This window comes from Molossus molossus, unplaced genomic scaffold, assembly GCF_014108415.1.
Source record: "Molossus molossus isolate mMolMol1 unplaced genomic scaffold, mMolMol1.p scaffold_m16_p_10, whole genome shotgun sequence".
Lineage (NCBI taxonomy): Eukaryota > Metazoa > Chordata > Mammalia > Chiroptera > Molossidae > Molossus > Molossus molossus.
Window position 1 is genome coordinate 4063035 of NW_023425345.1, and position 144179 is coordinate 4207213.

Below are 144179 nucleotides of genomic sequence, written 5' to 3' on the forward strand. Positions count from 1 at the left end.
CTGGAAAACGAATACTTGAATTAATTAATGAACGCACAGGCGGGGATCAAACAAGCTGGTTTCCCTGCCTCTTGCAGTGTTCTTTCCATCAAAACAGTTATATCGCTTAATGTTACGGGATTTTCTATAATCATTCCACCATAACAACCTGGGTCAGGCCTCATTTCCTCCTGAGTTGAACCCATGTCTGTAGGCAGAACCTGTACAAACACAAGAGCTATTTGCTCCTCATGATTGCCCTGAATGTACCTTTCTAGAGATGCTTCTTGGCACTCGGCCTCTTAGGTGCAGTTGTTATTGTCTTACGTCTTTGGAAAAAGTCGGTTCAGCTCCTAACCCCTTATCCTCGATTCTAACACCCAAAAAGTTTTGAAAACCAGTTTTTCCCTCTAACTTATTTGGCGGCAAGACCTGAATCGAAACGAGCCATTTGTCTTCACTTATTCCATATATTTAAAGGTTTTTTTTGCAGTCATGTTAATATGTTTGATTGTGCAGAGTGGCCCCACAACTTACTGTGGGTATCATGTAATAAATATATGGTATTGGTATGGCATTACCCTTCAAAATTAAAAGAAAAAAAAAAGAGTTATGATTCAGGTTAACTTTTGGGAGGAAACAGCCTTTGGCAAAGCATTGTGGAAGTGGATAAACCTAAAAAGAAAACAGAGACCTTTTCTACCTCATCATTTGTTTATTTTGGAAAAAGTTAAGGGGAAAAGCTCCTTAATGATGTTGTTTTTAATGTAGGGACCGTGTTTTTATATTTCTATGTCTCCCACAAAGCTGTATAAATGGTAGACAGTCAAGAAATGATTTATTGATTGATTTGAAAATACTTGCTCAATACTCTAGAATTTTACTTGACAATTAAAAGAGCTGGATTAGCCCTGGCCAGTTTGGCTCAGCGGTTAGAGCATCAGCCTGCGGTCCAGAGAGACCCAGGTTGGGTTCCCGCTAAGGGCACGTAACCTCGGTTGCAGTTTGTCCCCGGCCCTGGTTGGGTCGTGCAGGTGGCAGCCACTCAGTGTGTCCCTCTCATGTCCATGTTTCTCTCTCTCTCTCTCTCCCTCTCTCTCCTTCCTGCTCTGTCTGAACAAAAAATAGAAAAAAAAAATGTCCTTGGGTGAGGATAAAAAAAAAAAAAGCTGGATTATATTTTTTAAATGTCATATTTATAACCCAAAGCTATAGAGTCAATTCAGGTTTATCCCTAAGCAGAATCACTCAACTATTTGGCACCTCAACAACACCTTTTTCTTGAGTACCTACTATATGCTAGGTAAATGTTAGTCAATAGGATTACACTAGTAAATAAGATGGTTAAAGTCCCTGCTCTCAAGGGTCAGTCTGGTGGTGGAGAAAGCCAAAGAGCAAATGGCAAATACATATGTACAGATCATGATAAGTCCATGAAGGAAATTCACCAGGTGCTAAAAAGAGTTTGATGGGAAGACCTAAGAAGTGAGTAAGGTCAGTGAAGGCCTCTCAGAGGAGGCAACAGAAATTTGTGACATGAAATATCTTGCTCCCCTCCATTTCTACGTATTACAGCCAGACTACCCAAATTCAGGTGTGAAAATTTACCTTTTTAGGCACTAATTAATTTTGTATCATGATAATCTCAAATTTTTGATAGTATGAGTAAACTGAGCATTTGCATGTAGTCAGCTGTCTAAAACACATAATAAACATATAATTTATAACTATAATTAATTGAACTTCTTGTTAGTGTGAAAACATACCAATAGTAGGATCATGTCTTACATATTCTATATTCATGTGACAAAGTACCATATATTAATAAAGATATTAATTGACTTATCCAGATTTTTTTCTTTTTGGTTTTTCTAATGGTTGGAAATTTATTTAATTTTGATATGATGTCAACAACATCTTTTTTTTTTGTTAATCCTCACCCAGGATATTTTTCCATTGACCATATATTTATTTATTTTTAGATAGAGTGGAAGGGAGGAAGGGAGAAACATCAATGTGAAAGAGGCACATCGATTGGTTGCCTCCCACACCACCCTGATTCAGGCCAAGCATCAAACCTGCAATATCCATTTTTAAACTACTCTATGGGATTGAAGGTTATTATTTAGATAGTATTCTGGGTCAGAAAATTCATTTAAGAAAACTTTTTTTTTTTTTTAATTTAAAAATTCAGGGTAGAGAAAATAAGAAAACCTAAAAATCAGGGTTTTGTCCCACCAAAATATAGATACGTAGCTGTCCTAAAAAGAAAATATGGATTTTAGTGACTGTACAATTACAGAAGGTTATGATTTTAACAGGGTTTTGTTGTTGTTGTTTTTTTTAATAGACTTGTGAGGAAACATATCTATATTTGTTGCTCTACCAGGGGTGGGGAACCATTTTTCTGCCATGGGCCACTTGTTTGTTTGTTTGTTTGTTTTTTAATCCTCACCCGAGGACATTTTTCCATTTTTTGTTCAGGTAGAGTGGGAGGGAGAGAGAGGAAGAGAGAGAGAGAAACATCGATGTGAAGGGACACATCGAGTGGTTGCCACCCGCACAACCGACCAGGGCCGGGGCAACCGAGGTACGTGCCCTTAGCGGGAACCGAACCCGGGTCTCTCAGGACTGCAGGCCGATGCTCTAACTGCTGAGCCAAACCGGCCAGGGCTGGGCCACTTGTATAACATCATTTTCGAGCCATACAAACTTATCAATTTAAAAATTAGCCTTCTATATTTGGTCAGGCTAATTTGGTGAGGTGTGGGATGTTAGCTGGTATTGATTTTGAGGGCCTTGTACGGCCCGCCAGCCTGACTTTCCCCACCCCTTCGACAAATGGTTTGTCACAGCGCATCTCTGCACTGAGTGAGCTTGGTAGAGTGGGAAAAAAGGACAACAGAAAAAGAAAATCCTCATAATTGAAAAATTTAATAGCTTATTGAAACACACTATAAGCTGGGTTTTTGCTGCAGTAGTGAGTCAGATAAAAATGCTTGTATTTGAAGTGCAAATGAGAGAAAATCAGAAAATTTAAAAAACACGCAATATTTTTTCTTTCTAGGTTGATGATAGTCTTTTTATGAGAAATCTTAATTAAACTGATACATTTTCTATGTTGCTTATTTGAGGATGTGTTGTATTTTTACAAAAAAAAAAAAGATAAATTATCTCCTCTTACTTTTTCAAAATGACATGATAGTTCATTTAGGATGCTTCTGAAAATTTATGTCTTCCTTAAATACACACACAGGAATTAATCAAGCCTGAGCTGGGAATTGAGAAGGCCAAGGAAGAGAAAACAAAACTAAAAATAACAAATACACTTTTTATGGATTTTAACCATTTTCTTTTGTATGTATACAGTTTCTCTAGCAAAATCTGATTACAGGTTGTGGAGGCTTCATTGGGTCTAGACGCTCACAGGGCTTGAAATCAATTTGGTGTACACTATTTTAGTGGTTATCAGAGAACTTGCAAACTAACTGACCCACCTTAATGCAAAATAATGAAAAAGAAGAAAGGGAATAGTTTTGCCTGGCTGGTGTGGCTCAGTGGTTGAGCGTCGACCCATGCACCAAGAGGTTGCCCATTCGATTCTTGGTCAGGGCACATGCCCAGGTTGTGGGCTTGATCCCCAGTGGGGGGCATGCAGGAGGCACCCAATCCATGTTCTCTCTCATTGATGTCTCTATCTCTCTCCCTCTCCCTTCCTCTCTCTCTAAAATCAATAAAGATAAAATATTTAAAAGAAAGGGAATAGTTTCATATAAACTTGTGAATTGATCAGTAACAAGCATCATTTAAAGTTTTGGGGCTGTGTATCCCTTTTAAGTTTTAATGTATTTTTTTTATCAACCTGCATGGGCCTTTCTTTCTTTCTTTCTTTCTTTCTTTCTTTCTTTCTTTCTTTCTTTCTTTCTTTGTTTCTCTCTCTCTCTCTCTCTCTCTCTCTCTCTCTCTCTCTCCCCCCTCCCCCCACCTCTTTCCTCTTTCTTTCTTTCTTTCTTTCTTTCTTTCTTTCTTTCTTTCTTCCTCACCTGAGGACACTCTTTGCATTCATAGAGCGAGAGGGAGGAAGAGAGAGAGAGAGAAACATCGATGTGAGAGAGACACATCGAGTGGTCGCCACCACACAACCCCAACTGGGGCTGGGGACAAACTGCAACCAAGGTATGTGCCCTTAGCGGGAACCAAACCCGGTTCTCTCCAGACCGCGAGTCAACGCTCCAACAGCTGAGCCAAACCACCAGGGCTGCATGGGCCTTTCTTTGTGTACTTATTTTGAGATCTAAGAGAGAGAATGCTGATCATTCCAGATTTTAGGAAAATTCTTACTATTTGAATCATTCTCTTGACACTGTTTAGCTCTAAACTCAGATTTTCTTTTCTAAAGTTGAGTAAAGAAAATAATTTAACCTTTTCCTTGAACTTACTAGTCTCACCAGGACTAAATATTGGTTTAGGGTACCATGTATCGGATGTAGAGTCCACTGAGGTACAACTACTTGTCTTAATAGTTGGTGACTATTTTTTTTGTTAATCCTCACCCAAGGATTAACCACACCAAATTAATAAACATGGTTGTGAATGAATAAGTTACACTGCCTTCGGAGAGTGATAATCAATTCCATCTTACTATCTTGAAGTGGAGAGATGGCAGGACTTTTTTTTAATCCTCTCCCGAACATATTTTTTCCACTGATTTTTAGAGAGAATGGAAGGGAGGGAGGGAGGGGTGGAATGAGAGAGAGAAACATCAATGTGAGAGAGACACATTGATTGGTTGCCTCCTGCAGGCACCCAACCACCCCAACTAAGCCTGGGGACAGAACCTGCAATCAAGCTACGTGCCCTTGACTGGGATCAAACCCATGACCCTTCGGTGTGCAGACCGACACTCTAATCACAGAGCCACACTGGCCAGGGCTGACCCTTCCCCCTTTTGATTAACAAGAAAGCAGATCATAGTTAGATCTGATTCTAATGGCTTGTAGTTCAAAAAAGAATATGACTATAGGGTTATTTGGTGACTCTAAGACTAAGTTTTCACCATTTTCTTAAAAAAAAGTCCTCTCCCAAGGATATTTTTTCATTTATCTTCAGACAGAGTGGGAGGGAGGGAGGAAGGGGGGGAGAGAGAGAGAGAGAAAGAGAGAGAGAGAGAGAGAGAGAGACATTGATCAGGTGTCTGTGGTAAGTGCCCTGACCAGGGATCAAACCCACATTCTAGGCATGTGCCCTGACTGGGAATTGAACCCATAACCTTCCAGTGCACAGGATGATGCTCCAACCAACTGGGCAACTCGGCCAGGGCTCACCATCTTAATTACTTTTAGAACTTAATATTTTTATGCATGTTAACAAGTTTTAATCATGATATGTCAGAGCCCAAGTTCCATTTCTTATACTAAACTGACCACTGTCCATGAAGTGCTTTATTATAATTTTATTTCTGGCCAAAGAGGATGAATGATATTTTATTCAAGAACCTTTAGGACTAGAAAGACCACTTATATTTTTCTAAGTTAATAGGCCAATCCCTTATGAGAGATTTTTTGTAATGATCCTAGGAACATTTATATGGTACCTTCAATTCTGGCTGTTGTAAGTGAGGGGCTGATTTAGAAATTAAAGCTAGATTTTTCAGACTGACTTGGTATTCAATAGATATTAAAACTTTAATTAATTTTTTTTTGTGTGTTTGCTTTCCTTTGCAGGAAATTGATGCCTTGTCAAGATGATGATTAATCATTTGTATTTGGGAACAACAGAAACGGGAACCAATTACCTACCAAGGGTTTTATAAACCAGTTATATAAACTCCTATTCCATTGCTCTCATCCCCTATCTCACCTTCAAACTTGTCTTACCCATGGCATTCAGGAGGCAAGTGAAAAACTTCATGAAAAATTACTCAGATGCTGAAATAAAAGTCAGGGAAGCAACTTCTAATGATCCTTGGGGTCCTTCTAGTTCTCTGATGTTAGCTATCAGTGACCTGACTTTCAACGCGATTTCTCTCTCAGAGATTATGAATATGCTTTGGCAGAGACTAAACGACCATGGGAAGAACTGGCGCCATGTGTATAAATCCCTTATGCTAATGGATTATCTCATCAAGAATGGATCTAAGAAAGTTATTCAGCTTTGCAGAGAGGGGTTCTGTAACCTTCAAAGGCTAAAAGATTTTCAACACATAGATGAAGGTGGAAAAGACCAAGGTAACAGTAAAGAAGTTTATACATTGTGCCAATAAAGATTAGGAATTTGGGAGGGAATCAGTTTAAACCAGGAACTGGTGAAAAGGTGTTCTTATGTATGTATGTATGTATGTATGTATGTATTTATGTATTTATTTATTTATTTTTAATCCTCACTCAAGGACATTTTTGCATTTATCTTCAGATAGAACAGGAGGGAGAGAAGGGGTAAGAGAGAGAGAGACACACCGACTGGCTGCCACCCACATGACCCCAACCAGGGATGGGGACAAACTGCAACTGAGGTACATGCCCTTAGTGGGAACTGAACCCAGGACTCTGGTCCATGGGCTGACTGACGCTCTAACCGTTGAGCCATATTGGCCAGGGTGGAAAAGGGTTCTTAAACCTGTTAGCTACTTTTCCTTTGGGACAGTTGTGGCTTCCAATTTATTCCTTTGTGTTGCCTCTTGAGAGTTTAGGGAACAATATTTTGTTTTTTCCAAAAGGATGTGTAAAACTAACACTTAAGTTCAGGGTAAAATGATACCTCATAGAAAATGAGCAAAGTGAATAAAATGGGGGCATGGCATATTGGTATAATGTCATTATAAATCATAATTACAATTATATTGGAATTTAGTTATAAATGTAAGGAAATGTTTCCAAAGACCATGGAATCTTCAAAGACTAGCTAGGTTCAAGTAGTTTTAGGAATATTCAAATTTAGGTCATAAAATAATTTTGTCAAGGGTGGAAGAGGAGGTAAAGTAGGGAAAGGGTATACAGAGTACTGAGCTGAGATGATTCAGTCGTGTCTGATTTTCTTTTTTTTTTTTTCACCCTCACTCGAGGACATTTTTCGTTATTTTCTTCAGATAGAGTGGGAGGGAGAGAGAGAGAAACATCGATGTGAAAGGGACATGAGTGGTTGCCATTCGCACGTCCCAACCAGTGCCAGGGACAAACTGCAAATGAGGTACGTGCCCTTAGTGGGAACTGAACCCGGGTCTCTCTGGACCGCAGGCTGACGCTCTAACCGCTGAGCCAAACCGGCCAGGGCTAGGGTCTGATTTTCTACGGTGGTAAAAGAATCAGCTCTTCCTCCTCATCCAATATAAAATTATCATTTGTGTTTAAAGTGAATAGTCTTATGAATCATGAGACAAGGATAAAATTCAGTACAGTGTCTGTGTTAAGTATACATTTAAAAAATAGACTATTTTGACCTGGCCAGTATTGCTCAGTGGTTAGAGTATTGGTGCTCGTACCAAAGGGTTTGATTCTCGGTCAAGGGCATGCAGATTCAATCCCCAGCCCTGGTTGGGGTTGTTCAGAAGGCAAGTAATCCATGTGTCTCTCTCACATAGATGTTTCTCTCTCTTCCTCCCTCCCTCCCTTCCAATGGAAAAATATCCTTAGGTGAGGATTGACCACTGAACCAAACCAGCCAAGGCTAATTCATCCATTTAAAAATATGTATACACTTTTATGGTTTTTGGTATATTACTTTAAAACTTAAAATATATATAACATAACATTTACAATTTTAAATGTATGATTTAGAGACATTAATTACCTTCTCAATGTTGAGTATCCATCTCCACTGTTTCCAAAACATTTCTATCACCCCCAAAGAAACTCTGTGACCATTAAGCATATCTCACCTGCTCACCTCTAATCTACTTTCTGTCTATAAATTTGCCTAGTCTGGGTAGACCTCATATAAGTGTAATTGTAAAATATTTTTCCTTTTATGTCTGGTTTATTTTACTTACCATAATGTCCTCAAGGTTCATCCATGTTGTAAGATGTATCAGAATTTTATTCCTTTTTAATAGCTGATTAATATTCCATTTAATGTACATACCGACTTTGCTTATTCATTTGTTGTTGGACTCATAGGATTTTGTCCACCTTTTGGCTGTTGTGAATACTGCAACGAACACCAGCATACAAGTATCAGTTTAAGTCCCTGCTTTCAATTCTTTTGGGTGTATACTTAGGAATGGAATTGCTGCATATATGGTAATTCAGTGTTTAGCTTTTTGAGGAACTGCTAAACCGTTATTCTTAGCAGCTGCACCATTTTACATTCCCATTGTCAATGTAAGACCATTCCTGTTTCTCCACATACTTGTTATTCATCTTTTTTAAAATTATAGTTACCCTTCTTAGTGGATGTGAAGTAGTATCTCACTGTTGAGCATCTTTTCCTGTCCTTGTTGACCATTTATATCTTTGGGGAAATGTCTATTCAAATCCTTTGTCTACTTTTAACTGGGTTATTGTTTTTTATTGTTGACTTTTAAGAGTTCTTTACATAGTTTGGACACAAGACTCCTATCAGATAGGTGATTTGCAAATATCTCCTCCCATTCTTTAGGTTATCTTTTTATATTCCTGATTAAATTTTTTTTTAAATTTAATTTAATTTAATTTTATTATTATTTTTTTCCACATCTTTATTGTTGGATGTAAAATGTATTACAGATGTTCCACATTTTTCCCCCATTGATCCCCTCCTCCCCACTCCCGCCCCCCTCCCACCTTTTCCCAAACTATTGTCTGTGTCCATTGGTTATGCATATAAATTCTTTGGTTTATTTCTTCCCACCCCCCCAACCCCTTTCCCTTTGAGGTTTGTCAGTTTAGCAATGAATTTGTGCTTCTTAATCCCTTCACCTTTTTCATCCATTCCCCCAACCCCCTTCCCAACTGGCAACCAGCAAAATGTTCTCTGTATTTATGAGAATGTTCCTGTTCTTCCTGTTCATTTTGTTTGTAGATTCCATTGTTGATAGATATGTATTCATTGCCATTTTGTTTGTTCATACATTTTATCTTTTTCTTTAAAAAGACCCTTCATCATTTCATATAATAACGGTTTGGTAGTGATGAACTCCTTTAACTTTTTCTTGTCTGGGAAAGTTTTTATATGTCCATCGATTCTAAATGACAGCTTTGCAGGATAGAGTAATTTTGGTTGTAGGTTCTTGGTTTTCATCACTCTGAATATTTCTTGCCACTCCCTTCTGTCCTGCAAAGTTTCTTTTGAGAAATCAGCTGACAGCCTAATGGGAACTCCCTTGTAGGTAACTAGCTGCCTTTCTCTTGCTGCTTTTAAGATTCTCTCTTTGTCTTGAACCTTTTGCATTTTGATGATGATGTGTCTTGGTGTGGGCCTCTTGGGGTTCATCTTGTTTGGGACTCTCTTTGCTTCCTGGACTTGTATGGACATTTTTTAAATTTTTTGTTCAGATAGAGTAGGAGGGAGAGAGAGGAAGAGAGAGAGAGAGAGGAACATCGATGTGAAAGGAACACATCGATTGGCTGCCACCCACACAACCCAACCAGGGCCAGGGACAAACTGCAGGAACCGAACCTGGGTCTCTCTGGACCACAGGTCAATGCTCTAACCACTGAGCCAAACCAGCCAGAGCTTAGTGGCTTCTTTTTTTCCTTTTCTTCCCAGACTTCTTTCACAAACATGGATATCCCCTAACATCAAAGAGTAAGATCAACACTGATGCCATAACACCTGAGGAGCTGAACTGGTGTCAGATCAAGAGCCCAGCAGCCTGTGACTTTAGCCCTTCTCACTGCCTCTTCATTTCTCTTATATTTATGGCTCATGTAAATTTTTGTCTTGTTTTTGAGACTGGTGATATCTATTGCTGTGTATTTGGAGCAGAGCAGAGCAGAGGGGTACTTTGAAGCATGAACTTACTATGCCAACTTGACTAAAGTATTTTTTTTTTCTTTTGGTTACTCCTCACCTGAGGATATTTTTTCATTGACATTAGAGTGGAGGGGAGGAAGGAAGAGAGAGAGAGAGAGGGAGGGGGGAAGAGAGAGAGAGAAACATCAATGTGAGAGAAACACATCAATTATGTGCCTCCCACAGAACCCTGACAGGGGCCAGGGATTGAACCTGCAACCCAGGTATGTGCCCTTGACTGGGAGTTGAACCTGTGACCTTTCAGTCCTCAGCTAAGGCTCTAACAGTTGAGCCAAACAGGCCAGGGCTTTTTTCTTAAATTTGAAAATAACTTAATCAATATATTTGGATACTTCTCCCCTCCCTCTCCACTCCTTCCCCCACCCCCGCCCCTGAGGTATTGTGGAGGCTAAAAATAAATAACTTAGAACACCACAGGCAACAACTGATCAGGGAGATGGAGAGGAAAGAATGGATTTAGAAGATAATTAGTATATACAATCAATACACATGGATTATTGAATTTGAAGAGGTGAATGTTCATATTACAGGCTTAGAATGGAGATAAAATCCACTGAGAAAGGAATATGGGGAGAAGAGTAGATTTTGGTAGCTCAGTGGGTCAGGAATGGAGAGAGTATTATATTTTATAACTACAATGTGAAGCCTAATACATGGTCTAAAAGTCTGGTCTGTAGCTTTCATGCTGGTGCATCTCAGTGTCCAAGATCTTTGAACTTACCATATTTCCAAATCTCTTTACTTGATGTTCAGATATGAACTTATATAGACTCCTTCCCTGTATTAGGGAAGTTTTTGCTCAGCATGTTCATCCAACAAACATTAAGTATCTCTTAAGCAAACAAGTATAGTTCTGGCCTTCATCTATGTTATACACTAGTGGAGGAAAAAGACATTTATCAAATAAATAGGCAACTACAACTGTGGAAGTACTATAAAAGGTAAGTGTAGGTGCTACAAGAGTGTGTGAAAGCCGGGCTTGACCAAGTCTGCGGCCCTGATGTGTATGTTGGGCTAGTGGAAGGGGATTGTTACCTCTCAGAAAGGCTTTCCTGAAGAAATGAGATCTGAGCTGTTCCCTCTACCAGGCACCCTCTTCTGGTAAATTGGGATAGCTGGCTTTTTCTTGCTATTCTAGACTCCACTGATGTGGTACTTTCTCAGTAAGACATTTCTTGACCACATCCCAAATGAATGTTTAGCACATCACTCTTGTTTATTTCCTATAGAGCATTTATTTTTGTCTGAAATTATCTTGTTTAGGGACCTTGTCTCTTTTTCTTTTTCACCTGTGCCCCCACTGCTTAGAACATTTTCTGAAACGTAAGTGTTCAAGACATGATTAAATGTGAATAACCTTGGGTAATTGACCTGTTGCATGGTTGTTCTGTGTCCTCTATGTCTTCTTCTTTGAGTTTGGGAGGACTCCTCAGTTGGCCTTCTACTTGTTCACTTCTTTATTCTGTTGATTCTCCCCTCACCCTATGGTGTCTTTCTAATGGGGGGTCCAAGGGTAACATCCCACTCTCTGGCCATAATGGTGGGCATGTGACTTTCAGACTGGGCCAATCAGAATTATACTCTTGGATTTTTCAAATTTGAAGGAAGGAAGAGGGAAACTTCTCAGGTAGCAGACTATGAGTTGTCTGTGGCCATATTCACATCCAGATTGAAGAAGCCAATCTATAATAGGATAAAATGGAGGTATTACACAGAGAGAAGCAGTAATGGGGGAGGAGAAAATAGTCCTTCCTGGTAATTTTCTAGTCTGCTTCATTTGGACCTGAGGCAGTTGCAACTCCTGGCTTTTTCATGGACTTTGCCTTAGCCAGTTCAAATTGAGTTTCTGTCTCTTACAACCAAAGATTCCTACTTTAAAACAGTATATAACTTTATTTTTATTTTAACCTTCACCTCAACTAACAAGCTTTTCATCCTGATGTGTTTTATACAATGTCTTTGGATATTGATGTCTTGTATAGTTTAATTTCTTGTTGCAGAGAATTCATATTTTCTCCCTCTCTCTGTCTCTCTAGATCTCCCTCCCTCCCTTTTTCTTTCTCTTACCTTCTCTCCTTTCCCCCTTCCTCTTTTCTTTCTCTCTTTCAGATACAAAGCAGTTGCTGCCCAAGTTTCTTCTATTTCTAGTACTATTCCATTTTATTTAAAAAACATTTTTTTTTTTTACCTTGGCCCATTTGGCTTAGTGGTTAGAAGGTCGGCCCATGGACCAATGAATTGTGGGTTTGATTCTGGCCAAGGGTACATACCTTGGTTGCAGTTCATCCCCGGCCCTGGTTGGGTTGTGTGGGAGGCAGCCAGTCAGTGTGGCTCTATCACTTCGGTGTTTCTTTCTGTCTCTCTGTTTCTCCCTCCCTTCCACTCTCTCTGATGATAAATAGAAAAGTATCCTCGGGTGAGGTATAAAATTTTTTTTTTGTTTTCTTTTATTGATTTTAGAGAGGAAGGGAAAGAGAGAGAGAAATAGAAACATTGATGAGAGACAATATTGATGAGAGAGAACATTGATCAGCTGCCTCCTGCATGCCCCCCACTGGGGATCGGGCCCACAACCTGGGCATGTGTCCCAACCAGGAACCAAACTGCGACCTCTTGGTGCGTGGGTCGACAGTCAACCACTGAGCCACACTGGCTGGACAGTACTATTCTATTTTAGTACTGTGTCCTCTTTCCTTTATTTAAAAACATATTGGTTAGAAGTGATGTAGTTGCTATCTTATTTTTATTACTGTTATTATTTACTCATTCTTGAAGCAGGTTTATTGAGTTCTTGGATTTTTTTCACTTTCAACTTTGATGCTTTAGAACAGCCAGGTTTCTATTCTCCAGCATCTCAAGGATGGTGGGGAGGTAGCCAGGGCAGTGGGCAGCCTTGAGTGAGAAGTTCACATCTGGGTTATTTCTTCCAAGTTTTCTGTAAACTGTGACCTGACCATACCAATGCTGCAGATTGCTACCTCAGGGAGGAGCCTTGGTGTTTCAAAGAGAAGCCTTCCATTATTGCAGTTGGCTTTCTGCTCTATGTACCTACTTGTCCCTTTGAACAAATAGAGTTGCCCTCAAAACCCATCTATCCATTCCAACTCCAATTAGAATATTTCACATCTGTCCCTAACTTTTTCTAATTAGGGGTGTTGCAGGAAGTTATTTCAGGCCAAGCAACTTCCTCAGGCAGCTAGCTTGTAAGTTGGCACTCATCATCTTTCATCCATTTGTACTATGTCAAGGAGAAAATTGAGATTTTTGGTAATTTGCTCCTTTTATTGATTGAATCATTCAGTAAATATTTATTAAGCATCTGCCACATGCAAGCACTCTTCTAGATGCTGAAGATACTAGGTGAATGAGATTCTCTGCCCTCATAGAGCTTATATTCTAGGTGAGGAAACAAATAATAAACAAGTAAATAAATGTATAATGCAATATTAAGTAGTGATAAATGCCAAGGTGAAATATAAAGTAGTATAAGGGAATAGAGAGTGATGGGCTGAGGTTGTTTTACAGAGGATGAGCAGAGGGAAGGCTTCTCTGAGGAGATGACATTTGAGTAGAGACCTGAATGAATCAGGGAGCTCGCCATGCAGAGTTTCTGGCAGAAGCAACAGCCAGCACACAGCTCTGAGGAGATAAAGAGCATGGTGGGATTGTAGAATAAGGCAGCCACGGTGGCTAGAGTAGAAGGAATGAGGGGAAAAGTGGAAGGAGATGAGCTCCTGAAGTTAAGAATGGGAAAATGAGTTGTTCACTCTCCCACACCCAAACCAAGCTATGTCAGTTATTGGAGGGGGCAGAATGGGGGTGTGGGGGTGGTTAAGGTAGTGTCTGGTGTGTTGTTTAGTCCCCAAAGGCCAACGGTTACAGCAGGCTTCTGCCTATCATGTGACACTGAGTGGTAACCAAAATACTGTGGAATGTTTTGGTTACAATCTGCACGCTAATTATAGGAAATTAGGGTGTTTGGAATGATAAGGTTTGAATCAGTTATAAAAGAAGATTGAAAGGAAGAAATGACTAATATGTGAAATTAGGTAAAATAATCCTGGAAAAGATGGCAACTTGAGCAAAAGTCTTACACTATTTGTATCAATCCTTAATGAAATGACTGGTACTTAGAGAACATTGTTGGCCCCTCTTCTCTAAATATGGGTGGGCAAAAGTAGGTTTGCAATTGTAAGTATGTGAAACACAGTTTATTCTGTATTATTATTTATTATTGTGTTATTTTCCACACAAATAATTGTAAACCTACTTTTGCCCATCCCCGTATACCTTGAATTTGAGCATTTCAAATTACTTCCACTACTACTAAATTATAGTTGGAAACAGTCTGGCCAGTGTTGCTCAGTGGTTAGAGTGGCAGTTTGATTCTGGCAAGGGCATGTACCCAGGTTGCATGTTTCATTCCTGGCCCCAATTAGGGCAGGAGGCAACCAATTGATGTGTCTCTTTCACATTGATGTTTCTCTCTCTCTCCCCCCTTCCTTCCTCCCTCCCTTCCACTGTTTCTTAAAAAAAAAAAAAATCAATGGAAAAAATATCTTCAGGCAAGGATTAAAAAAGAATATTATAGTTGGAAACATTAACACTTAATTCATCACACTTGAAGCCCAAAATGAACATAATAGTGGATCTTTAGGGAGTTTTCAGCTTACTTCTGAAAGAAGGCTTGGAACGACATGAAATGTTAATATAAGTTGTTCCCAAGATTTGGAGAAGTAAGGAATTTCTTTGATCATTTCTCATGGAAGAGGATTGAGAATAATAATAATATTACCATATATTTGAAAGAATATACTTTTATATCTGTGAATTAGACTGAACAGATATCCTTATACTAATTTTCAGATAGGAAACTTGGGCCCAGACAGACCACCTGGTTCAGAGTCACACAGATGATTGAGTTAGAATTCAGGTCTTAGATTGTGCTCTGGCATTCTATTAATGGCATTAAGTTGATAGGAGTTTATGTCAAAGGAAAGCCAGTTGCCCTCCCTTCTCTTTTCCTACCCAGTTGAATCCCTCTAAGATAACATATATTAACAATGTTGTGGGTACACAGTTGGTTGTCTGCCTGCCCATCCATTATCTACCCATCTATCCATCCCTACATACATACATCCATGCACCCATCCATTTCTCTCTTCTGTATACAAACACTGGTTTAGCCCTGGCCAGTTTGGCTCAGCAGTTTGAGTGTTGGCCTGCGGACCAGAAAGATCCAGGTTTGGTTTCTGCTAAGGGCACATACCTCGGTTGCAGTTTGTCCTTGACCCCAGTTGGAGTTGTGTGGGTGTGCAACCAGTAGATGTGTCTCTCTCACATCGATGTTTCTCTCTCTCCCCCTCCCACTCTATCTGAAGATAAATGCAAAAACAAACAAACAAACAAACAAAACAAATACTGGTTTATTTTCCCCTATGCTTTACAGATTTAAATCATACTATGCCTATTATTTTAAATCTTTAGCCATATGTCATGTTCATTCATCTAGGTCAGTACATCTACATCTAATTCATTCCTCTTCTTTGTCTTTTTAATTTATTGCAGATTATGTAGTGCTTTTAAAAGTATATTTAAAGTGAAAAATGTAATGCCAGTGCATGATATAATTTCTCCATATATTCATTTACTTCTTGAAGTATAAGAAAAGGAATATATTTATTGATAATTTTAATGAAACTTAGATTTCCCTCTGTATTTGCAACAGGTTTTTTCACATGGCTCATATACTCATTTTTCCTAATTTTCTTTTGAATAAAAATTAACTGTAGCCTTAATATTTTTTTTTTAAGAAAATTCAATGTTTCTTTCAGGTCATTATATCCGGGAAAAGTCTAAGCAAGTCATAACATTGCTGATGGATGAGCAATTGCTGCATAAAGAGAGGGAAATAGCATGTCGGACTAGACGGCGTAGCTCCTACTCTGTGACATTTTCTAAAAGATTACCTCATACAGGTAACTTACCAACAGCCTGGGCTTCTGCCTCCACACCAGTTCCTGCTTCAGAGAAGAATTGTAAGCTTAAGGTAGCAAGCCTACATAAAAAAAGTACGTATTAATTATCACTAGCCCAAAAAGCAATAGATATTTAAGAACTACTAAAAAATAGAAAACATAGCTTTTACTACTAACATGTTAATATTATACTAGTTCTAATATTACTATATTAGACATCACTCTATAGAGAACAAAGATGAAGAATAATATTCAGTAGAAAAATTTATGGCTATTTTTTGAATATAGTTATCTGGGATTCAAATAAAATGATTTTGAGCTTAAAAGGAATTAAACAAGTGACTACCCTGTTTTGCTTCCTGATTGATTTTTAAAATTTTAATCATAACTGGAATGTGAAAGAGAACTGTTTTCTGAAACTAGGATCTGGGTATGTGTGCATTTTTGCTATTTAATCCTACAAATCAGGAAACGGACATTTTCTTAAATATACCTCAAAATAGTTAAATTGCTCTAAAACTCTTCTAGGACAATGCCTTGTGTTATATAACACTTTTTTTTTTTTTTTTTTTTTGCCTAAAACGTTAATTCTAGACTACTAAACTTTTTTAAAGAAAGGATTTATTTAGCCCGGCCAGTGTGGCTCAGTGGATTGAGCATCGTCCCATGGACTGAGAGGGCCCAGTTCAATTCCTGGTCAGGTCACATGCATGGGTTGCGGGCTCCGTCCCCGGTGTTGGGCATGCAGGAGGCAGCTGATCAATGTTTCTCTCTCACATTGATGTTTCTAGCTCTCTCTTCCTTCCTCTCTAAAACAAATCAATAAAATATATTTGAGAAAAAAGGATTTATTTATAATGTCATAATAGAATCAGCAGGAAAATGAAACCTTTTCTACCAAATTTGTTAAAACATAAAGGATTGTCATTTTGCCTTAACTTCTCCAGTACAAACCCTGTTTTGATAAGCTGTGTTTAAGGAATGGACAAGTTGAGGAAAAAGAAACATTAATGAAATGTGACTTATATAACTATCCCTTGAAAGGAACTAAACTTGGTGCCATAAATGAGAGGCATAGTAGAAGTAACATATAGTTAGTTACAGGTATTTTCAGAGGCTTGTCTCTAGTTTTATGTAAATCTGTTCATCATAATCCTGAAAGAGATGCAGGTATTCAATATGAATAAACATTCTAAATATCAGCTAAGTATGAAAATGTAGAAATGTTAATAATATCAACACAAACTAATTCTACTAGAAATCATTAAAGTATTTATCTGACTCAGTCAGGAGTTCTCAATCTGTACTTGTGTGGACTGGGGAGATGGAAATACAGCAAAGAGGTGGCCATTGCAATTAGAATAGTAAATACCACCCAAATGCTTCTGAAAGATAATGGAACCTCTTTCTTTATGGTACCCACTCCTTTGAAATAAATCTCCAAAAGAGACATAGACCCATTTTGAAATTTTCTCACAGAAGCCTTGAATTCAAACTGATGCTAAAAAGGAGTAACAGGAAAAAAATGAACACATGGGACTACATCAAACTAAAAACCTTCTGCACAGCAAAAGAAACAATCATCAAAATGGAAAGGCAACCCGCTGTATGGGAGAACACCATTGCCAATGACATATCAGAAAAGGGGATAATTTCCAATATATATAGAGTGCTCATACAACTCAACAAAAGGAAGACAAAGAACCCAATTAAGAAATGGGCAGAGGAACTGAATAGACACCTCTCCAAACAGGACATACAAATGGCCAAGAGACATATGAAGAAATGCTCATCATCACTAATCATCAGAGAGATGCAAATTAAAACAACAATGAGGTATCACCTCACACCTGTCAGAACGGCCGCCATCAACAAATCATCAAACAACAAGTGTTGACGAGGGTGTGGAGAAAAGGGGACTCTAGTACACTGCTGGTGGGAATTGCAGACTGGTGCAGCCACTATGGAAAACAATATGGTGTTACCTCAAAAAATTAAAAATTGAACTTCCATTTGACCCAGTGATCCCACTTCTAGGAATATACCCTAAGAAGCCTAAAACACCAATCAGGAAGAATATATGTACCCCCATGTTCATAGCAGCACTATTAACAATAGCTAAGATCTGGAAACAGCCCAAGTGTCCATCAGTAGACAAATGGATAAAAAAGCAGTGGTACATATACACAATGGAGTACTATGCAGCTATAAGAAAGAAAGATCTCTTGTCCTTTGAGACGACGTGGAGGGACATGGAAAGTATTATCCTAAGTGAAATAAGCCAAGCAGAAAAAGACAAATATCACATGATCTCACTTATTTGTGGGATATAATGAACATAACAGTCTGAGGAATAGGGTAGACCCAGAAGTAGGGCACAGACTGATATCCCTCAGAAGAGGGGGTTGGGGGTAGGAAGAGATAAACCACAGAACTTATATGCACGTATGCATGTATGCATAACCAATGGACATATACAACAAAGCCGGGGATGGGGCGGGGGCGGGGGATGGAGAGGAGGGTGTCAATGGGGTAAAAAAGGAGAAACATCTGTAACAAAAAAAAAATAAAAAATTAAAAAAAATTAAAATAAAAAAAATGAAAAGGAGTAACAGTAAAACAACCAATTATGGCTCATCCGGCGTTTCTTCACTCCTTTTGCTATTTCTGTTACCTTTTTTTTAAAAATGATTCTTAAAAATTATTTTTTTATTGATTTTTTTTTTTTAGAGAGAGAGGAAGGGAAAGGGAGAGAGAGATAGAAACATCGATGAGAGAGAACGAGAACATTGATTGGCCACCTCCTGCATGCTCCCCTACTGGGGATTTGGCCCACAACCTGGGCATGTGTTCTGACTGAGAATTGAACCCGCAATCTCTTGGTGCATGAGCCGACACTCAACCACCGAGTTATCCCAACCGGGCTCTGTTACCTTTCTTACTCTTCCTTCCTTCATTTCTTTTCTCTCTTCTTCTCTTCTCTTCTCTTTTGTTATAAACATATATATTCATTGAATGTATTATTTGAAATTTTAATATCTAACTGAAATTTGGAGCTATAGCACTGAATAAAGTCCCTCTCATCCTGGAGCAAATATTCTAGTGACAGAGACAGATATTAAAGACACATAAACAAAATAGATATAAAACTTAGGTCAGATAGTGAAATGGCAATTCCTATTTAAAAAAGAAAAAAAGGAAAGCAGTGTCAGGGGACAGAGAGGGACAGGAATGGCTTTAGGTCAGGTAGCAATAGAAGGCCTTTTGAAGGAGGTGAATATTTAAAGGGAGACCTGAATGAAGCAAAGGAGTAATCCTTGTAATAGCTGGGGTGTTCCAGGCAGAGGGAACAGCAGGTGTGAATGCTCTGGAACTGGATGGAGCAAGCTTAACATCCTTAACTATAAGTTTAGGAAATGAGGCCCTGAACTGCTACCAAACTGGCTCATCACTGAGCCCTTTTATGATTCATATAAGGAAATCTAGTTTATTGTTTTATAGTCACTGCTTTTTTTTAAAACCCAAAATGATATTCCCAGCTTTATGATACATCTTATTCATTAAACTGAGCTCTGAATGACTTTCAACTCTTTAAAAAAATCAGCCTACCTTAAAATGAAGAAGTTTTGCTACAATTTAGTGTTTTTATTCCACAAACATGTATTGAGTGCCTACTTACTATATGCTAGATACTGTTTTAGGCCTGGTAGGCAGATTGGGTATATTTACACTCTTGTAGATGTTATATCAAGTGATGAGCTTTCAGTCTGTTTTTTTGTTTTTGTTTTTTTTTAATATGTACAAAAAGGGTCTTGGTGAATGATGGCATCATTAAAATGAATCTGTAGTAAGAGTACTACTTAAAGTAAATAGAGAAGGTTTGGGTATAAAAGCTGTAGTAAGTTTGTTAAAAATCTGTTATTTTATTTTATTTTACAGTTTTATTTGTCCATATAGATATGTGTGTTTTTGTTCAAAGAAGAGTAATTGAATAAGCTTAGCAATATTAACCATTTCCAAGTAGGATTCCATGTTTGAATTTGAAACTGTATTTTAAAGGAAGAAAGACTGATCTGGCTCTCCATGATGTCTCCATGATGTTCAGAGTGACCCAGGGTCCTTTCTGTCTTATTGCTCCACCAAACTCAGCATGTAATTTCCATTTCATGATCCAAGATAGCTGCTTGAGCTCCAGCCATCACATCTGCAATCTAGCTAGTAGAAAGGAGAAAAGGTTGAAATAAAATTGCTCCTTCTTTTTAAGAACACTTATTACAAGGTTGCTCATGACATTTTGGTTTACATATTTTGTTTAGCACTTAGTTACATGGACATTTTTAGCTGCAAGAGAGGCTGAGAAACGTAATCTTTATACTGGACAGATATGTACCCAGATGAAAGCTGGATAATTTATTGTTAAAGAAGAAGGAAAGAATAAATAAATATAAAGGAAAACAAATAGTCTCTACCGTAGTGGGAAATAATACAAATAAGAAATGAATTAATCATAGTAATACATGGTTGTCAGATGACATAAAATAGAGAATATAGATTTGAATATGTAGGTAAATGTGAGCAGATAGTTGAGAGTACTCATCACAGTTCATTAAGAACATAATGAACAGTATTTGGAAATTTCAATTTGATATAACTGGCAACTAGGAACCATTGTAGGCCTTGGAGAACAGAAGGGATGTTTACCTTAGTCACAGAACTTAGCTTTCTTATTACTGAAAACAGCTGTTGATGGAAGATAATACAAATTGCTTGGTATAGAAGTGAAGGAGAAACAAATTGGAGGGAGGTTTGTAAGAGACAGTAGTTTCAATCCAAGCATCTAAGACCTGCTCTGGGGCTATTGGTATGAGGGAACGGTAATGTTTAAAGATAGACTATAGAGAGGAAATGGGGTAAGTAGATGATGTATTGAAGAAGAATGAAATTGAAAACGACTCTAACATTTGTGTTAGAGAAAATGGAGGCAAGTGATGGTATCATACAGGTAAATTTCCATCAGAAATAATGTATAGACAGCCCTGGCCAGTTTGGCTCAGCCATTAGAGCACCAGCCCATGGACCAGAGAGTCCCAGGTTCAGTTTCTGCTAAGAGCATGTACCTCGGTTGCAGTTTGTCCCCAGCCCTGGTTGGGGTTGTGTGGGTGGCAACCAGTTGATGTGTCTCTCTTGCATCGATGTTTCTCTCTCTCTCTCTCTTCCCCCGTCTCTCCCTCCCACTCTATCTGAAGATAAATACTATATATATATAATCTCTCTATATATACTATATATATATGTATATCTTAAAAAAAGAATGTAAAGACATCTCTAAACTATTTAGTTATAATGAAATGTAAAATTAAATGCATTGCTAGAAATATGATTTCCAGGCTTTAGGATCTAGAGCTGAAACAGCTGTGCCTACCTTCTTTATTGTAAATTAGCAAGGGAAAAGAGGTACTTTAGAGAAGGTGTTATACACACATCACTACTACTTCTCCTTTTTTCTATTCTTGGATGTTTCCCCCAAGTTTTAATTCTGGTAGATAGCTTGGGTGGTTTTGTTTAGATGATTTTGATGTTTGAAGGAAGAGATGAGCTGAAGGAAAATTGCTGCTTGATGGCAAGACAGTAAAGTATATAAAGCACAGTTATAACTCAGCTTCTCTGAGCTATAAGCATCAGAATTAGGTCCTTTCCTTAGAGGTAATAGTTATAAAAGCTACCACCACAAACATCGCGTACATCCAGATTAGCAAAGCATTACTTCTCTTGGCCATCCAATCTTCCATAAAGAGCTCTTTAATAGTAGTATTCTTTTGCATTGGAACTTTACCTGTATTTGAGAAGGATTACGCTGGTCTATGTCTTGGAAATATTTTCCTAAAAATAGTATGATTCCTGTTGAAACAAAAGTTAAACTTTCAAGTCGTTGTCATGCTTTTATAAGCAAAAACAACAATGTTGTTATTACAATTCCCACAGTGAACTAACTTCATGCTAATAGAGTTGATGTGGAATCATACTTGGTTGCCTTATCACACAGTTCTAGATGGCAGGGCTTATGGTACAGATGGTGGTTACTACTCAAACATTTTCATTGATGAATGTCAAACAGTGATTTTTAAAAAAATTTAAAAATGAACAAATGAACAAAAAAGAAAATAGCAATAACTTATATCCCTTCCACCCTAAACCAACCACTATTAACATATTAGAATAGTTGCTTCCAATATGCTTCTTTTTTTCCTTTTGTTTTTCTTTCAGAAAAGTCACTCTGTTCTTGTAAATACAATGCAGGCTTATAATAGAGACTCAGTCACTTCCAATCCCATCACTCAGAAATAGCCATAATTAATATCAGATGAACATGAATTTTAGGTATCTTTCTATCCATACATACATATAGAAAGATGCATAACTAAAGAGAAATCATTTTTGGTAAAAAAAATCAAATCTTTTGCTATTTTTTACTAAAAAATATTTTAGATCTACTTTTGGCAATAAGACTTACAAGGAGCTCCAAGAAGCTCATTTATTACATAGTAACCAAAGACTGGAAACGACACACTATTTGAGAGATTTCTGACCTCACCAGAGATATGGGAAGCCTACAAGACTTCTAAAATTTAAATTTAATTAATTTAATTTAATAAGCAGAATAAGAACAGTTAATGTGAACTGGCGTCAGAGTGATTTCAAGCTGGTGCCTCTGGGACCCTGCAAGTGATTGACTACTGTAGAGGTTGAATTGCTTAAGGGCATTTGTCAGTAGTTTAGAAAATGAGTTTGGGGCCTTGAGCATTGGGAAGGAAAGCCTGAGATTACTGTGCTGAACCCAGACAATCAAGAGGGGCCAAAGCGCTCAGTTGGTTGAATGTTGTTCTGTGAACCAAAAGGTCTCCAGTTTGATCCCTGGTCAGGGTGCATACTCAGCTTGCAGGTTTGATCCCTGGTCAGGGTGCGTGTGGGAGGCAACCAATGGATGTTTCTCTCTCACATAGATGTTTCTCTCTTTTTCTCTGCCTCTCCCTTCCTCTCTCTGTCTTAAAAAAATAAATAAATGAAAACATATTTTAAAAATGAGAGAGGGCTGCCCGGCCGGTGTGGCCCAGTGGTTGAGCATCAATCCATGCACCAAGAGGTCACTGATTCGATTCCTGGTTGGGACACATGCCCAGGTTGTGGGCCCAATCCCCAGTGGGGGGGCATGCAGGAGGTGGCCAATCAATGTTCTCTCTCTCCTTTCTTCTCTCTCTAAAATCAATAAAAACAACAACAACAACAACAACAAAAGAGAGGGCCAAAGTAATTTCAGGTAGTGTCTCTGCAAGAAGAAAGCCTGCTCAGTTCACAAGTTAGGGTGACAGGATTCCCACCAATTGAAATTGGGCAATGAGCTCACAATCCAAATCACAAATCACAGGAAAAAGTAATTAACAAAGAACATATTTAGTCTCTCGAAGACTGTAGATATTAGAAAGGTCAGATACATGATGTAGAATAGCTATGTAATAAATAAAGGATGTATACATATTGTTGATAATGGGAGGGTGCTATGTATGTGTAGGGCAGTGGGTATATGGGGAATCTCTATCTCCTCCTCAATTTTGTTGTAAACTTAAAACTGCTCTAAAAAATAAAGTCTTTAAAAAAGACATTCAGTGAAGCACAACCATCAAAACCGGTTTGCCCTTCTCTTAATTAATCCAGTTATTTGAATGCCAATTATATCTGCCACAGTCTGGCTCTTTGAGCTCAACCAAACTCTTAAAAATTAAAACTGTTTTACTAAAAAAAGATTATTAGGAATGACTATGAATTTGTAAAATGGGAACGTACAGAAATGAGAAATACCACTGAAATTGAAAAAATAATTTAGAGAACTAGCATATATATTCAAAGTAAATGGAAAATATGAAAGCAATATTAAGACATAGAGATTCATCAACAGAGGGATGACAATTACCATAAACTCATCAGCTTCAGCCCTATTTTCAAAGTGCTGAGAGAAAATAATGGCCTATAATTGTGTATCCAGCAAAACTATTATTCAAGGATGGGGGTGAAATAATCATTTACAGATAAAAACAAAAACTGAAGAGTTTACCACTGTGAGACCTACATTAAAGGATATACTTTAAAAAGAAGGAAAATTATTCCAGAAGAATAGTTGGAGACACCATTAGTAAACATGTATATAAAATAAAAACTTTCTATGTAAAATAATGTCACAATTTTGAGGGTTTTTGTTGTTGTTTTTCCTCACTCGAGGATATTTTTCCATTGATTTTTTAATTTTTAATTTTATTTTTAGAGGGAGTGGAAGGGAGGGAGGGAGAGAGAGAGAAACATTGATGTGAGAGACACACATTGACTGGTTACCTCCCGCACAACCCCAACTGGGCCCAGGGTTTGAACCTGCAACCCAGGTACGTGCCCTTGACTGGAATCAAACTCGTGACCCTTCAGTCTGCTGGCCCACACTCTACCTGCTGAGTCAAACTTTCCAGGGCTCATTTTTGAGTTTTAAAAAGACAACTAAAACAGTGGATAGCCATGGTATGTAAGTTAGGAGTGGATCTATGGAATATTGTTTACTTAGGTCCTTGTATTTTTTGAGAGAAGGGTAAGGATATTATTTGACTCTAAAATTTTAAAGGTAAATGTGCATGATAAATTTTCAAGGGTAAATGCTAAAAGAGGAGAAGTATAGAGCACATAAATTCCAAAATAGTGAGAAAAAATGAAAAGAGAAAAATATTAATTTTATGAAGGGCAAAAAGCATAAAGTGGGACAAATGGAAATTTTAAAATAGTAAAATGGCAAAAATAAGTCCAAATATATTAATAATCATAATAAATATCAGTGAATTAAGCTCCTCTTTTAAAGGGCAGAGATTATCACCCTGGCTGGGTGGCTCAGTTGGTTGGAGTGTCATCTCATACACCAAAAGGTTGCAGGTTCGATTCCTAGTCAGGGCACATAACTAGGTTGCAGGCTTAATCCCCAGTTGTGGCGCTTATGTGGGCAGAGGGCAACCAATTGATGTCTCTCTCACATCCATGTTTCTCTCTTTCCTTCCCTCTCTCTAAAATCATTTTTTTAAAAACCATATCCTTGGGTGAGGGTTAAAAAAATTTTTTTTTAAGAAGGGGAAGGGATTGAGAAGTACAGATTAGTAGTTACAGAATAGTCATGGAGATATAAAGTACAACATTGGGAACATAGTAAGATTGTAATAACTGTGTGGGGCCAGGCAGGTACTGGAAATATAAGGGGGAACACTTTGTAAAGTACATGATTATCTAACCACTGTGCTGTATACCTGAACTAATAAAAAATAATATTGAATTTAAACTGTAATAGAAAAAAATTAAAAAACAGAAATACTAAATTTTGGCAAGATGTCTGGCTATAAGATCAAAATATATATAAATCAAGTTATAGTTCTATATATCATCAACAAACAAGCATAATAAAAAACATTTTTAATAGCAAGAAATCATATCTACTTAGGGATAAAAGTTATAAAAGATGTACAAGATCTGTTCACTGAAAACTATAACACTTAATTGAAATACATTAAAGAGAATCTATATAAGTGGGAAGATACTTATGTTTGTCTGTTGAAATACTAAAGAATGTAAATACACCATTCTCTCCAAATTGAAAAGATTTAGTGGAGGGTTTCATAAACTTGGTACTGTTGACATTTTAAGCCAGATACTTCTTTATTTTAAGGGCTGTCCTGTGCAGTGTAGGATGTTTAGCATTCTCCTGGCCTAGATTCTATTAGACACATCCCCTCCTGTTGTTAGAACCAAAAATGTCTATGACATTTTGTCCCTGGTAGAGAACCACTAATTCAGTGCAATTACAATCAAAATCCAAAAATTACTTTTAAAATTGAATTTAATGGGCTGATTCTAAAATTTATCTGGAAGAATAGCCAAACATTCCTGAAGAAGAAAAAAAGGGGGTGGAGAGCTTGCCTTTCTAGATGACAAGATTAAAGCATTAGTCATCATGACATTGTGGTCTTGATGCAGGGATAGGTGTATGGACCAATGGAACAAACTGTAGAGCCCAGAATGCAGGCCTGTATGGCTATGTTATCTTAGTATATGACAGAGGTGGCATTTCACTTGGGTGGGAAAAGATAAACTACTTAATACTGGAGCAATTATTTATCAATATTGAAAAAAATGAAATTAGGTCTCTACAGCATATCGTGTACAAAAACAAATTCTAGATAAATTAAGGATTTAAAAGTGAAGAACAAACTTGAAAATGTTTAGAATAAAATATAGGAGGATATCTTTTTTACATTAAGATAAGGTTCAGATTTCTTAAACATAATAGAAAAAGTACAAACATTTTTTTTTTTTTTTTTATCCTCACCTGAGGAAATTTTTCCATTTTTTGTACAGATAGAGTGGGAGGGAGAGAGGAAAAGAGAGAGAGAGGGAAACATCGATGTGAAAGGGACACATCGAGTGGCTGCCACCCACACGACCAACCAGGGCCGGGGACAAACTGCAACCAAGGTACGTGCCCTTAGCGGGAACCGAACCCGGGTCTCTCCGGACCGCAGGTGGACGCTCTAACCACTGAGCCAAACCGGCCAGGGCTACAAACATTTTTTTAAAAAGCATTTATGAATTTGATTGTTGTGGTAGGCACGATGCTGAGAATAAGCCCCAGTGATCATTGCCTTTATATAATCTCTTCCCCTGTGAGTGTGGGTATAATTGTGAATTGCTGAATTACCACTTTCATGATTATGTTACATTATATGTCAAAAGGGAGTGTCTGGGTGAGCTTAATCTAATCACATGAACCCTTTAAAAGCAGAGTTTTCTCAGGCTGGTGGCAGAAGAGGAAATCAAAGGGGTTTGTGTGGAAAGATCTGATGCACCCACCCTTGGTTGCTTGAAGACAGAGTGATAAGGAATGCAAGTGGCTTCTAGAAGCTGAGAGTGACCCCTGGTTGCCAGCCACCAAGGAAATGGGAACTTCAGTTCTACAATCACAAGAATGAAAATCTGTCAACAACCAGAATGATCTTGGAAGTGGATTCTTCCTCAGAGTCTCCAAATAAGAGTCCCTTCTAGGCTAATAACACCTTGATTTTGGCCTGTGAGACCTGAAGCAGAGAACCCAGTCAAGCCTGCCTAGACTTCTGACCTACAGAACTATAACATAAGAAATAGGTATTGTTTTAAGTCACTAAGTTGGTGGTAATTTTTGGCAGCAATAGAAAACTAATAAAACTAAATTAAATTTAAGAATTTTCTCTTCAGAGATGTAAATTAAAATGACTATAAGGTATCACCTCACACCTGCCAGAATGGCTGCCATCAACAAATCATCAAACAAGTGCTGGTGAGGATGTGGAGAAAGGGGACTCTAGTGCTCTGCTGGTGGGAAGACAGACTGGTGCCGCAACTATGGAAAACAATACGGTGTTTTTTAAAAAAATTAAAAATGGAACTGCCCATTTGACCCAGCTATCCTACTTCTAGGAATATATCCTAGAAAGCCTGAAATACCAATCAGGAAGAAAATATGCACCTCTATGTTCATAGCAGAGCTATTTACAATAGCTAATATCTGGAAACAGTTCAAGTATCCATCAGTAGATGAGTGGATAAAAAAGCTGTGGTACATTTACACAATGGAATACTATGCAGCTGTAAGACAGATCTCTTACCCTTTGAGACAACATGGAGGGACCTGGCTAATTGAAATAAGCCAGCCAGAGAAAGACAGGTATCACATGATCTCACTTATTTGTGGAATATAATGAGCAAAATAAGTTGACAAACAAAATAGATCCAGAGACATGGAAGTAGGGAACAGACTGATAAACCTCAGAGGTAAGGTTGGGGTCGGGGTGGGGGCAGGAAGAGATAAACCAAAGAACTTACATGCATGTGTGCAAGGGCCAATGGTCACAGACAGGAGTGTGGTGAAGGGGAGGGGGGACATGGGAGGAGGGTGTCAATGAGGGAAAAAAGGAGGAAATCTGTAATACTTACAATAATAAAGATAATAAAAAAAATCTGCTTCAACATCTCCCCTTTTATTCTTTATCCTTTTTTTCATTTTTTAAAATGCCTTTCCTCACTAATGTCAAAATTCACCTTTCAAAAAAGATTTACAGTATTCACACTCTATCTCCTGTCCCTCCGCAGCGTTTCTCAGAAGTAAATGGGATCATAGAGGTTGTGCCTGCAGTGGGTGCTGTGGTGTCTCCCAGATACCTGCTTCAAGATCAAGACACTCATTTCTGCTGGGAGGGCTGGTGGCTCGGGGCTCTCAGCAGAGTCCTCTGGGCATTCCCAACAGCTGAAGAGAGCCTCTTTGCCCAAGATCACACCTACTTCCTCAAAGAACCTACCTCCAATGACCTATAACTGTGACCAGCACCCTTCCTTCTAGGCAGGACAACTGTAAAGAGCCATTTCAGCCCCAAAGCTCCCGGTAGGAGATTGGCTAAGGCCTCTGTTGCAACCACTGCAATTCAATTTCTCCCTGGCCCAGTCCTGCCTTCCCCACTCGTCACAAAAATTGTTTCCAAGGGCGCTTCCGTGAATCTCCCTCAAACCAATCTGAGCCATGGGGTCTGTTTCCTGGGGAACCCAACCCAGCACAATGACTTTTCCTCAAGATTCAAGCTAGAGGCCTGTCATAATATGTGTACCTAAATGAAGAAAGAGAATTGTAAAGCAAATGAGGCAAAACATTAACAATTGGTGAATCAGGATGAAGGGTATATGAGAGTTCTTTGTACTATTCTTGCAATTTTTCTGCAAGTTTGAAATTATAAAATGAAATTTTTAGTAATTAGGACAAGTATTCATTACTTGAAGATAATATTATGTGTAAGACAGTGAAACTGTTAAGATTCCAAATTCATGAGTCTATAAAGGTTAGATAGAAAATCACTATGAGACTTTTATATCTTCATTAGCCCACTATTTTCTTTTTAGTTTTTAATTGTTGATACTATTACAGATGTTCCTCATTTCCCCCCTCTTTGCCCACCTCCACCCAGCACCCCCTTCCCTGTCCTTCACCACACTATTGTCTGTGTCCATGGGTTATGCATATATAATCTTTGGCTAATCTCCACTGACTATTTCTTTTTTTTTATCCTCACCCGAGGACATTTTTTAATATTTTGTTCAGATAGAGTGGGAGGGAGAGAGAGAGAGAGAAACATCGACGTGAAAGGGACACATCGAGTGGCTGCCACCCACTCGACCCAACCAGGGCCGGGAACAAACTGCAACTGAGGTACGTGCCCTTAGTGGGAACCGAACCTGGGTCTCTCCGGACCACAGGCCGATGCTCTAACTGCTGAGCCAAACTGGCCAGGGCTCCACTGACTATTTTCTATGATGGATTTGTTTGTTTTTATTTTTATTTTTTAATCCTCACCTAAGGATATTTTTCTATTTATCTTCAGAGAGGGTGGGAGGGAGGGGAGAGAGGGGGAAAGATAGAGAGGGAGAGAGAGAGAAACATTGATGTGAGAGAGACACATTGATTGGTTGCTTCCCACAGGACCCAACCAGGGCTAGGGATGAATTGCAACTGAGGTACGTGCCCTTGGCTGGAATCAAACCTGTGACTCATTGGTCAGTGGGTTGACACTAATTGCTGAGCCAAACTGGCCAGGTTGGATTTGTTTTTAAAAATTAATTTGTTTATTTTTAAAAATTTGTTTATTAAAAAAAATTAACTGGGAAGAGATAAACCAAAGAACTTATATGCATATATGCACAAACAATTGACACGGACTTTAGTCTGGGGAAGGCAGGAGAGGGGTGGGAGCAAGAAGGAGGGGGTCAATGGGGAAACAAGGGGGACAACTGTAATACTTTCAACAATAAAAAAATTAACTTTGTTAAGTAAATGACTAATTTATTTAAATTATACTTGAAAGGACACTGTCAATACATAGCAACAGTGTTTATTAGATGCTAAATAATAAATGAAACAATTAGGGAATTGTTTATGGAACATTTCATTTCTAAAATGTGCTGTTGCATTGTTAATCTGATAGTCTGAATGTCAGTTTGATATCTCATCTAAGAGCTATCACAGGGTTTACCAGTTCTGCTTTGGAGCATTATCTGAGGGTACAGGCTCAACGAGATCTGCAGCTTCTCTCTAGATAGTTTCTACAAAGTACCTATAGCCTTGGTATCTAAGCACTCATCTTCCAATGACTCAGTAGCATCATTTCCTGTGGCATCTTTACTTTTTATCCTCACTCGAGGACATTCCCCCATCTTTTGTTCAGATAGAGTGGGAGGAAGAGAGAGGAAGAGAGAAAGAGAGAGAGAAACATTGATGTGAAAGGGACACATCGAGTGGCTGCCTCCCGCATGACCCAATCAGGGATGGGGACAAACTGCAACCAAGGTACGTGCCCTTAGCGGGAACCGAACCCAGGTCTTTCTAGACTGCAGGCCGACACTAACTGCTGAGCCAAACTGGCAAGGGTGCATCTTCACTTCTTCATTTGAGGTTTCTTATTCATATACTAGTCCTCCTTGGCACATGCATTCACAGAACCAATTGATAAATAGCTTATGATACCAAAGGGACTGGATTTCCACCAAGGAACTAAATGTGTGTTATCCCCTTCCATTTGCTTGTGAAAATCCAGAAATAAATGTTGTGTAATCATCTAACTTAATTAAGTACATTTCACTTTCAGTATTGTGCTGCCAGATATTAAAAAAATTTCTAAATGAGTTTCTGTAAACTATAACTGCCTTCCTTCTTGCCCCTATGAGATTAATTAATATATGTATATAACATTTTATTTTTTAAATATGTTTTTTATTGATTTTTTAGGGAGAGAGAGAGAAACATTGATGTGAGGGAAATACATCAATCAGCTGCCTCCTTCATGTCCCCTACTGGGGATAGAGCCCACAACCCAGGCATGTTCCCTGACTGGGAATCCAGCTGGGACCTCTCAGTCCATGGAAGGACACTCAATCCACTGAACCACACTGACTGGGCAGTATATAACATTTTAGCTATTCTAGGCTAAAATACATCACCGAATGCGCAAGATATGTTGTCTTTCACAATTCTTGTTAGTCTTCAGTTTCCTCACACTTCAGAAATGACTTCCTGAAATTTTTATTAATCTACTTACGTGATGTCTAAAACCTAGATCATTATCATTTCAAGGATGATTTTGTTGAATTCTCAAACAGTGGTGATATAGTTCCTGATTAAATCACATGAAAGTACATAGATGATCTAAGCCTTGAACCACTACTATTTACCAGTACTAATTATAAAATCTCCAAGCCTAAAATAAGCTCATTTTAATTATTCATTTTCATGTGAAGTTATAAGAAAATGCAAAGTGAGAACCGTAAATACAAAGTTCTTATTCTTTTTTTAGTATCTTTGATTTACACCATACTTGCTGCTTTTACCCATGTGGGCCCTCTGCTTGGAATATTTTCTCTCTCTACATTTATGAGAATCCTAGCCATCCTTCAAAGCTTATTCAGATTTTACTTTCTATTCAAGGCTCTTTCTTATTACTCTGATATACATTGACTTTTTTTTTTTTCCTCCTCAGCATTATTCCTTAGTCTATTCCTAAAGCTAGTTAATGTAAAGAAGTTTGACATGTAATTATTCTCCTTTAATTGTTTCCTATAAGTCTGTATGTTACACTTATCTTCCTAGTCAGGCTAAAACTTTTTGAAGGCAAGGACCATCCATGTCTTATACCACTGCTTTTCAAGCTATTTTTCTTGCATAACCCTTAAAATTATTTTGAAAAATGATATGCCTCCTTACACATTTTTAAGTTGATGTGTGAAATATTATCATAAGTATAAGTAACTGGAAAGGATATAATTCATAATATTGACATTGAAGATAAAACAAAACAAACAGAAATGATCAAATGAGATTTTTGTTTTTAAAATATGTTTCTATTGATTTCTGAGAGAGGAAGAGAAAGGGAGAGAGAGACAGAAACATTGTTGAGAGAGAAACATCAAACAGCTGCCCCCTGCACAACCCCTACTGGGAATCAAGCCTGCAACCTGGTAATGTGCCCTGACAGGGAATGGAACCAATGACCTCCTGGTGCAGGGGATGACGCTCAACCACTAAGCCACACCAGCCGGGCTCACATGAGACTTTTAAGTATATCTAAAGGAATCTAAATACTATTGTGATTGATACTTGTAGTCATTCACTTGAAGAAATACATGAAGTCTTCTTTAACTGTTGGAGATTCAACATCACTCCCTTTTCTACATGAAGTCATATTTCTATTCCACATTCTTCCCAGAATTTTATCCTAATAGAAAGTGTTTTTATACTTGAAAGTCTGTTCTACATCAAATATGTATATACATTTAAATTATTTTTTAAAATTTTCTTACCAGAGGCTTTAAGTGGTAAAATTTTCCTTCTATATTGACTTATCATTACAATTATTTTTAGTACACAGGCAAAATGAAAATTACATAAATATATTACAAATACTTATTAAACATAAAGGAGCCCTGGCGGGTGTGGCTCAGTTGGTTGAGTGTTGTCCCATGAACCAGGAAGTCACCGGTTCAATTTCCAGTCAGGGCACATACCTCGGTTTTGGGCTTGATGTCCACGAGGGGGTGTGCAAGAAGCAGCCTATTGATGTTTCTCTCTCTTCTCTTTCTTCCTCTCTCTAAAACCAATAAAAATATTTAGAAGTATAAAAACACATAAGGGGTACAATTTTATTGGAAATAGATGTTTTTATGAGATGCATGGAACTGTTTATTTACCTACATATGAATATCATCTATTGCTAGAAATAAGCAAGATTCAGCATGAATTCTGTTTCTGTTTTACATTTTTTTATAAATATAAATGCTGAGAAGACTTGTTCACATAAAATTGTAGGTGAGAATAGAAGGTATTTTATTATAGCAATGTCAATTCTATGAATACCTCCCAAACAATACGCCAAAAATTATATAGTGATTTCTTATAAAAATGTTTTTCATCTCTTGTCAACTGTTAACTAGATTAGGTCTTTCTTCAATGTTGTTGAAAGCAAAGGATTAGAAACACCCTAGTTAGGAAATGATTGAATAGTTAAACAGTTATTAGGAATCATTTACTTTCTTTTTTTTTTATTATTATTATTTTTTTTATCCTCACCTGAGGACATTTTTCTATTTTTTGTTCAGGTAGAGTGGGAGGGAGAGAGAGGAACAGAGAGAGAGAGAGAGAAACATCGATGTGAAAGGGACACATCGAGTGGCTGCCACCCACACGACCGACCAGGGCCGGGGACAAACTGCAACCGAGGTACATGCCCTTAGCGGGAACCGAACCCGGGTCTCTCTGGACCGCAGGCCGACGCTCTAACCGCTGAGCCAAACTGGCCAGGGCGGAATCATTTACTTTCTTAGTTTCTGAGAATAATACCAAAAAAACCTTTACTAAAATGTATCAAATGACTATTAATTTTACCTGTTATGTTTAATACAATATACTCAAAATGTATGGGAACTAGAAAAAAATCATTGCAATATACCTGTCAATACGAAAATTTTTTGAGAAAATGATTTTATTGTGTCATATGTCTTAAATATATTTTCATCAATGCTTCAGAACTACAGATTTGGTTCATTCAATTTTTGGAAATTATTTACCATATTTATCTAGTTGGCAAAACTGGACAACTGGCCAAATCATCTATATTAAAGAAAATCTCTTACTTTATTTATTCAAATAAACATGTAAACAAACATCACTCTGGTTGTATTCATACTCCTGAACTCTCTTCCTAAGGTAGATAGCCAAGACATGGAGCCTTGTCATAAGGTTGTGGCATTGATGAAATAAGGGCCCCCTGCCTTTTATGCTTTTTGCTTTCTTCTGATGGGAATCTTTCTCAGGAATGATGCATTCTTTAACAATAGTTGGGTGTGTGTGTGTGTGTGAAAAGCACAACCACATTAAATGAAAGTGGTCAGCTGTCCTGCTTTTTCATACTGTAATATATCTGAATAATAAACATCCCAGTATGGACCAAAATTCCCTCTTACTTATGCAGTACCTTGCCATTAAAAGAAATATGTGTAAGACAGGACAAACTTTGAAGCTCTACTTTGAATTTTACATGCCTTGATTAAAGGAGGTGACCCCATACCAGTCTTTTTACTATTGTTTGATGCCTTAGAGGTTCTTATGCTTGTACCTTAAGGGAAGATGTACCATAATAAGATTAGGTAAAGGATATGTCCCCCTCCCCTCCCCTCCCCTCCCTTTCCCTTCCCTTCCCTTCCCTTCTTTTTTTGGTACGTGCCCCTAGCGGGAACCGAATCTGGGACTCTCTGGTCTTCTGGTCCGCAGGCCAATACTCCAACCGCTGAGCCAAACCGGCCACGGTGATATGTTGTTCTTTATAAAGGGAAAAGAAAATTAATTATCAAAGTGAAGAGGGAGAGAACTAGCCTGATGCTTCTACACATTTACATTCTCAGGATGATCAGATTTTGGAAAGAATATCTACAGAAGTTGTGTATCTGGATATTGATTTCTTTAAAACTATCTATGCCCACCTAGCTCTTAGGAAGTCTTCAAGTACCCACAGTGGTTTGCATACACCAGTTTAAAAATAGCTTTCTTATTATATCCAATAATATGCTGAGATAGAGTTGGTACCAATACTTTGTTTGCATGGTAATTAAGATAGGGAGGAAAATATTAAGACTACAAAAATGCTCGATTTAGTAAAAATATATAAGTAGAAATATCCATTTATTTTTATTGGCATCTTCTCTTATGTTTAAGTTTTTTTAAATTTTTGTTTAAAAGTTCTTTCCTATCAAATAATCTATATATTCCTGATTAGTTTTGCTTAGAACACATGAAGTTCATACAGCAGTAATGAACTTCTTTTAAATATTGCTTAGAACCACAGAACTTATATGCATGTATGCTTAACCAATAGACATAGACAACAAAGCTGGGGACGGGGTGGGTGGGGGGGCGATGGAGAGGAGGGTGTCAATGAGGGGAAAAGGAGAAATATCTGTAACAAAAATAAATTAATAAAAAATATATTACTTAGAATAATTATAGCTGTTATTCCTGCTTTGCTAAATTTCATTTGAATCATTTTCACATTTTCAAACTCTGTTTCTATATAGTATTATACCTTATATTTAAAAAGATGTTTCAAATAATAAAACTATAAAATAAAATTATTGTTGGGAGAAGGGCTAGAATTGAAGTTGTAGTTTTAAAAATCTGTCTCAATTTAATTATTATAAAGTGCTATATTAAAATGATTACTATTCCTAGGTAACCATTGGTAGATTACGTGTATTTTGTAGACAAAACGGATCTTCAGAAGTGATTAACTTAAAAATTGTGAGGTAATGTAAAAACATTACTATTTTTTGCCAAAGTAAAATCTTAGCTTTATGTCATTGACAGATAACACTTCCAAGGCAGAATGGAAACAAGAGCAGTGGCAAGACATTCAGCTGCCCAGTGAAACTGTGTTGCCCCAGGAAACACTACCACTCAAGTTTAATGCTTGGAAATCAACAGATGTAAGTTACTGTAGTAGTTTCCTATTGCTGCTCTAAAAATGTACCACATACTTAGTGCCTTAAATCAACACAAAATGTATTCTAGTTCTGCAGGTTTGAAGTCTGACATGGTCTCACTGGGCTAACATCAAGGTGTCTGCAGGGCTGCTTTCCTTTCTGCAGGCTCTAGGGGAGAATTTGTTTTCATGCCTTTGTTAGCTTCTTATGTTCTAAGAGAAACTACTTACCTTTTAATTTTGTTTTTGATGTCTTTTATGATACAGAGATTTGAATAAGAATAAGATTAAATTATCAAAGTTTTCCTTTATAGTTTGTGCATTTAAAATTCTTATTTAATAAATTCCTATTATCCTAATATAATATAGATCTTGGTTTTTTCCTCCCTCTTCTAAATGTTGAAATCCTTATGCCCTCTAGAATTTTACTATGTAGAATCTCTGTGGAAAAAAACAATATTTAATGTATTGAAAAGTTCATTTTTCTTTACTCATTTTAAAAAAACATTTTATAATGAAATAATTATAGACTTATAGGAAGTTGCAGAAATAGTATGGAGTCTCATGTACCGTTCACCCATCTTCCTTCAATGTCAACATCTTAACATTAGCTGAAGTAGAATATCAAAACCAGGAAATGAACATTGGTATGTTACTACTAACTAGACTACAGACCTTCGTTGGTTTTCAAATGTTCAATTCAGTATTGTTTTTTAACCTGCATTTGTGTGTATGTGTGTGTGTGTATTCTATATAATTTTACCCTAAGTATAGATTTGTGTAGCCAGCTCCAAAATTAAGATACAGCCCTGGCCGGTTTGGCTCAGCAGTTACAGCATCAACCCATGGACCAAAGAGTCTCGGCTTTGATTCTGGCCAAGGGCATGTACCTTGGTTGCGGTTCGTTCCCGGCCCAGGTCGGGGTCATGCGGGAGGCAACCAATAGATGTGTCTCTCTCACATCGGTGTTTCTCTCTCTCTCCCCTCCTCCTCCCTCTCATTCTGAAGATAAATGGAAAAGTATCCCTGGATGAGGATTAAAAAAAAAAAAAAAAGATACAGAACTGTTCTATCCCCACAAAAGAAGTCCCTCATGCAACCTACCCCATCACACCCAGACAACCTCATTCCCTGGCAACCGCTGATCTTTTCTCCATTTATAGTTTTGTTATTTCTAGAATGCTGTGTAAATGGACTCAGATAGTATGTAACCTTTTGAGATGGACTTTTTCTCACTCATTATAATGCTCTTGAGATCCATTCAGATTGTTGGATATATCAATAATTCATTACTTTTTGTTTTTGAGTAGCACCCCATTTTATAGGTGTATCAGAGTTTATTCAACCATTCACCCATTGAAAGATCTTTGGGTGTTTCTAGTTAGGGGGCATTTATGAATAAAGCTGAAGTGAACATTTGTGTACAGGTTTTTGTACATAAAGTTTTCATGTCTTTGGGATAAATGTTCAAGAGTGTGTGTGATAGCTAGTTTTTCAGAGTGGCTGTACCATTTTACATTCCCACCAGTAGTACATGAGAGATTCAGTTTCTCTGCATTCTCACCAACTTTTGTTATTACCACTATTTTTGCGTTAGCTTATTCTAATAGGTGTGAAGTGACATCTCATCGTGGTTTTGTGTTTCTCAAATGGCTAATTATTTTGGACATCTTTTCATGTGCTTATTTGTGCCATTATAACCTCTCTTTGGTAAAATATATCTTCATATATTTTGCTCATTTTCAAATTGGATTATTGATTTTTATCATTGAGTTTTGAGAGTTCTTCATGTATTTTGAATACATGTGATCTGCATATATTGTGATCAGAAATGTGATCTGCATGTATTTTCTTCCAGTGTGTAGCTTGTGTTTTCTTTTTAACAGTATCTTTCACAGAGCATGAGTTTAAAATTTCGATGAAGTCCATTTTATCAATTTTTATTTTATGGATCATGCTTTTGGTGTCATATCTAAGAATTCTTTGCCTAACCCAAGGCCATGAAGATTTTCTCTTATGTTTTATTCTAAAAGTTTTATGTGTTAAGCTATGGTCTATTTTGAAATAATTTTTGTGTAAATTATAAAGTATATGTTGAGGTTCTTGAAGAAAACATTTTCTGCCTACAGATGTGCAATTGTTTCAATATCATTTGTTGAAATAACTTAAATTTTACTGTAATATGCTTAAGTGTGGGTTTTCCTTTCCACTCTGTGAGACTTTCCAGTGGGAAGTCTTTCATCTCTATTTAATTCTGAGAAAGTTATTTCTGGTTCAAATATTTCCTACTGTTTATTTTCATTTTTCTCTCTAGGGTTCTTCTTATCTGGATATTAGTAATTTTATTTCTATTGTTCTATCTCTTAATTTTTCTTTAAAGTTTCTGTCTTTATTGTTTTCTTTTTTCTTCTTCTAGAGTTTTTTCATCTGAACTTCCAATTTATTAATTTGTTCTCAGCTGTATCCACTCCACTATTTATCCTGTCTGTGTTCTTTATTTCAACATTCTGTTTTTACATTTGATAATTAACATTTCTATTTCATTATTTTTCTTGTGTTTATTACTATTTTATATTACTTATATCTTTCCTTACTTATTTTAGTATGCATATTAAGGTTACTTAAATTTTTTTTATTAAATTTTTTAATAATTTATTTTTGTTACAGATGTTTCTTCTTTTTTTTCCCCATTGACACCCTCCTCCCCATTCCCCCACCCAAAAATGTTTGAACTTTTTTTTTCTTTTTTTGGTACATGCCCCTAGTCTGGGACTCTCTGGTCTGCAGGCAGATGCTCCAATTGCTGAGCCAAACCAACCAGGGCTAAATTTTTTTTTTTTTTATGAATTTTTTATTTATTTTTTGTTACAGATATTTTACCTTTTTACCCCATTGGCACCCCCCACCCCACCCCACCTCCGCCCCGTCCCCGGCTTAGTTGTCCATGTCCATTGGTCATGCATACATGCATATAAGTTCTGTGGTTGATCTCTTCCCACCCCCCCCACCCCCCCACCCCCTCTTCTGAGGGATGTCAGTCTGCTAGGGCTAAATTTTTGATACATGTTTTCTAATACCCGTTCTTCTGATAAAACCTGTAATTCAGTTTTTAACTTTTCTTTTGAAATAGTTTTGATCATCAAGTGACTAATTACCCCTAGGGTTAAGGGTGCTCTGTCTAGGATTACTCAAGGCCAGACCTGAGTCTGTGCCAGCTCTGTCAGCTGAAGTGGGAGGTGAGGAAATGGACTCTAGGGCAGAGAGCTTTTCTCCCTTTCCCTCTCCCTCCAAGAATATCAGAGTTAATCATCCCTCACTCTAAGGATCAGTGCCTCAAGTTATATCTTTACCCTTTGCACCTCTATAAGACGCAGCTTGTGGGGGAGACGCACCATAAATTGTGAACCATCTGCCTTGGGAGATTGGAAGAAGAAGTGTAAAGAGGCATCTTCTCAAGCCTGTCTAGTCAGTCCTCACTGACTGTTCTCATCTCCTACTCACTCAGGGCTTCTGCCCGGGACAGAGGTAATTCTAAGTACAGCTGTCTGAGTCACAGCAGGTGTGCAGGCAGGACCAAGGCAAAGAATGGTGGGGTAATTCTACCGGCTTATTTTATCTTACCATGGCACAGGCCAGCTTCTGCCAACACCATCTCCCCTCCCCCGTTCACACACAAACATACCAATTCAGAACAGCCCCTCTCTTTCCCCAGTGGCCTCTCACAGCTACTTCTCAATTTGATGTCCTCTCTTTACAGTACCTCCGGGGTTGACCCTAGAGGCCAACAGAACCAGAAACAGAATCTGCTCTATTCTTCAGTGTTCTCTGACCTTCTCAGACATACATCTGTCCACTCCTATTTGTACCCTCACATAAGAACGCACATTGCCCTGGCCGGTTTGGCTCAGCGGTTGGAGCGTCGGCCTGCGGTACAGAGAGACCCGGGTTCGGTTGCCGCTAAGGGCATGTACCTCGGTTGCAGTTTGTCCCCGGCCCTGGTTGGTCGTGCGGGTGGCAGCCACTCGATGTGTCCCTTCACATCGATGTTTCTCTCTCTCTCTCTTCCTCTCTCTCCCTCCTGCTCTATCTGAACAAAAAAATGGAAAAATGTCCTCGGGTGAGGATAAAAAAAAAAAAAAGAACGTACATTAATTAATTAATCTGGCATCTATACTTTTCAAATACTACTTTTTCTTTATTTTCTTAAACATTTTTTCTGCTTAATTTCTATTACATATATACTGAGCTGCTGCTTAATCTCTGATTTTCCATGTCTTTCAACTGCTTAATAAATTGTTTCGGTCTCATTATATCTCCATGCTGTATTTTAAGTAATTAATCAGAACCATCATCCAGTGCTTCCTTTCCTCCTCTCATCTGTGCTTACTCTAGAATTTTTCTGTCCATCAGGTGTTTTATTTCTATACACACACACACACACACACACACACACACACACATATATTTTTTATCCTCATCTGAGGACATTTTTGCATTTATCTTCAGATAGAGCAGGAGGGAGAGAGGGGAGAAGAGAGAGAGAGAGAGAGACACATCGAGTGGTTGCCACCCACAGGACCCCAACCGGGGCGGGGACAAACTGCATTGGAGGTATGTGCCCTTAGCAGAACCGAACCTGGGACTCTCTGGTCTGCAGGCCAATGCTCTAACTGCTGAGCCAAACTGGCCAGGGCGCTATATATTTTTATTTCCAGGATTTCTCATTGCTTATTTATATCCATTTGTACTTACTTAATCTCTGCCTGTTTTTGTTTCTTGTTTTCTTACTCTTTTAAATTAATGTTATTCTTTCCATTATCTTTTTGAGACTCTAAACAGACCTAGTTTTAAATGCTTTTTAGATGTCTTATATTTATTTTGTCAGGAGTGAATTCAGTTTTCTTTCTGTGTTTTGGAATATTGGTTTGTAAGCTCCTCTTGAATGGCTCAAGTTTTTAATCTTCCTTCTCTCTGAGTGTTTTTACAGTCCTTTCCTGCCTAACCATTTTTCACTTGTTTCCTCCTGACACCTTAGGATTGCAGATCCGCATTCAGGACTTACACTTAGAGCTTGGGGCTCCTTCCTTGTGCTCATACCAAAGGGTGCTGAGGATCAGTTACTGGTGAAGTTTAATTTGTGTCCTCTCACCTACTTGGGTATAATACTTTAAGAGGCCATTGTCCCAGGCTGTGATTGATGCCTGGTTTTTTCAGCTTCCTTTATAAGCAGGAGATCCCAGTGCCCGGGTATAATTTCAAGCAGTGAGCTCATATTTAACACTCCTATCTTGGATGGACCCTTTAACTCTGTATTTACCTCAGAAGTTGAGCTCCTGGTTTTCTTTGCCTTTTTTTTGGACCCAAAGCCCTAAAGGTCCACAGCTTCCACCTCCTGCCATTATGTGTTTCTGTTCATGTTCTCATCTATGAATATGTTCATCTTGTTTTTGAGCATGACTGTGTCTTTAATTTTTACATTTGTATTTTCTCTTTCATTGCTATATGTTTAGAAGAGGAAGGTATCCCCAAAGTATGAACTTATAGAACCATCTGGACTGGAAATCTGTTCCACTCAAGAGTATATGAAATTATCTTATTCACTCATTTGTTTTTCTGTTTGGGTGTGTTTCTCCTACCAGAAGGAATGCTCCTTGAGAGTAGAGACCTTTTTTAGTTTCATTCATTACTGAATCTTTAGTTGCCACATTTTTGTTAATGAGGAAATGAATGAATAGTAGACATTCAGTAGTAACTTCCATCTCTTCTTCTCCTATGAAAGAGGCTTATTTGGTCTCCTGCTCAGAGTACTTTGTTTAGTATTCCCTGACAAAGCTCCTGTGAGGGAGATTGGAATTATTTTTTGACCTTCTGTTGCCAATCCTTTTCCCCAACCCAATTAGGTATTGGATTTATAGCAGCTCAGAAAAGTACATAAAATTAAAATGTTACTGTTCCTTAGTTGCATAATAGCCCATAGATTGAAAATGTATAGATTATTTTCAAAGATATGACATTAAGTCAAAATGATTTTTAAATTTGAGATCAATTTATTTGCTGCTGATGGCTTTTAAAGGAGAAAAATAGACTGGAATAATCTTACATGCGTTGAAGCCTAACAGAGATATAAAATGCCACTTAGGGTTTTTTTGTATCAGTCATTAAATTCTCATTGTTACTGGTTTTTCTTACTTTAGAGGAAGCTACTGTAATTGATTTTCATCATTCCACATCTTATATCAATGAGCAAAAATATAATTCCCTTCCCTCAAAGGAAGTTTCGCGCTGGATTTCCCTTTTTCAAATATTACTACTGACAAGCATCTCCTGTAACTACTGTCAGGAACATTTGATGCAACTCAATATTGTCCTCTTCAGTAACCTGCTTTTACAGCAGAAGACAAAAGCTATCAAGTTCAACATTAAATCTAATTGTCGTTGCCAAATGTACTGCGTCTACATTAAAATTCTCACGTTCTTTATACAGAATGAAAGAAATGATATTGTTAGTTGCTTAGGCAGAATGAGGGGTACTTAAAAATATCTTTTAAAAACTTTGAATAGAAACCTCTTTAACTATTCTCTTTCTATAAACGAAAGAATTATCTAAAAGCAGTAATAGAATAGGGCTTTCAAAAGCAGGGCAGTGCTTGCCTGTGTAAACTTTACATTTATGACACTTAGAGATGTATTTTCTCTCTGCATACTGTCCATAGTTTTTATTATTAAATTTGCTAATTAATAAGGGTACTTGTAGCTTTCACCACCTCAAAATACCTTCCTCTTTTCCTGTTGGAGGAGATTCAACAATGAGGTTATAACTTTTTTGGTTACAGTTGCTCTCATAGCAACAGATAGGGATGCTATGAATTGATTCATACAAAATTAAAGCTAACCAAAGCTTTCAGTCTCATTGTGAGTTACTAAACTGCTAGTGATAGAAGATAAATATGTGTTTCCTACTGCCTTTGTTTATTATTTTGCTAAATTAAGAGTAAACAGTTTTTATTTTTGGGTTTATTAACATATCATTTATTGCATTTGTGAAAATTTGAACTCATCAAAGCTGTTAGAAAAATGGAAATTATACTTATTCTAATTATGGTAATTCATTATCTCTTTATCTTCTGCACCATAGCTTTATGCTTTAAAGTCTTTTTTAATTTTTAAGTCTGTACTTTTATTCTTTTTAAATTATAAAATACTGAAAAAAGTTTAAACAATTTAAAAGGGTAAAAGTGAAAAAGTTTCTTCGTACTTTTCTATATTCCTTCAATTCCTTTCCTAAGAGGCAACTATTTCTAGCAGTTTTTAAATAAATTTTGAGGAGAAATTTTTTGTGTCCCTACATTTCTTTTACCTAAATGGATTTATTTTATATATACTGCTCTATAACTTGCTTTGAATTAAGCAATATATCTTGCACATCTTTCTATAATAATAAATGCAATCATTCAATGTGTATTGTTTTAAAATATGCTTTTATCATTAAACTACATTATAGACATTTATATCAGTATCAATATAACTTTGCTATATTCTTTTTTGATTTAGTAATAGTTTTCTAATAAAAAAAATTTTTAAATTAACATTATTGCAGATGTCCCAAATTTTCCATCCCTTTGCCCACCTCCATCCACCCCTCTCCCCCCCCCCCCCTTGGCCTTAACCACACTGTTGTCCATGTCCATGGGGTATGCGGACATACATGTTCTTTACCTAATCTCTTCACCTTCTTTAGCCAGTCGCCCTCCCACCCCCCTACCTTGCTTGATATATAAATGAATCTTAATTTATTTACATTCTCTATTGGTAATTATATAGAAATTTTTTATATTGGTGGAGGGATAGACACTTAGGTCACTGAAACAGAATAGAGAACCAAGAGATAGACCCACACAAACATTGCCAACTGATTTTTTTTTTTTTAATCCTCACCTGAGGACATTTTTAAAATTTATCTTCAGATAGAGAGGGAAGGAGGGGAGAGAGAGGGAGAAACAGAGAGAGAGAAACATCGATGTGAGAGAGACACATTGACTGGCTGCCTCCCACACGACCTGACCATGGCTGAGGACTGAACTGCAACTGAGGTATGTGTCCATTGGGCCAACGCTCTAACCACTGAGCAAAACTGGCCAGGGTTGGCCAACTGATTTTTGACAAAAGAAATTCAGTGATAATCTTTTCAACAAATGATATTAGAGCAATTGGACATTTATAGGCAAAACCATGACTCTCAAATTAAACCTTGTACAGAAATTCACTCTAAATGGATCACAGACTTAAATGTAAAATGTAAAACTATAAAACTATTTTTTAAATATTGGAGGAAAATCTTTGGGATGTAGGGCTGGCCAAAAATATAATTCCTAAAAGAAAAAACAAGATGGAAGACATTATCACAATTAAAAACTTTTGCTCTATGAGTAAGATCACCAACAAACTTACAGCATGCACAAGGATAATATTTCTTTTTCTTTTTCTTTTTTGGTATGTGCCCCTAGCAGACACCGAACCCGGGACTCTCTGGTCCGCAGGCCGAAGCTCCAACCACTGAGCCAAACCGGCCAGGGCCACAAGGATAATTTTTGACCAAAAAAAACATAAAAGCGGAGAGGGGAAAGGTCTGAATTTGCAAAGGAGGATGGAGATCAGATGTATTCAAAGGAAAAAAAAGACTACTGTATATATGAAACTTTATTTTTCATAAACCAAATGGTAACCACACACACACACACACACACACAAAACAAAACTGAGACACATGACTTTTTTTTTTTTTTATCCTCACCCGAGGACATTTTTCCATTTTTTGTTCAGATAGAGTGGGAGGGAGAGAGAGGAACAGAGAGAGAGAGAAACATCGACGTGAAAGGAACACATCGAGTGGCTGCCACCTGCACAACCGACCAGGGCCGGGGACAAACTGCAACCGAGGTACGTGCCCTTAGCGGAACCGAACCCGGGTCTCTCTGGACCGCAGGCCGACGCTCTAACCGCTGAGCCAAACCGGCCAGGGCGAGAGACACATAACTTTAAAATAGAAGAAACAGAGGGGGAAGATGTGGAATAATACCAAGCAAAAACAACAGAAAGAAATGCAAAGGAACCAATGGAGGCACAGAGCTACCAGAAAAAGAAAAGGTAAGACAGCTATAATATCCTCATGCATCAGTAGTCACCCTAAATGTAAGTGGACTGAATTCACCAATAAAAAGGCACTGAGTAGCAGATTGGATCAAAAAACAAAACCCAGGGGGAAGGCGTGGGGGGAACATCTGTAATACTTTCAATAATAAAGATAAAAAAACAAAACAAAACAAAAGTCCAACCATATGCTGCCTTCAGGAGACACATCTAAGCTGTAAAGACAAAGATAAACTCAGAGTGAAAGGGTAGAAAATGATTCTCTTAGCAAACAACATCCATAGAAAAGCAGGTATAGCCATACTTATATCTGGCAAAATAGATTTCAAGATAACAAAGGTAACGAGACAAAGATGGACATTCTATAATGATAAAGGGGATGTTACATCAAGAAGGCATAACACTTCTCAATACATAGGCACCCAATCAGGGAACATCAAAATATATAAAGCAACAATTAACGGAACTAAAGAGAGAGACTGACAATATGACCTAAATACCCCATTGACAGCTCTAAATAGATCATCCAAACAAAAAAAAATCAATAAAGAAATATCAGTCTTAAATGACACATTAGAGCAAATGGACATAATTAACATTTACAGAGCCTTCTATACCAGAATATCAGATTATTCTTCTAGTGCACATGGAACATTCTCAAGGATAAACCATATGATGGGTCACAAAACTAACTTAAATAAATTTAAGAAGATTGAAATTGTGCCAAGCATGTTCTCTGACCACAATGCTTTGAAATTAGAAATCAACTGCAAAAAAAGAGGTGAAAAACCCCACAAATATGTGGAGTGGAGATTAAACAACATTACTAAAAATGACTGGGTCAAAGAAAGAATAAAAGGTGAGATCAAAAGATATAGAGACAGCACTGGCCAGTTTGGCTCAGTGGTTAGAGTGTCAGCCTGTGGTCCAGAGAGACTGGGTTCGGTTCCCGCTAAGGGCACATACCTCAGTTGCAGTTTGTCTCCGGCCCTGGTTGGTCGTTCAGGTGGCAGCCACTCGATGTGTCCCTTTCACACTGATGTTTCTCTCTCTCTCTTCCTCTTTCTCCCTCCCACTCTATCTGAACAAAAAATGGAAAAATGTCCTCGGGTGAGGATGATAAAAAAAAAAAAAGATGTAGAAACAAATGAGAGTAATAATATGACATATCAAAACTTCTGGCTAAACTCACTAAGGAAAAAAGGTAAAAGATGCATACCAACAAAATCAGAAATGAAAAAGGAGAAGTTACCACAGACATCATAGAAATACAAAGGGTCATACTATAATACGATGACAGACTATATGCCACAAGGTTCAATAACCTAGAAGAAATGGATAAGTTCCTAGAAATATATAACTGTTTTAGATGAATCATGAAGAATCGGCAAATCTAAATAGACTGATCAACTGTAAGGAAATTGAAACAGCCATCAAAAACCTTCCCCCCAAATAAAAGTCTAGGACCAGATGTCTTTATTAGTGAGTTCTACCAAACATTCAAAGAAGATTTGATACCTGTCCTTCTCAAACTCTTCTAAAAAACTGAAGAAGAGGCAATACTTCCTAAGACATTTTATAAGGCCAACATAACATTGATACCAAAACCTGGCAAGGATAACACAAAAAAAGAAAACTACAAACCAATACCTCTAATGAATACAGATGCAAAAATCTTAAACAAAAGACTAGCAAAGTGAATACAACAATATCTTTAAAAAATAGTACATCATGATCAAGTGGTGTTCATTCTAGGAGCACACGGATATTTCAAGATACACGAACAGATCAATGTAATATACCACATTAACAAAACAGAGGATAAAAATCATATGAGCTTATCAATAAATGCAGAAAAGTATTTGATAAGATATAACATCCATTTATGATTCAAACACTAAATAAAATAGGTATAGAAGGAAAATATCTCAACATAAGAAAGGCCATATATGACAAACCCTCAGCTAATACCATACTCAGTGGTGAAAAAGTAGAAGCTTTTCCTCTAAAATTAAGAACAAGACAAGGATGTCCACTCTCACCACTCTTTTTTTTTTCAATCCTCACCTGAGGATATTTTTCTATTTATCATCAGATAGAATAGGAGGGAGGGAGAGAGAGAGAGAAACATTGATGTGACAGACACACATCGACTGGTTACCTTCCACATGACCCAACCAGGGCTGGGGGCGAACTGCAACCAAGGTATATGCCCTTGACTGGAATCAAACCCACGACTCTTTGGTCTGAGGGTCGATGCTCTAACTGCTGAACCAAACCAGCCAGAGTGACTCTCACCACTCTTATTTAACATAGAACTGGAAGTCCTAACCAGAGCAATCAGGCAAGAGAAAGAAATAAAAAGCATCCTAATTGTGAATGAAGAAGTAAAAAGTGTCACTATTTGCAGTTGACATGATTCTTTATATAGAAAACCCTAAAGACTCCACCAAGAAACTATTAGTAACAATAAAACAAATATAGTCAAGTTGCAGTATACAAAATCAATGTATAAAAATTTATGAAATTCCTATATACAAACAATAAAATTTCAGAAAAATAAATGAAAAAGAACACAATTCTTTTTGCAATTGCAACAAGAACAATAAAATACCTAGGAATAAAGTTAACAAAGGATGTGAAGGACCTATATACTGAAAACTACAAAGCATTATTAAAAGACATTGAAAAGGATATAATAAAATGGAGAGATTCCATGTTTATGAATTGGAAGAATCAACATAGTTATAATGTCTATATTACCAAAAGCAATATACACATTTAATGCAATCCCCATCAAATCCCAATGATATTTTTTAAAGAAATAGAACAAAAAATCCTTAGATTTGTGTGGAACTACAGAAGACCCCCAAATAGCCAATGCAATCTTCAGACAAAAAGAATGAAGCTGAAGGTATCACACTACCTGACTTTAAATTATACTACAGAGCAACAATAATCAAAATGGCATGATATTGGCAGAAAAACACACAAACAGGCTAATGGAACAGAATTGAGAGTCTAGAAATTAAACCACATGTATATGGGCAAATAATTTTTGACCAAGGGGTCAAAAACATACAATGGAGAAAAGAAAGCCTCATCAATAAACAGTGCTGGGAAAATTGGAAAGCCACATGCAAAAGAATGAAACTAGACTATAGTTTGTCCCCATGCACAAAAATTAATTCAAAATGGATCAATGATCTAAATTTAAGATCTGAAACAACAAATTATATAGAAGAAATTATAGGTACTAAACATATGGACCCGGTCTTAGAGAGGTTTTTATGAACTTGACCCCAAAGACAAGGGGAATAAAGGCAAAAATAAATGAATGGGACTATATCAAACTAAAGGCTTCTGCATAGCAAAGGAAACCACCAACAAAACAAAAAGGCAACCAACAGAATGGGAGAAGATATTTGCAAACAACAGCTCTGTCAAGGGGTTAATATCCAAAATATATAAATAACTCATACAGCCCTGGTTGGGTGGCTCAGGTGGTTGGAGCATCATCCGCTACAACAAAAGGTTGTGGGTTTGGTTCCCAGTCAGGGCACATACCTAGGCTGCAGATTTGATCTCTGGTCAGGATGCATATGGAAGGCAACCAATCAATGCCCCCCTCTTTCCTCCCTCTCTAAAATCAATAAAAACACATCCTTGGGTAAAAAAAAAAAAAAAAAAAAAAAAAAGAACCCAACACCAAACAAACAATTCAATTAAAAAATGGGCAGAGGAGCTGGACCCTTCTCCCAAGAAGACATACAAATGGCCAACAGATATATGAAAAGATGTTTAATTTCACTAGCTATTAGGGAAGTGCAAATCAAAACTACAATGAGACACCAACTCACACATACTAGAATGGCTGTTGTCAACAAGACAAGTAGTAACAAGTGTTGGATAGGTTGTGGAAAAAAAATGAACCCTCATTCACTGCTCATGGGAATGTAAACTGGTACAGCAAGTATGGAAAACAGTACAGAGGTTTCTTAAAAAATTAAGACTAGAGTTACCATATAATCCAGCAATCTTTCTTTGGAGTATCTACCCCAAAATTTGAAGACATTTATTTGCTACAACATGGATGGACCTTGAGAATATCACTCTGTGTGGAATAAACCAGTCAGAAAAAGCTCAGAACCATGTGATCTCACTTATATATGGGATATAAAACTGAAACTCATAAACACAGACAACAGTATGGTGGTTACCAGAGGGAAAGGGGAAGGGGATGGTAAAGGGTAAAGGGGGCCAAATATATGGTGATGGAAGATTATTTGACTTTGGGTGGTGGGCACACAATGTGATACACAGATTATGTATCATAGAAATGCACACTCGAAACATATATAATCTTATTAACTAGTGTCACCTCAGTACATTTAATTTAAAAAATAAAATGAAAAACTTGATCTATTAAGAGGGTGAAAATGCAAGCTACAAACTGGGGCAAAATATTTGCAAACCAAGCCCTGGCCAGTTTGGCTCAGGGATTAGAGCAACGGCCCCGCAGACCGAAGAGTTGAGGGTTTGATTCTGGTCAAAGGGACGTATCTCGGTTGCAGTTGGGTCCCTGGCCCTGGTCAGGGTCGTGCAGGAGGCAACCAGTTGATGTGTCTCTCTCACATTGATGTTTCTCTCTCTCTCACACTCCCTCACTCTGTCTGAAGATAAATGAAAACATATCCTCAGGTGAGGATTTAAAAAGCAACGATAAGAACTCTTAAAACTCAACAGTTAAAAAACAAACAATTCAGTTAGAAAATGAGCAAATGATATGAACAGTCACTTCAGTAAACACAGATGGCCAGTATGCAAGTGAAAAGATGTTCAACATCACTAGCCATTAGGAACATGTAATGTAAACACCCAGTGAAATATCAAAATGGCTAAAATAAAAAATAGTGACAACACCAAATGCTGGTGAGTATGTGGAGAAATTGGAATATATGTGTGTGTGTGTGTGTAGGTAGGAATATAAAATGGTACAACTACTCAGGAAAATAGTTTGGTAGTTTTCTTTATGAAACTAAACATGCAACTACCACACAACTCATCAAACTGATCACCAAGACAGCTACTAAGTGACTAGCAGGCAAGCAGGCAGTGTATACAGCATTGATATGCTGGACAAAGGGATGATCTGTGTTCCAGGTGGGACAGAGTGGGACAGCACAAGATTTCATCACACAACTCAGAATGGTGCACAATTTAAAACTTATGAATTTATATCTGGGATTTTTTTTTAATCCTCACCTGAGGATATTTTTCCATTTATCTTCAGGTAGAGAGGGAGGGAAGGAAAGAGAGAGAGAGAAAAAAAAAAAACATTGACGTGAGAGGGATACATCAACTGGTTGCCTCCTGCATGACCCCAACCAGGGCCAGGGAACAAACCGCAACCAAGGTATGTGCCCTTGACTGGAATCAAACTCGAGATTCATTGGTCTGCGGGCCAATGCTCTAAACACTGAGCCAAACTGGCCAAGGCTGAAATTTTTTTATTTAATATTTTTGGAGAATGGTTGACTGTGGATAACTGAAGCCATAGAAAGCAAAACCACAGATAAAGGGGGACTACTTGCACAGAAAATATGGATGAATTTCACAACCATTATGTTAAGCAATGGGAATCAGATACAAAAGAATACATAGTATATGGTTACATTTATATGAAGTTCAAGAACAGACAAACTCATTGATGGTGATAAAAGATGGAATACTGTTTACTAGTGATGGAGGGGTAGTATCAACTGGAAAGGAACTTGAGGGAACATTCTGGAGCAAAGGAAATGTGGTAATTTAGCTATACACATAACGTTAAAAGTTACTGAGCTTTATACTTAAGGTTTATGCATTTACTATGTTAATTAGACTATAATAAATTACTATTAAAAATCCCCATTCATAGGGGGGGGGGAGACACATCCAACCAATCCCACTACTTAGACTTTTTTTGGATCACTCTATACTCAGAGGATACCCAAGTGTATGAATAACTTATGTGTGAATTCTTTCAATCATAATGTGTTTATACATTTTGCATATAGCACATATAGATTGTATCTCCATAAATTGCCCATCCAATGTAACAAATTGAAGCAATCGAATTCATTTATTTTTCAACTTTAATGTGCTTTCTTGTTTTCTGTAAGGACCTGATGCTATTTTACGAGGATGATCTGAAGCCACTCTTGCCAACAGTTCCTCCAGCCATTATCTCGTCACCTACATGGTTGTCAGAAGGGCAAGCAGAAGACTGTAACCACTGGGATGCAGGTAAGTTGGTTAAAGAATAGGAAGTTTACTCAGAAACATGAATAAGAAACTCTGGGCCAGGACTTTTTTTTACCAGATTTTATTTTGTGAAATAAAACAGCAGCTTTAATTTAACTTTGATAATGAGGGACAGGACTAGTATGGGCAAATTCAACCCACATGTGATTCTGTAATCTTTTTTTTTTTTTTTTAATCCTCACCCGAGGACATTTTTCCATTTTTTGTTCAGGTAGAGTGGGAGGGAGAGAGAGGAACAGAGAGAGAGAGAGAGAGATTGAGAGAGAGAGAGAGAGAGAGAGAGAGAGAAACATCAATGTGAAAGGGACACATCGAGTGGCTGCCACCTGCACAACCAACTAGGGCCAGGGACAAACCGCAACCAAGGTACGCGCCCTTAGCGGGAACCGAACCCGGGCCTCTCAGGACCGCAGGCCGACGCTCTAACCGCTGAACCAAACCGGCCAGGGCTGATTCTGTAATCTTATTTTACCATTTGTCTCAATGCATTTTTTGTTGTTTTGCTTCAAAAATTATTAATTACAAACCTTAAATCTTTTATGAATGTTAAGAGCAGAAAAAATTAATTTCAGTTCCTTTTCTCATTTGTATTAACTTCTCTTTGATAAAGAGTTAAAATTAGGGTGTTTTCCAGAGCAAGCATTAGATGAAAAGCAAGATGCATGGTATCCCACAAATTGGTTAATTACCTTTTGAATAATTAACATTAGAGAAAGGCAAAGTATACAAAATTGGTCTCCAATAAAGTACACTATTAAATTCCAACTAGGCCCTACTGTTACTCACGATCTGATTGATTCATTGTTGAGCCATTCCATCCTGTCTCTATTCTCCATGAACTCTCAATTTTCAGTACATTCTGCCTCTTGATTTTATCAGAAAATAGCATGAAAGATCTTCTGCCACGATGAGAGTGAAGCTTTTTCATTAGTATTTTTCATCCCCTCATATATCTTTGCTTTTATACTCACCCAGGCATCCTTTCCCTTATCACAGAGGTGGCTCCTTATGTTCTGAGTTTCATCCTCTCCCTCATCTTTGGACCATGCACCTCATTTTCCCCCTTAAATTGATCCCCAATATCCATAATATAAAAACTGTAGATTAGTATAAATTTATTTTACAAGTTCATGTTTATATAGTTTTCTTATAAAACCAGTTGTGAGAATGGTGAGAATATTTTAATAGACACAAAAACAAGAAGCTGTGGGTTATGGTGATATTTGCAGCACAAAGATGGTGATATTAACATGGATAATTAGTTATAAGTGGTTACAATTTTGTAGACACCTTGCTTTGTATTCTTAGGATACACTTTATGTAAATTGATCCAGATCCAGAAGCTTGAAAGAACAGTAAGGAAACATTTATGTATTCTTATTAATAACCCTATACATTTCCCCCACCCAACATTTTTTAATAGACTTTATTTTTAAGAGCAGTTTTTTAGGTTCACAGCAAAATTGAGCAGAAGGTACAGAGATTTTTCATACACCCTCTACTTCCAAAGAAGCACAGCTTCCTGTACTATTAACATCCCACACCAGATGGTACATTCATAGGAGTCAATTAAGCTACATTAACACTTTATGATAACCTACATTATCACCCAAAGTCCATAGTTTACATTGGGCTTCACTTTTGGTGGTGTACATTCTATGGATTTTGACAAATGTGTAACATGTGTCCACCATTCTATATAGAGAAGTTTCACTGCCCTAAAAATCCTCTGTGCTTTGCTATTCATCCCCCGACCCCTCTCTACCCCCTGGCAACCACTGATATTGTAACTGTCTCCATACTTTTGTCTTTTCCAGAGAGTCATATAGTTGGCATCATATAGTATGTAGCCTTTTCAGACTGGCTTCTTTCACTTAGTGATATGCATTAAGGTTCCTCCATGTCTTTTCATGGCTTGATAAATCATTTCTTTTTAGTGCTGAATAGGATATACTAGGGTACTTATACATTCACCTACTGAAGAACATCTTGGTTGTGTCCAAGGTTTGGCAATTATAAATAAAGCTGCTGTAAATAACTGTGTGCAGGTTGTGTGGACATGTTTTCCCTGCCAATGTTTTCATACAAGTGAAATTGACTATAGGGGACACATGGAGTGGCTGCCACCTGCACGACCCAACCTGGGCCGGGGACAAACTGCAACCGAGGTACATGCCCTTAGCGGGAACTGAACCCGGGTCTCTCTGGACTGCAGGCCAACGCTCTAATCGCTGAGTCAAACCAGACAGGGCGTGAAATTGACTATAAAGGAGCATCACTGGCAAAAGTGAAGAGGAAAAAAATCACAAAACATGTCACATGAGGGATGATTCCACCATTTTGCTTGGGTAGGACTCATCTTAATTGGAGGAGCTTTTCCTATTTATAAGTCTGCCTTTTCTCCAGGCTTTCCTTTACATTGATCTCAGAGAGATCTTTCTCAATTGCAGATCTTAGCATTTCACTTTAAAAACTTTCAACAACCCTGGCCGGTGTGGCTCAGTTGGTTGAGTGTTGTCTCATGTTCCTGAGAGGTCGCTGGTTCGATTCCTTGTCAGGGCACATGCCCAGATTGCAGGCTCAGTCCCCAGTGGGGGCTGTGCAGGAGGCAGCTGATAGATGTTTGTCTCCCTCTCTCTCTAAAATTGATAAAAACATATTTAAAAAGTTCCCCACTGCCAATAGGATGTCTAATATTTTTCGTGCTGTCATATAAGACTTTTCATAGTCTGGTCCCAGCCAACTTCTTTGGCCTCATCACCCAATAACTGCCAATATTCACAGTGCTTTGTGACATTCTATTACTTGTGTAGTTTATTCTCCTTAGAATGTCTTGTTCCAGTTACTCCAGATCTGTAATACATTGCTCAATTTTATGGCATAAAATAATCATTTATTCTGTTCATGGATTCTCTGGGTAAGGAATTAGAACAGGGCACAGTGGGAATGACTTATCTCTCTGTTCCATGACATATATTTGGGCCTCAGCTGGAGACCTCAAAGGCCAGGCACTGAACCATCTGAAGGACCATCCACTCATGGATCTGGGAGTTGATGTACACTGTCAGCTAGGGGCCTCAGTTTCTCTCCATGTGGGCCTATTCATGTTCTCTCCACATGGGCTAGTTTGGGCTCCCTCACAGCACAGCATAGTGGCTGTGTCCCAAAGGTGAGCATCCTGTGACTGAAAGGACTAGGTAGAAGCTGAATAATCTGGAAAGTTATGCTGTGATACTTCCTCCCCACTCAGTTCATCAAAGCAATTACAAAGTCTTGCTCAAGTTCAGGGGGAGAGGACAAGGGACTCCCACCTTTCCACGGATGTGTTAATATTTTACTGAAAGAAAAGCATATGGGATGGGATGTGTGTTAGTACAGTCATCTTTAGAAAATACAGTCTGCCACAGTCCTCCACCAAATTATGAATGCTTGACAACATCCTATTCAAATAGCAAGGCCCAGCTCAAGTGTCACTGCTGCTATGAAATGTTCTTACACACTAATTTGTCCTTTCACTATGTTTCCACAGGACTTTGCTCTACCCCTAGAATACAACTTATAGTTTTGTACCTAAATATTTTATGTTCTATTTTTAAATTACATAATAAGTAAGTATACTCTTTTTTTTAAATCCTCACCTGAGGATATGTTCATTGACTTTGAAAGAGAGAGAGAGAAAGGAAGAGACATTAGTGCGAGAGAGAAACATCAGTTGGTTGCCTCCCATACGTGCCCCAACCGGGATTGAGCCTACAACCTAGATGTGTGCCCTAGGTGTGTGTCCCACAGACTTTTGTTGTATGGGATGAAGCTCCAACCAACTGAGCCACTTGGCCAGGGATATACTCTTATTTTTAAAAATTCAAACAATGTAGAGTCAAAATCCCTCTTGACTATCCCTTACCCCGACACAGTCCCTGCCCCAGAGTTAACTTTTATTATTAATTTGTTGGTTACCCTCTAGACCTTTCTCTGTGCATTACATACATTCATGTATCTTTAGAAGTCTGTAGAATTGACTTTATTTTGTTTCAGAACATTGTTCTGTATTTTTCTGAAACCTTTTTTTCCCCTGACAATATCACTTGATAATCCTTCAGTGTATGTTAACATTTAGAGATTTATCATAATTTTTTTAAACTCTTGCACTGCCTAGATATTTTAGTTTATTTCCCTGCTGATAAACATTTTGGTGTTTTATATTTTTCACTATTTCAAATAATGTTTAAATTAATATCTTTGTGCACATATGTGAGTGTATCTTTAGGGTAGATTCCTAGAAATAGAATCCCTGGGTCATAGTGGATGCCCATTTTTAAAAAAATTAATACTGCTAAATAACCCCTCAAAATATCAATGCTTTAGAGTATATAAGAGAACTATTCACACACCAGTAGTACTCATCAGCACTTGATCTTTTTCAAGTCTTATGTTTTTATCACTTGGATAAAGGTTGCATTGCATAGTAGGTATAATTTGTATATTTCCATGTATTCATTGTATATTTCTATTTTCTCTTCTGTGGATTGCCTGCCTATATCATTACTCCATTTTTTTTTTTTTTTTTTTTTTCGGATTGTGTGTTGTTCATTTAAGTTGATTTTGTAGCATTTTTGTATAGGTGTTACAAATCCTCTCTGTTATTTATGTTGCAAATATCTTACAGGCTATGAATTGTCTTTAAACTTTATAGTTTTTTGGTGTGTGTGTATTTTTATAGAAGTTTTGTGCTTCATATAGTCATACTTATTCCTTTTTTTCTGAGCTTTTGTTTTTGTGTTTTTAAGAAGGATTTTTCTACACCAGGTTCAGAGTGCATATTCACCATATTTCAGTTTAATGGTTTTAGTTCTTTAACCTATCTGGAGTTAAAGTATTTATGAATGTTTTAGATAGGACAGTGGGCATTCAGTATCTAAATATTTATTGACTAATTCATTTTTCTCTTCTGTTTTGAGATGACTCTTTAACCTGTACTAAGTATCTGTATCTGTTTAACAACTCTATCCTATTCCAATGATCCATTTTTCTATTCCTAGTCTATTTAATTTTTTTTATCTTCACCCAAGGACATTTTTGCATTTATCTTCAGATAGAGCGGGAGGGAGAGACGGAGGAAGAGAGAGAGAGAAACATCAATGTGAGAAAGATACATAGACTGGCTGCCACCCACATGACCCCAACTGGGGCCGGGGACAAACTGCAACTGAGGTACGTGCCCTTAGTGGGAACCGAACCAGGGACTCTCTGGTCCACGGGCTGACAGTCCAACAACTGAACAAAACTGGCTAGGGCAGTCTATTTAATTTTTATAACTATTCTAATAATGTGCCATCGTATGAATGTATCCTGTTTTATTTAACCAGTATTATGTTAATGGTTACTTAAGTTACTTCCATGTTTTAACCATTATAGATAATGATAAAATGACAGCTTTCTCCTCTTTCAAATAAAGTAGGATTTTTATTTATATTTTCCCACAATTTGAAGCAGATTCTAAAATACATTAGTCTGAATTTCTTTTGGTAAATTCTGTCCAGCTCACTAACTTATCCTGTCAACAGATGGTTCTAATTTCCATGTTATAATTTTGGCAACTTCAGCCTCAGGCAAAAATAAAGTAGGAAAGTCATTCTGGTACAGCATCCTCAATTCTCCTTTTCTTCCTACCTTCCCCTGCTTAGGCACACAGTGATCTACTGTTTACACTCTGGCCTGTGGTATATGGGCGTACTTACCCACACCAACACTTGATCTTTGCTTCACTGAGCCCATTCCTTTCCTTTCCCCTCTGAGTGACCACTCTTTTGAATGTTGTGCTCATCATTCTTTGATTTTCTTTATAGTTTTACTATATATGTTTATACTCTGAATAATGTATTATTAATTTTACAAGCTTTTAAATTTTATCTAAATATAGTCACTCAGAATTTCTTTCTCTGTGACTTCTTATCACTCAGTAATATGTTCTTAAGATTCATCTGTGTGTGTATATGGTTGTCATTTGTTTTCATGGCTGTATAGTATTTCATTGTATACATATATTACAGTGTATTAATTTATTCTACTCTAGAACACTATCAGTATGGTGTCACATGTTTTTTGTATTGTAAACAGTGCTATTTATGAACATACTTGTAAGAGACTCTTGGTTCTCATGGACATTTTATGCCCTAGAGAAATTGCTGATGGTTCAATATGAACATCTTTGAATTTACTAGAAAATGCCAAATTGTTTTCTAAAGTTCTAGTTGCTCCATGTCCTCACCAACCCTTTATAGTGTCATTTTTGGGGCTCCAACCTGTTGGATGAGATTGGTATCTCATTAGTTTTAAATTTATTTTTTAATAATTAAATTAAGCATATTTTTAAATGTGTATGGTTTCATTTATATATCTTCACCTATGAAATGTCTGTTTGTATTTTTTGGCCATTTTTCCATTTAGTTGTTTGTCTTTTTCTTAATTGATTTGTAGGAACTCTTTATCTATTCTGGAGGCTAACATTTTACTTTCTGAATACATTTTTCAAGTTCATGACTTGTCTTTACTTTTTAAAGAGTCTTTTTAATAACAACTAAGGAAATTGAAGATGTAATCAAGAAACTCCCAGCAAACAAAAGCCTAGGCCCAGATGGCTTCACAGGGGAGTTTTACTGAACATTCAAAGAAGATCTAACACACATTCTCCTCAAATTATTCAAAAAAAAATCAAAGAAAAGGAAGAGTTCCAAACTCTTTTATGAGGCAAGCATATTTCTAATTCCAAAACCAGATAAAGACAATACAAAGAAAGAAAACTACAGGCCAATATCCCTGATGTACATAGATGCTAAAACCCTTAACAAAATATTAGCAAATCAGATCCAGCAATACGTTAAAAAAATTATTCACTATGACCAAGTGGGATTCATCCTAAGGATGCAAGGCTGGTACAATATTTGCAAATCAATAAATGTGATACACTGCATAAACAAAATGAAAGATAAAAACCATTTGATCATATCAATAGACACTGAAAAAGCATTCATATCTCGACATAATAAAGGCCATATATAAAAAACCTATAGCCAACATTATACTCAATGGGCAAAAACTAAAAGCATTTCCCTTAAGAACAGGAACAAGACAAGGATGTCCACTTTAACCACTCTTATTTAACATAGTACGCCCTGGCTGGTTTGGCTCGGCGGTTAGAGTGTTGGCCTGCGGTCCAGAGAGACCCAGGTTTGGTTCCCGCTAAGGGCACGTACTTTGGTTGCAGTTTGTCCCCAGCCCTGGATGGGTCATGTGGGTGGCAGCCACTCGATGTGTCCCTTTCATGTTGATGTTTTTCTCTCTCTCTCCCTCCCTCCCTCTCTCCCTTTCACTCTATCTGTAGATAAATGCAAAAATATCTTCGGGTGAGGATTAAAAAATAATAATAATTAAATTAAATTAAAAATAACATAGTCCTGGAAGTCTTAGCCACAGCAATTAGACAAGAAAGAAAAATAAAAGAGATTCAAATTGGAAAGAAAAAAGTGAAACTGTCATTATTTGCAGATGATATGGTATTGTACATAGAAAACCCTAAAGACTCCATCAGAAATTTACTACAGCTAATAAATGAATTTGGCAAAGTAGCAGGCTAGAAAATTAACATAAAAAAATTGATGGCATTCTTATACACCAATAATGTACTCACAGAAAGATAAACTAAAAAAAAAAAAAAAATCCCATTTACCATTGCAGCAAAAAAATCAAGTTACCTAGGGATGAACTTAATCAAAGAAGTAAAGGACCTATTCTCAGAAAACTACTGGACATTGAAAAAAGAAATAGAGGAAGATATAAAAAATTGGAAGCATATACCTTGTTCATAGATTGGAAGAATTAACATCATTAAAATGTCCATACTACCCAAAGCAATCTATAGATTCAATGCAATCCTTATTAAAATACCAATGACATATTTTATTGAACTAGACCCAATACTCCAAAAGTTTATATGGAACCAAAAAAGACTCCAAATAGCCACAGCAATCTTGAAAAAGAAGAACAGAGTAGAAGGGATCACAATATCAGATATTGGGTTATACTACAAAGCCATAGTAATCAAAACAGCCTGGTACTGGCACAAGAACAGACAGATAGATCAACTGAACAGAACAGAGAACCCAGAAATTGACCCAAGACATTATGCTCAATTTATATTTGACAAAGGTGGCAAGAGCATACAATAGAGTAAAGACAGCCTCTTTAAATAAATGGTGTTGGGCCGCTGGTTTGGCTCAGCGGTTAGAGTGTTGGCCAGCAGACCAGAAAGTCCTGGGTTTGATTCCCAATAAGGGTATGTACCTCGGTTGCAGTTTGTCCCCGGCCCCAGTTGGGGTCATGTGGGTGGCAACCAGCTGATGTGTCTCTCTCACATCAGTGTTTCTCTCTCTCCCTCCCTCCCCATCTATATGAAGATAAATGCAAAAAAAATTTTTTAAATAAATAAATGGTGTTGGGAAAATTGGACAGCTACATGCAAAAAAAACCACCAAAAAACGAAGCTAGACCAGCAACTTACACCATACACAAGAATAAACTCAAAATGGATAAAACACTTAAATGTGACTCGTGAATCCATCAAAATCCTAGAAGAAAATGTAGGCAACAAAATTTCAGACATCACATGCAGCAGAATTTTCACTGATAAAACACCTACGGCAAGAGAAATAAGGGAGAAAATTAATACATGGGACTACATCAAACTAAAAAGCTTCTGCACAGCAAAAGAAACAAGTGTAGAAATGGAAAGGGGCCCTGGCCGGTTTGGCTCAGCGGTTAGAGTGTTGGCCAGCAGACCAGAAAGTCCTGGGTTTGATTCCCGCTAAGGGCGCGTACCTCGGTTGCAGTTTGTCCCCGGCCCTGGTTGGTTGTGCGGGTGGCAACCACTCGATGTGTCCCTTCACATCGATGTTTCCCCCTCTCTCTCTCTGTTCCTCTCTCTCCCTCCCACTCTACCTGAACAAAAAATGGAAAAATGTCCTTGGGTGAGGATAAAAAAAAAAAAGAAATGGAAAGGGAACCCACTCTATGGGAGAGCATAATTGCCAATGATACATCAGATAAGGGGCTAATTTCCAATATATATAGAGTGCTCATACAACTCAACAAAAGGAAGACAAAGAATCCAATTAAAAAATGGGCAGAGGACCTAAATAGACACCTCTCCAAACAGGACATATAAATGGCCAAGAGACATATGAAAAAGTGCTCAACATCTCTAATCACCAGAGAGATGCAAATTAAAACAACTATGAGGTATCACCTCACACCTGCCAGAATGGCTACCATCAACAAATCGCCAAACAACAGTGTTGGCGAGGGTGTGGAGAAAAGGGGACTCTTATCTAGTACACTGCTGGTGGGAATGCAGACTGGTGCAGCCACTATGGAAAACAATATGGTGTTTCCTCAAAAAATTAAAAATGGAACTGCCATTGACCCAGTGATTCCACTTCTAGGAATATATCCTAAGAAGCCTGAAACACCAATCAGAAAGAATATATGTACTCCTATGTTCATAGCAGCACTATTTACAATCGCTAAGGTCTGGAAATAGCCCAAGTGTCCATCAATAGATGAGTGGATAAAAAAGTTTGGTACATATACACAATGGAGTACTAAGCAGCCGCAAGAGAGAGGTCTCTTATCCTTTGAGATGACATGGAGGGACCTGGAAAGTATTATGCTAAGCAAAATAAGCCAATCAGAGAAAGACAAATATCATCTGATCTCACTCATTTGTGGAATATAATGAACAATACAAACTGATGAACAAAATAGACCCAGAGACATAGAAGTAGGGTACAGACAGACAAACCTCAGAAGACAGGGACTGGGGGGAGGGAAGAGATAAACCAAATAACTTATTGCATATATATATAACCAATGGCCATAGACAACAATGCTGGGGGGCGGAGCAGCCAGGATCAGGAGAAGGGTATCAATAGGGGGAAAAGGAGAAATATCTGTAACAAAAATAAATGAATACAAATTGCAAAAAATAATATAATAAAGAGTCTTTTGAATAACAGAAGTTCTCAGTTTTAATGAGGTAGAATTTTATTCCTATGGTTTGTACTTTTTGCATCTTATTATTTTAAAAAATTCTTTCTGTTTCAAGACCATAAAGATTCTTCTATGTAAGTTAATATTTTTATAGTTTTGCTTTCCACAATTAAAATTTTAATGCAGCTGGATTGGTTTTGTGTACGGTGGAAGCAAGATTCTAATTTTACTTCTAAATGGATATCCAGCTGTCCCAGCATCATTTTATTGAAAAGTCTGTTCTTTCCTGGCTGAACTGTAATGCTATCTATATCCTAAAGCAAGTTTACACATATGCATGGATTTGTTTCTGGGCTCTTTATTCTGTTTTATAAGTTATTTGATTATCCCTGCACCAACAAATAGTTTTAATTACTCTGTAATAATTCTTGATGACTTCCTTCATCAGGAGTGTTTTGTCTATTTTTACTTTCTGCTTTTCTACAAAAATGTTTGTCAAGTTCCTTGAAAAAAAAAATCCCCTATTACAGTTTTGATTGGCACTGTCAATCTTTAAATCAATTTGGAGAAGTGACATCTTTACAATATAAAATTATTCTATTTATTTTAATCTTCTTTCATGTACTATATATTACTTATTTATTTTTATCTTCTTCCAAGGGTATATTCTATTGATTTTGAGAGAGAGAGAAACATCTATTGGCTGCCTCTCGTACATGCCCCAACAGGGGATCAACCCCCCAACGTAGGTATGTGCCCTGACCAGAAATCAAACCTGCAACCCTTTGGTGCACAGGATGACACTTTAATCAACTGAACCATCCAGCCAGGGCTAATGTATTATATCTTACATAGTTTTCTCCATACAGGTTTTGTGTATCTTTTGTTAGATTTAGTTCTAGGTACTTTATGTAATTTTGTAGCTACTGTAAAAGACATAATTTTATAAATTGTACTTTCTAACTGTTGATGGTGAAAATGAGTGAAATTAATTTTGTGTATTGATTTTATAACTGGTAACCTTTCTTAATCAATTCTTATCAAATTTTTCTAATTTATCTGTAGATTCTGCTGGGTTTCTTATGTTGAAAATTATCTGTGAATAATGGCAGAGTTGTTTCTGTGTTTGTAAACCATATACTTTGTTTTCTTGCCTCGCCATGTAGGTAGAACCACTCAGTGCTGAATGAAAGTGTGATCGTGGGCTTCCTAGACTTAGTCTGTAACCTAAAGAGAATGGTTTCATCGTTTGCCATTAAAACAGGTTTATTGTATGCATTTCTGAAGATCTCCATTCCTAATTTAATACTTTTATTATGAATACATATTGAATTTCTCTATTTTTAGCATTTATATTAATGATTATAGGTTTTTCTCCTTTGAGCTGTTACTTTTGTAAATTAGTTGATTTCTAAATAGTAAAACAACCTTGCATTCCTGGAATAAACCCAATTTGGCCATGACATATGATGTGTGTGTGTGTGTGTGTGTGTGTGTGTGTGTATATATATATTTATCTGGGTTTGATTTGCTAATGTTTTGTTTAGGAATTTTGCATCTATATCTGAGTAAAATTTACCAGAAATGTCTTTTCTCATATTCTCTTTGTCATGATTTGACACTGGGATTTTGCTAGATTAATAAAAAGAGTTGGAAAGCATATTTTTTTAATTCTCTGGAATAATTTGTGTAGGAGTGTTCGTGAGTGAGATGCTGAGAAAATACATAAGGTATTCTGCTAGTTCGCTGACTGTGGTGCTGACAGGAGGGCTGCAGGCAGGGAAGGCAGCTCTATATCCAGAACATGAAAGCAAAGCACTGTACACTTTGTGATGGAGGGGTCCAATGTAACCAACTGAACACCAGGTAACTGCTGTTTCCCCTTCAAAATGGGGCCATGCTAGGGGTGGAACATTAACCTCTACTTTTGGCAGGCTGGGCATCAGCAGTTGTGGTAGCCAGGTCACCTTGATGAGGGGAAGCTCATGTTGCCACACCCATGCATACCCTCCATCCCTGGAACATGGCCAAATCCAATGAACAAACAATAGAATGACTAGGGAAAGAGGATGATTGATGGCCATTAAACAGAGCATCTTTCCACCTGATTTTGAGAGTTTCCTCTACAGTGAATGTCCCCTTGTAGTTTTTATGTAGGACATGAATATCTTCACATAGTATACATATACATCCTGAAAGGTCCATTCATATATTTCTTTGTCACCAATCTTCCAGTCTTATTCTTTCCAAGTCCCTGAGTGCACCCATCAGCCACTACCTATAATTGCATCTTGCCTTCCACGTGAAGTGTATGCATCCAGATGTACTGTTTGCAGTTCTACTTCGGAAGATTTTCCTACTGTTTTTCACAGGCACTTCTGAGTAGAGCTATAATTAAGCAGTTGCCCACTTCTGACTAGTGACAGATTCATTTGTAAACCAAACCTATACTTTTCCCTCTTAACGGTCAGTTCTGCAGGGAGCTACAGGTGTAGATTAAGGGGAAGTTAGTGAAAGAGTGGGAACAGGTTCCAAGGAGTCTGAGCCACCTGCTTGGATGGCTTACATGGGCCTTCTGGGCCAGATTGATCTGGTCTCCTATATGTCATTTTGATTTCACAATGGAAGCTACTGTTCATGTCCATAGTTATTTGGTGTCCTGTGGTGTAGGCAAAAGAAGGCATGGCCGTACTCAAAGTCCCAGAGGTCAGTTTTGTGATGCTCTTACTGGGGCCTCTGAGAGGCTGCATTTAGCATCTATCTCTTGGCTAACTTGCACTGGATCTAGGTTATACTGTCAGGGCAGCTTATACCATGGCCTGGGTCTGCTGCAGAACCTTTTCTTGCTTTGAAGCACATTCAAAACTGGCGGGGTAAATGATCAGAGCAGAACACCCAAATGAGGTATACATTGCTTCCAAAATTCAAAGAGGCCATGATTACTGTGATTTTTTCCTTTGTGTTGGGTAGTTCGAGGTTCAGCAACTTGCCTCTCACTTTAGAGGAGATATTCTGACATGCTCCAGACCACTGTGTAAACATTGCACAGGTGTGGCAGGCCCTTGAACTTTCCCAGGACTTATCACCCACCTTTTGCCTGCTTTTAGCACCAGAAATGCTTGCTGCCCTCTGCTTAATAAGTCCAGTTAGCTTTGTATTGTCAATGTAATGGACCAGTGTGATGTTCTGTGGGATATCAAGAAAATCCAGGTCCCTCTTAATAGAGAGAGTTGACCTAGTGTGAGGCAAGACAGTAAAGGTATACTGTGTCCCATCCACATGAAGCTTAACTGATTGTAATTATCTTTATTAATAGAGATTTACAATAATTTAGGCTGAGAGCTGTACACTAGATGCCAGGGGCTGTGTTGATTTGCTCTAGTAAGGGTACCATAGCTGGAACTACAGCTATGATTGGTATCAGCACCTGATTATATTTGCAATAATCTACCGTCATTCTCCACAATCCCTCTGGCTTTCCAGAAAAACAGGCAGGTTATATTGGAACGTGATAAGAATCAAGTCTCTGATGGTGGCAGTAATCTCTGCAGTTTCCCCTGAAAGATTTTTTTTGGAGTGAAGGGTTGTAATTCTAGGGGCTTCTACCTCTTCCTTCTAACCATAATACAGTGATACCTCGGTTCTCGAACATAATTCGTTCCAGGAGGACGGTCGAGAACCAAATTGTTCGAGAACCGAAGCAATGAAACCCAATAGGAAATAATGGAAACTGGATTAATTCGTTCCAAGCCCCAGAAAATGCCTATTTACTGGCCTAATTTGTATATAATATGTAGAAAAACATAAGTCTCAACAAGAAATAAAAGTGTACAGTATGTCTAAGGGTTAAATTCAGTGTAAAGCGTGACTCTCTCCACAAAGAGTGACTGACTCCACAAAGCGTGACTCTCTCTCTGCACTCACACTGATGACGCAAGCAAGGTGCGCTGGGCCGAATGAACGCCATTCGGCTCAACTCGGCTCATCTCGGAAGTTCGAGTTCCAAATATTTGTTCGGATTCCAAGACAAAAGTTTCTCGAATCTCCTGGTCGAATACCGATTTGGTTGAAATCCGAGGCGTTCGAGAACCGAGGTATCGTAGTCTGAACTCCATGGGTCGTGGAACCAATGTGGGGATTCTGCCCATTATATGTTCTGAGACCATGAAAATAACTAGAGGTAGGTCTGTGGTTTTACTGGGCCCATTGTGAGGTGGAGCCTACACCAACACTTCATGTACCACCTGATTTCCATAAGTTTCTGCTCAGTGGAGTTGATGGATCTCCAGCGATTAGTGTCGGTTAAGAGCCAGCATCTAACAAGACCTGGAAATTCTGTGTATTTCCCTTTCCAAGTACAGTTGTGGTCAATGGCTTCAGGTACCTCTAGGGAAGGATTAAAGGAAGATTTAATATATATGTCTGTAGTGGAATTTCGGGATTCTTTCTCAAAGGGATCTGACATTCCCCTCAATCAAGAGGTTTTGGCTCTGTGAACTGGCTTAGGTTTAGGAATTGGGTAAGAGACCACAAACCCCACCATGATGACACTAGTTAAATCTTCTACTTTTGTATGTCAAAAGAGCACTTAGTAGGCTGCTCATCTATTTCTTATAGATCTTGTGATTAATTAACCATTACCATACATCCCTGAAAGTAAAAAACAAAACCAAAACCAAAAATCCTGATATCTTTCCATTCCTGTGGCTTACTATGGTTATTGTGCCTAGCCTGTCTCTAAGAGTTAAGCACTACCATCTGGCTTCTACTACTCCAGGATGCCATTATTTCCACTGAGATCAGGGGACCTAATTCCACTGTGTCATCCCTATGGTCATCTTCAGCCTACAGATGACAACCACCATAAGGATCTTCAGCAGTGCTGGTGCCCCATCACTGTACATTCTTTAATGCCTTGGTGAAAGCAGTATCCTCCAGGGCAATTAGAAGGTGGCTGAACATGTTGTACATGACAGATTTATCCCACAGTCCCATGTTATGGAGACTTTGAGCTTCCTTTACAGTGTTCCAGAGAAGTGCCTTTTTCAGGTCACTCCTAAGTCCTATACACCTTCTCTCTCACTTTCTCACTCTCTGTCTCTCTCTCCCTTCTCTTTTCAAGTCCTGCTGAAATGTCAATCTAGGGAGGCTTTCCTGAACATATTATTAAAAACTGACACCACACCACCACCACCATTGGCACTCCCTATCCCTCTTCACAGCTTTATTTTCTTTGTAGCACTTGTCATCATCTGACATATGTGTCTATTTGATTTAGTAAGAGAATAGTACAGGAGTTCCCCAGACCACCCACAGGTATCAGAGCAAATCTGCCATTAGCACGGCGCTGACCCTGGGCTCTGCTCTTTGCTACTTCTAGGTATATGCAATGCATTTCAAGCAGTTGCCTATTAGTTTTATATGCTGCTCATGAACTGTGTGCTTTGCACTAATGTCTTCCACTTTGAGGGTAGTTTCTGTATGTTTTCACATTTCCCTGAAATAGTCTATATCAATCACCAGCACATTGCAAAGCATTCTTCAAATTAAAGAACTGATGACAGAACTTTGAGAGGTTATCATCATAGTAACTTTGTATTATGTGGTTGGTATTAATAAAGCCAATTAAAACCTTTTTTAACATAATTGTTCCTTCTTTTTACTTCAGAAATATGGGAAACATGATTCATGCATGAAAAACAGACATAGATAAAACTATTAAAGGCTTACTTTGAAATAAATGAATAGAGCAAAGCCACAATTATTTGCAGAACCCAGTTAAATAATTAAAAGACTAGAAAGATGAATGGTAACTACTTGGAAAGATTCTACCTTTCAGAGAACCATGCAGAGCGGGTTGAGCCTTCAAAGTCCTAAAATATGTGGCTGTGGGTTCAGGGTTTATTGATTGAATTCTGCTGGCATGGGAGCCTCTGCAGAGAGAGAGCGAGAGAGATGGCCATGGACAAATGGATTCCTTTAGAGCTTCGGGACAGGATGCCCTCTGTGGTGACAGAGCTTGTCCTGGACAACTGTCGGGCTAAGGAAGGCAAAATCAAAGGCCTCACAGATGAGTATGAAGAACTGGAGTGCTTCAGTACAATCAAGGTAGTCCTCACCTCAGTAGCAAACTTACCAAAGTCAAACACACTTAAGAAGCTTGCACTAAGAGATAACAGAATCTCAAGGGGGCTGGAAGTATTGGCAGAAAAGTGTCCAAACCTCACACATCTAAATTCATGTGGCAACAAAATTAAAGACCTCAGCACAATAGAGCCACTGAAAAAGTTTGAAAACCTCAAGAGCTTAGACCTTTACAACTGTGAGGTAACCAACCTGAACAACTACCAAGGAAACGTGTTCAAGCACCTCCCACAACTTACATGTTGATGGCTGCGACTGGAACCTCAAGGAGGCCCCGACTCCGACACCCAGGCTATGTAGAGGGTTTGGACTACAACGAGGAGGATGAGGATGAGGAAGAGTATGGTGAGAATGCCCAGGTAGTAGAAGACGAGGAGATGAAGAAGAGGAGGTGAGTGAGAGGAAGAGGAAGATGAAGAAGATTTTAGTGAAGAAGAAAGGGGTCAGAAGCAAAAACCAGAACCTGAAGATGAGAGAGAAGATGATGATTAAATGGATATCCTATTTTGAAAAATCCTTATTGTGATTTGACTGTTTTTTACCTGTACTTCCCCAACCCCACCCCCAAACTTATTTTCTTCTGATTGTAACATTGCTGTGGGAACAAGAAGGAAAAAGTGTAGTTGGGGTTGTGGGGAGAGGGTAGGTAGGAGGGAGGTGGAATAAAATACTATTTTTGCTGCCCCCCAAAATAAATACAATAAAAATGCCACCTTTTATTTGTCACGCAGTGCCCATTTTTTTCCATTGTGATGACTGAAAGAAAAATTAAGAGATACTGATTTTTAAATTATTTATGAATTTTAGGTCAAGAAGCCATCCAACATAAATCTTTTACTACATTACTAACGAGTGTATATTATAAAAAGTCATATAACCCTTCTGACATTTCAAATCAGGAGAATCAAGCTTAATCTAAACTAAGATGACAGGTTCTTCATCAAAATGACTGTGACTTCTCAGGTGTGTAAGTCCCAAGATGACTTTATTTGCATAAAACAGATGGCTGTGTATCTATTTCCAAGAGTGATTAAATTATTCATTCTGCAAACATTTACTGATACCTACTATGTGCCAGGTACTGTGCTAACTGCTAGATATACAGTGATGAACAAGATATCTGCCTTTATGTGGCTTCCAGTGGTCTAATCAGACGTGATCAGATCTAACCAGACAAATAAGGTAGGTGTTAGGATAGGAGGAGAACACAGAAGGGCACCTAACCCTGACTTTGGATGTTCAACTAGAACCTGAAGGATAGGTAATGATAAATGGTCAACACATGTTGTGTGTGCTGGGTGTAGTCTTGAGCATTTGTAATTCATTTAATCTTTGTAACAATCTCATAAGATAAATGAGGAAAATCCACATCGTGTAAATAACTTGTTCAAGGTTACAGAGCTAGGAAGTGGCAAAGTCAGTATTTAGATCAACATAGTCTGATCCCAGAGCCTATGCTAATATGTTTTAACCCTTTTAACTGTGATTCAGCCAGAGATCCCTTTAATGTCATGATCCACTCACACACATTCACACATGCACCTGAAAAATAGTTTTGCAAACAATAATTATTGGCAGTATACTCTAATCTATTCTCTTTTATTCTAAACAGTTTTACTTAAAAAAATATATTGGACACAATTCACAAAATTGATTTTATAACCCACTAACAAGTCACAGCCACAGTTTGAAAAATAGTTGACCACACTATTTTCCCTCATACACAGAATGAACCAGGCCAAGTGAGGAGAGAAGAGAGAACATCTTAGGCAGAGAATAGTATGAATGAGAGAGACCAGGGATGAGAGAAAGCTTCATAGGTTAGAACAACGGAAGGAAATTCAGCAGGGTCTCAGGATTAAGTAGATGACAGGAAAGATACCAGATGAAGCCAGAAAGGTAAACAAAGTCATATTAGTAAAGATGACCATATGATTTATTGTCCAAACCACAACATTTTTTAAGTAAAAGGGGGCACAATTAATTATGCCAGGATAACAGATATAAACCTGGAGCTTCCTAGGCAAAGTGGCATTGCCATGGTCTTAATGTGTTCCCCTCAAATATGTTGAAAACCTAATGCCCACGGTGATGGTGTTACGAGGTGGGGCCTTTGGGAGGTGATTAGGTCAGGAGGGTGGAACCTCATGAATGGAATTAGTGATTTATAAAAGAGACTCCATAGAGCTCCCTAGCTCTTTTCACCGTATAGAGTACGTAGTAAGACGTCAGCAGTCCACTACTGGGAAGAAGGCCTTCACCAGAACCTGACTATTGTCATCACCCTGATCTTGGACTTTAGCTTCCAGAACTGTAAGAAATTAATTTCTGTTGTTTATAAGCTACCCAGTCTGTGGTATTTTGTTACAGCAGCCCTTACGGACTAAGACAGACCTGTATGCCCAGTCTTTCCAACACTTGTTATTTCTCATCTCTGATTGTAGCCATTCTAACAGGTATGAATGATAGCTCATTGTGGTTTTGATGTGCATTTCCCTGATGATTAATGGTGTTGAACACCTTTGCATGTATCTGTTGGCCATCTTATGTCTTCTTTGGAAAAATGTCTATTTGGATCCTCTGCCCATTTTAAAAATTGCTATGGAGTTGTATGAGTTCTTTATATATTTCTTATATTAACCCCTTTTCAGATATATGGTTGGCATATAATTTTTTTCCATTCAGTAGGCGGCCTTATCATTTTGCTGATGGTTTCCTTTGCTGTCCAGAAGCTTTTTAGTTTGATGCAGTCCCAGTTGTTTATTTTTGTTTTTGTCGTCTTTGTTTTTGGTGTCAAATCCAAAAAATCATGGCCAAACCCAATGTCACAGAGCTTGCCACCTGTTTTCTTCTAGTGGTCATGATATTTTTCAAGCCATGGCCTCTTCTATGCCAGTTTCATTCTTTTGCATGTGGTTGTCCAGTTTTCCCTACACCATTTATTGAAGAGTCTGTCCTTTTCTCATTATATATTCTTGTCTGCTTTGTAGTAAGCTAATTGACCACATAGACCTGGGTTCATTTCCGGGCTCTTTATTCTATTCCACTGATTAGACTATGATTTTTTGGGTTATACAAATTAACCTATTTATTATAGTCTAGCAGGGTTTCAAATTGTAGAGTTTCTGCTGGTCTTTCAGTCTCTTCTGTCTTGTGGTGGCAGGCTTTACTGTGTGACAGAAGTGGTGTTGCCAGTCCAGGTACCACCAGTTAGGGTTTTCATGCAGGAACCTCAGTGCCAGAACCCACAGCTCGTCTCTTCATATTGGTTTTGCCACAGAAGGACTAACTGTACTTGGCATGCTGGCTGATTTCAGTTTTCTTCACCATTGCCACGGTCTTCACCATTTTCCTGAAGGAGGCGCCATAATGGGCCCCATATTGACCATGATTCTGACCTTGGTGCATTTAACCATGTGCCACAAACTAGGTCCTATTCTATGATTTTATTTTTTTTGAGAGAAGGTCTGTGTCTTGTTCATCATTGTATTATCTGTCTCTAATCTAGTGCTTAGCCACCTAATAAGGGCTCTACTAAATATTAGTTGGATAAATAAGTATCATTTGAAATGATGTTGCTCTATTTTCTGCATATACTTTCAAAGTGTCTTCTGAGAAGATTTATTATGTTTTAAAAGAAGAGCAGTGTGAGCAGCACAATGGGTGGGCTCTGAGTTCACCAGTGAAGTTTGCTACCAGCAGAGTCATCTTTTGAAGAATCTTTCTCATCCCTAGTTGACTCTGGATTGTTATATTGACTAAAGAGAATCTGTTTAAAAGGTAGAAGTACTCAGAACACATATCATTTGCAATAATGTTCAAAGATATAGAGAGGAAATGCACATGGCATTAGTGTTGGCCCAGATATTATTTATTTAGCTTTCCCTTTCATATCACTTCAAGTCTGGTCTCAAACCAGGACCTATCTGTAGTGTGGCAGGAACCTAGAGACACAGCATGGAAGATTTCTCCACAGTTCTAGATGTTGTTACTCAAGTCAGTGGGTTTTAGAGGAAGGACAGTCTGGCGGGCAGGGAGAGAGCTAAGGAGCTATCTTAATTAGGAGAGTTGGGTGAAGAAAGACAAAAGACTGTTGGGGGCTGGGAGAGCTCCTCCAGATCAGCGGTAGTGGCTTACTCACGCTTGGATATTTTCAAGCCATGGCCTCAACTGTGCCAAAAGTACTATTATAATTTTCTATAATTCAAAATAATCTTAAATTTCTAGATGGCAGAAAATATAACCTTGGTTATTCTGTTTTCTCAGCCATTTTTCCATTTAAATTCAGTCAGTTCAGGATTTCCCTTTCTTCCTCTTCCTCTGGGGGATGGCATCAAAGTTATAGGGACCACTTGGCCTCATGGCTTTGGGGATGGAGAAATGCCTGCTCCCTGGCTCCTGGGCATCTCTTCACCCCGATTTCTGCTGAGAGGAAACCTACCCCCATTGTTCTTTAATTGTTCACAGTTCTTTCTGCCTGTGTCCACTGATATCGAGCAGCACTGCCCTGGTATTACCTTGTTAGGCCGCACACTCCGCGTCGTCCCTGCCCTGATGGCGGGGCCCTTTCACTTCTGCCGGGCTCTCAGCTGATCCTGCAACCTTCAGGCATTGCTGGAGGCTCTCCCACATCGCTCTCACTTAGTGGGGGCCTCTGAGTGACTGACGGAGGTATTCTGTTCCCAGACCCACCTACTTGCATTTCTATTCTGCTTCCATCCTCTTCTACTGGTATGAGGTGAAAGGGGTGGGGGAGTGACCAGATGTTGCTCACTGTCCCAGGCTCCACCTGGGAAACAAGCAGAAATCCTCTTTACTCTCAGAATGAAAGCAGCATGAGGGAAAGAATGTTTCTCAGGTTTTTTTCACTGTTATATACTCAGTGCCTAGAAGAATTGAGAGCTAGGTGCTCAAGAAATACTTGTTGGATAGATGGATGACTGGCCCCTTTTTAGTTTCCTACTCCCAAGACTTGGCCCAGGACAGGCTCATGGTACAAGATCTCTGTCACTTTATCTAAAGCGTGCTTCTTCTGTTTATCTCCTCCTTCAGAGGATCTTTAGTCTGAAGTAGACACTTAAAGTTTGGGGTGAGGGTAAATAAGCTAAACCAATATTTCTTCCCAAATTCTCTCTGTTAAAGTTAATCTGGCTTTTGTTCATTTGTTTTTAAGTCTTTATGTCTGGACCCATCATGAAACTTCCTCGTGATCAAAGGTGGCTTCATATTTAGGTGACTATCGTTGGGGAAAAGCCTTGGGGATTCAGCATGTGTAGGAGTTGTGGGAAGGAAGCCTGTATCTGTTAATACTTCATTCATCAGCCATTCATCATTATAGCTCCAGTTTCTAGCATAATGCTCAGGACATAGTAGACTCTCAGTCTTTATGGAATTCAATATTGGATGAGTCAGAAACTGGTAAGATATTGAGGAGAGAAGAATAGAAGCTTAGGGATGTTCTCAGGATAAAGATGGAATGAGGTATAGAAGGAATGCTCAGAGCCATGTCATGGGGAGGAATTTCAGACTGAATTCTGAGTACAGTGGGAACATTTGAAGCACCGGAGTAATATATTCTGATTGATATTTACCTAAATATAAACCTGGGAAGAATTAATTAAGGGAGAAACAGAAAGATCAGTGAAGAAGTTATATAGACTGTCCAAGTGACCATGACCAGGGGCAGAGACAGTGGCTATGGAGAAAAGTGTGCAGATTTGAGATATATTTTGGAATTTAGCTCTTAGGATTGCCTGATGATAGGCTGGCAAATTGAGAAAAAGAATGGAATCAGAGATGACTCCTCTTTTTCTGCCTTTGGGAAGTGAATTTGTAAGTGAGGGTGCCATTTACTAAGAAGGGGAAGATGGGGGAGAGAACAGGTTTCGGGGGATCTATTATGAGCTGCATTTTGGATATAACATTATCTATTTGAGATGCCTATGAGACATCCACTTAAATTAGTGTATTCTGAAAAATATCTAATATCACTATACGGAAATAACTAAATTGGAACTTAGATGATAGTTTTTCCTACTTGTTTAATCAGTCTCTTTTCCCTTGAGACACATACTTTTTAAAAATTCTGTGTTTTCTAGATGGTAGTTGTATGTCTGCTTTGCATTTGAGAGATCTGAGCATTCCATTACTATAAAAAAATTTTTTTTAAAACACAACACACCTTGAATGTAGGTCATCACCAAACATGCCCAATCCTGTAAGTTCTGAGAAATCTAGTAAGTAGTTAATCATTTTGCCCTTGTTGATTACAGTCCAACAGGTACAACATGTTCAAACTATAGCTTCATTTTCCCTGAAGTTAGCAGTTTTAACAAAATAGTGGTACTTAATTTTTTCCAATTTATATTACTATCTTCCATACAATAAAGTATGGATGCTCCAGAGGACTGTGCAGAGTAAACAAGGAATGACCTAGTTTCTGAGAGGTGGATTAGACTCCTTCAGATGTTCTCTTTTCCTTTCTAAAGATTGTGTGTGTGTGTGTGTGTGTGTGTGTGTGTGTGTGTGTGAGAGAGAGAGAGAGAGAGAGAGAGAGAGAGAGAGAGAGAGAGAGAGAGATGATAACACTGTTGCACTACAGAGGTACTCTGGAAGTGCCTTAGAGTTTTGCAGCAGGTGTTTCTTTTGGATTAGCATGCAGTGTGTGGCCTGGAGACAAGATAGGCAAAGATAGCTCAGTTGTGCCAAGGTCAAATGTTTTTATTAAATATAAATGAAAAAGGTGTTTTACTTCCTAGGAGGTGTCAGGGATGGAAAACTTTCCTTTTTCCCACTTAGTTTTTCTTTCTGGCTGGTTGAAAAATTAAAATGACATAAAGCAGATTAACAGGGGAAATCAAGTTTTAATATGTGCACACAGGGAATTCACATATGCATGAAAATTCCAAAGACAGTAAGACAAAATGAGGTATATATGTCATTAGGGACTAAGGAGGGGGAAGCTGGGTCCAGGACTTCAAAAGGGAAGTAAGGCAGTTCACAAGGAGATGAAAAATGTTAATGTGTAGTAAGTAAATATTTGCTGGGCCATCTTTAACGATAGGACACAGGATGGATTTTGATCAAACATGCCTTGCAGCTTCCTCCCTAGTTCAGATTAAATTGTAGTTATATGATGGTAGCTCCCTTCCTGGAGCAGGTTCTCCATGGTAAATTCTTTTAGGCAGGGGTGGGAGGCCAGAGGTTCTTCCTGAGCCTTCTAGGCCCTGATTGTTTTCAGCTTGACAAAATGTACATTCCAGAGTGGCACATCTTGGAGCAACTTGTTCCTAACCCCTACAGAAGTATTTCATTCATTTAACTGAGAAAAGAAAAACCCAGAAAGGAATGGTTAGTACTTTGACAATGACAGTTACCAGTCCTTGCTACCTATAAACTTGAAGCTTAATTATTCAGAAATATTCAATCACTAAATTGTGACAATTCTTTGATAATCATAATTTAACTGTCACCTCTGACCCTACTTCACGGGCCTTTGTCATCTGTTACTTCACTGTTAGAATACCTTGGTCAGTGATCTCCTTGCCTGAGTCTCATTCCTATCTGTCTGCTATGCAGTCTCCACAGTGATCTGTATAACACAAAACTTCAAAGCAGCCTTTAATGGCTTTTCATTATCTGCAGGATAAAAACTGTACTCTTGACTTTTTCATTTTCAGCCATGTGGTGGAGTAGACTCGGAAGGTCCTCCTGCTGTTAAAAAAATAGATTCTGGATAAAAGACACCTTTTAATGCACTGTTGGATTCATGGGCATTAAAGGAAATCTCTAAGGGCAAAACGTAACAAAAGCAGACAAAGGCAATGAACCTGAGAACTGAAACCTGATTGGAGCTGGAAGCTCTGAGTGTAAAGGAATCTCCAGGCGGGTTTCCCTGAAGGCCAGTGCTGATATCAGTATCACGATCAGAGCTCGAAGGCTGGAGCCAACCACAGGAAGGAAGTGGAGCCTCAGACATCTGCATTAAGTGAAGCACTCAAGGGATAAACTGGCTCCAGGTCTGTAATCCTGGCTCCTGGGAAGGCAGCCCAATTTAGGCCCTGTCACAGGAGCATCTCCTAAAGGAGTCACTCACACACATTTGTGTCTGTCCACAACACCAAGTTTATTAGGGGAGACCTCCCCAATAAGCCAATAGAGTCACACATGGGTTGCACACAGAGAGGGGGAGCTTACAAAACAGAAGTGAGCAGAGCGAGTATTGGGCTCGAAGTCCCAGTCATCAGGTCACCTGTGGCATCCACAGGTGGAGAGGCAGGTGTCAGTCTCAAGCCAAACAGCTGCAGTGGCAGCATGTGTCCAGTGGAGTGGAAGTCCAACAGGACTCTGAGCATGACCCATAGTACAGCCAAGATCGAGCATTGGGTGGTCAGAACTCTAAGTTCTGATAGCCCACAGTGGGTGGAGGTCCCTCTTATATTGGTGTCCAGATAGAGTCCTTATGCAAGTGCTCAGACTTGTGGTTGTGGGCATTTTCAGGCCCTTCCAAAGGGCAGTCTCGTTACCTCTGTCTTGACATAGCACTTGACATAACTGTCATGGCTGACAGTGACTCCATATTGGATTGTCAAAGGTGTCCAAAAGTCTGCTCTTCTATTGCTCTATACTGACCCCTCCCAGGGCTCTTGCATATTAACCTCAGCCAAATGTTATGTCACCATCAGTGATAGCCAGAGATGCAAGGAATAAACCTGCATGACTGAGAGTCTACAAAGACCCAAACCACAGGTTTAGCCTACCAGGATTTCAGCTATGAACTATTAGCTGCAGGATATTAAACAGCTGAGTATGAAATGTTTAAGGGGGGAAAAGATGGAATCAGTAAGGGATAGATGGTTAGACAGATTTGAAAAATAGCCAAGTAAAACTTTCAGAAAGGAAAAAGAAAATTATTTAAAGGTAAAAACTCAGTGGGTGTGAATGGATTAAACACTAAATTAGATAAAATTCAAGTGAGCTGGGCAGGTGTGGCTCAGTGGATGGAGCAACATACCTGTGCACCAAAAGGTCACCAGTTCGATTCCTGGTCAGGGCACATGCCCAGGTTGCAGGCTCAATCCGCAGTAGGGGGCATGCAGGAAGTAGCCAATCGATGTTTCTCTCTCACTGATGTTTCTATATCTCCCTCTCCCTTCCTCTCTATCTAAAAATCCATTAAAACAAATTGAAAAAAAAACAAAACTGAAGTGAGAATTAGCAGCAGGGAGGTGGTTGGAATAGGTTGAACCAGACCTGGATGTCCCACATTAGGGGACTCCTAGGGTGGACTCATTTTCATCCCACAAGAGGGACAGCATTTGGGTACCTGCCATAGAGAGGGCATGGAGGCAGTATTAGCCAAAGAAACAATAACAGCCAACAGATACATGACCACAACAGTGGCCAGAGGAGGAAGAGCAGACACTTGTCTCTTACTTCCCCTCCTCTGTTCCAAGGCTGCCTGTGGGCCACAGCTCCCTCCTCTGAGCTCAGCTTTACTCAGTTACTGGAGCAGAGGAGGGGAAGTAAGAGACAAGTGGACCTTTAGAAGAGTGAAGGGAAGGGAAAGTAAAAGAGGAGCCTGGGAGGAGAGGGCTATCCAAAAGCACCGAGGTGTGACAGCACCTGGTGTGTTGGGCGATCTTTCAGTAATTCAGAGTGGCTGACTTGTAATGGGGCAGGTAATGAGGCTGGAGGGAGAGCTGGAACTCTGATTAGATGTGATTTTGGCCTCACTCCTCACATCCATAATTTTTTCCTTTTTGATCTCTGTGGTATATTCTTAATGATTTCTTTGTACCTACCTTCCAGTTGCCATTTTTCTCTTTAACTGGAGTTAGTCTGCTGTTTAAATCAGCCAATTATTTTTTTTAATTTTAGTTATTTTACTTTTCACTTTTAGAAGTCTACTTGGATTTTTGTCAAATGCTTGGTTTTATTTTTATAATTTCTGATTCCTTGATCATACTTTCCAGTTATATTTCTTTAAACATATTAAATATATCTGTGGTTATTTTATTTTCTGTGTTTTGTCATTCCAATGAATGACACTGACTAAAGGCTTTACTGGTCTAATTTTGCTGGTTTTGTATTTTTAGGCACAGTTCACAGTGCATGTTCTATCCTCAATATAATTGTTGCATAAATGAATGAATGAAAATATATGGAAGGTGCTGGAATAAAAAGATAAATAGATAAATAATTAATAGATAAATTACAATGTAATATAAGCAAAGAGCTATAAGAACAAGGACCATTACAGCTGCCTCTGTCTGGGTGGGGAAAGAAATGGAATATATCATTATAGGTATTCAGTGTTTTCCAAAGAGAGGCATATAATATATTGAGTTTTAACAGGGGGGATATTTTTGTTTTTGAGTTTTGTTGTTGTTTGTGTGGGGGGGGTATTTTGTTTTTGCTTATTTTGAGTAAGAGCACTCACGCTTCATGAGAAATAGTACTTGTCTGACTGCACAATTTAAATGATATTTAGAGGTTTGTTGCAGTGTGGCAGACTTGGACATGATTTTCACTCAGTATTGAAGTAAGAAATGTTATTGTTGGTCTGTACATCTAATGGGAAAATGTTTAAGATTTATAGTTCTTCTCACTGTCATCTTTCCATAGCACACCAATTCTCGTGCCTTGAATGCAAGAACCAGTGAGCATAAAGGGCATGGGTCATGCTGTGGCCTTAAATGCAGGGGTTTCTAGGGGGAAGGGAGAGTGCCTGCTGTGTTCAGTTCCCATCTGCTTCCTGCCAGGCCCACGGCAGGAACTCCTTCGTGATCCCACGTCTTCCGACTGTTCCATAACAACACCACCCAGTAACTACACAGCGTTTCCTGTGTGCCAGGTACCATTTCAAGCATTTCATATATTTAATTCAAGTCAGAATTAAACCTCTGCCCTAGAGTCACCTATAGGGTGTTATTGTCATTATAAGGATTGATCTGACAGTCACAAATGCCTGACCTTCAGACACCAGAGCCTGTTTGGCCTGGAGTGTGCTCTGTAGAGCATGAAGACCTTTGCATGCCAGAGACCAGGTCCATTTACACTGAAGCCTAAAAGACAGAAAACACTGAGAAGCTGATGATCAACAGTGTCCCCGAGACATTTTCAGCCTCAGTTTTATAATGATAGTCTATTGAAAGAAATTATCATCCTTATTATTAATGGAACAATAATTATTATGTAAAAATTCATGAGAATCCTGTACCTGTTTAATATGAGCCATTTTCATGGTCTGAAAGTCTTCAGCTGTCTACTTGGAGAGATTTTTAAAGAAAAATACCTTTAAATGTATCTATAAATCTATTTTCCTGTGAGAAGTTAAACCATTAACTCAAATTTATATTGAAAGAAGTATTAAGTATACTTGGCATATTTCATAGCTACGTTTTCCAAATATCTTTTCTTATTTTAATATTCAGATGTCATATAGCACAGTTAAATATAATGATATACAATAAAAAATTCTCAGAACCTACAGTTGTGTGTATATACATATATACACACACATGCACTTAACATAGACCATAGGGAAAATATAGCTTTCCAAATTATTACAATTATTTGGGGTTTCATGTATATATATATTATACTGTAAGACAAATATATTAAGATTTTCATGTCAAATATGTTAAGTTTTACATGAAATATCCATTTTAAATTAGTGGCTTGTCTAGCTTAAACTAATATATCAATGAGCAATTCAAATCATCCCTCTGTATTAATAATTTATAACTGTGGCTTCTTAGCAAAATGGCCTTATTATCTTCAGATCACATTTTCATTTATTAACATAATTACTAAAGCAGGAGCTCCTTCAGTTACACGTTTTTAAACCACGGAAAGACATATTTTGGGATCCATCTATTGTCGTACTTGCCAGTTCTCTGCTTTGTAGCTGTAATTGGATACTATTTATTAGACCAACAGGAGAAATAATCACAGCAATCGCTCTGTTGGAATATAACACCCATTATTAGGTTCACAGTATAATGGAATATAAAATAATATTCAACAATTATAGTACCTGGAACAGGCAGTGGAATTATTGAAAAATAAAAAAGAGTTACTGGTATGAAACATTCCTATCTACAGGCAAAGTCTCTTAACTCAGAATTAAATCTGAAGTTTTCTTTCAAAAATGATTTCATCATCTTCTCCAAACTAGCAAAAAACATTTCAGTACCTTCAATAGCGTAGCTATTCTTTCTGTACTTAGGTTCAGAGCATGGCTGGGTGTTGCTGTTGTTGTTTTTTTCCCCCTTACTTCAGGCATTTTCGTGCTAGTCTGTATTTAAATTTGCAGTCTGATGTCTTACATAGAGAATAAGCTTCTTCCTAAAGTTAACTATCAAGAATAATCAAACAAGCTTTGATATGACCAAAATTCCAAGGTCCCATTTTGCATTAATGAAATATATTAGCAGGTGTAAAGCACTGTACAATAAAGAAAGCTGGATGTGGTCTCAGTTTAATACTGGGCATCCCGCCCAGGAGTCTGCTGGATAGATACTTGAGAACAAAGCTCTTTGACATTCAGGTTTGAATGGAAAGAAAATGAGAAACCACATAAAGCAAACCGACTAAATTAATTCACTCTCTACTGCTCTCTGCTTTTTCAGTAGAATTCAGAGAAATTCTCTCAGAGAAAGTTGGGAAGCCCTCATGAAGCAGTTGTTTTAGTGATGACAGAGTATACATTTATGTGCTTTGTGTTTAAACACAGAAAGACAATATTCATTGCTGTGCTCCATCAAATTCCCACAAGTTCTCCTGAGCTGTGGAAAATTTTTCATAAATGCTGTTCATTCTTTACATGGAGCCAAGATACATAGGCCAACTGTGTACTTAACCTAGTCCCCTCAACATGGCCCTGCATCTCTGAAAGCACCATAGAGATGGAGTGATCCCAAGGCAGAATTCAGTTACTTCACAGTTATGAACCAATAGAACAATTTTTGATAGAGGGGAAGGGTAGGGATGAAGGATATTTTAGGCTAAGGAGACAGCACAAGCAAAAATGCAGAGACATGAACATGAAAGTCCACCTCGTAGCCATCACCCTGGAAGCTGGGAATCAGTCTGATATAAAGAAGCAGAAGAGCACTTCGGGCAGAGGAAGCAAGATGAAGGCTGTGCGCAGAGGCAGTGTGGCAAAGTTGAAAAAAATGTAAGAGCTTAAGTGTGGTAGGATCATACAGTTTTGGGAAAAATAGTAGAAAAAAATAAAACGAGAGACAAATAGGGTCTAATTTACACAGAGCCTTATAAACCATGTTAAGTAGTTTGAAGTAGTGAAGTAGCATGATTTGATTTTTATTTTAGAAAGGTCACTCTGGCTGTACTGTGCAGAATGAACTGAGGGGACAGGGTGGGGAGACCTCTTAGAGGCTGTGCTAGCAACTATAGCTACACTTGGGTCACTAACCCAAGTGACTGGGATGTTGATGAGCATATTAATAGTAGTAAAACAAACACCCAAGAATGAGGAGGCTGGAGGGTAGTAAGACCTTCTGTGCAGAGGGATAGGTATATATTTGGGGCTAGACCTCAGCAGGAGTTAGGGTTGAGGATTAAAATCTGTGGATCACCTGCCAGGTGATAGATCTAGTCCTAGTTTAAATAAGAGAAGAGATGACATCACTCTGGGAGATTGTAGAGGCAGAAGAGAAAAAGGTCAAGGATAGACTGTCTGTAGTTGAGAGGAAACAGCCAGGGAAGAATGCACTGTATTGAAAAGATTGCCTAGAGAGGTGGGGGAGAGCCAGCAAAGTTCTGCTGAAGCATCTGTACAGGAATGAGTTTCAAGGAGAATGTATTAAGATTTTCATTTCATTTTCATCACCCCTGCCTGTCAGGCAAGAGGTCCACCAGACCTGGCTTCCTCCTTTCTCTCCAGATTTGGCTCCGCCCCTCTGCCACACACTCTGCACCAGTAGTGCTGAATGGTTTATGTGTGCCTCACCTTTACTACGCCACTGTCTAGAGCCTTCATTCCTTCGCTGAGGTTGTTCCATCTTCTTGGATACTCTTCCTCTTGTTCTCATCTTGGCAGACTTTTTCCTATTCTTTTAGCTCAGTGCAAACATCACCTTTTTTAGAAGCCTTTCCTTGAAACTTATTTATTTATTTATTTTTTAATCCTCACCCGAGGATATTTTTCTATTAATCTTCAGATAGAGTGGGAGGGAAAGAGAGGAAGAGAAAGGGGGAGAGAGAGAAACATCGATGTGAGAAGGACACATTGACTGGTTGCCTCCCGTGTGACCCCAACCAGGGCCAGGGATGAACCACAACCAAGGTACAAGCTCTTGGCTGGAATCAAACCCGAGATACATTGGTCTGCAGGCCCATGCTCTACCAGTGAGCCAAACCAGCTAGGGCCCTTGAACCTTTATTACATCTAAATCTGACATAGTGCCTGAATTTATAGTTTTTCAGTACTTGTTTTGGTATTAAATTAACCTTAGAATCTGAATTATTTCATTGGTCTCCTGATTTCTATTTTCTTCCAGCCCCAGAATATGTAATTTAAAGACAGAAATAAGCCCTGGCCAGTTTGGCTCAGCATTTAGAGCATAGGCCCTCAGATCATAGAGTCACGGGTTTGATTCCAGTCAAGGGCACGTGCCTTGGTTGTGGTTCGATCCTTGACCCTGGTCAGGGTTGTGCAGGAGGCAACCAAGTGATGTGTCTCTCCCACATCTGTGTTTCTCTTTCTATTGTTAGCAATTAGTTTGTATTTTCTATAAGTGGAATCATATAGTAGGTACTTTTTTGTCTGGTTCCTTTTGGTATAATTTTTTTGAAGTTTATTCATGTCATTTGTGTATCACTAGTTCACTGATTTTTTTTTAAATCACTGAGTGGTATTTCATTATATAGATATGCTATAATATATCTATCCACTCATTTGTTGATGGACATTTGGGTTCTTTTCAGAATTTGACTATTACAAATAACATTGCTATAAACATTCATGAAGTCTTTATGAGGACTTATGCTTTGTTTTTGCTTGGGCAAATACCTAGGAATGGAATGGCTGATCATTTAGTAATTCTATGTTTAACTTTTTGAGGAACATCCAAACTGTTTGCCAAAGCAGCTACACTCTTTTACAGCCCCACTAGCAGTGTGTGTTATTCTCACCAGTGTCCTGTGAATGATGAGGTGTCCACTGGCTGGTGGGAGCATGAACTCCCAGCCCGTGTGAGCTCTGAGGATCATTCCTACTCTTCCGTTCGGGGGATGCTTGCCCTAGCTTCAGGTAGTTTCCTCACCTGCATACACTGATTAGCAGATCTACAGAGGTCTCTCTACTCTGCCATGCAAACTCCAATCATATTGGCCTCCACAGACTTCCAGCTCCATCTCCTCAACTCGGGGAGAACATTGCACTCCGCCTGGGTTCCCACTTTCTACTCTATAGCCTGGAAACTCGCCAGGCAGTACAATGGGACAGGCCTAAGGCTCACCTTGTTTGGTTCCCTCTTTCAGGACTCACTGTCCTGCATGCCTGAATGCAATGTCTGGAAATGCACTTTCATTTGTTTTGTCCAGACTTTTTAGCTGTTTTAAGCTACTGTTTAAATCCAGTCCCTGTTTCAGCTCAGTCAGAAGAGGAATTCTAATCAACACCAGTTATGTTAACAGAGAGAACTACTTCTTTGACCCATGGATTTTTGAAGTGTGTTTTAAAATTTCCAAATATTTGGACATTTTTTCTAAGTGAATTATTATTTATTTCTAATTCAATTCCACTATGAACTGAGAACTTAATGTAAGATTTGAAGCTTTTAAAGTCTATGGAGGAATTCTAAAATGGCAGCAGAGTGAATGGAAACTACACAGACCATCTCTCAGGACCAAACTGGAATTACAACTAAAATAAAGACAAATCATTGGTAAAAAGCAACAGAAAAGCAGCTTGTGAGTACCATATTACCAGGGACATTGAATCAATCCTGGTAGAATTGCAGAGGCATGAGGGGGGGCTGGGAACCCACTGACAGCAGCAGTCTTAGCTGTGAGCAGCACCCTCAGGATTAAACGCCCAAGTAGCTCCACAGCACAGAGGGCTGGGACAGAGCACTAAAATAGCTACAGTCACTCACCTTGGGCTCCGGCAGAGGGAGGGAAGACTGGACTGGAACTGTGTGGGGAAACTCAGGATTTGGAGGGTGCACAGAGCTTTTGCTGAGTTACAGCCATGCAGGACGGTGGCCATTTTACTCCTTCCCTGGGCTCTGGGGAGAGATGGCTGCCCCTCTCTTGGAGATTCAACCCCACCCAAGTGGGCCATTGAAATGCAAATTGAGGCTCATTAACAACCAACATCTTCCCTACCCTGGGAAATCCCCTTATGCTGAACACTTGAGGGAGTTTTTCATTCAACTGAGAACTCAAGGCTCTTCAAATAACCATGACTAATGGCCTCCAGGCAAAAAGCTAGAGGATAACTGAACCTTTCTTGGGCTTGCAACTCTACCCAGGAAAGTAATACTTGACAGTGGTGTTTAACGTGTGTCCTCCCACAGTCATTCAAACCCAATAGAGGGAACCACAAACAGCAGAACAACAACACCCACAGGAAAAATTTGGCAGGCTCCAAAGCCCACTGAATAGCCAAAATGGTGAAACAAAGAAACAAATCCCAAATGAAAGAGCAAGACACCTCTGCTGAAGATGAGATAAATGAAATGCAGTTAAGCAAGTTAACAGAACTAGAATTCAGAGCCATGATCTTGAGGAAGCTCAACAGCATGAGTAAAGACATCAACACCTGAGTAAAGACATAGAAACATTAAAAATCAACCACTTGGAAATGAAAAACCATCAAAAAGAAATGCAGAATGACATGGCAGAAATAAAGAACACATTGGAAGGACTAAACAGCAGACTAGAGAAAGCTGAGGATCAGGTCAGTGATTTAGAAGACAGTGTAGAAAAAAATCAACCAATCAGAAAACCAAAAGGAAAAAACAATTAAAAAACAGGAAGACGGATTAAGAGAACTGTGGGACAATTGGAAACGTAATAATATTCGCATCATAGGAGTCCCCAAAGAAGAAGAAACTGAGCAAGGGTTAGAGAATATATTTGAAGAAATAGTGACAGAAAACTTCCCTAACTTGGTGAAGAAAGAAGGCATTCAAGTTCAAGAAGCACATTGAGCCCCAAGTAAAAAGAATCCAAACAGGCCCACACCAAGACACATAGTAATCAAAATGCCAAAAATTAAAGACAAAGAGAGAATCCTAAAGGCAACAAGAGATAAGCAACAGGTTACCTACAAAGGAACCCCCATAAGGCTCTCAGCTGACTTCTCACAAGAAACACTACAGGCCAGAAGGGAATGGCATGAAGTAATCAAGGTCATGAAAAACAAGGATCTGAATCCAAGACTACTCTAGCCAGCAAGGCTATCATTCAAAATAGAAGGTCAGCCCTGGCCGGTTTGGCTCAGCGGTTAGAGCGTCGGCCTGCGGTCCTGAGAGACCCGGGTTCGGTTCCCGCTAAGGGCATGTACCTCGGTTGCAGTTTGTCCCCGGCCCTGGTCGGTTGTGCGGGTGGCAGCCACTCGATGTGTCCCTTTCACGTCGATGTTTCTCTCTCTCTCTCTGTTCCTCTCTCTCCCTCCCACTCTACCTGAACAAAATATGGAAAAATGTCCTCGGGTGAGGATAAAAAAAATAAAATAAAAAAAAAATAAGGTCAAATGAAGAGCTTCCCAGACAAAAAAAAAAAAAAAGGCTAAAGGAATACATTAGCACCAAACCAGCACTGCAAGAAAGGTTAAAAGGACTGCTGTAATTAGTAGAAGAAATAGGAAGAAAAATATAACCACACTAAACAAAATGGCAATAAACAAGTACATATCAATAATCACCTTAAGCGTAAATGTATTGAATGCTCCAATAAAAAGACACAGAGTAGCTGATTGGATAAGAAAGCATGACTCATCTATATGTTGCTCACAAGAGACCCACCTCACAACAAAAGACTTACATAGGTTGAAAGTGAAGGGATGGAAAAAAATCTTCCAAGCAAACAGAAAGGAAAAAAAAGGTGGGGTAGATTCATATCTGATCAAATAGATTTCAAAATGAAGGACATAACTAGAGACAAAGAAGGCCACTACATAATATTGAAAGGATCTATCTAACAGGAAGATATAACCTTGGTAAACATATATGCACCCAATATAGGAGCAACAAAATATATTAAAAATCTTCTGGAGGACTTAAAATGAGAAATCGACAGCAATACAATCATAGCAGGAGACTTCAACACCCTGGCTGACATCACTGGACAGAGCCTCTAGACAAAAAATTAGTAAGGAAACAGAGACTCTAACTAAGCACTAGAACAAATGGATTTAATAGATATCTACAGAGAATTACACCCCAAAACTACAGAATTCACATTTTTTTCAAGTGCACATGGGACAGTCTCAAAGATAGACTTCATGTAAGGACACAAACTGAATCTCTACAAGTTCAAAAAGATTGAAATCATATCAAGCATCTTCTCAAATCACAATGGCATGAAACTAGAAATCAACTGCAACAAGAACATGCAAAGACATTTGAACACATGGAAGCTAAATAGCATGTTATTAAACAATGAATGGGTTACCGAGGAGATCAAGTAAGAGATTGAAAACTTCCTGGAAAGTAATGAAAACGAACACACAGCAACACAAAAGCTATGGGATGTAGCAAAAGCAGTTCTAAGAGGGAAGTTCATAGCACTACAGGCCTACCTCAAGAAACAAGAAAAATTTCTAATCGACTGTCTAACCTCACAACTTAAAGAACTCGAAAGCAAACAAAAAGAAAACCCTAGAGCAAGTAGAAGGAAGGAAATAGTAAAGATGAGAGCAGAAGTAAATGACAGAGACCAAAAAAACAATTCAAAGGATCAATGAAAAGTTAAACGAGATTGATGGACCCTTAGCTAGACTCACCAAGAAACAAAGAGAGAGAACCCAAATACACAAAATCAGAAATACAAAGGATCATTAACTAATACTATGAACAATTATATAGAAACAAATTCCACAATCTAAGCAAAATGGACAAATTTCTAGAAACACATAGTCTCCCAAAACTGGACCAGGAAGAGATAGAAAACTTGAATAGACCAATAACAACTAAGGAAATTGAAGATGTAATTAAGACTCTCCCAGCAAACAAATGCCTAGGCCAGGATGGCTTCACGGGGGTATTTTACCGAGCAGTCAATGAAGAACTAACACACATTCTCCTCAAACTATTTTTAAAAATTCAAGAAGAAAGAAGACTTCCAAATTCGTTTTATGAGGCCAGCATAATTCTAATTCCAAAACCAGAAAAAGACACTACAAAGAAAGAAAACTACAGGGCAGTATCCTTGATGAACATAGATGCCAATTCAGGATTTTAGAAAATCCTGAACAAAATATTAATCCAGCAATACATCAAAAAAATTATTCACCATGACCAAGTGGGATTCATCCCAGGGATGGAAGGCTGGTACAATATTCACAAATCAATAAATGTGATACACCACATAAACAAAATGAAGAATAAAAACCACGTGATCATATCAATAGACGCTGAAAAAGCATTCGACAAAATCCAGCATCCATTTCTGATAAAAATGCTCAGCAATGTGGGAATAGAGGGATCATATCTCGACATAATAAAGGCCATATATGAAAGACCTACAGCCAACATCATACTCAATGGGCAGAAACTAGAAACATTTCTATTAAGAACAGGAACAAGACATAGATGTCCACTTTGTCACTCTTATTTAACATAATACTGGAAGTCTTAGCCACAGCAATCAGACATGAAGAAAAAATAAAAGGGATCCAAATTGGAAAGGAGGAAGAGAAACTGTCATTATTTGCAGATGACATGATATTATACATAGAAAACCCTAAAGACTCCATCAAAAATCTACTAGACTTAATAAATGCATTTGGCAAAGTAGCAGGATACAAAATCAACGTCAAGAAATTGACAGCATTCTTTTTTTTTTTTTATCCTCACCCAAGGACATTTTTCCATTTTTTGTTCAGATAGAGTGGAAAGGGAGAGAGAGAGAGAGAGAAACATCGAAGTGAAAGGGACACATCGAGTGGCTGCCACCCGCACAACCCAACCAGGGCCGGGGACAAACTGCAATCGAGGTACGCGCCCTTAGCAGGAACCAAACCCGGGTCTCTTGGGACCGCAGGCCGACGCTCTACCGTTGAGCCAAACCAGCCAGGGCAAGAAATCCACAGCATTCTTATACACCAATGATGAATTCACAGAAAGAAACCTAAAAAAAATCCCATTTACCATCACAGCAAAACAATTAAGATACCTAGGAATAAACTTAACCAAAGAAGTAAAGGATCTATTTGCAGAAAACTACAGGACATTGAAAAAAGAAATAGAAGAAGATATAAAAAAGTGGAAGCACATACGTTGTTCATGGATTGGAAGAATTAACATCATTAAAATGTCCATATTACCCAAAGAAATCTATAAATTCAATGCAATCCCCATCAAAATACCAACATATTTCACAGAACTAGAACAAATACTTCAAAAGTTCATATGGAACCAAAAAAGACCCTGAATAGCCACAGCAATCTCGAAAAAGAAGGACAAAGTCGGTGGGATCACAATACCAGATATCAGGTTATACTATACAAAGCCCCTGTAATCAAAACAGCCTGGTACTGGCACAAGAACAGGCATATAGCCCTGGCCGGTTTGGCTCAGCGGTTAGAGCATCCACCTGCGGTCCGGAGAGACCCGGGTTCGGTTCCCGCTAAGGGCATGTACCTCGGTTGCAGTTTGTCCCCGGCCCTGGTTGGTCGTGCGGGTGGCAGCCACTCGATGTGTCCCTTTCACATCGATGTTTCCCTCTCTCTCTCTCCCTCTCTCTCCCTCCCACACTATCTGTGCAAAAAATGGAAAAATGTCCTTGGGTGAGGATTAAAAAAAAAAAAAAAAAAGAACAGGCATATAGACCAGTGGAACAGAACAGAGAACCCAGAAATGGACCCAAGACATTATGTTCAATTAATATTTGACAAAGGTGGCAAGAGCATACAGTGGAGTAAAGACAGCCTCTTTAATAAATGGTGTTAGGAAAATTGGACAGCTACATGCAAAAAAAATGAAACTAGACTATCAACTTACACCATACACAAGAATAAACTCAAAATGGATAAAAGACTTAAATGTGACCTGTGAATCCATAAAAATCCTAGAAGAAAATGTAGGCAACAAAATTTCAGACATCATACGCAGCAGAATTTTCACTGATATATCACCTAAGGCAACAGAAGCAAAGGAAATTATGAACATACAGGACTACATCAAACTCAAAAGCTTCTGCGCAGCAAAAGAAACAACCATCTAAATGGAAAGGGAACCCATTGTATGGGAGAACGTCATTGCCAATGATACATCAGATAAAAGGTTAATTTCCAAAATATCTAGAGTACTCATACAACTCAATAAAAGGAAGACAAAGAATCGACAATTTGTTTAATTTGTGCCATTTAAAAAATGGGCAGAGGACCTAAATAGACACCTCTCCACACAGGACATACAAATGGCCAAGAGACATATGAAGAAATGCTCAACATCACTAATCATCAGAGAGATGGAAATTAAAACAACAGTGAGCTATCACCTCACACCTGTCAGAATGGCCGCCATCAACAAATCATCAAACAACAAGTGTTGGCGAGGGTGTGGAGAAAAGGGGACTCTAGTACACTGCTGCTGGTAGGAATGCAGACTGGTGCAGCCACTATGGAAAACAATATGGTGTTACCTCAAAATATTAAAAATTGAATTGCCATTTGACCCAGTTATCCCACTTCCAGGAATATACCCTAAGAAGCCTGAAACACCAATCAGAAAGAACATATGTACTCCTATGTTCATAGCAGCACTATTTACAATAGCTAAGATCTGGAAACAGCCCAAGTGTCCATCTGTAGACAAATGGATAAAAAAGCAGTGGTACATATACACAATGGAGTACTATACAGCTGTAAGAAAGAAAGATCTCTTATCCTTTGAGACGACATGAAGGGACCTGGAAAGTATTATCCTAAGCAAAACAAGCCAATCAGAGAAAGACAAATATCACATGATCTCACTTATTTGTGGAATATAATGAACCTAACAGTCTGAGGAACAGGGTAGACCCAGAGATGTGGAAGAAGAGGTGGGCGGGGGGGAAGAGATAAACCACAGAATTTATATGCATGTATGGACATGGACAACAAAGCTGGGGACGGAGTGGGGGGGGGATGAGGAGGAGGGTGTCAACTGGGAGAAAAGGAGAAACATCTGTAACAAAAATAAATAAGGAAGCACTCTTCTTTTAAAAAATTAAATAAATAAATAAATATAAATAAAGTCTATGGAGACTTGTTTGATGGCCCACCATATGGCCTCTCTTAGTAAACATATCATGTGCACTTGCAAACTTGCAAAAAAAAAAAAATGTGTATTATGCAATGTTTGAGTGTGGTGTTTTGATGTTGATTAAGTCAAGATAGTTGATAGTGTTGTTTATATCTTCTATATTCATACTGATATTTTGTCTGTTCTATCAGTTTCTGAGAGGTGTGTCAGACTTGCCAAATGTGATTTAGTGGGATTTGGCTAATTCTCTCTTTAATTCTGTCAGTTTTTGCTTCCTCTACTTGTGGCTCTATTATTAGGCATATACACATTTATAATGTTATATCATCCAGATGTTTGGCCCCTTTATCATTATGAAATGTCCTTTTATTCTCTAGTAATACCCCTTGTCTTGAAGCCTATTTTATCTGATATTAAGATAGCCACTCATATTTTTTATGTTTATTGTTGCATGGTATATTTTCTTAAATCCTTCAACTTACATGTGACTTTGTTTTTAAGCTGTCTCTCTTGTATACAGCATGTAATTGGATCTTGTTTTTTTATCCAGTCTGAAAGTTTATGCTTTGTAATTTGCATGTTAGTATAATTATTGATACAGCTTGATTTAGATTTACTATTCTGTTTTCTTCTTGTCCCATCTGTTTGTCCCACCTGGGATTGTTCCTCTGTTCTTTCACTGCTGCCTTCTCTTGGTCTAATGCATTATTTTAAAATTCCATTTTAACTTATCAATTGGCTTCCTGGTTATACCTCTTTGTTTGAATTTTAGTATTTTCTCTAGGAATTAAATTATATATCCTTAATATTTCACAGTCCCATTGTATCACCACCTCATATAAAATATTAGAATCTTGCAACTATATAGAAAAAGACTTTCTCCCCATTTTTCTCACATATAAAATGAAAGTCAATGGAAAATATTTGACTAAAATTTACTTTTAAGGAACACTTTTATGTAAATATGGTGATGTACACATGTACTCTAGAATACTGTAAATCTAGTATTCTGCTAGGAATATATTAGTATTTTTATCAGAACCCTTACCAACTAGATGTAACTTGATTATATGCATATTAGGAATATTCTAGAAGTTGTTTTCATCTACCAATTTTCTATTTTCTTTAATCATTATTAAGTAAACTTCATTCAATTTAGAAAAACAAACGCATTATTTTTTATTTATCCTTGTGCTTCAGTTTGTCCTTTTACTCAACCAGCACTGATTGAACACTTCCTGTTCTAACAAGGTCTCCTCAAGGAGCCTGTTTTCAGGTGGGGATGGGAGTGGGGACTTGTAATACATGAGATGAAGTGTTATAGTTATTCATAGGGCTCCAAATGGGATATGGTAATACAGACAATATAATAGGATGCAGGGAGGAAAGAAAGAAAAAAATACAGAGAAGGCGATACTTGAATTGAGTTTTAAAAAATGAGAAAATTTGGAAATGAGAGGGTTGGGGAAAAAATGGAATTCCTAGAAGATAGTGATATGAGTTTCTTAAATTGTCTAACTGGTATACTAGCAGTGTTTTTGCCCGGGCTGGCCTCCAACTATGGATGAAAATGGAAAGGAAGGCTTTTAGAGTATAAAAAAATTTACTTTTCATCAATAACTCAGAGCCTGAAAGTGATGATGCTAGCACATGAAAGTGCATTATAAGGTATGTTTTGATGTACATTGTGAAACACCTGATAGTGAATTACACAATTCCTGTATCCTTTTCTCTTTTGGGATCTTCAAATGATATAATCTTGTTTTTGTCCTCTCTCACCTAGTTATGCTTCTAATTTCATGAGCTCTCTCTCTTAGAAGTAATTTTCTTTCTTTCCATATTCAACTTCAGATGAAACTATTTGAGAACAAGTCCTAACACCGAGTGTTGATAACATTGTGTACCTAGAAATTTGGACCGGGCTCATAATTCACAGATTCAAGAGATGTTCCTATATCTGACCCATCTTAAATTGCATTTTCTTATAAGTCCTCCAGTTCCTTCTATTTGTAATAAATATTATTAATCTGTTGTGGTCCAAGTACTTTGTTATATTCTAGGTATTTTGGTGATTTTAATGAATAAAATGGACAAAGATTCCCTGACCGGAATGGACTTACATTTTAGAAATCATCACAGCAGCTCTGAAAGATTGCTTCTTTTCTCTTATGTAGACAAGGAATTTATTAAAATCAAACTGCTACCTACAGTAGTGATTTTCTTTCGTGGGGTTTGTTGAGATGCTGGGACAAGAAGACATTTTTTATTTCAGGAGAAAATGATTATTTTGTGTCTGGGGATTCTATAAGGATAGATCAGTATGATATGGAAAATTTTCTCTAAAAATATAGTTGTTTCAGAGACAGATAAGTAGGTGAAGGGAAAGTGATTTCAAGACAAGTTGTTTGAAGCTTTCCTTTCCTTGTGCTTCAGTGAGGAGAGAGAAGGCAGCCATTGAATGACTAAGGCATCAATTATAGTGTGGGTATACTTCAAAGAGGGAAGCTAGAAGTACTGTAAAAAAGAGAAACAACTAAATAGGAGAGAATTCTGTTATGGCATAATTTTTTTTTAAGTTATTAAAATTGCAACATTTGAAATAGAGTGTTTTCAGTTTTATTCTTTGATTTATTTTACAGATGCTGTACCTACTCCCTCAGAAAACAAACCAACTCTGCAGACAAATGTGAGTTTAAACAAGAAATCAGACAGTACCATTACAAATACTATAACAGAAAACCCTTTGCAAATGCCTCTGGAGAAGCAGTCAGCTGCCAAAACTTTTGCAACATTGACAACTTTACCAGCATTTTGGTCATCGAGTAAAGAAGAGTCTATCAGAACAAATTTAAGAATATCCAAGTCAGATTCTACATTCTGTACTCAGGCCTCTGTAGAGACACTCTTTGTCTCTCCCTCATTCAAAACTGTTGACCCAGTGAAGGAAATTGTAATCAATAAGGACTCTCAGAAACCAGCCCAGCCCAGCATTGTTCAGAGGGATGATGAAAACCTCAAGACCTTAAGGACATGGGGTGAGTAAAAAAAAACAAAAAACACCATGAACAACAACAAAAAAACTCCTTTGAAGCATTCTTCATTTACTGTTCCCCTGTTTTGTTGCCTCTTTTTACTCCCCATCCAGTGGCATTAAAATGTACACACCATAGAGGAATTCCTCAATTGGAAAAGTGCCCTTTTATTAAAGGGCAAATAGGCAGTTAGTTCATCTTTGTGGGTTATAAGTGCTCTACTGAAGCACAGATTCTGAGCAATTTTGTTGGAGAACAAATGAAAAAGAACTGGCATTAAATAAGAGCTTCCTGTTAGACATTTAAGTTACTTATTAAGACATGAAAATGAATTGGTTATTGTGTATGTTAGTGTGTGTGCCCTTTTTTAAAGGGCTGTGTACTGATTGCAAAAAAGGGGTGAAGAATCTCTTCCTTTTTCTGTCTTATAAAACATTAAGAGAGTTGCGATAATGTTTAGACTAGATGATAAAGATAAAGCCAGTTAGGATTCTGTGTTGTTGGCTATCATTTGTTAAAGCCTGCAATTCATAATTGTACTTTATGTAAAGTTAATTAGTAAAAGAATAATTTGTTTGCTCGTGCATTTTCCAAAGAGTAAGCAGTTGTATTTGTTCTTATAATAATGCTTACTTTGGGGTGATAAACACACAATACAATATACAAATGATGTATTATAGAATTGCACACCTGAAACCTATATAATTTTATTAACTAATGTCACCCCAATAAATTCAATAAAATTTTTAAAAATAATGTTTACTGATGCATATAGATATAAAGCTTTTAAAATAAATTTTTTAAACTGCCCCAACCAGGTCAAAAGTACCATATAAATACAAACAGTAGAAGCCAATATATTGACATTAAAGAAATTTACCTTAGTGCTAGTAAGGTCAATGAATAAGAAAAGATTCTCCTTCCTGCCCTTTCTAGAATTTTTAGACTTGAATAACCTAAAAATAAAACTAATTCTTAGTTTTGTCACCAAATTAATTCTTGTGCTAAGATGCTGATGTGGAAACCAATTAACATGGTTATAATGGCTATGAGGGCTTCTGTGTATGGCTGTCCCCTGAGAAGTTGTTATTGTTGGCTCATTTCTTTCACAAATACCACAAAAAGATTGTTGAAAATCGTTTTTGGCCACTGCCTGTGTACCAAGTACACAAAATTGTGACAATTAGGTAGAGTTCTTCTAAAACCAGTTAGCAAGGAGAACTTTTGCTTGTACTTATAATGAAATTTATATTATTGGTCTAAGTCTCCACCAAAAATACTGGTTAAAGTGGGGAAAGTATTAAAAGCTGATTTGAAGTTGTTGTAAAACAATCAAGGTTGTGTCAAGATCCTAGGAAAAAGGACTATGATCTTTTGATACAGTAAGAAATATATATTTGGTCTTTTTCCTAGGTTCCTGGCACAGAGCTCCTAAAATCCTTTTAATTTCCAGTGTGATAGTAGTAAGAAGAGTACCTTTTTGTTATTCATAATTAGCCCCTTTTAATCATACCTGAGCTTATGTTAATAAAGTGACTCCTGGAGAGTGGGGGCTGCTTGCCAGATTAACCAATGAGGTGATTAGAGGATTGGAACTTTCAGTGCCACCCCCTGACCTCTGGAGAGAGGAGAAGGGCAAAAGGTTGAGTTAATCACCAATGGCCAATGATATGATCCATCATGCCTACATAATGGAACCCATATTCCCCTCTGTTTTCCACCTTTGGATTGTTTGCATATTAATAAACTGGGATGATAGAAGCTGAGGGAAAATTGGTGACCTGAGCTTTTTACTGTCTCACTGAGATTGGGAGATAGGCTGAGTTTGGGGCTTCCAAGGTGGGTGGCAGGGATTCAAGGGGCCAATATTCCAGAGGAGAAGAAATCACAGAGAAAAAGTCCAAATGTCTGCATAATTTCTTACTGAAACATTTGCCTACCGCTAAGCTATACATGTTCTGGATAAGATGCCAATAAACTAAATGGGTTTCTAAGAGGCCATCAAGCTAAACAGAGATTATGATGATCTTGTGGTGCTAGGAGACAGAGGTTGGAGTTCAGAATATGCTGAATTTTTTTTTTTTTTTTTTTTTTTTTTTATCCTCACCCAAGGACATTTTTCCTTTTTTTTTTGTTCAGGTAGAGTGGGAGGGAGAGAGAGGAACAGAGAGAGAGAGAGAAACATCGATGTGAAAGGAACACATCGAGTGGCTGCCACCCACACAACCGACCAGGGCCGGGGACAAACTGCAACCGAGGTACGTGCCCTTAGCGGGAACCGAACCCGGGTCTCTCTGGACCGCAGGCCGACGCTCTAACCGCTGAGCCAAACCGGCCAGGGCAGAATATGCTGAATTGTAGAGGCTCTGGTAAATACACCATGCTGTCAGTTGGGACCACTGACAAGCTACACCCTAGGCATCAGAAATATAGTCTAGGCATAAAGATGAACCAGAAGTAGCATAGCCCGTACACATGCTGAAACCCAGCTTTGACTAGAGCATGGCGATTGCCTTGTATTCCGTCTGTCTTCTCAAAGACGATGAGATCTTTTCTAAAGAACTGCTACTTTTTTTCATGCAAAATTTTTGGCATTCAACAAAAAATTACAAGGCATACCAGGAAATGAACAAATGACCAGAAATATAGGAGAGAAACAGACTACAGAAACAAACTCAGATTATCTAACTACTGCAGTTAAAAGAAAGATATTTCTAAATAATGATCATTAATATGATCAAGAAAAAAGAGGAGAAGATAGATCATTTTATCAGAATACTATCTATAAAAAATGAGTCAAATCAAAAGTCCAGAGCTGAAAAATGCAGTAGCTGAAATGAAGACCCAGTGGGTACTGTTCAGTCCATATGACCCGAGGTGTGGAAAGACAGTTCAGTGCTGTCAGAGAAACTTAAACATTATGAGAGAAATTCTAAAAGGGAGGGAAACTCAGAAAGGGTGAACTTCATATTCTGTTAATAAACTCTGTCCAAATCCTTGGCTGACTGCTAACCTCTACATGTAGGGGAAGACCCCAGAGAGTCTGGTGCAAAAAAAAAAAAGAGAGAGAGAGAGATAAAAAAAAGAGATGAGCACTGGAAAGTATAAATATGTAGGTAAATATAAAATACCATATATTTACTTTTATTCTAATTTTTAGAAATAGCATGACTATTTAAAGCAAAATGTTTAATACTGTATTTTGGGCTTTAAAACATATGTAGATGTGATCCATATCACAACACAGCACAAAGAATTGCTGAATTGTATAGTTGTTAATGGAACAGGTTCTAGAGTCAGAATGCCTGAGTTCATAGTCTTAGCTCAACCACTAATTGTGTGACCTTAGGCAAGGGCCTCGATCCTTCTGCATGTCAGTATCTCTGTCTATAGAGCAGGGGTAATGATGGCACTGCCACACAGAGCTGCTGTGGGGATCTGTGAGTAAACATGAAGTGCTTAGCGTGGAAGTTGGTACTCATAAGTGCCGTATCAACATTCGCTATTATTACTCCAATGTCCATATTTTTTTTGGGGGGGGGGTGTACATGCCCCTAACGGGAACTGAACCCAGGACTCTCTGGTCCACGGGTCGACGCTCCAACCGCTGAGCCAAACCGGCCAGGGCCAATGTCCATATTTTCAGTTCCATTTTTTTAACTGTAGGACCTCACCCCCTTCCTAACCCTCCAAATCCCCTCTGGTTGTTTCCAAAAATACCTAAGACTTTCTCATTTATTCTCAGGAGCAAGTAAACTACTATTCTTCCAGAAAGGGCATTCAGGTTGGGGGATAATACAGAGTTGTGGCTGAGCAAAGAAATTCTGTGGAGCTCCAATTTATTCTCCACAGAACAGCCAGAATGACCTGATGACTAATACACCCCACTTAAACCGTGGACTGCTCACCGTGTTCCTAAAAATCCAATAGCTTTCCAGGCCCTGTACAATCTAGCTTCTGCCTCTTTCAGCAGCCTGATGTTCTTTCCGTTTGTCAAATAAACCATGTGGCTTCACCACCTTGGGACTTTTGTTCCCTCTGCCTTCTAATCCACCCTTCCCTACTTTACTCTCACTTATCCTTTGGAGGTCAGCTCAAACATCACTCCTTCAACATTTCCTGACCTCTAGATTATTTCAAATCCCCCCAACTGTATGCTATCTTAGTATTCTATAATTATCCTGCCTAGCACTTATTGTCACTCTAATTAAATATAATTACATACACATTAAATTTTTTAATGTCTTTTCCCCTGAGTGGAATGTTAATTTCATGGGGGAAGGGACCATGTCTACCCTGTATATTATTATATCCTTAGTACCAACCACAGTGCCTTGCACTTAGGGGGCACTCAGTATTTAATAAGCAAACTAAAAGCAGCTTGGTAGGGAAGGAACAGAAAATGTTCCTGAAAAAGTAATAGAAGAAAACATTGGACAATTAAGTCGGGACAGATGAGAAGGAGCTACATATGCGAGGTTAAGTTTGGACTTATTTTGGAGACAAGGCAAGTCACTAAAGGTTTTAAGTCAGGTGAGTGGCTTTACCAATGTGTTTTAGAGAAATTACTCTGTTAGGAATGTGGAAGATTGGTTTGGAGGGGGTGAAACAGGAGGCAGCACTTCAGAGGCTATTGTAGGAAAGGAAACGGGGTGAGAGAGAGGAGACGCGAGGGCGAGGGAGATAGCCTGAGACGGAGCATGATCTGGGGGAGGTGGCCTAGAATCCAGAATAGAAAGGGAGTCACCTTAACCTGAGGGCCTGTGAGGAAGGAGGAGAAAGGATGTATCAGGTATGAGGGAAGGGTTGTGTTGATTTTAATAATTAAGATGTATTGAGCCTTTGGGTACCATATACTGTATGTTTTGGCCTCAGTATTTTACTGTCTGGTGTCACCTGTCAAGACTGAGGAGTTTGGAGAGTGAGGAGACGGCTGGGAAGGACTGGGAAAGATTTAGAAGTGCCACTCTAGAGAATGGAAGAGGGAACTGATAAGGCACTGATAAGATGGAGGAGTGGCAGTACTAATTTATGGGGTCCTATTCTTTTCTCCAGCAGTACTGAACAGCCTGGGGAGATGAATGAAAAAGGTAGGTATTTAAATTGGAATAGGATTATGACAGGGATTGGCCAGCTACAGCCTCTGGGCCCAATCTGGCCCACTGCCTGTTTTTATAAACAAGGGTTTATTTCAGTACAACCACACTAATTGGTTTACATATTGTCTTTGGCTGCTTTTGTGCTACAACAGCAGAGCTGAGCAGTTGCAACAGATAGTGTATGTCCACAAAGCAGAAGGCAAGGCAGAAGACACAGCAGCAAGGGGATAGCAAGAACATTGTTAAAGTGATGGAAAATGGGTTTCTGGACTAGACAAGAAAGGAGGCAGAGCCAGGCAGGCACTGGTAGAGTCAGGGAAAACAAAAGGATCATTGGATCTATTGTCTCACTGAGGTCAAAGGGTAGATGTACTAAAAGGAATGAAGGGGCTGAAAGTAATAGAGAAGGAAAGTAATCTTAGAAAACAAGATTTCAGAGTGAGGCACTTCTGAGTGATGACATGTTCTAGGGGGTACTCAGAGGAATGGCTGGTGAGGAATTCAAGAAATGATGAGGTGAAGATGGGTGGCTAGTCTCCATGGGCACTGGCATCCCTTGGGATGATGGAGGATAGAGAAGATGGTACAGTAGCCTCCCCCCACTTTTCCGTGGTTTTACATTTTGAAGTTTCACCTACCACTGGTCAACTTCAATTCAAAAATATTCAGTGGAAATTTCCAGAAATAAACAATTTATAAGTTTTTAATTGCACATTAGCCTGAGTAACATGGTGAAATCTCTTGCCATTCCCCTCCACCCGACCCAGGACATTAGTCATCACTTTGTCCAACTTGTCCGTGATGTATATACTATCTGCCCATTAGTCACTGAGTCGCCATCCCAGTGATCAGATGGACTGAGTTATCTCAGTGCTTGTGTTCATGTAACCCTTCTTTCACTTAATAATGGTCCCAAAGCATAAGAGTAGCGATGCCGGCAATTTGCATGTGCCAAAGAGAAGCCAGTAAGGGCTTCTTTCAAATGAAAAGGTAAAAGTTCCCGACTTAATAAGCAAAGAAAAGAAATCATATGCTGAGGTTGTTAAGATTTGTAGTAAGAACAAATCTATTCATGAATTGTGAAGAAGGAAAAAGAAATTTGTGCTAGTTCTGTTGCTGCACCTCAAACTGTAAAAGTTATAGCCACAGCGGGTGATAATTGCTCAGTTAAGATGGAAAAGGCATTAAATTTGTGGGTGGAAGACATGAGCAGAAAATGTGTTCCAACTGATAGCAACATGTTGCATCAAAAAGCATTGAGCCCATATGGAGACTGCAGCAAGGGATCCCCTGAAACGAGTGGCTACATTCACGTAGCTTTTATTATATTGTATTGTTATAATAGTTCCATTTTATTATTGCTAATTTCTTACTATGTCCAATTTATAAATTAAACTCTATTATAAGTATTTATGTATAGGAAAACAGTGCAATTGAACTTTGAATAACACTGGGGTTAGGGGCACCAATACCTACCTGAGCAGTTGAAAATCTATATAACTTTTGACGCCCCAAAAACTTAAGTAGTACTAATAACCTACTATTGACTGGAAGCCTTACTGAAAATACAAACAATCAGTGAATACATATTTTGTATGTCATATGTACTACATACTGTATTCTTACAATAAAGTAAGCTAGAGAAAAGAAAACATTAGTAAGAAGATCAAAAGGAAGAGGAAATACATTTACAGTATTTATTGAAAAAAAAAATCTGTATATAAGTGGATCTGCACAGTTCAAGGGTCAGCTGCAAATATAGGTCTTGGAATATATCCCTGGCGGATAAGGGGGGACTACTGTATCTTCTGGTTTTAAGAAGTATTTGTTTATATAAAGTGTCCAGATCTGATGTTATAAACTCTTTAGAGATAATGAGCTGGGAAAATTAAAAAATACTTGCACACTCATATGTTAACTGATCTCAAATATCAGGGAGGCTGTCTATGGCAGCTACCGAATACACCTAACTGTTTTTACTGAATGAGAGGGATGGATTTGCTGCAGCAACCTTTTGACGTTTTGCTACTAAATAATTCTGTTCCTAGCCCATTTATTCTGCTCCTCTATAATAGTGTAGCTCACACTATTCATTTAGGTCACCAGATATTTTCTCATGCATACTAAAAGGGGGGAAAGAGCTGATAGATCCTTACATGCCAGATCTGGTGACAGGCAGCCTTCTTTATATTCTCCTGCCCCAGTAAGTGTGTTACACTGCTCTGGACTTTCTGACTTTTTAGGAGGAAAAAACTCTATACTTTCTCATGTTGGGATAATAGTGAGCATTCTCTCTGGCTTCATCCTTTGCTTCTGTTTCTCATTGGTTCCTTTTTACTCTGGTTTTCAGTTGTAGTTATTTTATACTTTTTCATTTCATTTTTGCTAGGAAAAGAAACCAAACATCACACGGAACACAGGACTCAGAAACCATGCCCTTTTCCTTTTTGTCTATAAAGGGCTCCAGAGCTGGAAAAATTAACTATTTCCTTAAAAGAAATCGGGAAACTGATAGAAAACAGTTCTGCAAACCATCTCAGCTTACCCTGAGCTACTAGTTGGGCTGGTTCAGAAGCTCCATGTTGAAGGGAGTCTTACTACATGGCCAAGCTACTGCCCTGCCCCCAGACAGCCCAGCAACCCTCCCAGCTGTACATTGTCATGGCCCACAGAGCCCTGTATTCGTCAGCAGTCAGTCCCCATTTCCCTTTCTCCCTAACTCCTGCGACCATTCATCTACTTTCTAGCTCTATGGATTTGCCTGTTCTGGACATTTTATATGATGGAATCATACAACACTTGGCCTTGGTGTCTGTCTTCTTTCACTTTGCCTACTGTTTTTAAGATTCATCCATATTATAGTGTGTATCAGTAGTTTATTCCTTTTTATGGTTGAATAATAGTCCATTATATAGATAAACATGTTTTGTTTATCCATTCATCAGTTGATGGACATAATAGCCCTTTTAGCTGTTACGAATAATTCTGCTATAACTGTGTAAAATATTACATTTTTTTAACCACTGGACAAAATCAGAATGTTTTAATTTATGTGTATAACTAACTTGACAGCCATTATAAACCAGCTAGGAAGATTGGAAGAAATGGATTGGAGAATGAAAAAGGAAAAACAAAACAAAACCCTGTGGTTTACAATGAACTGTTTGAAGTATTTAATTGACCAAGGACCTACTGCTTACAGAAAAATTTACATTTACAGCTAAAGTTCTAAAATATTTCTAGAAATTTATCTGTCATTTTACTTTTGCTTAGAACAATAAGCAAAACAATAGAACAATTGTTCTAAATGCTTTTTAAATTTAAAGTTGCAATATAATAATGGTTCAGTGTTGCTCGTGAGTATAAAATGTTAGCGATAACACAGCACTTGGGATCGTTTTGCCGGCGCTATCTTCAGACAAGTGCAGCACTAATTGGTGTGCATGTGTCACACAATGAGATTTTAACATACAGCCATGGATTGCAGCTTTTTTGCAATAATTGCTGTGTTTCAGCTTTGGCGGATAAACTGTATGAAAGGTGAATGTTAACAAGACGATACCCACATAACTTCTGAGTGAGCCAGAGAAGGGTAACCAAGCGGGCAGGGAAATGTGCCCCGGAGTGCAGCCTGAAGTGTCTGGCACAGCTGTGGAGTGTTTGGAAACAAAAGTAAATTGGTTCGCAGCAATTAGAGATGAAGTGGCTTCTATGAGCGAAGGCATCTTGTAACCTGTGAATCAAAGCTGCAGAATCATAAACATTGATAAGCTATTTAGTCAGCCGTTGCTGCTATAAAGGAAACCAAAGGTGGACGAACAGTAGAAAGCAGTGATTCCCAAAGGTAAACACACCCCAGAGACACCTGGAGACTTGTTAAAACTCAGTTTTCTGGGCCCATCCCTCAGTTTCTGATTCAGTTGGTCTGCAGTAGGGCCCAAGACCTTCATTCTAACAAATTCCCAGGTGATAACGCTGCTGCTGGTCCAGGGACCAACTCTGAGAACCACTAACAGAAAGTTAAATCACGTATTTTAACCACATTGTATATACGTGACTAACATAACTATGTTATCTTCAAATATATAAGGTAACACTCCATTAATATTTGACTCAAATATTATTTCTTCTTGGCCTGCCTGTTTCTCATTAAAATAATTCTTTCTGACCAGCGAGAACTATTTCTAGAATAATTTCTTAGTAATTTAACAGATATGTTTTTGGTCCTAGAATTTTAGAGTCTCATCAGGACTTATAGTTCTGTCCACCTGATGCATGGATCTTGCTTGAAACGGTCCTACCAAATGCAGGCTGTGCCTGAGCCCCAGGCATGTTAGGAAACTCACTGTTTCCCCAGGCAGTTCATGTTATGTGTGGAGAACTATTAGAAAGTTTTCTGTTTTGTTTTTTCTTTAAAAGAGATAGAAACATCGATGTGAGAGAGAAACATTGATCGGCTGCCTCCTGCAGGCCCCCTACTGGGGATCGAGCCCACAACCCGGGCATGTGCCCTGACTGGGAATCAAACCGGGACCTCCCAGTCCACGGGAGTACTCTCAATCCATTGAGCCACACTGGCCAGGCAGAACGTTTTCTTTTTAAAATTGGGCCAAAATCTGTTTTTCTATAACTTTTGTTTTGTTTTGTTTTGTTTTCCTATAATTTTCATCTATTAATCCCAGTTCTAACTCATACCCAATTTGAGAAGTGGACTACAAATATTGCTAAGGTTTTGTGACTGATTTCTAATAATTAAATATAGCCTCCCATCCTTTCTCCCACTATCCCTTTTTGGGTAAAGCTTTGCTTATCAACCATTTCTTATAAATAACATGTCAAGTCCCCACATCCCCTCACCCTCCTGGTTGCCTGCCTTCTAAATTTTATACCCAAAATTCAACATAATTCCATAATAGAGTAAAAGTAATTCTAATGTAGAATGATGTAGATGTGTAATATAGTGGGTTAGATCATATGCTATAACATCAGAGACTTGAATCTCTGCCCCTTTTTAGCCTTGTGATCTTGGGAACATGTTTTAGCCTCTTCGAAAACTATAGGACACTGGAAAAAGGAATAGAGGAAGATATAAAAAAGTGAAAACATATACCATGTTCATAGATTGGAAAAATCAGTATCTTTAAAATATCCATACTACCCAAGGCAATATACAGATTCAATGCAATCCCTATTAAAGTACCAATAGCATATTTCACAGATCTAGAACAAATATTCCAAAAGTTTATGTGAAACCATAAAATACCCTGAATAGCCACAGCAATTTTGAAAAAGAAGAAAGCGGGAGGGAAGGATCACAATACCAGATATGAAGTTATACTACAAAGCCATCGTAATCAAAACAGACTGGTACTAGCACAAGAACAGACACATAGATCAATGGAACAGAACAGAGAACCCAGATATCTACCCAAGACAGTATGCACATTTAATATTCGACAAAGGAGACAAAAGTATACAGTGGAGAAAAACATTTTCTTCAATAAATGATGCTGGGAAAATTGGACAGCTGTATGCAAAAAATATAACACGAGACCACCAACTTACACCATACACAAGAATAAACTAAAAATGTATTTAAAAAGCTTAAATGTAACCCGTGAAACCGTAAAAATCCTAGAAGAAAATGTAGGCAGAAAAATCTCAATAAGTGGGACTATATCAAACTAAAAAGCTTTTGCATGGCAGAATAAACCAGCATCAAAATGAAAAAGGAACCCACTCTCTGGGAGAACATATTTGCTAATGATACATTGGATAAGGGGTTAATATTTAAAATATATAGAGTGTTCATACAGCTCAACAAAAGGAAGACAAACAATCCAATTAAAAATGGCCAGAGGACTTGAATAGATACTTCTCCAAACAGGACATAAAAATGGCCAGGAGACATATGAAAAAATGCTCAACATCTCTAATCATTAGACAGATGAAAATTAAAATGACTGTGATATATCACCTTACACCTGCCAGAATGGCAGCCATCAACAAATTCTTAAACAACAAATGCTGGTGAGGATGTGGAGAAAAGAATTGGTAGGAATTCAGCCACTATGGAAAACAATATGGTGTGTCCTCAAAAAAATTAAGAATGGAACTTCCATTTGACCCAGTGATTCCACTTCTTGGAATATATCCTACGAAGCCTGAAACACCAATTAGGAAGAATATATGCACCCCTATCTTTATAGCAGCGCTATTTACGATAACTAAGATCTGGCAACAGCCCAAGTATCCATCAGTAGATGAATGGATTAAAAAAAACTGTGGTACATTTACACAATGGAATACTATGTGGCTGTAAGAAAGAGAGATCTTTTACCCTTTGAGATGACATGGAGGGACCTGGAGAGTATTATGCTAAGTGAAATAAGCCAGTCAGAGAAAGACAAGTACCACATGATCTCACTTATTTGTGGAACATAATGAACAAAATAGGCTGTCAACCAAAAGAGATCCAGAATCATGGAAGTAGGGAACAGACTGATAAACCTCAGAGGGAAGGGAAATGGGAAGAAATAAACCAAAGAACTTATATGCATATATGCACAACCAATCAACATGGACATTAGGCTGGAGAAGGCAGGAGGGGGTTGGGAGCAGGAAGGAGAGTAAAGGGGGCCATCTGTAATACTTCAACAATTAAAATAATAATAAAATAAAATGAGGTTACAAAACCTACTCCACACGTTGCTATTGGAGGGTGGTGCTACATAAAGAGAACAGCTGTTTGAAATGCTGTAAAATCTGTAGACTTCTCCTTGCCAAACAGATGAACAATTGCCCTGAATCCCTACGTACTCACAAGCTCTGGCAGAAGTCTGAAGGTGTGTTTTCTGGAGAAGGTAGATGGAAGGGTCTCTCAATTGTGAGATCTCAGATATAGTTGAGTGTGTGGGTACCGGAACAACCACTACAGCATTAAGTGAGCATGTGCAAACAGATGCTAAATGCTGAAAACCCAGCCCCTTTCCTTACTAAACTTAGCTCCCTGGGAGCCAGATCTTTATTTTCTAGGCAGGAGATAGGAAAACTATTCTCACAAGAACCTAAGCCCCTCAGAAGAAAGAACTAAAGTACTGACTTTAGTAGTTCTCCAACAAATGACCCTCCCAAATGACCATCCACTGAAGCCCAAAGCTGGCAAGTCCCACCCTCACACTCAGAGCTGCCAATCAACTTTGTAATCCTTTATTCTTAATCATAAGCAGGCTGCAAGGAGTACCAACATCTAGAACAAACTTCTAACATGAAACATTGAGACGAGAGATGAGAGAATATGTTGCATCTATGAAACACAAACAGGGTGTTACAGAAAGAATTTCCAAAGGGATTCCAAAATGGCGGCAGAGTGAATGGAAGCTACACAGACCGTCTCCCAGAACCAAACTGGAATTACAACTAAAACACAGACAAATCGATGGGAAAAAGCAACAGAAAAGCAGCTTGCAAGGACCATATAACCAGGGACACTGACTCGATCCTGGTAGGCTTGTGAAGGCGCGAGACGGGGCTGGGAGCCCACAGACAGCTGGAAGCAGCACCTTCGGGTTACACTCCCAGGCGGCTCCACAGCGTAGAGCCAGGACAGAGGCTAAAACAGCAACAGCCACTCACCTTGGGCTCCAGCAGAGGGAGGAAAGACTGGACTGGAACTGGGTGGGGACACTTGGGATTTGGAGGGCACTCAGAGCTTTTGCTGAATTGCTGCCATGCAGGACGGTGGCCATCCTGCTCCTTCCCAGGGCTCCTATCCCCTCCCTCGGAGATACAACCCCACCCTGTGGGCCATTAAAATGCTAATTGAGGCTCATTAACAACCAGCATCTGCCCCACCCTCGGGAAATCCCCTTAGGCTGAGCACCTGAGGGAGTTTTTCAATCAACTGACAACCCAAAACTCTTCAAGTAACCTTGAATGCTAGCCTCCAGGCAAAAAGCTAGAGGATAACAGTACCTTTCCTGGGCTAGCAACCTTAACCAGGAAAGTAATACTTGACAGTGGTGTTTAACGTGGGTCCTCCCTCGCTCATCTAAACCCAGGAGAGGGAGCCACAAACAGCAGAACACCAACACCCACAGGAAAAACTTGACAGGCTCCAAAGCCCACTGTGATAGCCAAAATGGTGAAATACAGAAACAGAAGCCAAATGAAAGAACAAGAGACCTCCACCGAAGATGAGATCAATGTGGAGCAGTTAGGCAAGTTAACAGAGCTAGAATTCAGAGCCATGATCTTGAGGAAGCTCAACAGCATGAGTAAGGACATGGAAAATAAACCAATTGGAAATTAAAAACCACCAAGAAGAGATTAAAAATGACATACCAGAAATGAAAAACACATTGGAAGGTCTAAAAAGCAGAGTAGAGGAATCTGAGGACCGGATCAGTGAATTAGAAGACAGTGTAGAAAAAAATCAACCAATCAGAAAACCAAAAGGAAAAAACAATTAAAAAACAGGAAGACAGCCTAAGATAACTGTGGGACAACTGGAAACATAATAATATTCGCATCATAGGAGTCCCCGAAGAAGAAGAAACTGAGCAAGGGTTAGAGAATATATTCAAAGAATTAGTGACAGAAAACTTCCCTAATTTGGTGAAGGAAGAAGGCATTCAAGTTCAAGAAGCACAGAGAACCCCAAGTAAGAAGAACCCAAACAGGCCCACACCAAGACACATAGTAATTAAAATGCCAAAAATTAAAGACAAAGAGAGAATTCTACAAGCAGCAAGAGAGAAGCAACAGGTTACCTACAAAGGAACCCCCATAAGGCTCTCAGCTGACTTCTCACAAGAAACACTACAGGCCAGAAGGGAATGGCATGAAGTAATCAAGGTCATGAAAAACAAGGATCTGATTCCAAGACTACTCTACCCAGCAAGGCTATCATTCAAAATAGAAGGTCAAATAAAGAGCTTCCCATAAAAAAAAAAAAAAAAAAAAAAAAAAAGGCTAAAGGAATACATTAGCACCACACTAAACAAAAATGGCAATAAACAAGTACATATCAATAATCACCTTAAATGTAAATGGACTGAATGCTCCAATAAAAAGACACAGAGTAGCTGATTGGATAAGAAAGCATGACTTATCTATATGTTGCTTACAAGAGACCCACCTCACAACAAAAGACTCACATAGGTTGAAAGTGAAGAGATGGAAAAAAATCTTCCAAGCAAACAAAGGAAAAAAAGGCTGGGGTAGCAATACTCATAACTGATAAAATAGATTTCAAAATGAAGACCATAACTAGAGACAAAGAAGGCCACTACATAATATTGAAAGGATCTATCCAACAGGAAGATATAACCTTGATAAACATATATGCACCCAATATAGGAGCAACAAAATATATTAAAAATCTTCTGGAGGACTTCCAAGGAGAACTCAACAGCAATACAATCACAGCAGGGGACTTCAACACCCTGTTGACACCAATGGATAGATCTTCTAGACAAAAAATTAGCGAGGAAAAAGAGACTCTAACTAAGCACTAGAACAAATGGATTTAATAGATATCTACAGATAATTATACCCCAAAACTACAGAATCACAATGACATGAAACTAGAAATCAATTGCAACAAGAACATGCAAAGACATTTGAACACATGGAGGCTAAATAGCATGTTATTAAACAATGAATGGGTTACCGAGGAAATCAAGGAAGAAATTTAAAACTTCCTGGAAACCAATGAAAACGAACACACAACAACACAAAATCTATAGGATGCAGCAAAAGCAGTTCTGAGAGGGAAGTTCATAGCACTACAAGCCTACCTCGAGAAACAAGAAAAATTTCTAATCGACTGTCTAACCTCACAACTTAAAGAATTAGAAAGCAAACAAAAAGAAAACCCCAGAGCAAGTAGAAGGAAGGAAATAGTAAAGATCAGAGCAGAAATAAATGACATAGAGACCAAGAAAACAATTCAAAAAATCAATGAAACAAAGAGCTGGTTTTTCAAAAAGATAAACAAGATTGATGGACCCTTAGCTAGACTCACCAAGAAACAAAGAGAGAGAACCCAAATACACAAAATCAGAAATGAAAGAGGAGAAGTAACAACTGACACCAGAAATACAAAAGATCATTAACAGCTACTATGAACAACTATATGGCAACAATTTTGACAATCTAAGTAAAATGAACAAATTTCTAGAAACACACAGTCTCCCAAAACTGGACCGGGAAGAGATAGAAAACTTGAACAGACCAATAACAACTAAGGAAATTGAAGATGTAATCAAGACTCTCCCAGCAAACAAAAGCCCAGGCCCAGATGGATTCACAGGGGAGTGTTACCGAACATTCAAAAAAGAACTAACACCCATTCTCCTCAAACTATTTCAAAAAATTCAAGAAGAAGGAAGACTTCCAAGCTCGTTCTATGAGGCCAGCATAATTCTAATTCCAAAACCAGAAAAAGACACTACAAAGAAAGACAACTACAGGCCAATATCCTTGATGAACATAGATGCCAAAATCCTGAACAAAATACTAGCAAATCAGATCCAGCAATACATCAAAAAAATTATTCACCATGACCAAGTGGGATTCATTTCAGGGATGCAAGGCTGGTACAATATTCGCAAATCAATAAATGTGATACACCACATAAACATGGGATTCATTTCAGGGATGCAAGGCTGGTACAATATTTGCAAATCAATAAATGTGATACACCACATAAACAAAATGAAGAATAAAAACCACATGATCATATCAATAGACGCTGAAAAAGCATTCGACAAAATCCAGCATCCATTTCTGATAAAAATGCTCAGCAATGTGGGAATAGAGGGATCATAATAATAAAGGCCATATATGAAAGACCTACAGCCAACATCATACTCAATGGGCAGAAACTAGAAACATTTCCATTAAGAACAGGAACAAGACAGGGATGTCCACTTTGCCACTCTTATTTAACATAATACTGGAAGTCTTAGCCACAGCAATCAGACATGAAGAAAAAATAAAAGGGATCCAAATTGGAAAGGAGGAAGAGAAACTGTCATTATTTGCAGATGACATGATATTATACATAGAAAACCCTAAAGACTCCATCAAAAATCTACTAGACTTAATAAATGCATTTGGCAAAATAGCAGAATACAAAATTAACGTCAAGAAATCAACGGCATTCTTATACACCAATGATGAACTCACAGAAAGAGAAACTGAAAAAACAATCCCATTTACCATCACGGCAAAAAAATTAAGATACCTAGGAATAAACTTAACCAAAGAAGTCAAGGACCTATTTGCAGAAAACTACAAGACATTGAAAAAAAAAAGAAATAGAAGAAGATATAAAAAAGTGCGCCTGGCCGGTTTGGCTCAGCGGTTAGAGCGTCCGCCTGCGGTCCGGAGAGACCCAGGTTCGGTTCCCGCCAAGGGCATGTACCTCGGTTGCAGTTTGTCCCCGGCCCTGGTTGGTCGTGCGGGTGGCAGCCACTCGATGTGTCCCTTTCACATTGATGTTTCTCTCTCTCTCCCTTCCTCTCTCTCCCTCCCACTCTGTCTGTACAAAAAAAAAAAAAAGTGGAAGCACATAACTTGTTCATGGATTGGAAGAATTAACATCATTAAAATGTCCATATTAGCCAAAGCAATCTATAGATTCAATGCAATCCCTATCAAAATACCAACGACATATTTGACAGAACTAAAACAAATACTTCAAAAGTTCATATGGAACCAAAAACGTCCCCGAATAGCCACAGCAATTTTGAAAAAGAAGGACAAAGTAGGTGGGATCACAATACCAGATATCAGGTTATACTACAAAGCGACTGTAATCAAAACAGCCTGGTACTGGCACAAGAACAGGCATATAGACCAGTGGAACAGAACAGAGAACCCAGAAATGGACCCAAGGCAATATGCTCAATGAATATTTGACAAAGGTGGCAAGAGCATACAGTGGAGTAAAGACAGCCTCTTTAATAAATGGTGTTAGGAAAATTGGACAGCTACATGCAAAAAAATGAAACTAGACCATCAACTTACACCATACACAAAAATAAATTCAAAATGGATAAAAGACTTAAATGTGACCCATGAATCCATAAAAATCCTAGAAGAAAATGTAGGCAACAAAATTTCAGACATCATACGCAGCAGAATTTTCACTGATACATCACCTAAGGCAACAGAAACAAAAGAAAAATTGAACACATGGGACTACATCAAACTAAAAAGCTTCTGCACAGCAAAAGAAACAATCATCAAAATGGAAAGGCAACCCACTGTATGGGAGAACATCATTGCCAATGATACATTAGATAAGGGGTTAATTTCCAAAATATATAGAGTACTTATACAACTCAACAAAAGGAAGACAAAGAACCCAATTAAGAAATGGGCAGAGGAGCTGAATAGACACCTCTTCAAATAGGACATACAAATGGCCAAGAGACATATGAAGAAATGCTCAACATCACTAATCATCAGAGAGATGCAAATTAAAACAACAATGAGGTATCACCTCACACCTGTCAGAATGGCCGCCATCAACAAATCATCAAACAACAAGTGTTGGCGAGGGTGTGGAGAAAAGGGGACTCTAGTACACTGCTGGTGGGAATGCAGACTGGTGCAGCCACTATGGAAAACAATATGGTGTTACCTCAAAAAATTAAAAATTGAACTTCTATTTGACCCAGTGATCCCACTTCCAGGAATATACCCTAAGAAGCCTGAAACACCAATCAGGAAGAATATATGTACCCCCATGTTCATAGGAGCACTATTTACAATAGCTAAGATCTAGAAACAGCCCAAGTGTCCATCAGTAGACGAATGGATATAAAAGCAGTGGTACATATACACAATGGAGTACTTTGCAGCTGTAAGAGAGAAAGATCTCTTATCCTTTGAGACGACATGAAGGGACCTGGAAAGCATTATCCTAAGTGAAATAAGCCAAGCAGAAAAAGACAAATACCACATGATCTCACTTATTTGTGGAATATAATGAACATAACAGTCTGAGGAATAGGGTAGACCCAGAAACATGGAAGTAGGGCACAGACTGACATCCCTCAGAAGAGGGGGTGGGGGAGTCGGAAGAGATAAACCACAGAACTTATATGCATGTACGCATGACCAATGGACATGGACAACAAAGCCGGGGATGGGGCAGGGGGGATGGGGAGGGGGAGCCAATGGGGTAAAAAAGGAGAAACATCTATAACAAAAAATAAAAATAAAAAATTAATAAAAAAGAAAGAAAGAAGGAATTTCCGAGAACAAAAATAAAAATAAATAAAGATCTTAGAAATTAAAAATGTAATAGCAGAAATTAACAACTCAGTGATAGGATTGCAAACTGAAGTTGACAAAATCTCTGAGGAAGTAGAGCACAGAGACGAAGGTAGGGAAATGGGAGAGAAAAATAGGAAGATTAGAGGACTAGTCTAGATCTAACACCTGAACAAGAGGAGGTTCAGAAAGAAAGAACAGAGTAAACACAGAGGAGAAAACAATTAGTTAAAGGAAACTTTCTAAAGCTGAAGGAAATGAGTTGCCTGAGTAAAAGTCAGATGACTTTCAGTTGACCTCCATGAATGAAGGTAGTATCCCTCAGGGGCACATGGAGAAGCTTCAGAAAGCTGTGGACAAGAGGAAATTCTATAATACTTTAGAGATAAAACATGTTATACACAATGAATGTGAATTATAATCACTCTGTCTGCTGAGCAGCAATACTGGTATCAAGAAGACAGTGGAATTCTGTCTTCAAAATTCTGAAAGAAAAGGGTTTCCAACCTAAAATTCTTTATCTACCCAAACAGTCATCGTTAAGTTTAAAAGTATGATACAGACATTTACTTTTCTTAAGGGTAGAATTTAATCTTTATTTACAGGATACTACAAGATATGAAACATAGAAATAAGAAACCTGCCCTGGCTGGTTTGGCTCAGCGGTTAGTGCGTCGACCTGTGGTCCAGAGAGACCCGGGTTCGGTTCCCTCTAAGGGCACATACCTCGGTTGCAGTTTGTCCCCGGCCCTGGTTGGGTCATGTGGGTGGCAGCCACTCGATGTGTTCCTTTAACGTTGATGTTTCTCGCTCTCTCTCTTCCTCTCTCCCTCCCACTCTATCTGAACAAAAACAATGGAAAAATGTCCTTGGGGGAGGGAGGGAGGAAGGGAGGAAGGGAGGAAGGGAGGAAGGGAGGGAGGGAGGAAGGGAGGGAGGAAGGAAGGAAGGAAGGAAGGAAGGAAGGAAGGAAGGAAGGAAGGAAGGAAGGAAGGAAGGAAGGAAAACAAGAAACCCATTGAGAGGAGAAGTGTTGAAAAACTGACCCAGCACCCGCAATGTTTCCATATGGCTTGTACACTGATGTGAGCGTGGGGAGATGCCAACAGTTAGGAACTTGTTCAAGTATAGTTTCGATTGTGAAAAGTGCTGCAGTAACAAATCTCATTTAAAAAGAATTCTTAGTGCCTGACCGGTGTGGCTTAGTGGCTGAGCGTGGACCCATGCACCAAGAGGTCGCCAGTTCGATTCCCTTCAGGGCACATGCCCAGGTTGTGGGCCTGATCCCCAGTGGGGGGCATGCAGGAGGTGGCCAATCGATGTTCTCTCTCATCCATGTTTGTATCTCTCTCTCTCCCTCTCCCTTCCTTTCTCTCTCAAAATCAATAAAGAAAAAAGAAAGAGTTCTTAGCAGAGAAACAGTAAGACAAACGTATACCAAACATAACACAACAAACAACTCAGCTGCACAATTTAAAAGTTGAAGGTCCCAGGAGAGCCACCCCGGGCTTGGAACGTACAGCCATCAGAGGTACCTTCTGGCACGACATTTTGATCTTCCTCTACAGAGTACTACTTCTCAACCAAGTTTAATGAAGCTCTGTACACAGGCTCATTTTCATGGTTTTGTAGAACTTCCATTTTGTCCAACCCTCCACATTCTTCAACCATTATATGAAGTTTCTCAGTTTCACCTAGTTTCTCAGCAGTCTGAAAGATATTTGAAATGGCATCCAGACTGACCAGAATAATTCTGGTATCTTTTGCGGTTAAGAGGTCCATCAGTGGTTCTATTGTGCTACAATAAACGAGCTTTACAATCTGTTCAGCTGTTCCAGCACTTCCACCTTGTGTGTCTTCAAGACTGCCTTAGAACACCAATGAGGAATGGGACTGATCCATGAGTCACAACTTGCTGTGTCTGGTCCAGCAGCCAGCTGTGAGGTTTGACATTGCCCATGTGGCTTTCTTCTGAAGATTAGTTTTGGAATTCATTAGCAGGCTGTGAAAGACAGTGAGTGCTCCAGCGGTAGGAAATGGCCCAGCAGGTATCTGCTAATACTTCTGGGTCATCGTGATGCAGGGGATGAACTAAAGCAGGAAGAATCTGCTCAACGGCATCTAACGGGGGTGCTGGATTCTTGATTCAACAAAGGTTTGAAAGTGTCCAGATAAGATTGCGTAAGTGACCATGTGCTACAGATGACATCAGGAACTGCAAGAAGAGCCAGTGGTGGGCTAGTTGCACCATACATGATAACCAAGTCTCGGAAAACTGACCCAGCACCCGCAGTGTTTCCATACAGCTTGTTCACTGATGTGAGCATGGGGAAATGCCAATGGAGAAATGAATGCTGGGATAGCAGCTCCATCTACTACAGCCTCGGTCTGTTCCGATGTCCCGGAAGCAAGGTTAGTGAGGGCCCAAGCGAATTCAAACTGAATGGGAGTATAATCAGTTCTGTCTAAGAAGGATACAAATTTTGGGATCAAACCAGCCCAGATTATGGTGTCTCTGCATGGCTGATTTTCCCAAGAAAGCAGTTTCCTATTAGTTTGAGTAGATTGGAGCTGGCTTTCCAAATTGTTGCTTTTATGCCCTTGACAGTGTCCTCAACCAATCAATTTACAGTGCCCTGTTGTTGTGGTTCTCCTGCAGTGGAGAAGTAGCACCATCAGGAAACGAGCAGACATTTCTCCTCCTCAGCATCTGGTTATCCTTTGCTTTCCTCAGCTTCATATTAACTTCTACTGGGTGACATCTCATTTCTGATCTGTCGTACCCCATGTTCTTGAATCTATTAAGGCAGGCAGCTGGCGGATTAGCATTCTCATTGGTGGACATGGTTATGGCAAAGGGGAAAAGCTACATAGCTGGCTCAGGCTCTCACAGGACACGGTATGGGGTGCACAGGCTGTGGTTCGGCTGCTCTGAAAATGTGCACCACAGACCAGCCCCAAGACAGTGTTTCAAACATGCAAGTTCTCAAAACTTTTACTTCTCCTGCATCCCTTTCCAGTGAACTGCTGAAGAATGTGTTACTCCAAAATGAGAGTAAACCAAAAAAAAGAAAGACACAGGTATAGAAAACAGGAGAGTCACACAGGAGGATAGTGAAGGGACATGTCAGGTGACATCTCTGTGAGAGTGTAGCAGTGTGACTCAGGACGCGAATATGTTGAGGCTTTCGTCATTAGCATGCCCATTATTGTCATACCCTTTTTAACCCAAGGATAGATTATCTGAATAAGCCTGGCCAAGATTCTCAAGTGTGATTGTCTCATCCTGACCATGTGCTGCTCAAGTTCCTACTTTCCTTTCATATCCTGCTGCTGCATCAGCTGAGAATATTTGTTTCAACCCAAAAAAGTTTTGTGATCGCAATTTTTCCTGCGAACTGGAGAAGTTTAAAGCAGAAAATAGAAGCTGCCTACCCCAGCAATCATTTTTTTATAAGAGGTCCAGTTTAGAGGGACATGGATATGTAAAAAAATAAAATAATATGAAAAGATAAGTAATGTGTAAGTGGTGAGCATTAATTTCCCTGTTCTAGGATTATAAGGAATACGTTTTTTATGCGTGTGTGTTTTTTAAAATTTAGGTAAAGCAAGTCCAGAGTTAGTTTCAAAGACTTTAGAACTGGATTTAGCCCATTTGTACCACCTAATACATAAATGAATGTACACAGATATTTCAAGGAGACAAGAAAAGTTCTGTGTCCAAGAAAGTTTGGGACAATACTTGAATAAATTACTGTGCTAATGGACATTGTTAATCTCCTAATGGGAGGCACAGGATGGAATCACCCAGTCTAATTTGACTTGGAAGCCATGTTTTCACAAAACATCTTTTTATACCATCAGAAACAGTATTCCTCAGAGCACAGTGTGGGATTTAGAATGAAGTGTGAAAGAAGAGATTTAATATGATTTTGCCTGAAAGAAAGTTAAAATGTTATTAAATCTTTAATTTTATGGAATATAGGTTTAGAATGCTTTTTATTTTACATATAGTTTCTTGGTGGAAAAATTAACTGTATACATGTGCTAGTGTTCTGGATCTCAGATGGACTGGACTTCAGTCTTGACTGTATTTGACTATTGAGAGAAAAAAATTCATCTCACAACTTTTCGTAGTTGTAGTTGGTTGTTCATTTTGCCATAGTATTCTCTGTAGAAATAAAATAAAACAAAAGGGAAATGAAGACGGAATCTAAGTTACAGGTTTCTCAGACTTTCTGTTTTAAATGCCAACTTAAAATGCCACCAAACAGGGTATAATACTTTACTTTTCTGTTCTGTCTAATAAATGGAGTGTAAAAATATGTTAGGATCTGAGAGAGAAGATTAATATTGATAATTTTATTTTAGTTTCATTTAGAAAATCTTTAGATTTTCTCCATTTCCTGCTTTGGGTTTATTTAGGTTTATCGTGATTATTTAGCATATAAAATTCTAAGTAGTGTATTTATGTCGAGACCTGTCAGATAGGATTTTACATTGTAAAATTGTTTTAGCTAGTATTCTCATTTGTATGTTGCATAATCTTTCTCTCTCATTTATACATTTTAGTTTCAACCGCCTCTGAGGGGACATCCTCCTTTTCTACTTTATCCATGTCGTCTCCTAACTTGGCCTCTTCAGAAAAGTCTGCTCCTCTCTTACCCCCGGTTTTGGCTGGACCTTCCTTCTGGACTTTGTCCCATCAACAGTCTTCTTCTGTTTCCTTTAAAGATAAAGATAAGACCGCGAGGTTTCATCACCACTTTGTTCCTAGGGGCCCAGTGTCTTCTGATGAAGAAAATGACAACTTCAACATACTGGAAATTCTTCCAGATAACTCAGATTCTGCTAAAAAGAAGATAAGTCATATTTCCAGCGGTAATTGGGTAGAATTTTCCACCCAAAATGTAGACCACTTCACCTCTATGTCCTGTTCTAGTTTTCAGACAACCAAAGGCCTGCCAGGGGAGCCTGAAGCAAACAATTCAATCCAGGTTCTTCTAGGGGAGGTAAAAAATGCCATAGTTAAATTACACGAAGATCTGAGTATGGTGATACAAGAACTTGGTGTCATCAATAGCCATCTGTTAAGCATGAGTGGGAATAGCCTGCAAATGAGTGAGGCTTTGCAGTTCTCCCAGTCTTCTGAGGGGAGCTCAGATCAAATCGGATCATCCCCATAGCCACTTCTGATAGAGCTCATGTTTTCCACTTGCCCCAAATTGAGTTACCTGTTATAGATTCTCATTACTATGGCAAAAATAGAGTGATGGTTTGGTTTTTCTTTGTCAGGTTTATTAGCAAGTATCTTTCACACCAATAAATTCATTTGGGTGGTCTACTTTTTTTTAAAACAGAAAAGGTATCACCTCTGATAATATTTTCAGATTTAGACATTAGTTCATTTGAAACTGAAGAGAATTTATTCTTCCATGCTCAGTACTTTACATTAAAATACATTAAGCATTAGTGAAAGTTGTGGTAAGACCTCAAATGGGAAATGACTATTCTAGAGCTTTGGAATAAATTGGCTGCGAGAAGCTCTTTATTTTTCATCTGTGTGGAGTGTCATTGTTAATAAGCCTTTGCCCTGAGTTAGGAAGTTTGAGTCTGGGGTACACGTTTCACATGTTCTCATGCCAGGTTTCTGGTTCTGCAAACCAAGGGCCAGAATCATCCCCTTCTTGCGGACACCACATTGGTTGGGAGTTAAGTTGAGACAAATAGAACATGAAACAGGTGTTTTTATTGTTAATGTATACTGCAAAGTGAATTCAAATGCATATTCTTTTTTCTTGTATTTTTAAAAATAAATTTGATATTTTTCATCTTATAGTAGTTTTTAATTCATTAAAACATCCTTTCAAATAGAAATGTCTCAATTATTATATTTATGGGCAGAATGATCTACATTGGAGAATCACAGGCCAGTACTTCTCAACCCTGTTACACATGAGAATCACTGGAGAAGCTTTTATTTTGTTTTGTGTTTCGTTCATAAAACAGTGTAAGCGGCTGCATGTATTCATCAGTTCCAGCAACTATCTATGAAAGGCTAAGATGATTCCTGATAATTTTGAAGAATTTTGGGACGGGTAAAAAATATTCTAATGCCTGGGTGCCAGAGCAGAACTGATTTTCTTTTTTCTTTTTTTAATTTCATTTTTGTTACAGATGTTTCTCCTTTTTTAGCCCATTGACACCCTCCTCCCCATCCCCCCCACCCCATCCCCAACTTTGTTGTCCATGTCCATTGGTTATGTATACATGCATATAAGTTCTGTGGTTTATCTCTTCCCTCCCCGCACCAGCCCCTCTTCTGAGGGTTGTCAGTCTGTACCCTACTTCCATGTTTCTGGGTCTACCCTATTCCTCAGACTGTTATGTTCATTATATTCCACAAATAAGTGAGATCATGTGGTATTTGTCTTTTTCTGCTTGGCTTCTTTCACTTAGGATAATGCTTTCCAGGTCCCTCCATGTCGTCTCAAAGGATAAGAGATCTTTCTTTCTTACAGCTGCAAAGTGTTTCATTGTGTACATGTACCACAGCTTTTTTATCCATTCGTCTACTGATGGACACTTGGGCTGTTTCCAGATCTTAGCTATTGTAAATAGTGCTCCTATGAACATGGGGGTACATATATTCTTCCTGATTGGTGTTTCAGGCTTCTTAGGGTATATTCCTGGAAGTGGGATAACTGGGTCAAATGCCAGTTCAATTTTTAACATTTTGAAGCAACACCATATTGTTTTCCATAGTGGCTGCACCAGTCTACATTCCCACCAGCAGTGTACTAGAGTCCCCCTTTCTCCACACCCTCGCCAACACTTGTTGTTTGATGATTTGTTGTTGGCGGCCATTCTGACAGGTGTGAGGTGATACTTCATTGTTGTTTTAATTTGCATCTCTCTGATGATTTGTGATGTTGAACATTTCTTCATATGTCTCTTGGCCATTTGTATGTTCTGTTTGAAGAGGTGTCTATTCAGCAACTCTGCCCATTTTTTAATTGGCAGAACTGATTTTCATGCAAACTGAGTCAAGAACGAGAAGGAACTGTTAGTCCAAAGACTCGAAAGTGGGAGGAGTTTTGGTATGTTTGAGGAATGTCAAGGAGGCCAATGTGGCTGCTGTGATGAGCAAAGGGGAGAGTGGGAGGAGACTGGAGGCCAGGGAGGAAAGAGCAGGGAGTAGTGCCAGGCGGTACAGGTGCTTGAAGACCATTGCTAGAGTTTTCTAGAATGCCCAGGTCAATCCCAGACTTCAGTTCCTCATAAGGGGTGGTTCATTTCCAATTCATTCTCATTGAGTAGTCATTGAGTTCAACTTTGTTGTAAGGAGCATCTTGTTAGACTTCCCACCTTGTGTGGCACAATTTCTGTTCCTATCTCCTGTCAAGGTTATCAAAATGACCCTTGGAATGTGTTGAACTCAACAAATGCTCTTAGGGAAAAGTGGCATCTGCAATCATTTGCCTATCAGCTCTGGGTCTTTCCCAGTTCCTATTATTCATAAGACTCTGCACCAGGCCCTGGGAATACAGTGGTGAGAGTTCTAGAGGAATTTGATAGATTAATGAAATCGCTCTTCAAAAATGTAAAGGCTAGTACTAGGAAAGGTTATTTAGGATGTGACCTGGCAAAGGAATTTTTAAAGAAGTAACGTTTGAGCTGAAATATGAATTCCAGGATTATTGAAACAAATGCCACTAATGACATGTTAAGAAAATAAACTTCCTTGTGGAATAAAATAGAGCATAAGAAAGAGACTTAAGGTATCTTCATACACCTGGGAGATCCACCAGTGGATTCTTAGGGGATAGAAGGATATGCTGTCTCCTTTTTGTACTGGCTAGAGCATTCTAAGCTGTACCTTGCTAAGAGTTGAGAAGAAAAACCCTCCAGAGATAAAGCACTCCCCACCCCCATCACCGAAATGTGCTGCTTCAAGTGGCTTGAAATTTACTCAGACCCCACAAATAACTGAGACAACAAGAACTATCCCTTCGAGAAACTGCCCCACTCAGTGCGCGCTTGCCACATGCACATGGCAGCTGCGGAGTCTAGCTGCGCTTCACGTGGCTCATGTATTTTAATTCAACGATTTGTTAATTAGCAAGCACTTATTTGAGTTTCTGTTTAGCCAACTCCACTAAATGAATAGAATGAACTTGGCTTAACTTAAAAGTGGGAATATTCTGATTGACTGTAATTATCTCAGATAAAATACTTCATTAGATGTTACTCTCTTAAGTACTTTACTTGGAACTTGAGGATCTTATAAGGCAGTTATAAAAATATTTTACAGTTTACTTACTGTCAAATTACTCACGTGTTCATTCTTTAAATATTTAAGCAGCACCCATTATTAGCAGGCAATTTGCTAGACTTTGGGGACTCAATGATGAAAAGGGTGCGGTCCTGATTCAGAGTTACAGTGTAGTGGAGATACAGAGAGGAAAACGGGTAATTAGTGTCCCAGGTGTAAGTCCTATGAATTTGGGAAGCACAGGATGGTTGACAACCAACCAACCAAAAGTGACAACCAACTCTGATTTGGGGGTCAGGGAATGCTTCCTGAAGGAAATGAAGTCCAAACTGAATTTGGGAGAATGAGCAGGAGCTGGTCAAGCAAAGGGAGTTAGGGTAGAGAGGGGTTTTCTAGGCAGAGAGAACAGCGCGTACAAGAGCTAGGCTCAGGAGAGAACTGGTGAGTCTGAGGGTAGGCTGTAAAACCAGTGGGTCAGAAAGGGAGCAATCATGCAGACACAGCAGGTGGTGGGGACCAGCATTTATAGCCCGAATCACAGAAAAGGACTGACTGACAAGGAAGTGGATCATATTGAAATGAAGTGTCATAGAAATGTGAGGGTTAAAGGGTTCCCAAAATCCATTCACAGACTCATTAAAATAGACTTTCAAAAGGGTTTTTGGAGACCTTGGTGACTCATCTCCCCACTGAGTGAGATCGTGTGACAGTGGTTTGCTCCTGGACCCTCCTCTCGTGTGCCCTGGTCTGAAAGGGGAAGGGAATAGTGAGATGCGCAGTGTCCTGGGGACTGTTTTTCTAGGTTTCACTTTGTTCATAATAGAGTGGATTCTGGGATGTGATGAAAGGGTTGAGAGATGTGGAACTGGGAGACTTTTATTTCTTGCAGAACAGCAAGTAATTTGAGGAGGCCACGCACATTATTGTTATGGCAGAATACGTGTGCCACCTTTTATCAGCAGGCAGGCTTAGAAAATTGGCTCAGAAGGAACTAGGTTTTCAGGATGATTTTGTTGGGTAATTTTGAATTCTGTTTTCTCACTGATGGTGCAGAAAGTTCTCAAAGATATGGTAATTATTGCAGAATTATGGCCGCAGGCATTTGCAGCTATTCAGACAGTAAAATTCCATTATAAGATAACACAGTCTGTGTGTCCGATGTGCTGCAGCTGAGAACCTCTCCTGCAGTGAGCACCACGCCTCTCGTGCACCACAGAGCACCCACGCAGGACGCACAAGTGAAGTCCTAGGACCTGGCGACTAATGACAGATGTGCGGTGAGAGAGGAATGAGTGAAGGATGAGCCCCACAGTTCTGCTTTATTATTATTACTATTACGATAATAATAATAATAATAATGCTTAACACTTATTAAATGCTAACAATGTTCTAAGCACTTTAAAAAAAATCTTCACCCAAGGATATGTTTGGAAAGAGGAAGAGGGACAGAGAGAAAGAGAGAGAGAAACATCAATTGCTTGCCTCCTATACTCACCCTGACCAGGGATCGAACCTGCAACCTAGGTATGTACCCTGACCAGGAATTGAACCTGCAACCTTTCAGTGTACAGGCCAACACTCCAACCAACTGAGCCACTCAGCCGAGGTTCTAAGCATTTTTTAATTCTCTCAGCAACCCTACCAGGAATGTCTTAGTATTGTCACATTGCACATGAGAAAAGAGGCTAAGAAGAGCTAAGGAACTTGTCCAGAGTCACACAGGTGTAGTAAGGGGCAAAGCCAGAACTTGAACCCTGGTCTGTCTTGGTGTGGAGCTTGTGCTTGTAACTACTGGTCACACTGCCTCCCAGTTCAAGGTGAGGGCCCTGGCCAGCGTGGCTCTGTGGTTAGAACATTGGCTGGTGCACCAAAAGGTCATGGGTTCAATTCCTGGTCAAGGGCACATACCTTGGTTGCAGGTTCAATTCCCAGTTCCAGTGGGGTACATGTGGGAGGCAACCAATGTGTTTCTCTCTTTCTCTCTCTCCCCCCTCCCCAGCTCCCTTCCACTCTCTCTTTAAAATATATATATATATATATTTTATATATATATATATATATATATATATATATATATATATATATATATAAATCATATCCTCGGGAGAGGGTTAACAACAAAATAAAGGTGAGGGTAGCCCAGTCAGTGTGGCTCAGTGGAATGAGTATATCCTATGGACTGAGGGGTCCCGGTTCGATTCCCAGAAAGGGCACATGCCCAGGTTGTGGGTTCAATCCTCAGTAGGGGGCGTGCAGGAGGCAGCCTATCTATGTTTCTATGTCACATGGATGCTTCTATCTCTCTCTTCCTTCCTCTCTCTCTAAAAAATCAATAAAAACATTAAAATAGAAAAAAGGTGAGGGTAATCAGGTGAGCAGTGATGCCGCTGCCAGGGATAGGGAAGTGGGGAAGACAGGCAGGTCCACCTTCTGGGGAGGGGCTGGCCTTCCACCCTCGCCCTCCCGTTCGCCTCCGGCTCTCCAGGTGCCCGCCGCCCCTCAGTCCTAGGACCACTCTGCAGACGCTGCCCCAGACCTTCTGAGTCTTGTGTTGGTTCCCGATTCTGAAGAGCTGCCCCTCCATGCACACTCCCCCGCCCTTCCTCGCCCTTTTTCATGTCTACACCCAAATTAGCAGAAGCTGGGGCAGAGCTAAAGCATATTAAGGGCTGGTTTGGAGATGAAGAGACTGTCCTAATTTCTCTTTTTCCACCTAATTAAACCTGGGAAATGTCATGTAGCCACACACATGCGATTTCTACTGGGGACTGTTTTCACTGGCTCATCCCAGCGGTAGAGAATTGTCATTTCTCTGATGGGTCTCTGCCTCTAGAGTATATAATATGCACTTGAAAACCACGCAGAGCAACCGAGAAACAGCTGAAGAAACTAAAAGAGGCTCAAGGAGTGGCCACTGACCCCGGAGGAGCTGGCTGGTATCAACACGAAGCCTGCCTGTTCTGCCTGTGTGTGCCCCAACCCCCAAAACAAAAACAGAGGAAGGCCTGAACTAGAAACAGGAACACACTGGATTAAACCTAGTATGGGAATAAACACACAGTTTGCAAAGCACAAATTCCAAAGGTAAAGAGAACTAACAAAAGGGAGGAACCCACCCGCAGTGCTCTAGTCCTTTGGCAGGGGCAGGATGGCAAGTCAGTCCCAGACCCACTGTGGACAGCGGCAGCTGGCGGTTGAAAGGCCTTTGGAGAAGGGACGGAGTGGGACATAATTGAGAAACTGCTTTGAGGCTGGAAGAGGCGGGAGTAAGGGTGGGTGGGTGGTCTGTGATGGTAGGCAGGGAGGCGTGGCTGCCCACCTCAGCAGAGCACAGCAGGACCTGTAGGCTGGTACAGCGGGCACTCCCCCCACCCCACCCCCGCGGGGAGCACTAAAGAGGGCACAGTTCCCCAAGGCTGTCAAGAAACATGAAGCCAAAACTTCCTACGTCCATGAGGCAAGGGGCGCTTATAGAAGATGCACAAGCTACGCCTTCCACCACCCACCAGGATCCACGGGTTGTGTCCCTCCAAGTAAACAGGAGCCTCTGGACCCCTCAGGGAGGATGGGCTTTAACAGCCTACCCAAAAGCTGCAGAGGGGACAGGGCTGGAGGTAGCCTTCGGTGAGCTCCCCTCCTGTGCTGAGCACCGCTGTCCCAGGCCACTTGGTGGCTGGCCGGATCTGCTCCAGCGCACTCCCTTGTTTACTGGGAAACAGTGCTGAGCGTGGTCAGGAAATGCCACTTCTATTGAAGGGGACATTCATAAACCCCTTACCGAACCACAGTCCCCGTTAGAGACAGTCCAAGGGCTCTTTTACCTGCCCTGTCGGCCGGGGTTGGCTGACAAGCCTCATCCGAGGCCTGCAGGCCTCCTTGCTTACAGTACTTTAGGAAGCTGCAGAGGGAGAAACTCAGCAGAAGTTCACTGTGCTTACTCGTTATTTATCTCAGGTTTCTATGGCTCTCGGTTCAGTCCCCTTGCGACTGTTCAAATCCCTTTGGCCTTGTGTTTCCTAACGTTCGTAGAGCACTTTACAGTCAGCAAAGCAATTGGATACATTTCTGTTTAGTCTCGTGGCTCTTTGGAGAGTTAGGCAGATGAAGGCTGGGACCTCACAGAGGCTGAGTCACTGGCTCAAGGTCACCCCCAGGGTTTGGATGCTGGAGGCGTTGTCTCCTGCTAGCCAGGCCGCCTCCAGCTCGTCTCCTAAAGGGCAGGGAAGCATCAGGTTCTAAGCAGCCTCCAAAAACTCGCTGTGGAGTCTCTGCCTTTAAAATTGTCTGTTTTAATCTTAATCTTGTACATTAGTTTTGTTGAAGTCATTAGCATATTTCATCATCTCTAATATATGGAAATTAGTGTTTTCCTGTGGCTCATTCATCTCCACTCTTCCCCTAAAAAGCCAAGGTTATTGGAAGCAACGTTACACAAAGACCAGATGCCTCACACTCTTGAGATGAGCGGAAGTGGGGAGGGTGGTTATCACTCTGATTTTGTCTAGATGTCTAGATGACAGTCATTAACGGGTGAACTTCGGTGACTAATCCACTGAGTTTGTCAGCCATAGATACTCTGCCGTTTAACGTTGGAACATAAGCCATATGTGCTGGCTTCTTAGCCCGTCACCATGACCACATGGAAAAATAGAGGCTTGAATATTAAAGAGCAGTGAATTAATTTATTCATTAGTACACATTCCCAATTTTAAAGAATGTTACAATAACCTTGGGGATGGACAGGGTTAGGAGTGAGCAGGTGACTTTCTGGGATTTCTCCTTTGGGTCACGTGCAGTCCCCGGCCGGGCGCCCCACCCTCTGTCTGGGGACGGCTGGCCCCTCCTCGGGCTGGACAGCAGAGCTGGAACTTACCACAGCTCCCTTGGTACAGGGGTTGGGGGTGACTGACGATGGCAATACTGGTGATACCAGAGACAACACCAAAGCCCCCAACAGGCGGAGGTAGAGCTGGTTTTGCTGAGGAAGTGGCCTGTCCAAGCCACGACCAGAGCTGAATTCGCCAGCAGAGCCCAGAAGCCGAAGCCATGGCCATGGTCCCTATATTCGTGTCCTAGAGCTGCCAGAACAAAGTACCGTGACTCGGTGGCTTAAAATAACAGGAATTTAATGCCTCAGCGCTCTGGAAGCCAGCAGTCGGAATCACTGCGTGGGCAGGGTTGGTTCCTTCTGCGGGCTGAGGGGAATTGTCCAGGCCTCCCGCCCATCTCTGGTGTCCAGCAGTCGGAATCACGGCGTGGGCAGGGTTGGCTCCTTCTGCGGGCTGAGGGGAACTGTCCAGGCCTCCCGCCCATCTCTGGTGTCCAGCAGTCGGAATCACAGCGTGGGCAGGGTTGGTTCCTTCTGCGGGCTGAGGGGAATTGTCCAGGCCTCCCGCCCATCTCTGGTGTCCAGCAGTCGGAATCACGGCGTGGGCAGGGTTGGCTCCTTCTGCGGGCTGAGGGGAACTGTCCAGGCCTCCCGCCCATCTCTGGTGTCCAGCAGTCGTTGCCGTTTCTTGGCATATAGATGCTTCGCTCCAGTCTTCTGCCTTCTCAGGGCCTTCGCCCTGTGTCTCTCCATTTCCTCCCCTCTATGTGTGTGTGTCCTGTGTCCAAATTTGCCCTTTTTATAAGGACGCCCATCATATTGGGTTAGGTTCACCCTAGGACTGTATTTTAGTTGGATTACCTTTGTGAAGACCCTGTTTCCAAATAAGGTCGTATGCTGAGGTCCTGAGGGTTAGAACTCAACATGTATTTTTTAGAAGACACAATTCAGCCCATAACAGTCCCCTTTCCCACATGCAGCCTCTCCTCTCCTCACGTGAGCAAACATTTCCATAGAAACAGGCCCTTCCCCAGGCAGCCACCCGGCTCAGTGGTCCTGATCCTGAGAAAAGACAGTGTAACCCAAGGCCAGCCCTCCTGTATTACCCTTTAACCACCCAGAAGCTCTGCAGGGTCATGGGAAATGCAGTTTGGGGATCAGACAGTGCTGATTTGGGCCCTCGCTCCGCCGCTCCTCAGCCTTCCCCAGCCTCTGTCCCTTCACCGGCACCGAAAGCTAACAGCACCCACCTTGCCTGGTTATTGTGAGGGTTCGGTGAAAACATGCCTGCTCCATGCCTTGCACATAGATGCTCAATAAAGATGTGCTCCCTCCTTCCTTCTCCACATTTCCCACCCATCTCACAAGTTCTGGGATTTTCGGGTGACTTGGCATTGTTATGCAGGCAATTCTACAACAAATATGTGCTTTCTGAGCTGAATTTGTGATTAGTTGACAAGGAGAAGCATTTTTCAGTGCCTGGGCTTTCAGAATCCACCAAGGGGTACCAAGCCAACTGGTGGGCTGCCTTCTCCGAAAAGGACACAGGTTGAACGCTGTGCCTGGCATTAATTGGCTGTCGCAGTGTCTCTCCAGGTCCCACGTTGCGTGGGCTTTTGTGTCTGCCGTGCAGGAATTGATTGCCTGCTCCTGGGAGCCTGCCTGCCGAGCAGCAGCATTCAGAAGACAGGAGCCTCGCTGGGGCACGGTCTCTCTCTGCTCGGGGCTCCGGCCGACGAATGACACCTGTGGGTGGGCCACCCCTTGCCGGGGTCACTGCTGCCTTGATTTTATAGGTTCGGAACGTCTGCTTTATCAGCTTTTCCAGACATCTCAAGCCAGAGGAGACAGGTTTGTAAAAACCCAAATCAAAAGGGGCCGTTTGATAAGCCAGATCTTTCTTTGGCCCCAGACTTCAAGTATTTATGTGTTCATTTGTTTATTCACTCAGCAAACATCTAGAGGGGCTATGTACTTTTCCATGTTAACTCATTTAATCCTTGAAATAATCCTGAGTGGTCTCATTATCCTCCCTCTTACAGATGGGGAAACTGAGGTTTGGAAAGATGGAGTGATTTTCCCAGATGCCTATTCTTGTGGTGGGCACGGGATAGAGACAGGAACGAACACAGGAGATTAGAGAGAAAAGCAGTGGGAGACAAGGCCAGGCTGGGGCCGGAGTGTACACTGGGGGGTGTCCATTCAGGAAACAAACACTCCAGCATCTTGGGAACAACAGACGCAGAGAGGGGGAATTGCGTGTGGCCAGAACACTGTTGCCTCGCATCTTCCTATCTCTGATTTAGGGTATCTCTAGCTAACCATCGACGTGGCCTCCCCAGAAAGCTCACCTGTCTCAGAATTCTTACAGTCAATGTATTAATCAGCTCTCGCTAAGTTAGGCTGAGCTCACAAACAACACTGATAGTGGCTCGAAACAACCATGCGTTATTTCTCCTTCAGGTTCAACACGAGCTGCTGGTCAGCCAAGGCTCTGATCCACATGGTCTTCTTTCCTGGGTCCAGGCTGAAAGGAGCGGCCCCTCTCCGGGACATGCTCCCCTGCAGAAGGGAAAAGTTGATGGTGGAACCTCAGGACAACTTTTAGGACTTCTGGCCAAGGTTATTTCCCTCGAAAGCCACATGGCCAAGCCTGCTGTGGATGGGGCAGGGAGGCAGAAACTCTTTCAAGTCAAGGCAGCAAATAATTGGCAACAACAATATCATCTGCTATAGCAGGTTACATGTATGGTCTCCATTTTATAGTTTACAATATGGAAGTACTAGCAGTTCCCTTTTAATGAAGCACCTATAAAGGTGACATAAAATGCATTGTGTATGGCGGCACAGGAAGCTGTTGGTTAACTCACAGTCATGCACAGTTCCTGCACAGAGGAGGTGCTCAAGAGATATCTGTAGAACTTTATTCACTGGTGAATATTTACTGAGCACCTACTATGTGCCAGGTGCCATTCTAGAATAGCTTTTAGGATCTAGTGGAAAATAAGCAAGATTTTGGTTCTCATGGACTTTACATTCTAGTTAGTGGGGCACAAACAATAAACAACTAAATAAGAATTCCAGAGAGTGGTAAGAGCTGTAAAAACAATAAAACAGAATAAGTAAAAACAGGATAGAGAGTGAATGAGACTAATCAAGAAAGACCCCCTCCAAAGATGTAACTATATGATAAGAAGGTCATGAGAAGCTATGAGGAAGCAGCATGCTGGGCAGAAGGAAGAGTAGCACATCCAAAGGCCCAGAGGCAGGGATGAGCTTGACTGTTTAAGAATCTGAAAGAGAGTCAATCAGCCAGGGTGAGCACAGGGTTCACCCACACAGAAGGAAGCTAGAGAAGAGGCGGGACCTTCGCCCCTTTTCTAGTGTCTTGCTTTCAGGTTGCCAGAACCTGGCCCAGTGCCCGGGGCAGGAGTCTACGAAACATCTTGTCTGAAAGAGTAACCACAGGATGGGACAATAGCTCTCCAGAGGCAGAGCTCCGGTCCCTGGAGGGGGCTGCAGAAGCTCTGCCCCTTTCTTTCTGACTTTCCTTCTTGATTCCTATTGGCCCCAGAAACTTAGTGCAGCATACCTCCAGGACTCCCCAAATTACAGCTGACTTGACATTACATTTCATGGTGACTGCTTGCTGATAACCTAGCGATGTCCTCCATTCCTATAAATAAGCTCTCCCCCAAATCACAGTGTGGGATAGGCTAGAACTAATCCCATCCATTGGACGTTGATTGCTCTCAGCTCTGCCTCCAAACCACAGCAGCCGCTGACCTTGGCCTGGTTCAAGGTGACTTTCACTTTGGGAACCTGGATTTCACGACTCACAAACAGTGGAGTCACAGTATGCACATCCAACCACACGCACACTTCAACTCCTCCTGCTTGCGGAAGAGCGAGAGAATATTGAAGTAACACAGTGAACTCATGCCTCGGAATGAGCTGAAATAGGAGACTAGATTCAGTGGTTCCCTCACTGCCATGGTGTCTCTGAGAGTATGAGCAAATTTCCTTCCATGGTCCATGAGATCCTAGTGTGTAAAGATCTAGGAGGTCTGAAGACAGCACTCGGTGCCAGCGTGGAGGATGCCCGGGTGGGGCGGCCGACTGACTGCCCACCAGGATGTCAGCCTCAGTGTGAGGCCTCACCAGGGAATTCTGGGAGCCGCCACTATGGGCAAATCCACTATTTGGGCTCACAGAGCAACCTTGTGGAGGGACAGCGCTGGAGGAGGCCCGTGTCCTTGGCTGGGTACTAGAAGGCCAGATCTGGGCCCTGGCTGGCCACTGAGCTGCGTGCCCTCGGGCTCTGTTCCCCAGCTGTAAAACGAAGACCTTGGGGTGAAGGATGGCTGACAGCCCAACGCTGACATCTCTGTGATTCTGCAGGGAGGACCCGCTGTGGGATGTGGAGAACTGAAGTGAGTCCCTCTGGGTGGAGACACCTCTGGGTGAAAGGGGCCCTGGAGAGGACACCTCTTGGGCTCTCCTATGCCAGACTGGAGGAACTGGTGCCCTCCTAGAAAAGAATCGGTCTGCCCAGGCAGTCCTTCCAGAGGGGCTATGCCCCAGGAGCCGGGCTGGGAAGGACAGCCAGCTGACCTTCTGGTGTCAGGGTGTGCCCTTAGCCAGGGCCTCTTTAGCACCAGATGTCTGGAGACAGGGAAAGGATGATCTGAGAAGGCAAGACGTTTGGGTGGAGGTGGGCCTGGGCCCCGTAGGTCTGACCAGAAAAGGTCTCTAATCTCAGGTTGGGATGGGGTCCAGCCCCTCCTGCCAGAGGCCTGGAGGTCATACTGGGGGTACTAGAAGCACACTGGGGAGATGAGGAAGAGGCAGGCCCATGATGGCAGAAATGACAGCCTACAGAAGCTGCAAGGACACCAAGCACCCCGAGTCCAGATTCCCGAATGATTCACAGAAGGCAGGGAGGGAGTTAGGGCCTGATGGCCCAGGGTGATGGTGGAGAAAACCAGAAGCCTGAGGTGAAGTGAACCCAGGACATCCAGAGCGATGGTCACCTGGAGCCATGTCCCAGCCCTGAAAGTGACTGAGAATCCAGCAGGCGGGCCTGGGAGAGAACTAGCTTCCCTGTGTGCCCAGCATGTGTGGGGCCCACGGATGAACCGTGCCAGGGATGGAGCTGCACATGTGGACTACACACCAACCTGAGGGTAATTCTGTGAGTCGTGGGCCACATGACCCGGCCTCTGAATGGAATCAGAGGCCAGAAACCCAACCCAAACAGCCGCAAATAGTACAAGGGATTCCCATGCGTCTCTGTCCCTCTCTTAAAGCTGATGCAGCTGTGTCCTGAGCTGACTGGATTCCCGCTGAGGATCTCCTCATACCCCACACCGCCCTGCGCCCCTGTGCGAGAGCCCCACAACCCCGGCTCTCCACGCTCCACCCCAAGGTACTGCCCGGCGCGCTGAGGAGCTGAGACTTGGGGAGTTGGGCCTGCCCAGTGCTGGGCCGAGCCAGAGTCCTGTGTGCTGAGTTGTCGGGGCAAGAACACAGGGGGTTGGGGGAGCCCAGAGGAGGGTGATGTGGGCCTTGGGCCAGAGTGGCCAATGGGAGGAGAGGGAGGACAGAAAGGAGGAGTTTATCATAGTCACACAGCAAGCTCTATACACTAGGTGTGGCTTCCCCGTGCTGTGCAGGAAACTGGGCTCAGAGAGGTTCAGGAGTGGCCTGGGGTCCACACCCAGCAAGGGTCAGAGGCAGAAATGAAGCGCAGGTCAGCTTGAAGCCAGAGTTCTTGCAACTACATCACACTACACTTCCTATCAGAGAAGTGCAAAGAGAAAACCTCGGGCTGGGGTGGGGGCAGAGAATGAGAAAGATAAGAGTGTCAGCTGAAAGGAGGAGAAGGGAGAAGGGAAAGAAAGAACTGCTGAGGGAAGGGGCATGGGCTGAGGGCGAGAATAAAGAAACGCGATTGCAGGCAGAAACCTCAAGGACAGACATTTGGAAACTTTTAGAGGTTGTCAAAAATCTTTCTTGATGAGTTTTTTCTAAAGCCCCATCCTGTGGCATAACTCTGGGATGGGGCCAGAGACAGCAAAACAGAGCCAATTAAACAGGCACCCCCCCCCCCACCCCCCGCCACTGAATGTTTTCCCAGAAGCTCCTGACTGGGCCCTGCAGGGCCTGAGGCCCCAGGGAATGGGTGAAAGCCAGGGTGTGGCCACCGTGCAAAGACCCAGCACCTTCCATCTGTAGCTGTGAGTCATGGTCTGTGCTGTCAGCTCTGGGGCCCAGGTCTATTAAAATTCTGATGCTTCTGTGGCGTTGGGATTGGATAATGATAGAAATTTCAGCAGAGGAAGAAAAATAATCTAATGACTGTCAGGACGACAGAAGTCAAATGCGGCTTGTGTGCTCACAGTGCTGGGTGCGCTCAGCATCTCTGTCCTAACGGGGACAGAGCGCCTCCCATGACTTTGGGTTGATGGTCATGGCTGATTCTTGGGTGGTGTGAAAGACAGGAAAGATTATTAATATCAGTAAGAACAACAATAATAATACATTCGTATTTACATGTGTGATTTATATTTATACGTCCCATGAGTAATTTGCATCTGTGAGGACTTGATTTACAAAGTGTGTCATATACAATTCCTCCATCCTGACAACAACCTAGCAAAGCAAGCAGAAAAAATACCGTGCTAGCGGAATCGTCTGGCTCCCCTTCCCAGCACAAGGCAAAACTTCCCTGGAGGTTAGGGTGGCTATGTCACTTAAAACGTGGCTAAGGCCTTTACAAGTCACATGTTTCCTGACACGGAATGGCCTGGGTCCCAAGCAGGAGATGTGGAGCTTGCCAACTGGCTGGCAAGAGGTACACAGCATGAGTGTGTGTTGGTTGGTGCACGCTGATGTTGTCACTGCTGCAGAACCGAGCCATACTGACTGACAGAGAAATTCATGAGGGAGGGAGGCAGGGAGGCAACACACGGAAAGCCCATGGCTGTACTCAGTGCTCCAGATCTCTCTGTCGTCTTCACCCAGGATGTATCGCAACGGTTCCTGTAGCTTAGGACGTTCCCTAGATGCCTCTCTGGGTTGCTCTTCCTTCTGCCCTCAGCTAAGTCGTTTTTATTTCTGTCTGGGCTCCGAATCCGGAAGGCGTCTCCTTTGTGTCCAGTTAGGACATTTTTTTATTTCAAAACATACTGTTGGCCAGGACAATGGCACGGAGCAGGGCTGAGCGAACAGGAGCAGACAGTGAAAGGCTCTCCGAGAACAGCGGCCCCTCTCGGCTCCAGACCACTGAGCCTGCCCCAGGTGTCAGCAGGAGAGACCCTGAAATTAATTTTTAAGTTTGCTCTTATCATGAATTTAGGCAATGGGCTGACCTTTAAACATGTTACAGCCAATACCCGCTTTTCTCCAATTTGAAGGACACTGACCTAGAGGCTATGAAAACCAACGCCTCGGGGACTGGCACCCTTCCTTGGAAGTCCTCCCATTTCCCTTTTGTAACCTGTCATCTATATAAGGGAAACACACACACTCATACCTTTTTTTATTTTTTTCTGGAAATGAGGTGTATGTTTCCATCCCCTCATTTTCCATTCCTGAAAGTGGCTTTTTAAAAACTGTGATAAAACATACATAAAATTTACCATTTTTGGAATTTTTAAGGGTACAGCTCAGTGGTGTTAAGCACATTCACACCATTGTGTAGCCATCAGCACCATCCACCTCCACAGCCCTTCATCACCCCAACTGAAACTGCCCGCCCCCCCCCCCCACGCCCAGCACCGCCTGCACCGCCTGCGGCAGCTCCTCCTCCTTCCATTTCTGTGAACTTGCCTCCTCGCATTTAGATGGGAGCCGCAGGTATTTGTCTTTCTGTGACTGGCTTATTTCATTCAGCAGAATGTCTTCGAGATTCATGTCTGTACAGCGTGTCAGAATTCCCTTTTTAAGGCTGAATGATGTTCCATTGTAAGGACATCTCACACATTTTTTAAATGGTAAAAGATCCTTGGTGGCTAGTAGTTATTCACTATTTTTCAGTTTAGAAAGTGATTTCTTCACACATTATTTTATTCGATCTCCCAACAAGGTTTGGAGAGAAACCTTTAAATTTGCCATGATTATGCATTTGGGCCGTGGGCTCAGAAATGACCCCACCTCATGTGTGAGGAACCGTCTCTGAGAAGCTAGGGGACCGCCCAAAACCATCCTCCCAAATGGAGGAGCACGGCTCAGATGCATCCTGTCTCCACCCCCTGGTCTGAAATGTTAAGAGCAGAACTTCTTGCCCTGGACAGTGTGCTAAGTGGTTAGAGTATCGGCCTATGCACCAAAGTGCTGCAGGTTCGATCCCCAGCCCCAGTCAGAGTGTATGCTGGAGGCAACCAATCGATGTGTCTCTTTCGCATCGATGTCTGTATGTCTGTCTGTCTGTCTCTCTCTCTCCCCTTCCCTCTCTTCCACTCTCTAAAAATCAATGGAAAAAATATCCTTTGTTCAGACTAATGTTTACTTTTCCATTTAATTTCACTGCCCACCTATAGCCATGATCCCAAGGATTCCAGCCAGGGCTCGGACGAGATCAGGATAGCTATATAGTCTCACTGCAAAAAACCTTTGAGAAAGATGGAAAGAACCCCACCCCAATCTCAGTCCCCCCAGCCCGGCCTCTTGAATCGCTGAGTCTAACGCCCCCTTCCTTTCATAGAAGGTCATAATGATCATGGGAAAATGTAACAGAAGGAAATCTCTTATTTCATTTAAAACCTCCGAGGTGAGCCCGTGCGAGGGAGCAGGAACACAGCAGGCTCAGGTGGCGAAGGCCAGTGAGGTGCAGTAGCAGTTGTCGGCCGAGCACCTGCGGTGGCTGCGCCCTCCGCTAGGGCCTTGCCATCCAGTGTCCTCACCAGAGCGAAATACTTGCTCCCATCTTGGGACAGCCACACAGGCAAGGAACACACGGGGAGGTAGGACTGCAAGTTCACGGGTTTTGGCCTTATCATCGCCAAGCTGGAGGCAGTAGGATGGAGGAAGAAAAATGAGACCAGCTTCTGGGTAGGGGATCAAGCGCAGCTGGCACCTGTGACAAAGCTCAGACTCCGGCTCCTACTGTTGCCACCATGGGGGGGTCTGGGGACCCTCCTCAGGGACAGGACTCTGAACATCATCCCCCCTCATGCTCTTCCTGGACCAAGAAGGTATTGACAGTAGTCCCCAGCGCTGAGATTCTTCTTCACGGAATTTACATAAACATGGACAATTTCCTGAGTGCCTCTGCTCAGTGCCAATCTCAAGGCTAGGCACCAAGAACACCAAGATGAAGGTGACCATGTTGGTGACCTTGAGGGGCAGACTAGAGGCAGGTCTCTCCTGTTACCATAGAATGGACTGTTCTAAAAGCAGCTGTGCTGTGCTGGGTTGGAGTGACTAATTTTGTCAGGATGGGGGGTTGCGCAGGTCCTGGAAGATGTTACAGAAGAGATGCTATTTGAGCTGGGTCTTCAAGGCTGAGCTCACCAGGTGGAGGAGTGGGTGGCACGCTCAACAGAGGGCACAGGTTATGCATCGATGAGTGCACGTTTGCAGGGAAGAGCCAGCTGGTGAGTGACAGATGTCCTGGAAATCAGGCAGGTGCACCATCTGCAAGACCCTGAGAGACAAGAAACATGGGGTCTTCACTTTCTCTTGAAGGCAGTGGGGAGCTAGGAAATGACTGTAAGGAGACAGTCAAGGGGCACGTCAACACCTGGTTGAGGACACATGGGGGGTGGGGGAGGTGAAGTTAAGGGCAGCGTGGGAAGGAATGGGAACACTAAATCAACTGCCCCGCCCCCACCAGGGCAGAGAGGGCAGTCGGAGCTGGAAGATTGTCACAGAGGCTTCTTGGGAACAGATGTGTCCTCCGAGGCTTCAGGCTCTCAGCAGCAGATTTGTTAACAGCAGCAGCTGCCTGGACCAAAGCAGCTCCGCACTCCAGCTGATTGAGGGCTGGCTTTTACTGCCCAGAAAATACCACCTATGGCTGCACAGTGGGGGAACTGGGAGCAGGAAGGCCTGGCTGGCCAGCCTCGCCTTCCCAGGGCTCTCTAGGGTGTCACTCAAGGGGTGTGGGTGGAGCCATTCTCTCCCAGACCGGCCTGCGGAGGAACCGGAAATGTCATCGGAGTCTCATTCCTCTGGCAGTGGGTATTTCCTTCCCAAGCACCGCGCTGTGGAAGTGGCGAACCTGGCCCCTCTTGTTAGCTGTGTGACCTGAGGCAAGCCCCTCCAGCTCTCTGAGCCTCAGTTTCCACAAGGAATTTACCACTGCTCTTAATAATGATAAGACTTCGACTCTCCAAGGTTGGCAGCAAAGGGACTCTTGTGGTGGGGAGGGGGAGTGAATGGCCAGCTCTCCATAGTTCACCTGGGGGTGGCTCCTTGATCTACTGCCAAGGCCACACTGACCCTAGTGCATCTCCCTTCGACGCTCTGGTAAGAGATGGGCACTTGCCCTTTAGCTTAAAGACTGGAAAGTAAGTGAATGGACCCAGGTTACACAGTGTCCAGATCCACAGGCCCTGTTCTGTTTGAACAAGTGTCTAAGGAAGAGTTGCCCAACAGAGTTCTCAGGCCCGCTCAGGGACCCCAGTGCCCCGTGTGCCTCTCTTTCCCACACTGGTAACTTGAATTCAGCCACAGTGGAATTGTTTACACCATGGAAATTCACCAACACTACAAACCAGGGCTCTTTCTCTCAAAGAGCTGGTGGTAAACACCTACCAGAACGCCACGGGTTAGTCCCATATACCCACCCCAGATTTGAATTTTGAATTTCTGACCCAGAAATTCCTCCTCTGAGTGTACACCTAAGAAAAGAGAGCCCATATACCCACCATAAGATAAATGCAAGAATGCTCATAGCAGCTATGTTCGTGATGGAAGGAGAGTGGAAACAGACGAGGTGTCCAAGGACAGTTCTACCTTTATCATGGACCGCACCTCAGAGACAAAGAGGAACACGCAACAGTGGCTGAACCTCACAGCCGTTATGTGGAGCAAGAGCAGTCAGATACAAAAGGCCACATTGTTTGATTCCATTAAATGATGTTCAGAATGGGCAAAGCTAGTGTCGATGATAGAGGTCAGAACGGAGTTGGGGTGCAGTCAAAATTGACTGGGAAGAGCATGATGGGCCCCGGTGGGGGCTGTTCCATAGTTTGACATAGATGATACTCACATGGGTGTGCACATATGGGAAAACAAATCAAGCTGCACGTTGAAGGTCTATACACTCCACACTTCTCCCTGTATATATGATAGACCTCAGTTACAAAGTAAAGACAGTTTGTATACATGTGTGTGTCTGTGCGTGTGTCCTAGGAAGTGCCTCCCTCCTTCTTAGCTTCCTGTCCATCTCCTAGGAGCTCCCACCTTCCTTAAAGTGCAGGCTCAAGATAGACACCCCCCCCCCGAGTTCTGGTTTTTCTGGGGACACAAGCTGCCCCAGGGCAACTGCCTTTAGAAACACCCTCTCCATTCTGGGGAGATGGACTCCCCTTACCCTTTACCCAAGAGGATGGCTTCATTCCACACACCTCGGGAGGATGCACTCTCAACCCAGGAAGAGCAACAGACTGTGCACAAAATGCACAGTACAGGCTATTACTAGGGTAATGGCTGAGATGCTGGATTGCGAGGTGTAAATGGGACCCTGCATGTGGAAGAGTTTTGTGGTTCTTGGTGGGAGCCCAATAAATCTTTGTGGGGGAAAAAAAAACTGCCCTGGTCGGTTTGGCTCAGGGGTTGGAGCATTGGCCTGCGGTCCAGAGAGACCCGGGTTCAGTTCCAGCTAAGGGCACAAAACTCAGTTGCAATCTGTCCCTGGCCCTGATTGGGTCATGCAGATGGCAACCACTCGATGTGTCCCTTTCACGTTGATGTTTCTCTCTCTCTTCCTCCCACTCTATCTGAACAAAATATGGAAAAGTGTCCTCAGGTGAGGATAAAAAAAACTAACTAGACTACTTAACTACTCCATTCTGACCAGTATTTGATACACGTACACACCCTCACTCATCTTAACACCAGAGACTGTAACCCAGAGGAACCATAAAAATGAAGGGATTAATAATGGCCTTAGAAAAACCATAAAAATTGAGAGATTAATGATTGCCCTGAACTCTGTAACAGCTCCTCATGCCCCCTATCTATATCAGTTCCCCCTTAATGGTACCAAGGACACAACAAGAGGATGTGTTTTTAGTCTTTATAAGCAGACTGCAATAATATTCAGGGCTGCTGATTTGGGAGACTATACCCCTGCGGCCCACCGATGAATAAAGCGCTCTTCTCATTTACAATTTGGCTGTGCATTTCTGACTGTCTCACTGGCTCCTCAGAACACAACAAACTAAGGAAGCCCAAGCATTTTTTGAGGACTGAAAGGTGCAGACTCTACATCAGGATGGGATGAGGGTAGGTAAGGACAATGCACAGGGACGAACAGGTACCAGCACCAGCCAGAGCCCGTGGTGTAAGCACAGAAGCTGACTCCACACGCACTGGCAAAAGGGGTTGGAGCTTCCAGAAGCACTGCCCCACAGTGACCCACACCACCTCCCACCGCCTGCTCTCTGAGAGCCCGGGACCCTGCAGTGACACCAGGCCACTGCTCCAGCCAAGGCATCTATTGCCACAGAAGGAAGAAAGGCCCCAAGTCCAAGTGTGCTCTGCACCCCAGCAGCAAGGAGAGCAGGAAAAGTGAGGAGATGGTCTTCCGACCTCCACCCCCCACCCCCCACCCCCATGGAGACTCATAAAGTGGAGAGTCCCCCGGCCACAGGACAGGGCAGGGGTCCAAAGTGAATGACCACTGTGCACGTCACCAGTCCGGCCCTCCTCGGCCGGGCGCCAGATTGCACATGGTGGGTGCCACAGAGCTGCTCGGTCTCTCTGCTCACTGCCGCCTGCTTTCGGCTTCGAGGACAGGGTCTGGTGTGCAAGCAATATGAGCTGACTGTGGAACAAGGTGCTCAGTCACAAAGCCACCCCAGACCGATTCCTAAAGCCAGTCCAAGGACCCCTGAAGGTCTGCGCACATTATTTCAGTTATTTATTCAAAATTCCAGGTGAGAGGCCCCTGGGCCAGGGCGGGCAAGCATGGCTTCCTGAAGCCACAGCTGTCAAATCGGGCGCAGAGGAAGGTGGGAGGCAGGGAGTCATCAGGTGCCTTTGGGACTTGGCTCCTGACAGATAAGGAAGAACTCGGTGATGACCTGGGGCTGGGGACCAGAAGGTTGGTTGTGTCTCTGCCGAAAATTGAAAGGTCCGGGGGAGACCACTGCCATGTCGGTCTGCCTGTGTCTCAGAGTCCCTATTTCCAGAGAAGGCTTGAGGGGTCCCATCAGTGACAAGAACTTAAGGGTCACTGAGCGCTTCCAGGGTGCCGGGCATGGCACTCAGCTTTTCAACTTCATCATTTCATCCAATTATTGGCTATTCTTGCCCGCATTTGACAGATGAGGAAACTGAGGCTGGGGGTCAGGGGGAGAGCCTTTCCCCAAGTTCACCTGGCTGGGCAGTTCCAGACTCAGGATCTGAACCTATGTCTTTCTTCCAGGAGCTGGGTGCTCTGGAGAAGGAGGGCCTGGGTGTGCCTTGGAGGTCTGGACTGGCCCTGGAGGTTGGGGGAGGGGAAGGGAGCATAAAGAGGCAGAATCCGGCCCCAGGCCCTCCTGACAGCAGCCCCCCATGGCTCACAAGAGAGAAGCACTCAAACTTGAACGTGGCAAACAGGGTGCGGCCCAAACGCGTGCCCAGCGTCCCCACCAGGCCACGGGCCTGTGCAAGACCTTAGGCGAGTCTCCTCAGCTCCCTGAGCCTCCACTGCCTCATCTGTAAAGTGGGGTGATGACCTCACCAATTTCTTATACGCGATATGTATAAAACACCAGGCCGAGTTTGGGGATGTATAAGAACACAATAAGTACTCAAGAAATATTAGCTAAATATGTTGAATTCCACCAAGTACATCCAACGAAAATAATGAATACTAAATACTCCTGCTTAGCCATCTGTGGGGGCGGGGCAAGTAAGGAATGGGGGCCTGTTTGTGCAGGGCTCCCGAGAAAGCCCTGATGCATAAAATGCACTCATGCTTATCTCTCTCTTTTTTTTTTTTTTGTATATGCCCCTAGAGGGAACCGAATCCGGGACTCTCTGGTCCACAGGCCGATGCTCCAACCACTGAGCCAAACCGGCCAGAGCCACTCATGTTTATCTTGCTTTGCAGTTGCTTTTAGTAAAAATCATAAATTCACCAAATTTTTCTGATCAGTTTCAGTCCTGCCAGCTTCTGGTCTGAACAGCAACCCAGAAGCAGTTCCCGGTAGCTGGGGTAGGACAGGGTGGGTGTTCACGGGGAGAGAGCAGCCAGGACATCTCCCAGCCCCCTCCCTGGTTTCCTTTGGACCCCTCCTTTCTCAAGGGCACCCAGTGGTCACGTTCCTAGTGCCCCATGCCTCTGCTTGGTGAAGACACCTTTAGAGGAACTGGCAAATCTTTCTGCCAAGCCACCACCTCCCAGGCCACGTACAGGCAGGGCACTGCCTTGGGGCTCAGGCCACCAGACTGGAGCAGGACACAGACCCCCTGAAGCAGCCCCCAGGGGAGGGGGTGGGGTCATGGTTACATCCCTAACCAGAGCCCCGTGTGGGTTCAGTGTGCCCCGTGCTACTCAGTCACAGGGGCAGGAAAGGGGGTGCCTTGGGCCTCTGAGACCCCACTGGGTAAGGCAAATGCAAGCTCTTGCCCCAGCCTCCCTCAGGCCCCGTGCTGCCGGCTCTGGGGGTCCCACACCCCGGCCCAGAACCAGGGCTGAGCAAGTCCACAAGCAGCTGCTGGTCCAGCCCCACAGGCAACCGGAGAAGAAACGCGGCTGCACCTGCCCCCGGGTGAGCGCTGTGAGCCTGGGGCCTCAGCATCTCCGAAGCCTGGCGCAGACGGACCGGACAGTCCCGGGTTCCAGCTCCCCTCTTCAGCTGCTGCCCGTAGGCACCTGCACAGGTTGCTCCGCTTGCTTAAACCTCAGCACCCTCGCCGCTCGATGGGGATCCTACGAATGCTTGTGACTCGGCCTGACACGCAGGCTGGCCCTTCCGCTGTCCTCCCTCAGCCCCTGCCTTAGCCTGGTGCTGCCCGCCTGGGGCCACCCCTCGTCCCCCAGAGTCAGCCCAGGCCCTGATTTAGACCAAGATCACCTGCCTTTATGTTTGAGGGCAATTTGTTAAAGATTCATCACATCACTAACAAGTAACCTGCTCCTTCCTGCCCGAAAGCTGCCAAAGAAATTTGTTTGTTGCTATTTTTCATTTTTAATAACTGCTTTTGAAACTGAGACAAAAATAAAAAGAGTAAAAGCAAAAGGGTTTACAATCAGGAAGGTGTCCTTCCGGCTCCTCCAGCTCCTCCTGCCCCAGAGCGTTCCCACGCCCATGTGTGGCCCCCACCCACCCGCTTTCTCTTGCACAGATGGTTTTCCTTTCACAATACACCTCGCAGCTCCTCTCGAATCCACCATGCAGATCGACTTCATTCGCTCTAGTGGCTCCTGCAATTTCGTGGTATGAATGCTCCGTGGTGAACAGTTTCATCCCATCTTGATGGAAATTTAGGTTGCTTCCATGCCGTAGTAAATATCTTTGTGTATTTGTGCACACAGTTCTGTGGAAGAAATTCCTGGAAGTGGAATTACTGAGCCAAAGACCACAAGGCTTCCATGGACCACACAGGCTGGCTCTCTGCTCCCGGCAGGGTCAGCCCAGAGCCCGCTGGGCGTCCTGCACTGGTCATGCACCTCCCCCTTCCCACGAGTCATTTATTCACTTTCATTATCTTCTCTGGCCAGGCCTTGTACTAGGTGCTAGGAATTCACACAAGGCCCAGCCCAGCGTTCAGAAGCTTGCAAACGTGAGGAAATTCTCTTCTTCTGTGAAATTTCCTGGGACCCCCCTTCCAACTCACACACATACACAAATACCCGGCAGCGCCTCCACCCCTCCTCTGGGTCCCACAGCAGTCGATGAACAATTTGTATATCCTTTTGTCTGTATAGAGATGCATGTATGCACCTTCCAAAGGGATCTTGTTCCATCCCCCATGGAAGGCAAAAGGAGACGTGCCCCCGTCCCAGGAGACCAGCCCTTGTGCACCCCTGATGCGACCAGGGCTGATCAGATTCTGTCCTGGGACTCCTGGGACTCCGGAGATGCTGGGAGGCCAGGCAGACTGTGCTGGCTTTGGGAGTCTAGAGAAGAAGTGAGAGACTCGCTGAGGCAGTCACCGGAGGGCAGTCACCGGAGGGCAGTCACCGAAAGCGGGACAGCACTGCGTGAGGCGTGGAGGGTGGAGCTGGTATGCAGAGAGGGGCAGGCGCTGAGGGCAAACGCCCCCACAGGGAGGCAGGAGATGTACCCTCCCTCCTTGCAATTAAGGCCTGGGAGATCCCCCTGCATCCCCACAACAAGCTCACTTTATTTAAACTAGCTCAATAGAGACTTGCAAACAACCAACCCCAGATCCAACCATCCACAACTAAGTCTCTCTCCCAGGCTGTGGGCTCCTAGGGTGCAGACCAAGCATCCTTTTCTGCATCCTCTGCACCCCGTGTGTGCTGATAGCCACCTTCAAGGGCGCTCACCACACAGCCTCGCCACACTCTGTACCAGGAGCAACACCCAAATGCCCAGAGGGTCCCTTCAACTCAGGTCTTCCCTACAAGTCTACTTGTTAAGTCATCAGACTGCAGCTGCTTCCAACACTGATGTTATTAACTCAGATCCTGCATCCCCTCCGCTCGGACCAAGTTTCCTCCAAGCTTCCGTCTGACCCCCTGACCTAGGTGTGTGCCTGGAACCCCTTATCAGAAGGTGTCTTATCAGCCTGGAACCCCTTATCAGAAGGTGTCTTATCAGCCGGGAGGTTTGGAGCTGCGCAAGTAGCATTTCTGAGAAACGGAAGGAACACAGACGTAGGTGACAAGGCAAATGCACTTGTAAGGACCACGCTGTCCAGCGCCACATCGCGCTGCGGGCCCCTGGGGCTGGGAGCGCAGCTGTGCCCCCAGTCCCTTGCCGGCCCTGTGAGGCCCTGGGGTAATAAGGAAAAGGCTGGGGACCAGCCTCGCTCCAGAACGCCTGGGGTTTATTGTCCTTCTGAGGCTCTGCGATGTGGGAACAGGCAACACGGCGTCTCGGGGGGCACATTGTGCCTAAGGCTTATATAAGTTGGAAAATAAAAGTTTTCATCCAATGTGGCATTTCACAACCCCGAAAAGCCCAGGGAATTGGGGCGGGGAGGGCACTCGGTGGGGAGGGGAGACACCATGAGAAGTGCAGGGTACTGTGGCTGGCATGGATTATTTTGTTGTTGTTAATCCTCACCTGAGGCTATTTCTTCTATTGATTTTTAGAGAGAGTGGAAGGGAGGGGAGGGGAGGGGAGAGCGAGAGAGAGAAACATCTATGTGATGTGAGAGAGACACACCGATTGGTTGCCTCCCGCACATGCCCTGATGGGGTCAGGGATGGAACCTGACACCCAGGTCCGTGCCCTTGACCGGGAATTGAACCTGAGACCGTTTGGTGTGTGGGCTGGTGCTTTAACCACTGAGCCACAATGGCCAGGGCTGGCATAGATTTTTGAGGCAGGACATGGAGACATGGCTGGAGGAGTGGGCAGAGGGCCGCTGAGGTGAGGAGGGAGCAGGAGCCTTATTCTGAAAGCACCCGGAGCCACCAAAGCAGAGAGGCTGGTGCAGGCGGGTTCCTTTGCACTTAAAGGTGGGGAGGGGGGGCTGGGTCCAAGGGGGAGATAAGGACGCATCAGCACAGTGGTCTTAGTGCAGAGGAAGGACACCAGGCACATTTCGGAGGCCAGGTTCCCAGGGTTTGAAGCTCACTGCCCCTTGGCTCAGAGCCTGATCACAGAGAACTGGAGTCTGAGTAGGTCCCAGCACCGAGGGGGCTTCAGCCTGCAGGTGGCCCTGGAGAGGCAGTGAAATGGGGTGGCGGCAGGCCCCAGGCAGGCCATTCTGCTCAGAGCCCGAGGGAGGGAGAGGCCGCAGGCTGTTACACCTGGTCACTAATTTAAGAGCAGTAGACCCTTCTCTAACGATGCTGCAGGCCGTCCTCAGAGGCCCCGCTCTGAGGGCTGGGCGCTGCTTGGCAGCTGCAGGTAACAGAAACCCCATTAGCACATTCCCGTCTCAGTCCCAAGGATCTGCTTCCACGTTCCAAAGACAGACGATACATGGCCCTCTTATGTAGCCGGTGTCACCCTAAGCTCCACGTGGAACGGCCCGAGCTGCTTTTGGACTTTGTTTATTAGGTACATCAAGACGTCTCCCCAGGAAAACGGGACATCTGGGTTGAGAAATGACTCCTTGTTTAACATGGTCCAACCCCACAGGACCCATGCGGAGACACTCACGCCTCCAATAAAAAGTGTAGGGCAAGTCTGGGCACCAGGACGCCTGGGCTGGTGCGCCCGTGCCCGGCAGGCGGAAGCAGCAACCTGGGCCCAGCCAGCTGTTCAGGGGGCAGGGAGCTCACAGGGTGAGAGGGCGGGCGTGGTGAGGGCAGGAGGGGAAGGGGCACTAAGCCTCAGGGTAGCTCTGCAGGCAGGATGATGCTCACCATCCAGCAGTGAGGATGCTGAGGTCCAGAGGGTTGTCATGGACCCAACACTGCTGCAGCCTCAAGGCCGACATGGCCCCTCCACCGATGCCTCCTCTCCTTGCCAGGGCCTAGGAGGGCCAGGGGCCTGGTCTTTGATGGGTGATGTTGGTGGAGGGGAGTAAAGCCACCTCACACTGGGCAGAGCCTTTTTGGGCTCAAGCCTGGTATATTTGGGGGCCTCTGTGAAGAATCTATTCTCCTCATTACAGACGTAGGTCCTAGTCCATCTTGCAAACAAATGAGAAATCCTGTTGGGACGTGTCAGGCTTGCATGAGGACATCCCTGTTTTATAGCCCAGTGTCCTCAGCAGGTCCCAGGAAAACAGCCCATGCTGGTCCTCAGAAGGCAGAGCGCCTACCAAGGGCCAGGCTGGACATGTAGCTCCCTGGCCCTGTGGGTATCAGGCCCTACCTCATTTTTCTGGGACAGGCTGGGAGCAATGAAGCAATAACAACAGAGCAAGACGCGTGACCTCAGGCAAGGCAGAAGTCGGGGCTCGAACTGTACCTGCACTTACAGCCACGGACCTCGGGTGGGCAGGGCGCTTCACCTCCCCTGCCCCCTGCCTCTCACTTGCAAAATGGGGAGAACCCGTTTCTGGCTCCCCGAGGCTCTCGTAAAGCCTTGCTGGGCAGGTGGGAGGGGCCCCCTCGCACTCACCCCTGTGCCCACCTGTTCTGGGCCCTGAGTCAGAGCGTGAGTCACGCCGCGTCCTCCAGCCAGGGAGCCACCTTGGCCGGCGCCATCCCCTTACTCAGCACTCGGCCCTGCGTGGGGGCGGCCTCTGCCCCCTAGGGACCCACGTCACTGTGAAGCCTGGTCATGAGCTGGGGAGAGTTCAAACCGCCCGATCAGGGCGCTGTGAGTGCTTCCCCGAGCTCCTGAATGACGCAGAGATCTCTGGAGACCTCAGGTGAGGTCGGCCTTCCTGAGCTTCCCCATCGGCCAATCTCCTGTCGTGATTTCTTCCGACTTGAAACAGAAAGCTGGGCTCTGAAACTAACCTGCTTGGTGTTTGAGCCCCTGCGCTGCTCTGCACCCGCTGTGTGACCTTGGTCCCCCACAGTGGGTGCGGGTGCCTGGACCCCCACCGGCAAGTCACCAGGAACACACACCTGCCTTCTGAGCGAGCAGAGGGCCCAGGCCCCTGCAGCTCTCTTCTGTCAAACCCTCAACCCTCCTGGGTGCTCCTGGCCCTCGGCAGCCCCCTGTTTGGGTGGGGAATGCAGGCAGGTCTGGCCGCCAAGGGGCGGGGGCCCAGGAGAGGAGGGCAAAGGCGATTGCGGCTTCTGAGAAATGGTCTCCAGCTGCTCCGACTGGCCTCCTAGGCCCAGG

The 144179-nt window shown here is 40.9% G+C and overlaps 1 protein-coding gene and 2 pseudogenes across 1 annotated transcript; 2 read left to right on the forward strand and 1 right to left on the reverse strand.

The window, feature by feature from the left end:
• Positions 1–5778: 5778 nt before the first annotated feature.
• ENTHD1 (ENTH domain containing 1) lies at positions 5779–116211 on the forward strand. The gene is made up of 6 exons (XM_036250768.1): positions 5779–6206; positions 15762–15905; positions 35404–35522; positions 50830–50953; positions 92244–92639; positions 115598–116211. The coding sequence occupies exons 1-6, from the start codon at positions 5858–5860 to the stop codon at positions 116209–116211; spliced, it is 1746 nt and encodes a 581-aa protein (XP_036106661.1). The 5' UTR covers positions 5779–5857.
• LOC118624279 lies at positions 66971–67651 on the forward strand (annotated as a pseudogene).
• On the reverse strand, positions 112499–113870 carry LOC118624278 (annotated as a pseudogene).
• Positions 116212–144179: the final 27968 nt, after the last annotated feature.

What these genes read in the sequence shown, in the direction of transcription:
- ENTHD1 (XM_036250768.1), top strand. Translation starts at nt 5,858, where the DNA reads ATGGCATTCAGGAGGCAAGTGAAAAACTTCATGAAAAATTACTCAGAT. An exon ending in ATGCTTGGAAATCAACAGAT is followed by an intron (nt 35,523 to 50,829) that starts GTAAGTTACTGT and finishes GTTTTCTGTAAG; the next exon opens with GACCTGATGCTATTTTACGA. An exon ending in CAAGACCTTAAGGACATGGG is followed by an intron (nt 92,640 to 115,597) that starts GTGAGTAAAAAA and finishes TATACATTTTAG; the next exon opens with TTTCAACCGCCTCTGAGGGG.